General features: G+C 48.3%; 1 protein-coding gene across 3 annotated transcripts; it reads left to right on the top strand.

Moving 5' to 3' along the window:
• The first annotated feature begins 19468 nt into the window (after nucleotides 1-19468).
• THUMPD2 (THUMP domain 2 tRNA and snRNA guanosine methyltransferase) lies at nucleotides 19469-106750 on the top strand. Of its 3 annotated transcripts, XM_074989174.1 has the most exons (10): nucleotides 19475-19594; nucleotides 32975-33107; nucleotides 44339-44730; nucleotides 52479-52556; nucleotides 65507-65559; nucleotides 72753-72840; nucleotides 73668-73739; nucleotides 75603-75717; nucleotides 91339-91456; nucleotides 104627-106750. In XM_074989174.1, the coding sequence occupies exons 1-10, from the start codon at nucleotides 19544-19546 to the stop codon at nucleotides 104964-104966; spliced, it is 1440 nt and encodes a 479-aa protein (XP_074845275.1). In that variant the 5' UTR covers nucleotides 19475-19543; the 3' UTR covers nucleotides 104967-106750. The 3 variants fall into 3 exon arrangements, with proteins under 3 accessions (XP_074845276.1, XP_074845275.1, XP_074845277.1); XM_074989175.1 differs by lacking the exon at nucleotides 32975-33107 and having other exon boundaries at nucleotides 19469-19594; XM_074989176.1 differs by lacking the exons at nucleotides 32975-33107; nucleotides 44339-44730 and having other exon boundaries at nucleotides 19485-19594.
• The last annotated feature ends 13234 nt before the right edge of the window (nucleotides 106751-119984 follow it).

The raw sequence follows: 119984 nt of genomic DNA, 5'->3' as shown, positions 1-119984 counted from the left end.
CCGACCAGGGACCCAGGAGGCCGATGTGACCACCAAGTGGTCGAGTGAGGAGGGGGACCTAGCGATCTACATTCCCTCCCACTCATCCAGCTGGTTAGTAACAGAGAGTAAGCCATGCTAGTCTATACAGTATCAAAACAAAAAGCAGTCAAGTAGCACTTTAAAGACTAGCAAAATAGTTTATTAGGTGAGCTTTCATGGGACAGACCCACTTCTTCAGACCATAGCCAGACCAGAACAGACAATATTTAAGACACAGAGAACCAAAAACAGTAAGCAAGGAGGACAAATCAGAAAAAGATAATCAAGGTGAGCAAATCAGAGAGTGGAGGGGTGGTGGGGGAAGATCAAGAATTAGATTGAGTTAAGTATGCAGACAAGCCCCTATAGTGACTCAGAAAGTTCACATCACGATTTAAACCATGTGTTAATGTTCCGAATTTGAATATAAATGTCAATTCGTCCACTTCCCTTTCTACAAAGGAGCGATAATTTCTTTTCAGTAACACACATACCTTGAGGTCATTGACAGAATGCCCCATTCCATTAAAATGTTGACTGACTGGTTTGTGGATCTGGAGTGTTTTGATGTCTGTTTTGTGCCCATTGACCCTTTGTCTAAGGGAGTTAGAAGTCTGTCCAATATACAAAGCATCTGGGCATTGTTGGCAAATGATGGCATATATGATGTTAGTAGAGGAGCATGAGAAAGTGCCCGTGATTCTGTGAATAACCTGGTTAGGTCCAGTGATGGTATTTCCAGAGAAGATATGTGGACAAAGCTGGCAGCGGGCTTTGTTGCAGGGAAAGGTTCCAGGACTGGTGTTCCTGGGGTATAGACTGTGGCTGTTAGTAAGGCTCCTCATGAAGCTGGGAGGTTGTCTGTAGGAGACAACAGGCATGTCACCCAGGGCCTTCTGGAGTGTAGCATCCTGATTAAGAATAGGTTGTAGGTCTTTAATAATTCGTTGCAGTGGTCTGAGTTGGGGGCTGTAAGTGATGACCAGTGGTGTTCTGTTCTTGGCTTTTTTGGGCTGATCTTGGAGTTGCTGGTTTCTACACCCTTCTAGTTTCCATCCTGCACACGTGACTAGATCCATTGTTTACAGTCAAGCTCTTAGGTATAATCGCATTTGCTCTGATCCAACTGACAGAGACCAAAAACTACAAGAACTTTATCAAATATTCATAAACCTGAATTACCCACCAGGAGAAGTAAAAAAACAAATCGACAGGGCCAGACGCATACCCAGAAACCAGCTGAACGTCGAAGTAGGGCGCTATTCCCATCCCCTCATGGGGTTAGCGACTTCGATGTCTCACTGCCTAATGTCGAAGTTAACTTTGAAATAGCGCCCAACACGTGTAGCTGTGACGGGCGCTATTTCGAAGTTGGCGCCGCTACTTCGAAGTAGCGTGCACGTGTAGACGCGGCTTGTGTCTTAAATATTGAGTCTATTCTGGTCTGGATATCATCCATCTGGGTGACTGTGAGCTGGGCAACCCTAGATGTCACCAAGGGACCTGCTGGTATGTACGTGGTGGAGCGCGCACCCTGGGCTGTAGGGTGGGGGGTGACACTTTGGCCAGCCGGCTGCACACAGGACCAGTGGTCCCAGGCCGCACTCATGCCAGCCCACCATGGTACACAGCACCTGTGGCAGCCCACTCTTGATGGCCAGCACCCACCCCTGACAGGCAGTACCATGATCTGCACAAGGGGCAGCGGTCAGTCGGTGCTGGACAGCACCCAGGGACCACACACCACAGGCTTGGAAGGGCCACACGTCTGAGAAGCCCCCCCCAGCTGCCGCAATGTCAGATGGACTGCCCAGCCCATGGGAGGGAGGAGCGGGTGTCCCAGGACAGGGGAGGACTGGCCCACAGCCAAACTCCCGTAGGCCATAGTATGTTACCAACACTCCGGCCCCCTCTCCATATATCTGCACCATCCATGGACCAGGAGAGCCCAGCACTGTTCCTGGTCCCCAGGAGCCCACTGGCAGATGTTGAGGATGGCCAGGCCCCACACCATGCCATTGGGGCTGCAGCTGGAGGTCCCCCCATTGGGCTGAGGCTGACCCAGCCAGCCACTACCAGGTCAAGGTGGCCGAGTGGCATCTGTGGCTCATGGAAGCCAAGCTGGAGTGGTAGAGGGTGGCATGGGAGAGGCTGCTGAACACCTTGGAGGGCATTGGCATGATGCTCCAGGAGCATGCAGCCAATGTTGCCCACCTCCTGGCCCCGTGACTGGCCCCCCCACACTGAGCCTGCTCCCACCCCCACACCAAGCCCCTTCCCCAGCCTTACCTACCGGTACTCCTCGCTCCGTCCCCGCCCCACCAGGGACCCTGCACGTGGGAAGGCAGGGGAACTGGGGACGACGGGGCTCGTGGCTCACCACCCCAGCCCTGCAATGATCTCCCCTGCACCCCTCTAGGTTCAGCTCCCCCCCCCGTGCCTCCTTCTGGGTAGGTGCCCCCATGCCCCTCCCTCCACACCATGTAGCCCCCACCTTTACATAGTTACACACACAGTTGAGTTATCGATAAATGTTTATTTACCATACACCCCTTTGTGCTGTGCTCCTCCGGAAGGAATGGCAGGTGGTGGATGTGTGGGTGTGGTGCTGGTGGGGGTTGTGGCAGGGGGTCGGGGTAGCAGGGACAGTGGGTAGCAGAAGTGCATGGGGGGTTTGTGGGGGATCACAGGCAGGCCATCCTCAAAGGCCTGCCTGAGGGTCTCCCTAGTGCGGAGGCCATCCTGGTGGATGGGGCAGAGCCTGGCTGCTCGTAGGGGTGTCCCCCTTACCTTCCACAATGTTGTGGGGGAAACAGGCACCCACCACCTGGGACACGTTGAGGACCCCGACCTCCAAGCACGTGTGGTGGCACCTCCACCACTCCTTAAGGCACCCAAAGGCCTGCTCCACGATGTTGCAGGAGTGGTTGAGGCACTGATTGAACGCCTCCCTAGTGGGGTTGAGGTGTCCCATGTATGGCCCCTGGAGGCATGGCTGGAGGGGGTAGGCCACATCTGCCACCATGCAGAGCAGCATGTCCTTCTCAGACATCCCTTCCACCCCACTGGGAAATCCTGCTGCAGGGGGATGAATGTGCTGGGCCCCCTCATTCATCCCCCTGAGAGCTCCAGAAGACCCAGGCCTCATGGGTGCAACTGGCCTACCCCACGTAGATGTCCATGAACTGGCCCCTTGCATTGTCCAGGGCCTGGAAGACCACTGACTGGTAGCCCTTTCTGTTGACATACTGGCTGGTGCTGTATGCCGGGGCATGGAAAGGGATGTGTGTGCCATCCAACATACTGAAGCAGTTCAGAAAGCCCAGGTCCTCGAAGCCCACAACAGCGGCATCCGGATCCCCCAGGCGGATGATCCTGTGAAGCTGCATTGCATTGATGGCTCTGAGACCTGCATGGCGGGGGGAGAGGATGGAGGGGTATGCTCCTGTAAGGGTGTGGTGGGCCATCGTCCCCTGCCCCAATCCGTGACCCCTCCCATCCTGCCCCCCGCCCCCTCCTGGCCTGTCCCCCCAGGCTGTCCCCTCTCCCCACCTGCCCCCTCCCAGCCTGCCCCCTGCTTCCCTTTGCCCCCAACCTGCCCCCTTCCCCTCCCAGCCTGCCCCCCGCCACCTTCCAGCCTGCCCGCTTCCTGCCTCGCCCCTGCAGCTGGGGATTCCCTGTGGAGGGACATGTGACCTGGGCCTGCCTTACATCCATAAGTGCAGCCCCCATGGTGACCTTGCCCACCCTGAACTGTTGTCCCACAGAGCTGTAGGAATCTGGGATGGCCAGTTTCCACATTTCCAGATGGCAATGTGGCATCTCCAGGGTGAGAGCAGGCCGCATGCAGGTGTCCTGGTGCCAGAATGCGGTGGGGGGGGCCGAGCCAGTGGCAGCTCTCGAAGTTCTGCCTCGACATGAGGAAATTCCGCAGCCCCCTGTCATCAGTTCACTCCCCCAGCACCAGGCACTCCCACCAGTTGATGCTGCTGGGGTGGCTCCAGAGGCATCAGGGCACCTGGGGGAAAACTGGCAGTGTCTTGGGTGAGGCGGGGGGGGCCTGACCCCAGGGGGACCACTCAGCCTCCCAAGTAGCTGGGGGCTGGCTATGGAGACAGTGCAGAGCACTGACAGCAGGGTCTCCAGGATGAGGATGTACTCCTGCAGGAGCTGCTGCTGTGCCTCCATCCTAAAGCACGAGTGGGCTCTGCCGGGCTGGGGACAGCTGGGCAGCACTCAGCTCATGTAGAGTGGAGGGAGGGGTTCTTTAAGGGATGGCTGGCTGCTGTTCACAACATTTCCTGCTTCTCTTCTTTTGAAGAAGAGCTTGGAGCCATGTGGATGCTCCCTTTCGAAAGACTGTGGCAACCCTTTGAAAGGGCGGATTGACCCCTTGATCTGCTATTAGTGTGTAGCGGCTCCCTTTCAATGGCTGCTATTTTGACCTCCACACATTGATTTTTGTAGATCCAGCTAAAGTGTCCTAAGATACTATTTCAAAATGCATTCTTGTGTGTAGCTGTGTGATTTCAAAGTAAACTATTCTGGAATAGCTATTCCAGAATGGATTATTTTGAAAGAATGCTGCTGTGTAAACATAACTATAGTGACTCTGCTGAGTGCAAGGTTTAACTATAGTCCATGGTGGCCAATCTAACTAAATGAGGTGGGGTGGGGGGCATATAAACCTGAGCACAGCCTTGTAGTGGCAAACAAATTCAGTTTAATTTGTATTTTATTGTTTCTGTGTATAGTATTTAATTAAAAACAAATGAAGAACTCTATCTATAACATATATCAGAATCATATAAAATGGGAAAAGAACACATAACTAAATATATGTATACATGATCACAAAATGGTAATGGATTGGCCAGTAATATACTATGTTGAAGCGAAATTTTCTTTGGTCATTGGCTGTAAGTAGAGCACCCTGATTACAGGGTCAATTACAGGGCTGGGAATAGGTCTCTGAATTGGACACAGTAGGCAAAATATACAAAAACTTGTATAAGACACACATAAGTTTCCCATAAATGGACAGCACCATATTAAAATAGAATGGCTTCTATTGTTAATTGCACCTTAAAAACATCAGAGACGCTTATTTTCAATCAAAAGAACAATTCTCAATTTCACAATCTGTATTCATTCTGATGGAAATTGAGATGGTTCATTGGCACTTCCTGGAACTTGCAGAAGGATGGCACTTTCTGTTCACATGCAGAAGGATGGTGACATTATTATGCTGAAGCATTGCTCTAGAAACACAAGACAATCCTTCATTCACTCTATTGGGAGAAGAAATTATCTACTCCAATCTACTCCAATTAAGACATAAATCCATTGGCTTTGTGGTTATTATAGATTATATTGCTGCTTTAATGCAGAATTGAATGACTAGTTAAATGTGCTTTTTTAATGATTCTCCAGCCTTTGACATGACCAATGGAACTACCAAAGAACAAATTGTTTTTCCTGCAGGTTTGGTGACTTTCTCATAGTCTAATAATGTCACTAAACAAGTGCATTCAACTTTCTGGAGAAATTGTGCATGGAAAGCTATTTCTAATAGAAGAGAGGATTTATGGTCAATAAGGAAACAAAAAGTTACAACTGATTTATATCAATCTTGTCTACTAGCTTTTCTAATAAAGAAATCTGTATATATGAAATGGTGAGAAAAGGTCTGAATCAACAGATTACACCAGATGAATGGTTTTTGACCCAGAAAAGATGACCAATAACCTCAGTCTGTAGCATAACAAAAGAAATTTCTTTTACATATTGTTTCAATGATACTTCACACCAGTCAGTTGCAAATGTGGAATTGGGATCAAAGGCCCCAGGGCTCTGTGCCGGAAGAGGCTTTACAAGTGAGGTGTCACTGGGCTTTCAGTGTATCTGTGTGGGGTGTTGTGCAGGAGAAGAATGTGGCGAAAAGAACCTAAAGCAGGGGAGCAGCATCATATGGGAATAAGAATCCTCCCAAGCTATGTGGCAGGTGATATTACAAGACTAGAAACCAAGGCATGTTGGGATAGTGCAGGTAATGGGGTAAGCATTTGATATAAAAGGGCTCACACCTAAGGCGGTTCTGTGCCAACTTCTGGCATTGACCCGGCAACTCCTGCAGCTGAGCTGGTACCAGACGTAGAGGTTATCCTCTCCTTTGGACTATATCAGTAAAGCCGAGAGGGGAACACTGGCATCTGGGCAGCCCAGGGTCCCAAAAAATTGCTCAGGCTCACGCCTGGAGAGGTGCTCCAGCATCGCTTAACAGTGTTGAACCAACATGGGAGGTAACAGATACTGGTTATAAGCTCTTGCTCAATTGGCGTAGAGAACGAGCGCCAAGGGTTGCCTTCGATGGTGGGAGAGATCATCGCATCTCACTGGACAGTCACCGCCCGCCTCAAGCTGGGCAGCCCCCAGCCAGTAAGGTACTGTCCCGCCACAGTTCACCTGCCTCACTGGGTGCGTGAGGCTTAAGGTTCCCAAACCCGACAAGTGACTGAAATTTGAGCACCAGGCAAGCCAATAAGAAAATCAACAAGAAAAGGAAACCATCAAAGTCTTAAGCTTGCTTGCTGGAATGTGCGGACCATGCTGACCAATTTGACTGAAGATCTTCAGGACATCAGAGACACCCGAAAGATCGCTGTCATCAATGAGGAACTGAAGAGGCTCCAAGATGACATTGCTGCTCTGCAAGAGACGCGTTGCACAGATTCGGGATCTCTGAGGGAAAAGGACTACACCTTCTTCTGGCAGGGGAAAGCCAAGAAGAACCCAGGGAGCATGGTGTTGGCTTCACCATCAGAAACACCCTTCTACAAATGGTGGAATTAGTCATGGGCGGATCAGAAAGACTCTTTCAGGTCATACTTCAAACTTGAGCCGGTTCTGTCCACCTGATCAGCGCTTACGCTCCAACCCTGTACGCCGCACCGGAAGTAAAATACAAGTTCTATGACGTGCTTAGTGCTGCCATAGCGCAAATACCTGCTTGCGAACAACTGTACATTTTGGGTGACTTCTATGCAAGAGTTGGAGCTGATCGCGACTCATGGCCTTCCTGCTTCAGCCACTTCGGTGTGGGAAAAATTAATGAAAATGGACAGCGTCTTCTCGAACTTTCCACATACCACAATCTGTGCATAACAAACACATTTTTCCAAACCAAGCCACAGCACAGAGTGTCATGGAGACACCCATGCTTGAAACACTGACATCAACTAGATGTGGTCATCGCTAGATGTGATAACCTCAAAAACATCCTTCTGACACGCAGCTATCATAGTGCCGACTGCAATACAGATCACTCACTAGTTTGCTCCAAACTCAAGGTGATTCCCAAGAAGCTGTACCACTCTAAACCAACTGGAAGGCCCCACATTGATGCCAGAAAGACAGCAAACTCAGAGAGAGCCGAAAAGTTCAGAGAGACCCTCAAGGAGAATCTGCGCAGCAGTCCTGGGGGTGCCAATGTAACATCCAGATGGCAGCATCGGAGGGATACAATTTACAACATGGCCTTGTTGGTGTTTGGAAGAAGAGCTAGAAACACAAATGACTGGTTCGAAGCTAACTCTGATGACATGATTCCAGCCATCGAAAAGAAGTGTGCTGCACTCCTGGAGTACAAACGCTCACCGAGCCAGAGTACCCTGCAAGCACTCAGAGCTGCCAGAAAAACAGTACAGCAGATGGCCAGGCGCTGTGCCAACAACTACTGGCTCGAGCTATGCAGAAGCATCCAGACCAGTGCTGACTTTGGTAATCTCAGGGGAATGTACGAAGGCATCAAGAAGGCATTAGGACCCACCCAGAACAAGATGGCACCTCTGAAGTCCAAATCTGGTGAAGTCATCGCTGACAAAGCCAAAGAGATGGAGCGCTGGGTCGAGCACTACTCCGAGCTGTACTCACGCGAGAACATTGTGGTTGATACAGCCCTCAATGCCGTCGAACTCCAACCAGTAATGGACAAACTGGACCAGGAACCAACTGTGGATGAACTGAAGAAAGCCATTGACAGCATTGCAGTAGGAAAGGCCCCAGGCCAGGATGGTATACCACCAGAGGTAATCAAGTGTGCCATGGACACTTTCCTGGAACCCCTACATGAGCTACTGTGCCTGTGCTGGAGAGAGGGAGAGGTTCCACAGGATATGTGCAACGCTAACTTCGTAACCTTATATAAGAACAAAGGAGACAGAAGTGACTGCAACAATTACCGTGGAATCTCCCTCCTAAGCATGACTAGTAAACTGTTCACTCGCGTCATCCTTGGCAGACTCCAGAAGATTGCTGAGAGGGTGTATCCCGAATCACAGTGTGGATTCCGTGCAGAGAGATCTACCGTTGGTTCTCTCTGAGGCAGCTGCAGGAGAAATGCAGGGAGCAGAGGAAGCCACTCTATATTGCCTTCATCGACCTGACCAAGGCCTTCGACTTGGTCAGCAGGGATGGACTGTTCAAACTGCTCCACAAGATAGGCTGTCCGTCACGGTTACTCAAGATGATCCAGTCTTTCCACAAAGACATGAGAGGAACCATCCTATATGACAGCACATTATCAGATGTTTTCAGCATCAGGAGCAGTGTCAAACAAGGATGCATCCTTGCTCCGACATTGTTCGGGATCTTCTTCACACTCCTCCTGAAACATGCCTTTGGATCATCAACAGAGGGCGTCTTTTTGCACACAAGATCTGATGGGAAACTGTTTAATCTTGCAAGGCTGAAAGCTAAATTTAAGGTGCGGGAAGTCCTTATCAGAGATATGCTGTTCGCAGATGACGCTGCTGTAGTGTCACACACAGAAGACCAGCTTCAGAAACTGCTGGATCGATTCTCCAAAGCATGCAAGGACTTCGGGCTTTCCATCAGCCTAAAGAAGACAAATGTACTTGCTCAGGATGTTGCTGAACCTCCATCAATCAGCACTGTCAACTGTACATTAGAGGTCATCCATGAGTTCATTTACCTCGCGTCCACCATCACTGACACCCTGTCATTGGAGTCTGAGCTAAATAGGAGGATTGGAAAAGCAGCCACAATTCTGTCCAGACGCAGCCAGAGAGTGTGGAATAACATCAAGTTGTATACCCACACCAAAATGCAAGTCTACAGAGCCTGCATCCTAGCACCCTCCTTTACGGCAGCGAGTCTTGGACCCTGTATGCCCGCCAGGTAAAGAGGCTGAATGTCTTCCACTTGCGCTGCCTCAGTGCATCCTTGGAATATCGTGGAAGGACAGTGTGTCCAACACCACCATCCTTGAGCAAGCTGGAATCCCAACCGTGCACACCCTCCTCAGGCAGCGGTGGCTCCACTGGCTTGGCCACGTCCACAGGATGAATGATGGAAGGATCCCAAAAGACATCCTGTATGGCGAGCTAGCCTCTGGCAAAAGACCTCCCGGACGCCCCCAGTTGTGCTACAAAGATGATTGCAAGAGGGACCTCAGGGAGGTAGACATTGAGCCAGACAGCTGGGAGGAGTTGGCAGACGATCACAGCAGATGGAGGCAGGAACTACACAAGGGCCTTCAGAAGGGTGAGATGAGGATCAGACAGCTAGCAGAGGAGAAGCGAACCCAGAGAAAGCACAGTAAGGACCTGCCAGACACCCATTACACATACAACAGATGCAGCAAGGACTGTCACTTTCATGTGGGCCTTCACAGTCCAGTCAACGCTGCAAATGATGATCCCAAATGGAACTACGAAGGGCGTGATCCATAGTCTACGTAGACTGAAGGATGCTACTACACACTGTAATATGGTTATACTGCTTTAACAAAACAATACTGGGTCAGACCAAAGGTGCCCCTCGCCCAGCATCCTGTCTTCCAACAGTGGCCAATGCCAGATGCCTCTGAGTGAGAGAAAAGAACATGTACTCACGAAGTGAATTCCTCTTCTGTCATCCATTTCCAGCTTCTGTCAAACAGAGGCTAGGAACACCATTCCTACCCATCCTAGCTAATAGCCATCAATGGACCTAAGCTCCCTGAAATTATCTAGCTCTTTTTTTGAACCCTATTAAAGTCCTGATTTCACAACATCTTCTGTCAAGGAGTTCGACAGGTCTACCATGTGCTGCGTGAAGAAAACCTTCTTTTGTTAATAGCAACAGAGAGGTAGCCGTGTTAGTCTGTGTGCCAACAAAACAAAGCAGCAGAAATGTAGCACTTTAAAGACTAACAACATGATTTCTTTGGTGATGAGCTGAAGTGAGTCTGTCCCATGAAAGCTCATAGCCAAATAAATCATTTTGCTAATCTTTAAAGTGCTACATTTCTGCTGCTTTGTTCCTTTGTTAGTTTTAGAGATGCTATGAATCATTTTCATTTGGTGACTTCCTGGTTCCCATATTATGGGAACAAGTAAATAACTTTTCATTATTCATTTTTCCATACCTTTCTTGATTTTATAGACCTCTGTCATATCCCCCGTTAGTCTCCTCTTTCCTAAGATGAAAAGTGCCAGTCTCTTTAATCTCTCTTTATATGGCACCTGTTCCAAACCCCTAATAATTTTGTTTCCCTTTTCTGAATCTTTTCCAATGCTAATATATCTTTTTTGAGATATATTTATATGCAGTATTCAAGATCTGGATGTATCATGAATTTATATAGAGGCAATAAGCCATTCTCTTATTTTCTATCCCCCTTTTAAAGACACAAAATTTTGTTTACTTTTTTTGACTGCTGCTGCACATTGAGTGGATATTTTCAGAGAATTATCCACAATGACTCCAAAATCTCTCTCTTGAGAGGTTATAGCTAAATGAGTCCCCATCATTTTGTATGTGGGATAGTTTTTTATAGTTGGGATTGTTTTTTCCACTGTTCATTACTTGACATTTAACAACATTAAATTTCATTTGCCATTTTGTTGCCCAGTCACTTAAGCTGTGGCCATACTTGCCCAAAAATTCGAAATGGCCATGCTAATGGCCAAATCGAAGAATACTAATGAGGTGCTGAAATGAATATTCAGTGGCTCATTAGCATGCTGCCAGCCACGGCGCTTTGAAAGTGCTGCTTTCTAATGTGTGCGGCTTGGCTACATGGGGGTTTTTTGAAAGGGCCCCACACATTTCGAAATACCCTTATTCTCAGCTGAGAGGAATAAGGGGATTTCAAAATGTGCGGGGTCCTTTCGAAAAGGACCCCCGTGTAGCCATGCCAATCCGCACGTGTTTGAAAGCGGAGCTTTTGAAGCGCCGCGGCTGGCAGCTAGTGAATGCTAATGAGGCACTGAATATTCAGTTCAGAGCCTCATTAGTATTCTTCGATTTGGCCATTAGCATGGCCATTGCGAAGTTTTGGCCAAGTGTGGCCACAACCTTAGTTTTGTAAGATCTTTTTGAAGCTCTTCACAGAATGCTTTGTTCTTAACTATCTTGAGCAGGTTAGTATTGTCAGCAAATTTTGCCACTTTGTTGTTCACCTGCTTCTCTGGATCCTTTATAAATGGGTTGAATAGGATTGGTCCCAGTATGGACCCTTGGGAGATACTACTGTTTACCACTCTCCTTTCTGAATATGTACCATTAATTTACCATTAAAATTTACCATTTTACCGTTACATCTACCATTTGTTTCCTGTCTTAACCAGTTATCAGTGCATAGCTTACTTTTATTAAGAACGTTTGACAATGGACTTTGTCAAAAGTTTTCTGGAAGTGTAAGTGCACTATATACACTGGATCCCCTTTGGCCACATGCTTATTGACCCCACTCAAAGAACTCTAGTAGATTAGTTACAGGGAGGTAGGCATGTTAGTTTGTGTCTTCACAAAACAAAAAAGCAGTCCTGTAGCACTTTAAAGACTAAGAAAATAGTAATAATAAAAAATATTTTGTTAGTCTTTAAAGTGCTACAGGACTGCTTTTTTGTTTTCTGGTAGATTAGTAAGGCATGTTTTCTCTTTACACAAACTATGTTGATTTTCCCCAACAAATTATGTTCTTTTATGTGTCCAACAAGATTATTCTTTGCTATAGTTTCATCTAATTTTCCCAGTAATGATGTTAGACTTACAGTCTGTAATTGCCAGGATTACCTCTAGAGCCCTTTTTTATTATTGGTGTCACATTAGCTATCTTCCAATCATTAGGTACAGAAGCTGATTTAAAGGATAAGTTACAAACCAGCTAATAGTTCATTCAGAACTCTTGGGTGAATGCCATCTGGTTCCAGCAACGAAGGGTCCTGTGGCACCTTATAGACTAACAGAAAAGTTTTGAGCATGAGCTTTCGTGAGCACAGACTCACTTCATCAGATGCTGCCTGATTCCAGTCTGGTTCCAGTGACTTGTTTACTATTAAGTTTATCAATTTGTTCCAAAACCTCTTCTAATGACACCTCAATCTGGGACACCTGATCACATTTGTCACCTAAAAAGAATGGCTCAGGTTTGGGAATCTCCCTAACATCCTCAGCCATGGAGACTGAAGCAAAGAATTCATTTAGTTGTTCTGCAATGACCTTATTGTCTTTGAGTGCTCCCTTAGCCTTTTGATCATCCAGCGGCTCCACTAGTTATTTAGCAGGCTTCCTGCTTCTGATGTACTTAAAAAGCATTTTACTATTACTTTTTGAATGTTTGGCTAGCTGTTCTTCAAAGTCCTTTTTGGCTTTTCTTATTATATTTTTACACTTAAGTTGACAGAGTTTATGTTGCTTTCTGTTTTCCTCACTAGGATTTAGCTTCCACTTTTTTAAAATGACGCCTTTTTATCTCTCACTGCTTCTTTTACCTGTTTGTTCAGCCCTGGTGGCACTTTTCTGGTTTTTAATTTGGGGTAAACATTTAAATTGGTCTGCTATTACGGTGTCTTTGAAAAGTTTCCATGCAACTTTTGGCACTGCTCCTTTTAATTTCTGTTTAACTAACTTCCTCATTTTGTGTAGTTCCCCTTTCTGAAATTAAATGCCACAGTGTTGGGCTGCTGAGGTGTTTTCCCCAACAAAGGGATGTCAAATTTTATTATATTGTGGTCACCATTTCCAAGCAGTCCAGTTATATTTACTTCTTGGGTGAGATCCTGTGCTCCACTTAGGACTAAATCAAGAATTGCCTCTCCCCTTGTGGGTTTCAGAACCAGCTGCTCCAAAAAGCAATCATTTAAGGTATCCAGACATTTTATCTCTGCATCACATCTCAAGGTGATCTGTACCCAGTCAACACGGGGATAGTTGAAATCCCCCATTTTTATTGATTGATCTATTCTTATAGCCTTATTAGTCTCCCTTAGCATTTTGTAGTAACTATCACTATCCTGGTCAAGTGGTTGGTAATATATCCCTACTGCTACATTCTTATTAGAGCATGGAATTACTATCCATAGAGGGTCTATGGAACATTTTGGTTCATTTAAGATTTTTACCTCATTTGATTCTACATTTTCTTTCACACATAATTCCACTCCCCCACCCCCCACAACTCCCTGCAGCACAACTTGTTCTTCCAATATATTTTGTACCCTGGTATGACTGCGTCCCATTAATTGTCCTCATTCCACCAAGTTTCTCTGAGACCAATTATATCAATGTCCTCCTTTAATATGAGGAGTTCACTCTAGTTCATCCATCTTATTATTTAGACTTCCAGCATTTGTATATAAGCACTTTAAAAATTTGTCACTATTTATCTGTCTGCCATTGCCTGATATATTACTCTTTTTCATTTGATCCTCATTGGATTTTACCCATATTTTATCATCTTCGATCCTCTCATTTTACTCTAGAATTTCTATTAATAGACCCTTCCCAAAAAGAAGTCTCTGTACAGTCCTTATGTTCCTCTGTCCCATCAGCTTTTCCCCAGCCATTATCTTAAAAACTGCTTTGTGACCTTTTTAATATTAAGTGCCAGCAATCTGGTCTCCTACCTACATCATAGTCTCATCCACACACTGAGACTCTGAAGTTCTGCCTGTGTACCCAGTCCTGCACATGGAACTGGAGTCACTTCATAGATGGGTACCACAGAGAGATTTGATTGTTACTGTGTAATCGTTCACCAATCATAGAATCATAGAACAATAGAGCTGGAAGTGACCTAAAAAAGCCATCAAGTCCAGCCCCCGGCTCTAAGCAGGACCAAACCCAACAGATCAGCCCTGCCAGGGCTTTGTCAAGGTGAGACTTAAACACCTCCAGGGATGGAGACTCCACTACTTCCTTGGGTAGACCATTCCAGTGCTTCACTACCCTGCTAGTGAAAAAGTTTTTCCTAATGTTCAACCTGGACCTTCCCAACCGCAACTTGAGAGCATTGTTCTGTGTTCTGCCATTTGTGACCACTGTGAACAGCCTCTCTCCAGCCTCTTGGAAACCTCCCTTCAGTAAGTTGAAAGCTGTTATCAAGTCTCCCCTCAGTCTTCTCTTCTGCAGACTAAACAGTCCCAATTCCCTCAATCTTTCTTCATAGGTCATATGCTCCAGCCCCCTACTTATTTTGGTTGTTGGACCCTCTGCTGGACCCTCTCAAGGGTATCCACATCCTTCCTATAATTGGGGGCCCAGAACTGGACACAGTACTCCAGATGTGGCCTCACCAAAGCCGAATAAAGAGGGACAATCACTTCTCCGGATCTATGAGCAATGCTCCTCTTGATGCAACCTAATATGCCATTAGCTTTCTTGGCTACAATGGCACACTATTGACTTATGTCCAGATTCTTGTCCACTACAACTCCCAGGTCATTTTCTGCAGAACTACTACCAAGTCAGTTGGACCCCAGCCTGTAACAATGCTTGGGATTCTTCTGGCCCAAGTGCAGGACTCTGCACTTGTCCTTATTGAACCTCATCAGATTTCTTGCAGCACAGTCTTCCAATTTCTCTAAGTCAGTCTGGACCCTGTCCCTACCCTCCAGCATATCTACCTCTCCCCCGGCTTAGTGTCATCTGCAAACTTGCTGAGGGTCCAATCCAACCCCTCATCCAGGTCATCGAGAAATAGGTTGAACAGAACAGGACCCAGAACCAAACCTTGGGGCACTCCACTAGAAACCGACTGCCATCCTGACATCGAGCCATTGATCACTACCCTCTGGGCCTGACCTTCTAGCCAGCTTTCTATCCATCTTACTGTCCATTTATCCAATCCACATTCCTTTAACTTGCTGACAAAAATATTGTGGGAGACCGTATCAAAAGCTTTGTTAAAGTCCAGATAAATGACATCCATTGATTTTCCCCTATCCACAGAGCCAGTGATCTCATCATAGAAACTAATCAGATTGGTCAGGCATGACTTGCCCTTCATGAATCCATGCTGACTATTCCTGATCACTCTCCCCTCCTCCAAGTGCCTCAAAATGACTTCCTTGAGGAGCCCCTCCATGATTTTTCAAGGGACTGATGTAAGACTGACCAGCCTATAGTTCCCTGGATCATCCTTCTTCCCTTTTTTAAAGATGGGTGCTACATTTGCCTTTTTCCAATCATCCAGGATCTCTCCCGATCCCCACGACTTTTCAAAGATAACGGCCAAGGGCTTGTCCACAACATACACCAACTCCCTCAGAACATTAGGATGAATTTGGTCTGGGCCCATCGATTTATGTATGTTTAGCTTTTTTAGATATCTCCTAACCTGTTCTTTCCCCACCAAAGGCTGTCTACTTTCATCCCACAATGTATCACTTATTGCATTAGTCCGGGAGCTGTCTTTGTCCGTGAAGACAGAGGCAAAAAAAGCATTAAGTATTTCAGCTTTCCCTACATCATCTGTCACTGGGTTACCTCCCTCATCCAGTAGGGGCCCCACGCCCTCTCTGATCACCTTCTTCTTGCTAACATGCCTGTAGAAACTTTTCTTGTTATCCTTCACATTCCTCGCGAGTCGCAATTCCAGTTGCGCTTTTGCCTTCCTGATAACTGCCCTACATTTTCAAGCTATACGTTTATATCTTTCCCTAGACATCTGTCCAAGTTTCCACTTTTTGTAAGCTCCCTTTTTGTGCCTAAGTTTTCCAACGTTTTCCCCATTAAGCCAGTCTGGTCTCCTACCATATTTACCTCTCTTGCTGCACATTGGGACAGTTTCTTTCTGTGCCTTCAATAGGGCTTCCTTAAAATACTACCAGTTTTCCTGGACTCCTTTTCCCTTCATGGTAGCATCCCAGGGGGTTCTGCCCATGAGGTTCCTGAAGGAGTCAAAGTCTGCTTTTCTAAAATCCAAGCTGTGTAATTTGCTGCTTTCTTTCCTTCTTTTGGTCAGGATCCTGAAGTCTACCATCTCATGATCACTGCTTCCCAGGTTGTCCCCCACCTCTACCTTCCCTATTAGTTTCTCCCTGTTTGTAAGCAGTAGGTCGAGCCGCGCATGACCTCTGGTCAGGTCACAGAGAATCACAGAATCACAGGGCTGGAAGGGACCTCAGGAGGTCATCTAGTCCATCCCCCTGCTTCAAGCAGGATCAACCCCCCCTAAGTCATCCCAGCCAGGACCTTGTCCAGCTGGGACTTAAAAACCTCAAGGGATGGAGAATCCATTACCTCTCTAGGCAATGCATTCCAATGCTTCACCACCCGCCTGGTGAAGTAGTTTTTCCTAATATCTCACCTATACCTTTCCCTCTTCAACTTCTGACCATTACTCCTTGTTCTGCCATCTGACACCACTGAGAACAGTTTCTCACCCCCCTTTTTCGAGCTCCCCTTCAGGAAGCTGAAGGCTGCTATTAAATCACCTCTAAGTCTTCTCTCCTGTAAACTAAGCAAGCCCAAATCCCTCAGCCTATCCTCATAGGTCTTGTGTTCCAGTCCCTTAATCATTTTTGTTGCCCTTTGCTGAACCTGCTCCAGCAAATCCACATCCTTTTTATACTGGGGAGCCCAAAACTGGACACAATATTCCAGATGTGGCCTCACCAGTGCCAAATAAAGAGGAATAACTACTTCTCTAGATCTGCTCGAAATGCTCCTCCTAATGCACCCCAGTATGCCGTTAGCTTTCTTGGCTACAAGGGCACACTGTTTACTCATATCCAGCCTTTCATCCACCATAACCCCTAGGTCCCTTTCCATCGTACTGCTACTGAGCCAGTCGGTCCCCAGCCTGTAACAATGTTTGGGATTCTTCCGACCCAGGTGCAAGACTCCACGCTTCTCCTTATTGAACTGCATCAGATTTCTTTTGGCCCAGTCCTCCAATTTATCCAGGTCACTTGTACCAGCACTTGTACCAAGAAGTGATCCCCAACATTCTCCAGAAATTTCCTGGACTGCTTGTGTAGCGCCGTATTGGTCTCCCAATAGATGTCAGGGTAATTGAAGTCTCCCATGATAATGAGAGCCCATGATCCGGAAACGTCTCTCAGTTGTCCAAAAAAAGCCTCATCTACCTCATCATCCTGATTTGGCGGCCTGTAGCAGACAGCAACCACCCCATCTCCAGTGCTGCCTACACCACTAAGCTTGACCCATAGGTTCTCAACAGGCTTTTCTCCCTGTGTACTGGAGTTCCAAGCAATCATAGTGCTCTCTTACATACAGTGCAACTCCTCCTCCTTTTCTCCCTTGCCTGTTCTTCCTGAACAGTTTATACCCTTTCATGGCAGTGCTCCAGTCATGCGAGTCATCCCACCAAGTCTCTGTTGTTCCAATCAAGTCATAGTTCTTGGATTGAGCCAGGGCTTCTAATTCCTCCTGCTTGTTACCCAGGCTTCTGGCATGGGTGCGCAAACACCTTAGATAACCAGTCGATCTCCCTGACTAAACGACAAATGAACCTCTTGCAAGGGAGACACTGCTGGGCTAACGCCTGCAAGTTGGGGGCAGTGTAGAGTGGATAAGAGGACTGTCTGGTGTGGGAATTCTTGGGAAAGGGGTGCAATGTAAGCGGAAGGTCAGGTGCAAGGGTAGCTTTACATAAAAGAGCTAGCTGAGAAAGGCAGCCTTAGAAAAAAGATTTCTGAAGAGGAGAGGAGAACTTTGGGTGAGAAGGGACGATTAGGAATATTTAGTAACTGTCACACACATTTCATGAAATCATATAATTAATCAACTGACATGAGCAAAACGTGCTCTTAAACTTGTGTACATTTAGAGCAGGTAAAAGAGGCAGTCTGTTTGCCACCCCGTAAGAAGCTCTCATTTACAGAACAGCAGCAAAGCAAGCTTCTCATGAGTCCTGATGTTGATCTGGGAGGATTTCCTTTCAGACCCACAAGACCCCTTTGACCCAGGCAGTTCTTGGCCTCTCAGTTGAGTGGGCTGGTTATTGCAAATGCATGTAAGTCACTCCTCTTCGGAATTTATGAGCTTGTGCTATAGGTTTTGAATGTAGTTCTCTGGATTCTCTGCCTGAAGGTTTAGAAGTATGAGACAGTGGATATTTTTATTGCTAGGTCACTTAGCTGACACAAGAATAAGTAAACTTACTCGATGCTCTTGAAATAAATGGTTAAACAAGCGACATCAAGAGGTCATCAAGTCCATTCCCATGCACTCATAGCAGGACCTATTGCCATCCCTGACAGTTTTTTTTTTTTTTTAAATCTGATTTATCCTAGAGCCTTGAAAAACCCCTGCAAGGATTGAACTCAGAATCCTGGATTTTCCACCAATGCTGTAACTACTGAGCTATCCCCTCCCTGGCTGCTACTGTGGTGTCTTTAGGGTGAAGAATCACTTTTTGGTGAAGAACAGTACATTTTATTCATATTTTCAAGACCTCAGAACAGTATGGGGACAACCAAGCTTCCCAACTTTCTGCCTTCAGAGGGAGAATTCCTTTTAAACTATGGGATGTACAGATACACTAGGGCTGTGTGTAGCAACCCTGAACAGACTCCAAGTGTATGGGTGAGGCTGAGAAAAGAGACAGTGTGGGGATAGGAGGCTCAGGCAGTGTGGGTGTGTTGGTCTCAGGGCGGTGTATGTGTGTGGGGGGTCTGTGCGAATAGGCAACAAGAAGTCCTGTGGCAGGAGCATCAGCTTTCGTGGCCAAAGACTCGCTTCATCAGATGCAATGTCACATTACGTCTGACAAAGCGGGTCTTTGCCCACAAAAGCTGATGTTCCAAAATATGTTAGTCTATAAGGTGCCACAGGACTTCTCGTTCTTCGTCTGTATCCGCAAAAACATGGCTACCCCTCTGATACTTGTGTGAATAGGGAAGATGATGCATGTGGGTGAGGGGACTCAGAGTGATGGACAGGGGGCCTGTGATGTCAGGGGGATGGAGACAGGTGGCTTGAAGGATGACTGGGAGGGCTGATGTCGGGGAATGGGGCAATCGGGCTGGTCGGGAGCCGAACGGCCATAGTTCGGTTAAAGGATCCCTCCGAGGGGCATTACCGGAGTTGGGCCGGTGATTAATGGGGCGGAGCCAGGACGGCGGGGGCTGGCTGAAAGAACTGGGCCGTCGCCCTGAGGGGTGGGGCTGGGCGGTTTTGCTGACGGTGGAGTGTCATGGCGGCTGTGGCTGAGGGGTTGCGCTGTGTTGGGCCTTCTCTCCGCTATTTTTGCACGGCCGGCCGGGGCATGGAGCCCTTTCTGCTTCGGGAGGTGCGGGACCGCCTGGGAGCCACGGAGGTAAGGAGCCTCATCTTGCTTCGCCTGCCCTAGGTGGAAGGGGTGCGGGTGGTGTCCGCCAGCTGGTGCAGCGACAGCTACGCGGGGCTTTGTGGAGGGAAGAGGGTCAGCGGGGCTTGAGGGGCGGAGGTGTGAGGTTGAGTGAGGCTTGATTGGGGTGTCGGCGATTGTGGAGGGGTGTAAGGCTGCGGTGTGTCTGCTGTGTGTGGGTCGGAGAACCTGGGAGTTTAAGGAGGTGGGGGGCTCCGTCAGGAGGGATACATGCCTGTGGAAGTATTCAGGGGTTTGGTCTCTAAGGGAATAGGAGTTTTGGGAAGAGCTTTTTGCCAAAATTGTCCTTTGAGTGTCACCTGCACCAGCCTCCCAAGAAGGTTTGGGCCCTGTGCACGCCACGGTGAAATATTGTTTTGAAACATGCTCATTTACCAATGGCTAGCATGAAGACAAAAAAAGCAGTCCAGTACTGGACTGCTTTTTTTGTTTTCATAGTGTGTAGACTAGCACAGCTATCTCCCTGTTACTATTGGCTAGCATGTATTCTTAACCCCAAGTGTAGATGGTACCTCTGCTCTATAATCTAATATGTATTAAAATACAGCTTGTGTTTTAAAATGTGTTGTTGCACTGTTGGATAAGACATCTCTTGCCCATGTGTTGCCATGTTTTAGAATAGGAGGTTTGCTAAGAGGAGGGAGTTTTGAGAGGAGCTTCTCCTGATGGAGAAGGCAGTTTACAGCACCTTGGAGTAAGTGGCTGTTTGGAGCCTGTGGTTGTTAAGGGGTTCAGAGCTTGAGTTTGTTAGTTTGGTTTGGAGTTTTGAGTGCTGAGCTGTGTTCCTTTGTAAGGCTGTGAGCCTTAATTAGGATTTGAAACCAAAAACTCTCTGCTCATTGGCTCCCTCTGGCTCTGCCTAAGGCTGAACCAATCACAGCCAGAGGGAGGAACTATCAGGAAGGCCAGACCTTTATAAACCCTGCTACTAGTGACTGGGCAGCTTGTGAACAGGGTGTGTGCTAAAAGGAGGGAGTTTAGAGAGGGGAGTTTAGAGGATGCTAGTTGCTTCTGACCACCGTTTATATGTAAAACTTTATAAAACTGTATTCCAAACATTTAAATAATAGTCCAGTATATAATCAAATTTATTCTTAGGAGAACATGCAGGCAGAAGCCCAGGAGCAGCGTGGGGACTATCCTCTTTATTGTGTGGAGTGTAACATGTATGATTACCTGCCCTGTGGGTGGGTGGCGTATGTGTGCACCCCGTGCAAAGAGCTCCTGACCCTCAGAGACGGGGTTCAGGCTTTGGAGGGCAGGCTGGCTGTACTGAAGGAGCTAAGGCAAGCAGAGAAATTTGTTGATGAGGCTTTCTGGGACACTGTAGTCCTGCTCCATCTCCAGTCTGATAGCCTCAGTGCTGTTAAAGAGGATGAAAGGCTTGGGGGAAAAGAGCAGTCAATGGAAGCAGATGGAAATCGTCCCATAGTTGGGAATGTTGTGGTATCCTCTTGCACTGAGGGATGCCTCTCTGGGGGAGGGAATGCCAGTTGTTAGGAAGAGACAGGTGTTAGTAGTGGGTGATTTGATCATTAGAAACATACATAGTTGGGTTTGTGATGGCCAGGAGAACCGTATGGTGACTTGCCGGCCTGGTGCGAAGGTTGCGGATCTCTCGAGGCGTCTAGATAGACTTATGTGTAGTGCTGGGGAGGAGCCAGTGGTTGTAGCATGTGTAGGTACCAATGACATAGGGAAGGGTAGGAGGGGTGTCCTGGAGGCTAAATTTAGGCTGCTAGGAAAGAGACTGAAATCCAGGACCTCTATGGTGGCGTTCTCAGAAATACTTTCTGTTGCATGTGCAGGGTCAGGTAGGCAGGCAGAACTTCAGAGTCTCAATGAGTGGATGAGACAATGGTGTAGGGAGGAGGGGTTTAGTTTTATTAGGAACTGGGGGCACCTTTGGGAGAGGGGGAGCCTATACAGAAAGGATGGGCTCCACCTAAACCAAGGTGGATCCAGACTGCAAGCACTAAACATTAAAAAGGGCATAGAGCAGTTTTTAAACTAAGAGATGGGGAGAAGCCGATTGGTGTGGAGGAGCACATGAATCGGATGGAGACTTCTCTTAGAGGAAAGTCTATTGATAGAGATTCTCTAGGTTTTACTCAGAAAGGGAGGAGGGAAATGGTAAAATATTCACCAGATCAGACATGTATGTTTCTTTTTATGTGAGTGTTTCATCAGGGAAGGGCAGACAAATGGTGGCAATTTTTTAAAGTGCTTCTACACAAATGATAGAAGTCTAATTAATAAGATGGGTGAACTAGAGTACCTTGTATTAAAGGAGGAGGTTGACATAATAGGCATCACGGAATCCTGGTGGAATGAGGACAATCAGTGGGACACAATCATACCAGGCTATCAAATACATTGGAAGGACAGAATAGGTCATGTGGGTGGTGGAGTGGCACTGTATGTGAAAGGTAATGTAGAATCAAATGAAATAAAAATCTTGAGGGAATCAAAATGTTCCATAGAATCACTTTGGATAGTAATTCCATCCTATAATAAGAATATAACAGTAGGGATATATTATCAACCACCTGACCAGGACAGTGATAGTGACTTTGAAATGTTAAGGGAGATTAGAGAGGCTATCAAAATAAAAAAACTCAATAATAGGGGATTTCAGTTATTTCCATATTGACTGGGTGCATGTCACCTCGGGCCGAGATGCAGATGTAAAGTTTATCGATGCCTTCAGTGACCACTTCTTGGAGCAGCTAGTACAGGAACCCACCAGGGGAGAGGCAATTTTCGATTTAGTACTGAGTGGAACCCAGGATCTGGTCCATAAGGTAACTATTATAGGACCACTTGGGAACAGTGATCATAATATAATAACATCTAACATTCCTGTGGTGGGAAGAACACCTCAGCAGTCCAACACTCTGGCATTTAATTTCAAAAAGGGGAATTACACAAAAATGAGGCAGTTAGTTTAAACAGAAATTAAAAAGTACAGTGACTAGAGTAAGATCCCCGCAAGCTGCATGGAAAATGTTCAAGGACACATAATAGAGGGCCAACTTAAATGTATACCTCAAATTAAAAAACATAGTCAGAGACCTAAAAAAGAGCCACCATGGCTTAACAACCATGTAAAAAAAGCAATGAGAAATAAAAAGGCATCTTTTAAAAAGTGGAAGTCCAATCCTAGTGAGGTAAATAAGAAGAAGGCATGTAAACCCTGCCAAATCAAGGGTAAAAACGTAATAAGAAAAGCCAAAAAAATATTTTGAGGAACAGCTAGCCAAAAACTCAGAAAGTAATAGCAAAATGTATGTTATATACACACATCCCTTGTTTAATGAGTACTCGCTAAAATGAGGAACATATATACCTACCTTTATTCACTATATGAGTGAACTTACCCCGCTTATATGAGCGGGGTTGCTGGTGGGGAGGCTGGGAGACCTGCAGCCCTGCGGCTGCCTCTGCTTCAGCTGTGAGGTCCCTGGCCAGGGGCAGGGAGACCTGCAGCTGGAGCCTTCTTCCTCCCTTCCCTAAGACATGCAGCTGTCTGACAGCCCTGTGGCTGAGGAGGAAGAGAGGGAGAAGGCTCTTAGCTTGGTTCCCTCCTCTGCAATAGCAGGAACTTGAGACTGACCAGTCATAAGCTGATCAGTTTCCTGGCCCCCAAGCCATGGGGAGACTGGAATCAGCCTGCCACTGGTTCCCAGCTCCTGTCACACTGGCAGCCAGGAAACTGACCAGCCCTGGTGGTTCCTGGCTCCCCTCCCCTTGCAGGAAAATTGGAGTTATACAGGGGTTGCAGGAATAACCCCTGTGCAACTCGAGGGTTTCCTGTATTAGAACCCCCTTCCCACCCACTTGCCCCACAGATCTCATCCTCGTCCCAGATTGAAACTCCCCTCCTCCAAGGTCCCAAACTGTCCCCAGCCTTAAACCTCCCCAGCAGCCCCAAACAACCCCCTGCCTTAGAGCCCCCCGGCAGTCCCTAACTGCCCCCAGTCTTACAACCCTTCCTGCAGCCCCAGACTTCCCCCAGTCTTGTTCATCAATGATCTAGAAAATGAGGTAAGCAGTGAGGTGGCAAAGTTTGCAGATGATACCAAGTTGTTCAGGACAGTCAAAACCAAAAGGGATTGTGAAGAACTACAAAAAGATCTCAGCAAACTGAGTGATTGGGCAGCAAAATGGCAAATGAAATTTAATGTGGGTAAGTGTAAGGTAATGCATGTTGGAAAAAATAACCCAAATTACACGTACTACATGATGGGGTCAAATTTAGCTACGACAGATCAGGAAAGGGATCTTGGAATTATAGTGGATAGTTCTCTGACGACATCCACGCAGTGTGCAGCGGCAGTTAGTAAGGCAAATAGGATGTTAGGAATTATTAAAAAAGGGATCGATAATAAGACAAAAGATATCATACTTCCCCTATATAAAACTATGGTACGCCCACATCTTGCGTACTGCGTGCAGATGTGGTCTCCTCACCTCAAAAAAGATATATTGGCATTAGAAAAGGTTCAGAAAAGGGCGACTAAGATGATTAGGGGCTTGGAACGGGTCCCATATGGGGAGAGGCTAGAGAGACTGGGACTTTTCAGTTTGGAAAAGAGACGATTGAGGGGCGATATGATAGAGGTATATAAAATCATGAATGGTGTGGAGAAAGTGAATATAGAAAAATTATTTACCTTTTCCCATAATACAAGAACTAGGGAACACCAAATGAAATTGATGGGTAGTAGGTTCAAAACTAATAAAAGGAAATTTTTCTTCACACAGCGCACAGTCAACCTGTGGAACTCCTTGCTGGAGGAGGCTGTGAAGGCCAGGACTCTATTAGGGTTTAAAAAAGAGCTTGATAAATTTTTGCAGGTTAGGTCCATAAATGGCTATTAGCCAGGGATAAAGTATGGTGCCCTAGCCTTCAGCATAAGGGCAGGAGATGGGTGGCAGGAGATAAATCACTTGATCATTGTCTTCTGTTCTCCTTCTCTGGGGCACCTGGCATTGGCCACCGTCGGCAGATGGGATGCTGAGCTGGATGGACCTTTGGTCTGACCCGGTATGGCCATTCTTATGTTCTTAGTCTTAGAAACCCCCGCATCCTTCAACAGCCCCAGCCTTAGACACTCCTCTTCCTCCCCCCACAGCCTCTTCACAGGGGCTGCTAGGCTGGGTCACTCCCCCAGCCATCCTGCTCCCAGCAATTAACTCATCTGTTAAGGTTTCAGCACATAGGCATGAGGTAATTGCTGTCCCTAGTGATAGAGAGAGCTACTGGAAATGGCAGCTATCTCTATTGGTAGATATCTGCCTGAGGCAGCAGTGTTAAGAAACTGCAAGTGGCTTCTTTAACAGCCACATGCATCTGGGAACTGCCCAGCTGGTGACCTTTAACAAATCTAATGAGACCCATAGGTTGGGAATTCCCGCTTTACATACTGTGATAGACCCAGGCTTGCAGCCAGCTACAGTGCCCTGTGAGAGGGGAGCTGTATAGGCAGCTGGGTGTGTCCTTTCATGTTTCCCAAGGACTAAGGCTCAGGAATGAGCAGCCTGCAACTCCAGGGTAGGCCAACACCTGGGGCTAATTAAACAGCTGTGGCCAATCAGGCCCTTGAAAAAGGCATCCCCCAGGAAGAGTGGAGGAAGGAGACAGAGGATGGACTGAGAGACCAGACTCCCAAGGAGAACTGCAGCTATCAGAGGAAGGTAGTGCGGTTGTGTTACAAGGAGGTCTGGCAGAAGCAGCCCAGGGAGGCAGTCTGTGGCACTAGGAGGGCCCAGAGATGGAACCTTCTCCTGCAGGAGCTGCCTAGGGTCCCTAGTTTGGAACCCGGGATGTGTCAGAGGGGACCAGGTTCCCTCCAGACCACCCCACACATCAGGCCAGTCCTAGAGGGTCAGTGGCTAAGGAGCGAGCCTCTGCCCCCCAAAAAAGTGGTTTTTGGACTAGCCAGTGATGAGAACTGCCCAGTGATGCTGTGAACCAAGCCTTTGCGAGCACAGGAAACAGGGTGAGGGACACAGCGGGCCTCTGAGGCTGCCACGTAGTGCAGGGACCCACAAGGACAAGCCTTGGGTTGTGTCACAATACATACACTACATCCTATTTCTGGTTCAAACTATTCAAATACATCAGAAAAGTACCTAACCTTAACTGTAACCGTCCAATTACAAGGACTTGGAACAAATTGGACACTTTTACTTGTATTTTAATGAGAATTTAGTGTTGCTCTTATGAGTTTTCACCTACATGCAGAAATTTGGGAACTAGTTGTGCTCATATAGTGAGGGATGAGTGTACATTAGAAGCAGGAAGCCTGCTAAACAACCAGTGAGGTCCCTAGATGATCGAGATGCAAAAGAGCAATCAAGGATGATAAAGCCATTGAGGAGAGACTAAATGATTTCTTTGCTTCATTCTTCACGACTGAGGATGTTAGGGAGATTCCCAAACCTGCACCGTCCTTTGTGGGTAATGAATCTGAGGAACTGTCCCAGATTTAAGTGTCATTAGAGGTTTTAGAACAAATAGAAAAACTTAACAGTAACAAATCGCTGGGACTGGATGGCATTCATCCAAGGGTTCTGAAATAACTCAAATGTGAAATTTTGGAATTAACAACTGTGATTTGTAACCTATCCTTTAAATCAGCTTCTGTACCCAAGGACTGAAAGACAGCCAACATAATGCCGTTAAAAAGGGCTCTAGAAGCGACCCTGGCAATTACAGACTGGTAAGTGTATTGTTGGTACCAGTCAAATTAGTCGAAATCATAGTAAAGAATAAAATTGTCAGACATGTAGAAGAACATGATTTGTTGGGCAAAAGTCAACATGGTTTCTGTAAAGGGAAATCATGTCTTAATAATCTATTAGAATTCTTTGAAGGGATTAACAAACATGCAGATAAGGGGGATCCAGTAGATATAGTATACTTAGATCTTCAGAAAGCGTTTGACAAAGTCCCTCACCAAAGGCTCTAGTGTAAAATAGGTTGTCATGGGATAAGATGGAAGATCCTTTCATGTATTGAGAACTGGTTAAAAGACAGGAAACAAAGGGTAGGAATAAATGGTCAATTTTCTGAATGGAGAAGGGTCATGAGTGGTGTTCCCCAAGAGTCGGTTCTAGGACCAATCTTGTTCAACTTATTCATAAAGGATCTAGAGAAAGGGGTAAATAGTGAGGTGGTAAAGTTTGTAGAGGATACTAAACTGTTCAAAATAGTCAAGACAAAAGCAGGCTGTGAAGAACTTCAAAAAGATCTAACCAAATTGAGTGATTGGGCAACAAAATGGCAAATGAAATGTAATGTGGATAAATGTAAAGTAATGCACGTTGGAAAAGATAACCCCAAGTATATGTTCAGTATGAGGAGCGTTAATTTAGCTACAACTAATCAGGAAAGAGATCTTGGGGTTATCATGGATAGTTCTCTGAAAACATCCACACAGTGTGCAGTGGCAGTCAAACAAGCAAAATGGATATTAGGAAATATTCTTTGTCTTATTTTCTATCCCTTTTTTAATATTTTACTGCCCCTTTATAAAACTATGGTATGCCCAAATCTTGAATACTGCATGCAGATGTGGTCTCCTCACCTCAGAAAAGATATTTTGGGATTAGAAAATGTTCAGAAAAGGGCAACTAAAATTATTAGGGTTTCGGAACGGGTCCCATGTGAGGAGAGGTTAAAGAGACTGGGACTTTTCAATTTAGAAAAGAGGAGACTGAGAGGGGGATATGATAAAGGTATATAAAATAATAAGCAGTGTGGAGAGGGTGAATAAAGACAAGTTATTTAGTTGTTCCCATAATATAAGAACTAGAGGATGCCAAATGAAATTAATAGGTAGCAGGCTTAAAACTAATAAAAGCAAGTGTTTTCACACAGTGCACAATCAGCCTGTGGAACTCCTTGTCACAGAAGGTTATGAAGGCTAGGACTTTAAGAGAGTTTAAAGAAGAGCTAGGTAAATTCATGGAGGTTAGTTCCATAAAAGGTTATTAGCCAGGGGGTAGGAAGGGTGTCCCTGGCCTCTGTTTGTCAGAGGCTGGAGATGGATGGTAGGGGGCAAGTCGCTTGATCATTGTCTTTAGTCCACGTCCTCTGGGGCACCTGGCACAGGCCACTGCTGGCAGGTGGGATACTGGGCTAGATGGACCTTTTATCTGACCCAGTAATGACTGTTCTTACGTTCTTATTAGATGACTGGTGAGTAGGTGAGACTTCTGAGGGGGAAACAGGCCCTATAGCCTTCAGAGTATTTCAGTTTTACTTGGGAAAGTTGAAGATAATGTGGTGAGACTGAGGTATCTTGTTCACATCTCTTTAAGGAGAACAGAGCAGCAGTCCTGTAGCACCTTTAATAGTAACAATTTTATTTATTAGGTAATGAGCTTTCACGGGGGCAAAAAACCCACTTCTCTGTTTCTTGATGTGCTCTGGTCACAAAGGGAAAAAAATCTTTTTGTTATAGCACCTGGACAAGCCTTGCCCTTCCTTTCCATTGTCTTGTGGCAGGAGGGATAGCTCAGTGATTTGAGTGTTGGCCTGCTAAACCCAGGGTTGTGAGCTCAATCCTTGAATGGGGCCATGTAGGTATCTGGGGCAAAGAGATTAAAAAAAAAATCTGTCGGGGGTGGTGATAGGGGACTAGAGTTGATGACCTTTCTCAGGGTCTCTTCCAGTTCTATGAGATAGGTATATCTCCATTTATTATAGCTTCCTTTCTTTCTGCATTTCTGTACTTGTGTGATTTGAGAGAGCTGTTACGTAGCACAGGTTACAAGAGGACCACCTAATACAACTGTAAAGTAAATTATGACTATGGTAGGTGCTCAGTGGCATTTCAAGTCATATTAGCTAACCCAAGTAGCCTAATTTGATTTAAAAACCCTTGCAATTCCTACGTCTTCATTCCTCGCTGATTGTTGTAAAGTGTGTTCAGTGTGTTTTTTGATGGCGGCGGGGAACGGGACTGTACCTACACTTATTGGTCCTCATAGGTTATGTCTGCACTAGGCAAAGTAAGTTAACCACACTTACACAATTCTAGCTATGGCAGTTCCGCAGCTAAAATCAAGGTGCCTCGATTTACGGGAGGGTTGTGTTCCCACACTCCCTCGCGTAACTGGAATGTTGTATAAGTTGAGGATGGGGGGTTTTTTCCCCTGGTGGAACGAATGTGTTATGCTTTAAACAAAGCGCACGAGATCTTTTATAGGGGAAAAGGCAATACGTCGCATTTATTGAGAATGACAGTAGCATATGCTTTTCAGACACACACACACACCATGCACGCAGTCCCGCCAAACAATGTTATAGTTACCAATCCAGAGCCTGGATCAATCTAGTGGACAGCTAGACTGATCACAGAGAGGGAGCAGGGCCTTGTCAGTCAGGATCCGATGCTCTCCTGGAGTTGGTGGGAAGATGAACCCAGAGTTCCATGGCAAAGCACGCTGCTTTTATAATCCTTTCCTCCATTGAGGTTTGCTGTGTCAGTCTGACTGGTGTGTTATCTTTCTAATACCAGTCATTCTCAAAACATCTCAGAAAGGGTCATCCTGTAATCAGTTGTCTTTAGGGGTGCCTGCTCCATGCTTTAGAGGCATCAGTCTGCCAATCCAATCACTTCTTGACTGGGGATATGCACTGATGGTCCTTCTCTGACGTCATGAAGTCTGTCTTCACCCACGCTTTGCCCCTCCTTCTTAGCCATCTGGCTTCACACCTTTATCTCAACACAGACATACCACTGTCACATGTAAACAATTCTTACAAGGACTCTCAGAGAAAAGCAAAGCAAAGGTGTTGTAAATTAAACAATTAGGCTTCAGCCATCAACATCATCCTGTAATCTCATTAACATAGACACAATATCAAACTGTTTCTTACTTACTAAATTCACTAAACTCTAAAACAGGAGGCATGTATTCAATTAAAGAACTTAATCAATAAAATCCAATAAATGTTACATGTTACCTTACATTGCTACTTTGTTAAGCTTAAAATTCAAAGTTTAAAAGAGAATGAAACTTCCAACTCCAACAAATGTTCTGCAGTTGGGGAAGCAGCAGCAGCAGCAGCAGCACTTGGATCTCCTTTTGAAAGATAGCTCAATCCTTGAGGAGGCAATTTAGGGATTGGGGCAAATAGAAGTCAGGGATGGTGCTTGGTCCTGCCAAAAGGGTAGGGGATTGGACTAGATGACCTCCAAAGGTCCCTTTCAGTCCTAGGATATGTGTATCTCCATTATATTTTAAGGGGGGAGGGATAGCTCAGTGGTTTGGGCATTGGCCTGCTGAACCCAGGGTTGTGAGCTCAATCCTTGAGGAGGCCATTTAGGATTAGGGCAAATAGATGTCAGGGATGGTACTGGGTCATGCCAAGAGGGCAGGGGACTGGACTAGATGACCTGAAGAGGTCCCTTCCAGTTCTAGGAGATGTCTTTCCAATCATGTAATGTAATAAGCCCTGGGGTGGGGGACAGCTGGTGCACGTTAAGGGCTGTGGGAGGGGAACAGGGGGTTAAGCCTGGGATGGGCTAGGGCTGCAGGGGGGTGGGGGTGGAGTTGAGCTGGAGCCACATTTGGGGGGGTGGCTGTTGAACTGGAGCAGTGGGGGTTAAGCTAGACCACTCACGGGGTGGTGAGCTGGAGCTGTGTTTGAGTCATGAGCCAGGCCATGGGGGGAGGGGTTTGAACTGGGGCAGGGGGGATTGAGTTGGAGCTGTGCTCTGGTGGTGAGCTGGGCAGGGAGGGGGTTGAGCTGGAGCTGCACATGAGGGGTGGTGAGCCAGAGCTGGGTGCAGGACTGGCAGATGAGCCAGAGCTGCAGGTGGGTGGTGAGTGGAGCTTGCAGTGGGGGAGTATTGAGCCAGGGCCAGCAGGATTTTGAGTTGCACTTAACTCACATTAATGCGAGTTGAGCACAACTCAAAATCATACATTTCAAGGATGTACTGTATTTGCACTTGGCCCATCGACCACCTTTCCTGCTTACATCTTGCAAGGAGTACAGGGGTTGACTGTGACCCCAAGAGGTCAATTCTGCGCATACATACTAGACGTTGAAAATCAAACCCCAGAAGATGAACCCTTAGTGGGTCAGTCTTCATGGGTAGTGTAGACGTAACCTCAGTCTTCAGAAAAATCTTCCTCTTAGTCTTCATTTGACAGCTTGGCTATGTCTACATGAGCTCCAAACTTCGAAATGGCCACGCAAATGGCCATTTTGAAGTTTACTAATGAAGTGCTGAAATGCATATTCAGCGCTTCATTAGCATGCGGGCGGCTGCGGCACTTCGAAATTGACGCGCCTCGCCGCCGCGCGTCTCGTCCCCACGGGGCTCCTTTTCGAAAGGACCCCGCCTACTTCGAAGTACCCTTATTCCCATCAGCTCATGGGAATAAGGGGACTTCGAAGTAGGCAGAGTCGTTTCGAAAAGGAGCCCCGTGGGGACGAGATGCGCGGCGGCGAGGCGCGTCAATTTCGAAGTGCTGCGGCCGCCCGCATGCTAATGAAGCGCTGAATATGCATTTCAGCGCTTCATTAGTAAACTTCAAAATGGCCATTTACGTGGCCATTTTGAAGTTTGGGGCTCGTGTAGACACGGCCCTTGGTGTTAGAGATCAGAGATTAAAATTTCTTATCTATTTCAAGCTCTAATTTATTATCACTTTAACTGTAGTAAACTCTTTCATATCTGGCAGCCCCGGGACTAGGAGGTTGCTGGATATTCAGATATTCAGGATAATAGAGAGGAATACCTAGGAATGCATTTGTTGTATTTATTTGTATTTACTTTTACTATACTGTACTTATGCAAAATTTAACTAAGATTTACTTATGGTTAAAATGCTGGTTATTTGAGAGTTCCAGATAATAGAATGCCAGATATGAAAGAGGTTACTTTATTGGGCATTACGTTAAATTTACCTAAAGCCCACTACTTTCCCGAATAAGCAAAACAGAAAACCCTCGAAATACCTTAAATTTCATGTAATTTGGGGATGGATTTTTTTCCCCTGGCGGAGCACACGTTCTGCAGGCTGGGAAGCAGCAGCAACACCTGGGGCTTCTTTTGAAAGGTAAGTCGTGGAGTTGGGGAGGGTTAAGCCTGGCAGTGGGTTGGGGCCATGGGAATTAAGCCTGGGGTGGGTAAGGGATGTGGGGGGAGTGGAGCTGAGCTGGAGCTGGTGGCGGGGGGAGGGGCGCGTGGTTGGACAGAGGTGCAGGTGGTGAGCTGGGCCACGGTGGGGGTTTCAACTGGGGCTGTGCATGGGTGGCGTTGTACCGGGGTGGTGGTGGGGGGTTGAGCTGCAGCTGTGTGTGGAAGGGTTTGAACCAGGGTGGGAGGTGAGGGTTGAGTTACAGCTGCACACTGGGGAGGTGAGCTGGCACCCTGCTCCAGTGGTGAGTTGGTGGGGTGGTTTGACCTGGGGCTGGGAGGTTGAGATGCAGCCACAAGGGGTGGTGGTGAGCCAGGCTGCAGGGGTGTTGAACTTGGATGGTGGGGGTTGAACCATGTTCGCACGTGAGAGTGGTGAGCTGTAGCCTTGCTTGGGCAGTGAGCCGATGGCGGGTTTGAAATGGGGCTGGGGAATTTGAGCCGAAGCTGTGCGTGGGGGGGTGGGCCGAGGCTGTTGTGGGGGTGGTTATTCTGGGGCTGGGTGGGGCCGGGGGTTTGAACCAGGGAAGGTGGGGTTGAACTGGCCATGTGGGGCTGGCAGGGTTGAGCCAGGGCTGTGGGGAGTGAGATTATGAGCTGCACTTAACTCATGTTAATGTGAATTACATGCAACTCTAAATTGTGTATTTTGAGGGTTTACTGTATTCATAATTAGCCTAATCTGTTTTCTTGGAGATATCAAAATAAAGCAGCCATGATAGCTCCAAAGATGCATACCATAATAATATCTTGTGTTTACAGTGCAAATGTTTATCCCCAAATATCTTAGACATTACATCCAAGGTGGTGGGAACTGCAGAAACCCCTCAAGTGAGGGCAGCACTCAACTGGTAAACAGCATGCTGAAGAAAGGAAAAATGTGCAGTGGTAAAATCACCAGTGCTTATGAAGTGCTTCCTGGGTTTTAGTGTTCTCTGGTATTTAACAGATTGAATTGTTAAGGTCAGAGCTGAAAATTCAATCTACTAAACTATATTGATATAGTGATGCTCTGCCTTGTACACTCCTGCTTTCTGTGGTCACAGGTAGATGAAGTCAAAGGTGCGAGACCACTTACTGTGTGGGTCTGAAGCTGTGTGTAAGTTTCTTTTGGTGATCTTAAACCAACTCTTGGGACTTTTTTTTTTCTTTTTGTTAGGTGGAGTATGTTTCAGGGAAAGTCTTCTTTACCACTAGTTCTGAGTTGAGTAGATTGAAGAGGCTGAAGTCTGGAGAGCGATTATTTTTGCTGCTGAAAAAACATACTCCAATTTCCCTTTCTACAAATAAAGGTGGACTGTTTGTTACATTTTCTCTTCTTTCTACACACAAAATGTTATGAACTCTTACGTGCAACTTGAAACCTTATTTGGAAAATAATTCTGTTTTGTTCTAAAATGGTGTCTCAATATTGGTTAATTAAAACGTATCTTTTTTTTGGTGAAAGGACATTCAAATACCAGTCTAGTCTGGAAGATGGTTGTTATGATGAACAAAAAAATTACAACAAATAAGGACTTGTCTACACTATCACCTTCCTTCGAAGGAAGCCACAGCACTTCATTAAGCAAGTTGCCCTAGCACTGTGAAGTACTGGCGGGTGGACTGCGGCTAGATGCATGCTGGTACTTCAAAGTTTAAAACTTTGAAGTTGCCGCAGGGGAGAATTTGCTTAATGAAGTGCTGTGTATGCACTGCAGCACTTCATTAGTAAACTCCCAACACTCTAATTACCATCCTTCCTTTGAAGGAAGCAATAGTGTAGACAAACCCATAACTGAAGTAAGTCTTTTGTGAGTGGGGTCCTTAGCAATGAATAGGCTTAACATCGTTTAAGACTTTTTTTCTCTTGAGGACTCCCTTTTTTCATCTTAAGAACATAAGAACATAAGAATGGCCATACTGGGTCAGACCAAAGGTCCATCAAGCCCAGCATCCCATCTGCCGACGGTGGCCAATGCCAGGTGCCCCAGAGAAGGAGAACAGAAGACAAGTGATTTATCTCCTGCCATCCATCTCCTGCCCTTGTTATGAAGGCTAGGGCACCATACTTTATCCCTATCTAATAGCCATTTATGGACCTGACCTGCAAAAATTTATCAAGCTCTTTTTTAAACCCTAATAGAGTCCTGGCCTTCACAGCCTCCTCGGGCAAGGAGTTCCACAGGTTGACTGTGCGCTGTGTGAAGAAAAATTTCCTTTTATTAGTTTTGAACCTACTACCCATCAATTTCATTTGGTGTCCCCTAGTTCTTGTATTATGGGAAAAGGTAAATAATTTTTCTATATTCACTTTCTCCACACCATTCATGATTTTATATACCTCTATCATATCGCCCCTCAATCGCCTCTTTTCCAAACTGAAAAGTCCCAGTCTCTCTAGCCTCTCCCCATATGGGACCCTTTCCAAGCCCCTAATCATCTTAGTCGCCCTTTTCTGAACCTTTTCTAATGCCAATATATCTTTTTTGAGGTGAGGAGACCACATCTGCACGCAGTACTCGAGATGTGGGCGTACCATAGTTTTATATAGGGGAAGTATGATATCTTTTGTCTTATTATCGATCCCTTTTTTAATAATTCCTAACATCCTATTTGCCTTACTAACTGCCGCTGCACACTGCGTGGATGTCTTCAGAGAACTATCCACTATAACTCCAAGATCCCTTTCCTGATCTGTCGTAGCTAAATTTGACCCCATCATGTAGTACGTGTAATTTGGGTTATTTTTTCCAACATGCATTACCTTACACTTACCCACATTAAATTTCATTTGCCATTTTGCTGCCCAATCACTCAGTTTGCTGAGATCTTTTTGTAGTTCTTCACAATCCCTTTTGCTTTTGACTGTCCTGAACAACTTGGTGTCATCTGCAAACTTTGCCACCTCACTGCTTACCTCATTTTCTAGATCATTGATGAACAAGTTGAACAGGATCGGTCCCAGGACTGAGCCCTGGGGAACACCACTAGTTACCCCCCTCCATTGTGAAAATTTACCATTTATTCCAACCCTTTGTTTTCTGTCTTTTAACCAATTCCCGATCCATGAAAGGACCTTTCCTCCTATCCCATGACCACCTAATTTACATAAAAGCCTTTGGTGTGGGACCGTGTCAAAGGCTTTCTGGAAATCTAGGTATATTATGTCCACTGGGTGCCCCTTGTCCGCATGTTTATTAACCCCTTCAAAGAATTATAATAGATTAGACAGACACGACTTCCCTCTGCAGAAACCATGCTGACTTTTGCCCAACAATTCGTGCTCTTCTATGTGCCTTGCAATTTTACTCTTTACTAGTGTTTCTACTAATTTACCTGGTACTGATGTTAAACTTATCGGTCTATAATTGCCAGGATCTCCTCTAGAGCCTTTTTTAAATATTGGTGTTATATTGGCCGTCTTCCAGTCATTTGGTACCAAAGTGGATTTAAAGGATAGGTTACAAACCACTGTTAATAACTCCGCAATTTCACATTTGAGTTCTTTCAGAACCCTTGGGTGAATGCCATCTGGTCCTGGAGACTTGTTACTATTCAGCTTATCAATTAATTCCAAAACCTCCTCTAATGTCACTTCAATCTGAGTGAGTTCCTCAGATTTGTCGCCTAAAAAGGCTGGCTCAGATTTAGGAACCTCTGTAACATCTTCAGCCGTGAAGACTGAAGCAAAGAAATCATTTAATCGCTCCGCAATGGCACTGTCTTCCTTAATCGCTCCTTTTATATCTTTATCATCCAAGGGCCCCACTGCTTTTTTAGCAGGCTTCCTGCTTCTAATGTATTTAAAAAACATTTTACTATTGTTTTCTGAATTTTTGGCTAGCTGTTCCTCAAACTCTTTTTTGGCTTTTCTTACTACATTATGACAGTTAATTTGGGAGTGTTTATGTTCCTTTCTATTTTCCTCACTAGGATTTGACTTCCACTTTTTAAAAGCTGCCCTTTTCTCTCTCACTGCCTTTTTAACATGGCTGTTTAGCCATGGTGGTTCTTTGTTAGGTCTCTTACTGTGTTTTTTTATTTGGGGTATACATTTAAGTTGGGCCTCTAGTATGGTGTCTTTAAACAGTTTCCATGCAGCTTCCAGGGATTTTAGTTTACTTACTCTACCTTTTAGTTTCTGTTTAACTAGCTTCCTCATTTTAGTGTAATTCCCCTTTTTGAAATTAAATGCCAGAGTGTTTGACCGCTGCGGTGTTCTTCCCAACACAGGAATATTAAAAGTTATTATATTGTGGTCACTATTTCCAAGCGGTCCAGTAACAGTTACCTCTTGGACCAGATCCTGCGTTCCAGTCAAGACTAGATCGAGAATCGACTCTCCCCTTGTGGGTTCCTGTACTAGCTGCTCCAAGAAGCAGTCATTTAAGGCATCAAGAAATTTAATCTCTGATCAAGAAATTTAATCTCTGATAATCTTGTAATATTTTTAAAAATTTGTCTATTGGACTGATATTTTTCAAGTCATCCATCCACTCAAAGAATATTTGGAAAGATTGTGCAAGAACAGTTCATTTGCTTTAATAGGGAGAATGGGGTGAAAACACATTTTTATAAAAATGTACCTCTTTTTAATACTTCTGACAGTTTTGTGATTCAGAATAGTCTTTCTCAAATGTTCCTGACAGTGGTCAAGTGGAAAATTATTTTGATTTGTCAGAGTTATAAGTGGTTTTAAAAATAAGACTTGTTTTAAATAAAACAACTGTTTCATTCTAAATACTAATATTATGCTGGCACAAATATTTATGTAACTTCAATGTAAAACAATTTAAAGTAGGGGGTTGGAATTCACCAGAGCTCTGAAAAAGCCTTGTCTGGTTCCATGGTATCTATTGGACATGCTCAACAACCATGCCCATTTTACATACATACACTACTGTAAGTGTTTAGTTGCATGGCTTCTGAGGTGTGTGTGTTCCTGCCACCCTGGACCCCTGCCTCATTTGGTTCTCAGGGTATACAGGGAACAGCTGATGAATGAGAGATACATACTGAAATAGATTCTTTTGGATCTGCCAGATTTTGTTTTCCTATATCATAATGCAAATCTTGACCATTATGTATAAAGAGTGAGAGTAGTCCTATTCTTGAGGGCTGAGCTGCTTTAGATATAGCTGTAAAGAGATGTAATAGACCATTACACATCTTTCCTTTGGCTCTCTATTACATTGAGATGGATTATTTGTGGTATAAAGTTTAAATGTTGTAAGTGTCTGAGTCAGAAGATTAGATTTGAATGAAAGTAGTGGTGATATAATTTAAGGAGCTAGAAAAATATTCTCAAACTTTTCATGAATGATCAAATTTATCCCTGAATCTGAAGTTGGAAAAAAGTAAATAGAAGCAACTAATACTTTCATCTGTGTACTGAGGAAAACTGAAGATCGTAATACTTCTCCTAATTTTATTCCTCAGAGTTCAGTTTCTCAACATTTTACTCTAGTGAAATACTCTTGACTGCTCGTGTACTTAATCACACATTTCTATATTTACAATTAGGTTCTTTCATTCTTACCTAATTGCCTGGTTTTGTGGACTAACTACTGTTTTCTTTCACCTGTGGAAAGTCTAGTGTTGCCATGGTTTACATAAGGTTATTATATGGCTTTCCTGTTGAAATTTAGTTAATAGTTCTGTTGCTAATACGCATGTTACATTTTCATTCCTGCATCTGTAGATCTGCAGGTTCTTCTTCGAGTGTCCCCGTGGGTGCTCCACATTAGGTGTCAGGCTCGCCCGGCGCCGCAGATCGGATCTTCCAAGCAGTTTCTGCCGGACCGCGCATGCACGGGTGCGTGCCGCTCCCTTGCGCGCTCCTGGCCACGTGCACGATCTGGTCCCCGCCAGTTCCTCTTAACCGCCGACGGCTGCGGACGGAATCCGACTAGGCTACGGCCAAGTTAGCGTATTCAATGATTTTAATTGTTTTTCTTTAAAGTTTTCAAGTTCTTAGTCTATTGTTCAGTTAGCCAGGTTTTTTTTTTTTTTTTTTTTTTTTTGAAAAATTACAAGAAACAACAAGCGGGACGGCATTCAGTCCAGTCCTAGTAACAAGCGGAGCACCGGAGGCCAGGAGCCTAGGGCCATTAGCCCTCCTCCTGCGGCAGGCTATCAGAAAGGGGGAAAACAGCACAGAGAAGGTGCTAAGTACCCCATTAACAACTAAAAGACTCACCAACAATGTCCTCTTCAGGATTCAAGAAATATGAGTCTTGCCGAGAGGCAATGCCAGCGTCTGATGGGCACAGTCACTGCATAAGGTGCCTTGGGGAGTCCCATGTCATGCAGAAATGCTCCTTCTGTGCAAAATTAACAGCCAGAGCAAGGAAGGACAGGGAGATGCGGCTTAAAATGCTGCTCTTCGACAAGGCCCTCCAGCCAGACGTGCCGGAGTGGCCGCAGCAGGAGGGACCCTCTGGGGCCCATAAAAGGAAAGCTGCCTCCCTCACCCCATCAGCGCAAAAACGGAGGAAAGTCTCCCCAACCCGATCCCTGCCGGCAGCAACAGCGAGCGGGACGGGAGGAGCGCACAGCCCCCAGCGGCAGCAACAGCTGATCGGCGGCGGCACGGAGAGCCACGTGGAGGCGGCTCAGCCTCCGATAATCAAACAGCCACCCTGCACCGCAGGCAGGGCGGCGGCTAAACAAGCGGCGGTACTGGCGGCACTGCAGGCAGCGGCACCGACCCCCGGGGAACCGGCGGTGCAGAGCGCGCAGGCACGCGGCCTGCAGGCACTGGAGGACACCACCCGTGCGGCACCGCCCATAAGCGTGCCGAGCGCGGCGTGGACGGGGCTGAGATCCCCTGCATGTCAGGGGGCGGAGCTACTTCCTCAAGGGAGGGGGAAGGCTGCACACAAAACAAGGCACCGCAACCCTTCTCCAGACAGGGCTGCAGAGTTGCTTTCTCTCAGCCCTCCGCTCATGCTTCAGACTCCAACTAGAAGGCAGAGGTCCCCCCTAGCGTACCCGGAGCCCCCGTCTCCATTTTTACAACCAGCCTCGCCCTGGCTGGGAGCACCTTCACCCTTCCTGGGGTTTGAGCCACTGGAGTACTATCACAAATCGCTCTCTCCAGTGTCCCAGGTCTCTTGACGATCTCGCTCCCCCAGACGCAGAGGGTATGCACCAAGGGAGTGGTCCAGGTCACCTTCCCAAGAACAGTGCCCATGCTGCCATGGTCGCCCCTATCATGCGGGGCATAGACACCACCGGCAGTCTACCAGGGAAAGATCCCTACAGACGGTCCCGTATCCCCGAGGGCAATCGTGAACGGGGACAGAGACTCAAGTATCTCAGGGGGAACTAGTTATGGAACCCGAGAGTTTCCCTCGCAAGCTTCCAGCGAGCGGATATACCATCACCAACAGGAACTGGAAGGGTCCAGAGCGGCATATCCTAGTGGTTCCTCGCTCTCCTCCCCGAACGAGGCTACGGCCCCGGGGGACGTCCATCCTCCGGACGATCTCAAACAGTTTCAAGAGCTGTTTAAGAGGGTGGCCTTCACGCAAGGCATCCAGACAGCAGAGGTGCAAGAGAAACACCATAAGCTCCTCAAAAATCTGAGACCTCCGGCCTCCTCCAAAATAGCAATACCGCTTGACAAAGCAATCTTGGAGTCCGCCACTATGATATGGCAGACCCCCGCGACTATTCCGCCTGTCCACAAGAGAGCGGATAAGAAATACTTCGTGCCGGCGAAGGGCATGGAGTTCTTGTTCAGCCACCCACAACCAAATTCCTTGGTGGTAGAGTCGTCGCAACAAAGATCAGACATCTCAATTCAAGACGGGGGAACAGACAAAGATGCCAAGAAGCTAGAGCTGTTCGGCAGAAAGGTCTACTCCTCCTCCGCTCTACTGTTGCGAATGGCAAATTATGCAGCGCACTTAGCCAACCATAATTTCGACAACTACACTAGGTTAACCTCCCTCATGGACTCGCTTCCAGAGGACAAGAAACCGGTGCTCAAGGCCATCGTGCAAGAAGGCTACACGGCCTCGAGGACTGGAGTTCAGATCACCTTGGATGTTGCGGACACAGCAGCATGCTCCACAGCTACGGCAGTGGTGATGCGAAGGGAGTCCTGGCTCCAGACTTCGGGTATACCGAGGGATCTGCAGGCAAAGATGGTCGATCTTCCCTTCGACTTGCAGAAGCTGTTTGCTGAATCAACTGACTCGGTCCTTCATTCCAGTAAAGACTCAAGAGCCACACTTAGGACCCTGGGGATTTACGCCCTTCCGTACAGAAGGAAGAAGTACTACCCTCAGCAAAGACGGTACCAGTACCAGCAACAGTGTCCCCAGTACCACAGGGGTTACGAGCAAGGGCGACATCAACAGCACCAGCAGTACAGAACTCCCAGGCGACGTTCCCAACAGAGCCGTGCGTCCTCGGGGCAGGGCCAAAGGCCACAAGTTTGACACACAGATCCAGGGCTGCGCCATCACTACCATCGCACAAGGTCATCCGAAGCTGTTATTCCACCATCGCCTCCGACCATCCTACGACCAGTGGCAAAGGAGATCACCACAGACAAATGGGTGCTGGAGATCATAGCCACGGGGTACGCCATCCCCTTCCAGTCGCTCCCACTGCCACGACCTCCACTCAGGCCCCACCTCCAGGAGGCCTCCCACGTAGAGAGGCTCAAGCAGGAGGTAGATCATCTCATGCTCATAGGGGCAGTGGAAAGAGTGCCAGAGCAACTGCAAGGAAGAGGGTTCTACTTGTTGTACTTTCTCACAGAGAAAAAGACAGGAGGCTGGAGGCCCATCTTAGATCTTCGAGGCCTCAACCGGTACCCGCGCAAGCAACGCTTTCGGATGATCACAATCACCTCCGTCCTTACGGCACTGGACGATGGAGATTGGTTCGCAGTCCTCGACTTACTAGACGCGTGTTTTCACATAACTATACATCCGGCTCACCGACGATTCCTCCGGTTCATGGTAGGCAAAGAACATTTTCAATACAAGGTCCTACCGTTTGGCTTCTCCTCGGCGCCAAGAGTCTTCACCAAGACCTTGGCAGTGGTGTCAGCCTACCTGCACAGACGGGGGGTATTTATATTCCCGTATCTGGACAACTGCCTACTCAAAGGGGCCTCGAAGGAGGAGGTACTACGCATGATACGCATCACAGCAGGCACGTTCTCTTCGCTCGGCCTGGTTATCAATGTGGCAAAATCAAAGATAGACCCCACACAGGACATAGAGTTCATAGGGGCACGCATAAATTCTATTACAGCTAGAGTGTATCTACCAGAGACTCGATTTCGGGCCATCGGCTCCCTCGTGCAAGTCATCACCGTCAGCCCTACAGTGCTGGTTCTGACGTGCTTACAGCTGCTGGGCCACATGGCAGCAGCGACGTTCGTAGTACAGAACGCCAGGTTACACATGCTCAGCATGCAGCACTGGCTGGCGAGCGTATACAAACCGGCAGCACACACCGTTCACAGGGTGGTGTTGCCCACAACAGAGGTGCGCAAATCCCTGCAATGGTGGGTAAACCCCAAGAACTTGCTAACAGGGGTACCCTTCCACCAACCACAAATATCGGTTTTTCTTACGACAGATGCCTCCCTCATAGGGTGGGGAGCACACATGGGCGAAGAGGTGACACAAGGGCTGTGGTCCTCCACGGAGCAGTCATTGCACATAAATATACTGGAGCTCAGAGCAGTGTTCAACGCCTGCAGACACTTTCGAGACCATATACAAGGCAAAGTAGTCGGGATCAGTACAGACAATACCTCCACCATGTTTTATATAAATCGGCAAGGAGGAGCTCGGTCCCGTGCCTTAAGCAGTCCGGTTGTGGAACTGGTGCATCACCAACAATATAACATTGAAAGCCTCATACTTACCAGGCGCTCACAATGTGAAGGCAGACCAGCTGAGCAGGCGTTTCGCACTCACGCACGAGTGGCAGATCCGTCCCGATCTGCTACGACCGATTTTTCACGCATGGGGCGTTCCCCAGATAGACCTGTTTGCCACTCAACACAACAAGAAATGCCCACGATTCTGCTCCAGGGCAGGACTGGGACGGGGGTCCCTGGGGGATGCATTCGCGATCTTCTGGAGGGGCCCCCTGCTTTACGCTTTTCCTCCCACAGTGCTGATCCACAAAGTGTTGCAGAAAGCCAGGCGGGACGGAGCCCGAATGATCCTGATAGTCCCAACGTGGGATCTACAGCAATGGTTCCCCCTACTCCTGCGCATGTCGGACCGTCCACCGATGCCCCTTCCGGTGGCGCCGGATCTGCTCACGCAAGCCCAGGGGTCCATAGTGCATCTGCACCCCCAAGGCCTGCGACTACAAGCGTGGTTAATCCATGGCTCAGCTCCCTAGAGAGCACATGTACGGAGGAAGTGCAACAAGTCCTAGAAAGTAGCAGGAGGACTTCCACCAGGAAGACCTACAAGCAGAAATGGACTCGCTTCACGGCATGGTGTTCTACCAAACAGCTAGCCCCCCCTTTCGGTGCCTATACCTGTAATATTAGAGTATTTACTGGACCTCAAGAGAGGAGGACTCTCACTATCCTTGTGAAAGGTCCACCTTGCCGCCATTTCGGCGTTCAGACATGAAGAGGAAGGGCACACGGTGTTCGCCCATCCCATGGTTACCAGGTTCCTCAAAGGGCTGGTAAACCTATACCCCCCTCGGAAGCCACTTCCACCTTCGTGGAACTTGGACCTGGTGCTTTAATGCGCTAACGGGACCACCATTCGAGCCTTTGGCCATGGTTTCCCTCCGCCTCCTTACGATAAAGATGACCTTTCTTCTCGCAATCACGTCAGCTCGCAGGGTGAGCGAGCTTGCGGCAGTTATGGCAACGCCACCCTGCACTGTTTTTTCCAAGGAGGCAGTAACCATATGGCTGCATCCAGCCTTTGTTCCTAAAGTTTCTTCTGAGTTTCATATTAACAAACCTATTGTTTTACCCTCGTTTTATCCAAAGCCTCATAAGTCTAACAAAGATGTGTGCCTACACCTCCTGGATGTGAGGAGGGCGGAGCCTTCTATATAGACAGGACCAAGTCCTTCCGGAAAATGGATAGACTCCTAGTCTCTCTTGCTCCCAAATCGAAAGGAGAAGGTCTCTCTTCGCAGAGAATCTCGAAGCACATCGTATCCTGTATAAAAATGTGCTACGAACTCAAAGACTCCTTTACTGGCCACGCCCAGGGCTCATTCCACTAGGGCGGTGGCGGCATCAACAGCCTTTTTCAAGGGAATTGCGCTAAAAGACATTTGCAGAGCGGCGACCTGGTCATCCTATGACACCTTCGCCAAGCACTACGCCCTTCACAGGGTATTCCAAGAGGATACCCAGCTCTCGACAGTGGCCCTCTCGGGGACAAGCTGTACATGATCCGATTACCCACCTCCTATCTTGGGTTACTGCTGGGTAGTCACCTAATGTGGAGCACCCACGGGGACACTCGAAGAAGGAGGAAAGGTTACTCGCCGTAGTAACGGTGGTTCTTCGAGATGTGTCCCCGTGGGTGCTCCACTACCCGCCCATCCTCCCCGCTTTGGATCTCTGTTTAGTGTTTTGCAGGAGCATCCGAGGCAGTTGGTCAAGGAAGTGGTGGGGACCGGATCGCGCACGTGGCCAGGAGCGCGCAAGGGAGCGGTGCACACCGGCGCATGCGCGGTCCGGCGGAAACTGCTTGGAAGATCTGATCTGCGTCGCCGGGCGAGCCCGACACCTAATGTGGAGCACCCACGGGGACACATCTCGAAGAACCACCGTTACTACGGTGAGTAACCTTTCTTTCTGCAATGTTGCCAGGAATAAAATGTAACATAAACAAAATAAAGTTAATGGATACCAAATTTGTCCGAATCTGTACAGGGAAAGAGATTTGACTTTCGCCGCTTTTCAGAGTGGATCAGCATTTTTTGAATGCCTTATAAAGCTGAGTAAGCATTTTCCTTATTTTACCATAGGGGCAGCTAAGTGACAAAAATATTAAGTTGATTTATCCAAAGGCATAAAACTAGTAATTGGCTGAATAAGGATTGAGCGGGTAGGTCATTTTAGCACACTAGGATTGTTTGGCTCATCACCCTGAAGATCTCTAAGTGTCTGAGCAGCAGAAGGAGCTATGGGCAAGGCCAGAACAAACGAAGGTGTGATTGTTAACATTATCCATAACTAAATCAGTTCAGAATTGCCTTATTTAGATTCAATCACTGATGAGTTGGGAGTTAACAAACTCACAAAGTTAAGGAGCTAATAATTCTCTCCTTATACCTTTTTAAAAATGGCTTTTGTGTGACGTTTTGCTGCAGAAAGTTTGGGCAGAAACTATGATGTCCTGCTTATTATGCTGTTTTTTGTCATATGTAACATTAATAGCCCTGAGCAAAAATAAAATTCTTAATTCATGCAAATGAATAGTTAACTCTTTGTAAGGCTCTTATGTTGATTCGATAAGAATACATTGTGCTTAAAATATTAACACAGAATAAACTAAGCTCTGATCTCTTTCAGGAAAAATATTTAGTGAAATTCAAAAACTTGTAATGGAGGACCCCAGATATTGGCTGGATATTATTTCCATTTGGAAGCATCTTCAAGGAAATAAAGTCAAACAAGGAGACATCTCCAAAGAAAATCCAAACTCCTTAAAAAGAAAATCAGAAGAAGAGAGAAGTAGAGAACAAATGAAGGCAGTTTCCGATGAATGCCAGGTGGAAGAGCAAAAGAAAAGTCTGGTATTAGAAACAAACAACGACGTGGACTGGTTCACTGAAAGCAAACCTTTTCTCGAAGAGGTACCTGAAAAGAGACTAGAGAAATCATCTGAAAGCAATAACCACAGCTTCAGTTTCAGAGTTTCTTGTCGCTGCAGTGGAGCAATTGCAAAAATATTTACTTCACAGGTATGACCGATTTTAAAATTCCTTAAGGATGTGATGAACTGTAGATTTTGTAAGTCTGCTGGCATACATTGTAACTGTCACAATTGACAATTACATATATTAGGCTAGTAAACAGGTCAGTAATAGTTTCTAAAGCCATGACTATTCATGATTAGTGTTAACCTTAAAAAGAAACACATGTATTATAGTCTATTTCAGGGCATTTTTAGGGCAAAATAACTTTTTAATGGAATAATTTCTGTTGACAATGCACTGTACTTAAGAAACGATACATTTGTGCACGAGGAATACAAAAAAGCAACACATCTGTGACTCAGGTTCCGTTTATTTTACTTGAAGGGCAGAGGTTTGGTCGTATTGCAGTTGAGCAAGTGGGAGTTGATGACTTCACTCTTGAGAAGAAGAAAACAGGCTTATAAAGCCAGCCTATGAATGACGTTGCTTCTGGAACTGCATTTTCAGAATGGGTGGAGAATACTCAACCACTGTATGATCTGGTAACTGGAATTAAGTGAAGGGATAATATTGAATAACTGTGCTATGAAGCCACTGGTAGCTCCACGCCAGTCCCAAGCCTGGATGAAGGAGGAGGGTTGGTCAGATGTGTGTTGATGCGTTGACCATCAAACAACAATACGAATGAAATTTGATGCCAGTACAAGGTCCACGATACCAATCGAGCAATCGGGGTTCGGTTGATAAGTTGGCTACCAAAAGAAAATTACACCTAACACATGTGCTATCCATTGGAACATGGAACTTCCGAACACTGTGGGCAACTGGAAAATTAGAGCTGCTTCGTAAGGAGATGGAGAGATACCAATGTGATATACTTGGAGTGGCAGAGATGCGTTGGACGGGATCAGGAGAGAGATGCGGTTGCGAAGTCATTTGGTCAGGAAACGAAACGAAGCATGAAGCAGGAGTTGGATTCCTTCTTAGCAAAACAGCTAGAAAAGCATTGTTAGGATACAAACCGGTGAGTGCAAGAATGATGGTTATGCGATTCAAAGCAAAACCGTTCAACATCTCATTCATTCAGGTGTATGCACCAACGTTGGACAGATATTGGGTTATTCTATAAAGACTTGACAAAGACGGTGGAGGAGATACCGAAGAAAGATGTGTTGATCATCAGAGCAGATTGGAATGTGAAGGTTGGAACAGATAATGAAGGTTGGGAGAGAGTCATGGGAAGGTTTGGATATGGAGAAAGAAATGAATGAGGTGAGAAACTGTTAGTTTGCTACAGAGCACGAGATGGTGATTTGCAACATGAGATTCCAACAAAAGGACTGTAGGAAGTGGACATGGCGGTCGAATGACGGGAAGTCCAAGAACATGATAGATGTGATTTTGACAAGAAGAAGATGGATAACATCAGTACAGCAGTGCCAAACTTTCCAAGGAGTGGATATAGACTCAAATGATAGTCAAGTGATCACAAACATCAAGATAAAACTCAAAAGAAAATGTAAGACAGGGTTTACGAAAAGAAGAGATGTGGCGAGGCTATGTGAGGAAGAAACAGGGAATGCATACAGAACAACACTCAAAGAGAAGATTAAGAATATCACCACAGAGAAAGACCTAGATAAGAGAGTTGCAGGGATAGCCATTGCTATAGAAGAGGCAATTGAGCAGACTGTTCCAGAAGAAGAAAAGATCAATAAGAAGTGGATTACCCAGGAGACCCTGAAGTTGGCTCAAGAGAAAAGAGCATTGAAGATCAGAAGAGATGTTTCTGAGATGGCAGAACAGCAATATAGAATGAAATGAAATGAGGTAAGGAAAGCAGCCAGAAAGGGTAAGGAGAAATGGTCAGAGGAGCAATGTGAAGATTATTGAGAGGTATTACGGGGAATGTAAGACCAGGGAGGTGTATAAAACAATTAGGAACATTAATAGGAAATGGCGACCGAAGCAGATGGTGATCAAAGATGAGAACAAAGAAGTGCTCATAAACAGAGAGAAGATACTGCACCGATCTATACAAAACACAGTTGGACCAGAGTGTCTCAGGCTACATCTACACTAGCCCCAAACTTCGAAATGGCCATGCAAATGGCCATTTCGAAGTTTACTAATGAAGCACTGAAATGCATATTCAGTGCTTCATTAGCATGCGGGCGGCTGCGGCACTTTGAAATTGACGCGGCTCGCCGCCGCGTGGCTCATCCCCACAGGGCTCCTTTTCGAAAGGACCCCGCCTACTTCGAAGTCCCCTAATTCCCATCAGCTCATGGGAATAAGGGGACTTCGAAGTATGCGGGTCCTTTCAAAAAGGAGCCCTGTCGGAACGAGCCGCACGGCGGCGAGGCACGTCAATTTCAAAGTGCCATAGCCGCCCGCATGCTAATGAAGCGCTGAATATGCATTTCAGTGCTTCATTAGTGAACTTCAAAATGGCCATTTGCGTGGCCATTTCGAAGTTTGGGGCTAGTGTAGACACGGCCTCAGAGAGACTGATTTGAAGAATTGAAAGAGAGATCTCCCCCCCCCCCCGAGCATCGAGAGCGAGATCGATATTTCGAAGGAGGAAATAGAAAAAGCAGTGAAATGGCTAAAGAACAACAAGAGCCCTGGAAACGATGAGATCCCGGGAGAGCTGATGTAATACAGCAGAGAGAGCATGATTCAGGAAATACGCTGAATATGTAATATAGCATGGAAAGAAGGGAAGGCGCTTAGGGAAAGGACAAGATCTGTGCTAGTGACAGTACCCAAGAAAGGAAGTACATTGGAGTGCAAGAACTACAGAATGATTGCCTTAATGAGTCATCTAGGTAAAGTGCTGATGATGATACTGACTGAGAGATTAAGATCACAGATAGAGGAACATATAGCAGACAAGCAAGCGGGGTTCAGAAAAGACAGAAGTACCATATTGCAGATATTGGCACTAAGACTGATTGCAGAGAAAGCTCGATGAAAGAACAAAAACGTATACACTTGCTTCATCGTTTATTTTCCCCAAAAGGCATTTGACAGTATAGATCAGAAAGTGACTTGGGCAGTGTTGGAGTCATATGGAGTGGATAGGAGACTGAAAGGGTTGTTGAAAGATATCAATGATGATGCAGAAGCAGTGGTGAGAACATGCGGGTAGTTGGGAGGTTGCTTTAAAAGAAGTAGAGGTACAAGGCCAGGAGATCCAGTATTGCCAAGTATCTTCATTGCACATCTGGAGAGAGCGATGGAGAAGATCAAGGAAGAGGTAGAAGGGATATTTGTGCACAGGGAAGAATTAACAACTTGAGGTTCACGGGTGATATAGTTATCATTGAGGAAGATGAGGAGAAGCTAGCGAAAACGGTGCAGGTGTTAAACGAAGAAGTGAGGTGTTACGGACTGATTATGAACATCGATAAAACAAAAACAATGGTATTTGGAGATAAGGAAATTGGAAGGAAGATCAGTGTCGATGGTATTGAACTAGAAAATGTAGAGAAGTTCACATACGTGGGGAGCAACATAACGTATGATCTAGACTGTAAGAAGGAAATAGGGACTAGAATAGCGAAAGCAAGAGCGAGTTGGAAGGTGTTTGGATAAGATCTGGAAAAGCAAAGCAGTTAGCTTAAGAACAAAGCTGGGTGTCTTAAACTTGTGTATTTGGCAGCATGTTGTACGGAAGTGAGACGTGGGTGATAATGAAAGATTCAAAAAGAAGAATATTGGTGTTTGAAAGGAGTTCTTATAGAAAGATTCCGAGGAATTGTATAGCAAGATACAGCCAAAAGAGAACCTGCTGCAGAAGGTTATGAAATGGAAGCTACAACTATTTGGGCATACATGCAGAATGAACGATGAACGAAAAATCAAGACCCTAGTATGCGGCATAATGGAAGGTTCGAATAGGAGAGGCAGACCTCACAGACAATACTATGTAGTAGATTGGTGTGGAGCTAGTCTACAGAAACTAAGCCACTCTGCACTGGATAGGGAAAGATGGAAGGAAATAGTGAGAGAGGCATCAGACACCAACGGACACTGAGCCCACGGTTATTGATGATGATGATGATATTGAATGTCATGAGCAGGTTCTTCCATAGCTAACTGATTGCTCTCAGCTAGGGAAGAAGCTCTCAGCTTTCTGCTGGGATTCAGGAACAGTAAATTAATCAGGGGAACATTTTACTGAGTTTGTGTTGTGGTTTGTGTTGACATTTTTTTTTAATCAAGATGAATTTTTTCATATTCTAAATGATACTCTAGGAATTATTTTAAGGTACTTCTGTGGCCTGTTATACAGGATGTCAGATTAGGTGATCACAACAGTTCCTTCTGGCATTGGACTCTGAATCTGAATCTGAGTCCTAGTCAGTCATAAAAACTTAACTTTAACTAGAAAGTGGCTTTTAAAATACAGCTGGGTTTATGTTCGCTGAAAAGTAGTTCTCAGCAGGAGAACTTCTAAAGAACTGTGAACCAAAGACAATGATTTTCTTTTAAAGATCTATGGTACAAAGATTATAAAAATGACTCCACTGTTATGTGCATGTATACTTCTTGCAGGTTTAATACCTACAAAATATATTCAGGAAATATGAGAGGTCCTTTCACTTGTGTTTACCATATAGATATTGGGAAGAAACTAGTCAGTGTTTTGACATTTATAGGTAAATTAATGAAGCTAATAGTTCATAGTTCTAAAAATAATTACAACAGATTTTTACTAGGTAGTTCTTTTCTAACCCTGGAAAAGGGATGTTAAAGGGTAACCAGTAATCCTCATTCTAAATGGATGAGGCTTACTGGTTACAGTTAACCAGTACTGTCTGAGCAGCCTCCTGCCCTGCAGGCCTGCTGTTGGTGGGGTGCTTGGACCAGGCTGGAGTAGCCTCATCCATGGTGGCTCCCCCTGACGGGGATTGCTCTGGCCTAGCTGGAGCACACCTGCCCCATGGCACATCTGAGGCCTCTGGATGGGGGGTGCTCCTGGGCAAGATTGCTGCATGGGAGTACCCTCTTCCCAGTGGCAGTGCTGTAGGCAAGGATGCTCCAGCCAGGTGAGAGGAGCTCCTCTCCATGGAAGGGGGGCGCTGCAGCCCACCTGGGCTGGAGAGCCCTCCCCAGCACTCCTCTCGCCACCAGTTTAATCAGTTAACCAGCTAAATGTAGCATTTAACTGATTAACCAATTAAATGGGATTTCTCTATCCTTGAATCAGAAACACATCCACTTTGTTCATTAACAAGTGCTACTTTTTGTTCCTGTTAGCACTATACAACCAGCACAGCAGAAAGAGTGGGATTTTATTTCTTCTTTTAACTGACTGTAGTTTGTACAATTATTGATTTGCAGCTCTGCGAACACTGAAGGTAATAGTGGGTTGCATAGCAACTCTCTAGTGGATGGACTTGTCTCACGGAAGTGGAATTTGTAGGAGATTTTTTTGGGAAAAATTCTGCCCCCAATGCCACCTTTATAGCTCTGTGTCAGAGCAGATTATCTTGTAAGCTACTGCAGAAAGCAAACTGACAGTTAAGTGCATATTACTCCTAATACTTAACTAATTAAAGACTTTCATAGAATACTAGGACTGGAAGGGACCTCAAGAGGCCATCGAGTCCAGCCCCCTGCCCCAATAGCAGGACCAAGTACTGTCTAAACCATCCCTGATAGACATCTATCTAACCTGTTCTTAAATATCTCCAGTGATGGAGATTCTGCAACCTCCCTTGGCAATTTATTCCACAGTTTGAGCACCCTGACAGGTAGGAACTTTTTCCTAATGTCCAACCTAAACCTCCCTTGCTGCAGTTTAAGCCCGTTGCCTCTTGTTCTATCCTCAGAGGCTGAGAAGAACAGTTTTCTCCCTCCTCCTCATGACACCCTTTTAGATACCTGACAATCACTATCATGTCCCCCCTCAATCTTCTCTTTTCCAAACTAAACAAACCCAGTTCTGTCAGCCTCTCTTCATAGGTCACATTCTCTAGACCTTTAATCATTCTTGTCGCTCTTTTCTGGACCCTCTAATTTCTCCACATCTTTCTTGAACTGCGGTGCCCAGAACTGGACACAATACTCCAGCTGAGGCCTAACCAGAGCAGAGTAGAGCGGAAGAATGACTTCTCGTGTCTTGTTCACAACACACCTGTTAATGTATCTCAGAATCATGTTTGCTTTTTTTGCAAGTTGACTCATATTTAGCTTGTGGTCCACTATAACCTCTAGATCGCTTTCTGCTGTAGTCATTCCTAGACAGTCTCTCCCCATTCTGTATGTGTGAAACTGATTGTTCCTTCCCAAGTGGAACACTTTGCACTTGTCCTTATTAAACTTCATCCTGTTTACCTCAGACCATTTCTCCAATTTATCCAGATCATTTTGAATTATGACCCTATCCTCCAAAGCAGTTGCAACCCCTCCCAGCTTGGTATCATCTGCAAACTTAGTAAGCATACTTTCTATGCCAATATCTAAATTGTTGATGAAGATATTGAACAGAACTGGTCCTAACACAGACCCCTGTGGAACCCCACTTGTTATGCTTTTCCAGCAGGATTGAGAACCATTAATAACTACTCTGAGTATGGTTATCCAGCCAGTTATGTACCCACCTTATAGTAGCCTCATCTAAATTGTATTTGCCTAGTTTTTTTTATAAGAACATCATGTGAGACCGTATCAAATGCTTTACTAAAGTCTAGGTACCACATCTACTGCTTCTCCCCTATCCACAAGGTTGTTACCTTATCAAAGAAAGCTATCAGATTAGTTTGACATGATTTGTTCTTTACAAATCCATGCTGGCTGTTCCTATCACCTTACCACCTTCCAAGTGCTTGCAGATGATTTCTTTAATTACTTGCTCCATTATCTTTTCTGGCACAGAAGTTAAGCTGACTGGCCTGTAGTTTCCTGGGTTATTCTTATTCCCCTTTTTATAGATGGGCACTATATTTGCCCTTTTCCAGGCTTTTGGAATCTCTCCTGTCTCCCATGATTTTCCAAAGATGATAGCTAAAGGCTCAGATATCTCCTGTATCAGCTCATTGAGTATTCTAGGATGCATTTCATCAGGCCCTTGTGACTTGCAGACATCTAATTTTTATAGGTGATTTTTAACTTGTTCTTTTTTTATTTCAACTTCTAGCCCTACCCCTTTCCCACTAGCATTCACTATGGTGGGAATTCCTTCATCAGACTTCTCAGTGAAGACCAAAACAAAGAAGTCATTAAGCATCTCTGCCATTTCCAAGTTCCCTGTTACTGTTTTTCCCTCCTCTCTGAGCAATAACTTTACCCTGTCCCTGGTCTTACTCTTGTTTCTAATATATTTATAGAAAGCCTTCTTGTTTCCCTTTATGCCTGTAGCTAGTTTGAGCTCATTTTGTGCCTTAGCCTTTCTAATCTTGCTCCTGCATTCTATATTCATCCTTTGTAATTTGTCCTTGTTTCCATTTTTCATACGATTCCTTTTTTATTTCGAGATCATGCAAGATCTTCTGGTTAAGCCAAGGCGGTCTTTTGCCATATTTTCTATCTTTCCTATGCAGCAGGATAGCTTGCTTTTGCTTTTGATTACTGTAGCACTGTATTAGACAAAGGTTTTCCTCCAAAATAACTTTCTTTTTATATTTCTAGAAGCAGGGCTGCTGCTATCATAGTACCCTATATATTTCTTGCTTGTGAATTCTTTAAGCTTTAACATAACTTGTTTTTTTCCCTCATTTGTAATGGTCAGATTCCTTTCCATGTGAGTGGCTTTCAGTGTTAATGGCTTTTATTTTCTTTAGGAGGTGGGAAGAGTACTTGGAATAACACTTATAAAACAGCTTGGGTGGAAAGCAGACTTGAGAAATCCTGATTTGGAGGTAATGTAATGATTTGTTTACCTATTTAGTAACCTGTTTTAAAAATGTCAAGTGTTTGATTTTGATATGACTTTTCTTGCTTTTCATATCATGGCATTAGAGGATGTGTTGTAGTGTTTATAGGCCCTACTCTGACTTATTGCTTGTCCTTACCCCTCTAGGTACAGGGCATAATCTCGGAGAAGGAATAGTTTTAATTAAAAGGACACTGATTGCTAGGAAAACGATGAGGGGGATAAGCAGCACATGGCTCCAAGAAGCAAAGCTGATGTTGAGTTTTCCAAGAAATGGAGAGGGAGGGAGGAACAGAGACTGAACAGGACACTAAACCTGCAAACACTGAACAGTCTGGTAATCCTGCAACCATGCACCATTTTAGTCTTCAGACAGATGGGAACTGACCAAATAGAAAACACAATTTGGAATAGCTCAATAATTGGACTGGATACTGATAAATCACTGAGTCAGAACCCAGTGTCATGAGTGGGCAGCCTGATCCCCTTATCGTGCTCCCCCCTTGTCTGCCCCCCCAATTCTGGCTTCTCTGTAGTGACGCAATCTGGGAAACAGTCAGAGCACATGGGGGTGGATCTTTATGCTTCAGTATACAATGTTTTCATTTCATAACTATACCAGCATAGGATTCTCCCTCCAGTGTTCTTGTTTGTTGTAAGACTGTAGAGTTTTCCTCACTTTTTGCTGCTAATACGAGCAAACAAATACCAGTGGTCTTCGCGTGGCCCTGAACAATGGGGAAAAGGGACCTCATATACCTGTAACCTAGTATATCTGGTAGCAGAGTTTCAAACCTGGGATGGGCAATAATTTTTGATGGGGAACCATGCCAAGATTTTTGTACCTGGTTAAAAGCTGCACTTTTCTATGGAGGGGATGAGAGGTTTAGGATGAAAGCTGGGTGCAGAAGGGAGTTTGGGCTAAGGGACTAGGTTGCATTCAGGCCTCTTGGCCTGGTACAGGGGGAGGCAAGAAGGACAGTTACACTGTGGCTTGGCATTCCAAAGGGGCCTGGAGCTCTCGGCTACCACCACTGCTACTATGTCTGTGAAAGTGGCCAGGGCCACGGGCCCCTTTGAAACTCCATGAAACTGCCATTCTACATGGCTCTGAGAGCTGGGAGAATGCAGAGGGAGACTGAGCGCCTCACTCTGGGCAGCACTCAGGGCTGACTGCCCTCAGTCCCATTGCTTTTGCCAACAGTCCTGTCTCTTCCACCCAAGGCTCCATATCTTCTTGGTGCATGGGTGGGGCCCCCACACCTTGTCCCCTGGGCTCACAGTAGCTGTTGGCCCCACTGGGTGCACGGTAGGGTGTGGGGTCTGAGGGAGAGTTTGGTTGAAGGAAGGGCTTGTGACTCAGGGCATCATATTGAAGTGCAGGGTCCAGGAGGAGCTATGTGTTCAGGAGTTGATTCTGGCCTGGGGGAGAGGTTTAGCAGTGGGTGTAGGGTCTGGGAGGGAGTTGAGGTACAAGAGGAGGGAGTGGGTTGCCAGAGGCAGGTTCTGTCTGGTGGGTGCTTACCTAGCCAGAAGCACCCTAAGGTAGGCTCATCCACCTATCTTGCCACCCGCCTTGCATGCCCTAGACCTCCTGGCCGTCTGTGTAGTGAGGGAGGCTTTGTGCACTGCTCCCATCTGCAGCAAAATCTCATGCCTCCGATTGGCAGGTTTACAGCCAATGGGAGCTTAGAAACCGTGATGCACTGCCCATCTAGTAAATGCACACTGCTTCCATTTGCTGGTTTCTGGTGAATACAAGTGCAGAGATTTTGCTGAGGGGTGGGGGTTGGTGCATGAAGTTCTCCTCATGTTGAGAGATGGCAAGATAAGGCCTACAGGCCCTCCATTCTACTCCTGTTCTAACCAAACCCAGCAGGTGTAAAGGTTCAGCCATCCTGATAGTCCTGTACTGACTCGGAAAGACTAAGTCTTCAGTCCTGCTCACAAAAGTGGTGGACAGTTGCATTGGAAGAGGAGTCAGTTCACATCCCTGCCCAAATCTCTTATATTTTTGGCCTGGTTCCTGAAAGGATGACACACTTCAGATATGTGAGAGCAAATATAGCAGTGCATAGATAATCCTCCAAGTTTTTGCAGAGTGGGGACAACTTCCTGGTGCAAGTGCTGGAGGAACCAGCTAGGGGTCATGCGCCTTTTGATCTGCTGCTCACAAACAGTGAAGAATTGGTAGGGGAATTAGATATATCTGGCAACCAGGACACCAGTGACCATGAGATGGTTGAGTTCGTGAACCTGACAAAAGGAAGAAAGGAGAGCAGTTGAATATGGACCTTAGACTTCACGGAGTCAAAATCTGTTTTCTGATAGGGAGGGTGCCCTGGGAGGCTAATATGAGGGTGAAAGGATTCTAGTCCTTATTGATGGCAAAGACCAAACAATCTTAATATAACAGAAAGAATAGCAAATATAGCAGCTTGACTTCACAATGAAATCTCAGTATTTATTAAAAAAAACCCTGAAACTGGAAGGGGCATTGAGTGTTCATAATGCAGTGTGTTGGACTCATGTACCAAACACCATCTAGACCATTGTTGTGCAAAGTTGGGGGGATGTGGGTATGACATTTTGTAAGGGGGCATGCAGCATGATCAGCTGCTGGGTTTCAGGCTCATCCAGCTCATTAAAAATATTGACGTATGTTACTGTTTTTATGTATGCTATTCACATTATATATGAATGAATAAAGGTTTTACATTCTATGTACTTATTTTCTTACGCATGCTGAAAGGGTTTCTTTCCATATGAACATAACCAAAATAGCCATTGGTTTGGATTACGTTAGACAGTTGAGGGGAACCCTGCTAATTGTAGGGTCAAAAAGTGGGGCCTGATGTAAAAAGTTTGCTCACTCGTGATCTACATCATCCCTGACAGATGTTTATATAACCTGCTCTTCAGTGAGCTTAAGTACAAAAAAGAAACTTATAAGAAGTGGAAACTTAGATAATTAGGGAGGAGTATAAATATATTGCTAAAGCATTCAGGATTTTATCAGGAATGCGGAAGCACAGTTGCCGTTGCAAGTAGTAAGGGATGTGAAACGTTTAAAAAAAAAAAAATGGGTTTCTACAGCTGTATTAGCAACATGATCTGGGAAAATGTGTAGCCTTTCGTGAATGTGAAAGGCAACGTAGTGATAGGTGACATGGAAAAACCTGAAGTATTAATTGCACTTTTTAAATGCCTCATTCTCCCCAGCCAAGATCAACTCCCAGCCTGCTGCACTGGGCAGCATAGCATGCGAGGGAGGAGGCAAGACTTCCTCAATGATGAAGGAACAGGTTAATGACAGCTTAGAGTAGCTGCACTTGCACATGTGCATGAGGACATATCTAATGCATCTGAAGGTGCTGGGAGAATTAGCTGATGTGATTGCCGGGCCAGTGGTCATTGTCTTTGAAAACTTATGATGGTCAGGAGTAGTTCGGGATGACTGGAAAATGGTGATTATAGTGCCTGTCTTTTTTTAAAAGGGAACAGGTTGAATCTGGGGAGCTCCACATGAGTCAGCCCTCACCTCAGTCTCTGGAAAAGTCATGAGGCAGGAGTCAATTGTTAAATACTTGGAGGAGTGGAAGGTGATCAGGAATGTCAAAACAGATTCACCAAGGGCAAGTCATGCCTGACTAACCTGATTGTCTCCTGTGATGAGATAGCTAGCTCTGTGGGTGTGGAGAAAATGGTAGATGTGATCTACTTTGATTTAGCAAGCTTTTTATCGTCTCCCGCAGAGTTCTTTCCAAGCAAGCTAAAGAGGAATGGATTGGCTGAAGAGACTATTAAAGTGGATGGAATACTGGCTACATGAGGGTGTCCAACCTTTTTTCATTGGGGACCTACAAGGCAATTTTTTACACGTTCCAGGGGCCAAACACAAAATAGCCCCAACCTCCCTGCCCTCTAGACTTAAACCCTTCACAGCCCCAAACCATCCCCCCAAAACCCAGGATTAACTCACTCAGGAGCTCTGTGTACTGCCAGTGCCTGCTGCTACTTCACCAGGCATTTTCTTCACAACTGCTCAGCTCCCCTGCTGCCTCTGCCCTCTTACTCTCCCTATGAATATCATGGCAGGGGCAGCTCCCAGTGCCCTGCCGCGCTGAAAGAACACGACTTGGTTTAATGGCCAGCTCCCTCCTGCTGGCCTTCAAACCAGTTAAACTGAGTTCTACTCCAGTGTCCCTCAACATTTTTTTTGTTAAAGTGTCCCCTTTTCAAAAATGAATAAATAAATAAATAAATAAATAAATACAGTGTACATACCCCCACTACCCACAGTTTTTTCAAACACACAGAATCCCCAGTCTCCAGCTCCTCTCCTCCAGAGCCAGGCATCCCCAGCCCTCCACTTTGACCCAATCCCTCCCCACTCTCCTCCAGAGCCAGGCACCCCCAGGTCCCCTCTTTAACCTAATTACCCCCTGCCCCAGAGCAAGGCACCCCCAGTTCCCCTGTTTTAACCCAATTTCCCCCTCCTCCTCTAGAGCCAGTCCCCCCTGCCCCACTATAATTGCCAGTGACTCACTGGCGCTGCTGCCATGACTACCACTATTGCCACTGCTATGCGCTTCTCTTTCCAAGTGTTGGGGAAGGATGTGTGCACAGAGCGGGGCATAGTGCTCCTGCAGCTTTGAGCGTTTTATTGCTCAAAGAGCCGCATGTGGCTTCAGCACACATACCCCGTGATGCTTCTCTCTGCCCCTGCCACACTTATGGGAGTCGGAGGAGGAGTCGGGTGGCAGAGGCAGGGGCTGCAAATGGCTCATTAAGCAGCCATGTGTAAGTCACAGCCACCCAGTTGCCTTTTAAAAATGGCACTGCTGTCAGCTTCACAGGCTGGATACAAAGGCTCTGCAGGCTGGATTCTGGCCCGAGGTCCATGTGTTGGACGCCCCGCATTAGATCACTGAGTGCAGTGTGTTGTAATTAACAGCTTGATGTCTGCATTGTCAAGTGGAGTGCCCCAGAGTTTGGTCCTGAGGTCCATTTTGTTCAACGTCTTCATTAATGATGATGGGATGGATTGCCCCCTCAGCAAGTTCATGGATGACATTAAGGTGGAGAGTGGGAGGGTACAGTAGGATAGGGATGGAGTCTGCAGTGACCTAGGCAAATTGTAGGATTGGCCAAAAGAGTCCTGCGGTTAGAACAGAAAAATCCCATATAATGCTACAGGCTGGGGACCAATGGGCTAAATGGGAATTCTGCAGAAGAGGACCTGAAGATTACAGTGGATGAGAAGCTGGATATGAGTCAACAGTGTAGCTTTATTATCAGGAAGGCTACAGGAATATTAGGACTGTGTTAGTAGAAGTTGTAATATAATGAGGTTTCTGGGCATAGTTGAGGAAATGTACAGCTCAGGCTGGGATTTCCTTCTCACTAAGGCGCAAATCAAAGCAGTCACAAAAGTACCTCTGCCAGCCAGAAGCCACACAGGGAAACCCACAGGTTTCCCAGCTGCTATACCAAGCCCAGACCATCAGCCCTATACTCAGGTGAGAGGTTTTAAAACCTATTTCATCAACACCACACAGATTCTACCAGGCCCCCAAGGGTCCAGCCACAGTCCCTGGTCAATGTACACTTGGATCTTACCCAAAACAACATGCTTGCCAATTCTTCAGGTCTAAGAATCTAAATGTTTATTAACGAAGAAAGAAAGAACAGGTTAAGAGAAAAATTGTTAAAGCAATACATTATATACCTCAATTACTGGCATTGATGCAGGCCAATGTTGTTATATGCTGATTCTTGAAAGTCTTTGCAAGCCTCCTTTTGCGGGACAGGCCCTCAGCCCAGACAGGCTTAAGTCATGAGGAATGAAAGAATGGAGATCAAGGTGGACCCTTCCTGGGCCCCTCTTTGGGTGTGTCTACACTTGCAAGTACATTTGAAAGTGAGGTCAAAAGATGGCCGTATAACCTGCCGAGCATCTACACACACTCCACGAACATTCGAAAGAATGGGGCCGTTCCTTCGAAGTTGGTCATCCGTTCCTGTGGTGGGAAGAGTACCCCCTTTCAAAAGATTATTTTGAAAGAGAGCAAGTGTAGATGCTTCATGGCCCACTGTTTCGAAAGAAGGAGTCCTCCATGGCAGCGATCAGCTGGCAGGCAGATGCGCCACTCACAGCACAGGAGGAGTGCTATGGCTCCAGTGTCTGGCTGTGCTTAAAGGTGCAGGCTCCCACAGAGCCCCAGGCAGGAAGCTAAGAGCGTGCAGGCAGCAGGGAGCCCATGCTGCCACACAGCCCACTGCCAGCTGTGATGCTTCAGGCTCATGAACACCCTTGTCGGCACCATGGCCAGCAGCTAGGACCCCCACCCACAACGGGGGCCAGCCAAGGATGCTGGGGAGCCCTCTCAGTAGGGGAGCCTGATGGCAAGCTGTGGGACCTCGCTCTCTGGGAAGACAAGGAGGCCCTGCATCAGATGAGGGGTCTGGTGCCGGAACGCAGTGGTGTTCGAGCGCCTGGCCAAGGGCCTCACCAGCCAGGGTCACCCCACCTGCACCCTAGACCAGGTGAGCTCCAAGGTGAAGGAGCTCCACCAGGACACGGCCAGCTGGTAAGGGGCAGCACCCACCAGATAACCTTACTTTAAGGAACTGGACCACCTCCTTGGGCCCAAAGAGGTGGGACCCCCCCACTGTGATCCTTGACATGGCAGACCTGAGAGGGGGGCCGAAGGGGAGGACCACCTGGGACCATCAGCTGGCACCAGGCACCCATGCAGACTCCAGGCTATAAGTGATGACAATGGCTCGAGTGAGGGGGCCCTCGTCATTGATGTCCTGTCTGGCCCATCCAGTCTCCTGGCCCCCTCCGATCATGCCTTGCCCAAGTTCCTGGAGGGATCCAGAGGTATGTGCCATGCATGCCAGGGGCTGTGGGGCTTAGGGAGGGGGCGCATGGTCCAGCCCAGGGTCAGCTCCAGGACACAGGCAGGCCAGACAGCCCTGCTGCCCCAGCCTCAGAGGGCTGACTTGCGGCACTCTGCACCATGAGGCATGGACAGCGCCATGGGCCAACTGGATGTGGAGAGACTGAGGGAGGCTGAGGCTGAGGAACCCTGGGATGCAGTCCCTGAAGGGCCCCTGGGATGGGGAGGAGGGTGGTTCATGGAGTCCTTCGCTGGGGACTAATGGCCTGTTCCTCTCCCCTCTGATGTCTCCACATCTTCAACAGCTGGCAGCCAGACCAGCCCTGTGACAGTCCCGGGAAGCCTGACCACAGAGGGTGAGGGAGTGGCCTGGGCCCTGACTGGAGACAGTGCGGGGCCACCGCCAGGCCGTCTGCTTTTGCCACTAGGATGGGGAGGAGGCAGCAGGGGATGCAGCCTATACAGCGGGCCTGACAGGTGTGCTGCGGGAGTGGCTCACCATGGAGCGGCAGGCTTGGGACTGGGTGGCGGCTAACCTGGATGCCCTGACCAGGCCACAGTCGGCCACCTGGCCCTGACCGGTGCCCCATCATGTGCCACTCCTGCACCCACCCCACTGGTCCTCCATGCCCCTGTTGCTCACATGTCACTTCCTCTCCCACCCATGGCTCCCTCCCTCCTCCAGTCCTGCTTCCCACTACCCCCCATCCCCCCCGCCCCCCGGGTCCGCAGCGGCATCCCACCACCAAGCCTGCCCTTGAGGTCCTGCTCCCATCCCACCTCCCACAGGCCAACCTCATGTGCCTGGCCCGCACTTTTCTGGCCAGGGCTGGCTAGCTAGAAGCCTTGCACCCCAGCTCTCCCCATGCCAAACTCGGTGAGGACGCAGGGACTGCGCCCCAATCGTGCCCCTACCTCCTTTACCAACAGCCCCAATAGGGCCCCCAGGTGTAGGGAGGAAGGGGCAGCTGTGGGTGACAGGGATCCCGGCCGTCGAGCCCCATTGAGGGGTAAGGTCCCCCACTTTGAGCCTGGCCCCTTGTGGCCCCCAGGGTGCCCACCCAGGGCCACTATGCCCCTGTAAATAGGTCCCCCCAACCCCCTGCTAACTGTTCCCTCTCCCACCTGTAAATAGGTCCCTCAGACATGGAGGGGCACAGTTACGGTTCAGTAAAAAGTTTGTTTGGTTTTACCCTGTGTCCCCTGTGCTTGTGTGGTTGTGGGTGTGTGTGCAGGGTGCGAGTTGGGGGGTGCCAGGTGGGGGAGGGGTCACCGTGGCTCCCGCTCGAAGGCCTGGTGCAGGGCCTCCCGTACCCGCACCCCCACCCTATCCTGCTGGGCCTGGTGGCACAGGGAGGTAAGGGGCTGTTCATACCTGCACCCCGCCTCGGTGTCCCACCCCTGCATGAAGGGCTCGTGTTTTGCCTCCACCAGTTTGTGCAAGGTGCAGCAGGCCCTAATCACCTCCGGGATGTTGGGGAGGCATCTGAAGCGCCCCTTCGGAGGGCCAAACACCCGCTCTACTGTATTCTGGGTCCAGTTCAACCACTTGTTAAAATGGTCCTGGCTAGGCTGTGTGTATCCTATGTATGGCCTCATCAGTCAGGCCTGCAGGGGGTAGGCCGTGTCCTCCATGATGCAGGATGGCATTGTGTCCGCCATGGGGAGCTCCCGCTGGGGGATGAAGATTCCCTCGGCCATGTGGCATCCCAGTCCTGAGTTCCAGAACACTCTGGCATCGTGGGTGTGACCGGACCAGCCCACGCAGATGTCCTGGAAGCGACTGTTGGCATTGACGAGTGCCTGAAGGACCATTGAGTGGTAGCTGTTGTGGTTTACATAGGCCCTGCAGCTGTACTCTGGGGTCCAGATGGCGGTGTGTGCCATCCAGGCCCCTGAAGCAGTTCAGGAAGCCCAACTCCTCGAAGACCCAGATGGCATTGCCTGGGTTCCCGACACAGATCAACTGTTTCAGGAGCAACTTGTTGATAGCCTGAATGACTTGCAGAATTGAGGGGGGGGGGGTGGCATTCGTGAGTGTGGAGTGGGGTGTGGCTTGCCTGCCTGTCCCTGCCCCTGTCCTTGGCAGGGGCTTTCCTTCCAGTTCCTGACAGTGCCCCTTGCCAGGGTGCCCACTGCCCCCCACTTGCAGTCTAGTTGTGACCCAGGCACAGCTTACCTCATTGAGGACAAGCCCCAACAGTGACCCTGCCCCCCCCAAACTGGTGGCCCACAGATCAGTGACTGTCTCGGGAGGCCAGCTTCCAGAGGGCTATGGCCACCCTTTTCTGCAGTGAGTGCACCGGGCTCAGGCAGGTGTCATAGAATCATAGACTACTAGGATTGGAAGGGACTTCGAGAGGCCATCAAGTCCAGCTCTGTGCCCCAATGGCAGGACCAAGTACTGTCTAAACCATCCCTGATATACATCTATCTAACCTGTTCTTAAATATCTCCAGTGATGGAGATTCCACAACCTCTCTTGGCAATTTATTCCACTCTTTGTCCTGTCATGGTGCTGGAGGGCTAGGGCGAGCCAGTGGCGCAGCTCCAGGGATGTCCCCTTGGTCATGCTGAAGTTCTGTAGCCACCGGTTGTTGCCCCAGTCCTCCAGCACCAGCTGGTCGCACCAGTCGCTGCTTGTGGGGGAAGCCCCATGTGTGGTGAGTGACCCAGGGGATCGAGTGGGGACATTGTGCCCTGAGGACAGCCTCCATGAGCATGGCTATTAGGGTGGCCACCTGGAGCTTCTGGTGCACAGCGGTCAGGACTGTGGTGGCAGGGGACGCTGCTTGGGGTCCATGGGGGCCCGGGATGCCTCCATTGCTCTCTCCCCCTAAGTGCCTGGGAATGGGTAGCTGGCTTTTGGCGTGTGCAGGCTGGGCCGGGGGGGGGCGGGCAGCAGCCCTGGAAGGGCTTATCCCCCATGTGACCCTGCCTGCAGCGCTTTCTGCCCCTGTTCTTTCAAAAGAGTGTCCTGAACGCGTGGGTGCTCTCTTTCGAAAGTGCACTGAGGGCCTTTTGAAAGGATGGGTCGAACCTTCAGTCCCCACTAGCGTGTGTGAACACTCCATTTCGAAAGAACATCTTTCAACATTCTGCTTCGGTCCCATTGGCATGTGTGAATGCTCCGTTTCGAAAAGCCATCTTTTGACATTCTATTTCAGTCCCCATTAGCATGTTTGAACGCTCTGTTTCGAAAGGCCATCTTTCGTCATTCTGTTTTGAAAGCTGTCCTTTCGAAATGAAGCTGTGGTGTAGACGCACCCTTATAGTTTTTCAAGTGAAGGGAAAAAAGTCCTTTCTCCTTCTCATCAGGCCCTGGAGAGTCAGGATCACCTGTGGCATTGGGTACATTCCAGGAGACAGTTCCAAATTTCTGAGATGTGGGTTTTTCATCTGGAAATTTGTTCCTTTGTCTTAGTCCAACACCTTAGCTGGAGAGGCCACCAACCGTGCCTCCCATTGTGCACCCTTAGCTCTGAATGTTTCTAATGTAGTTACAGGGCCAAAATCTATAATCTATACAAACATGGCACAGATACACAAGCAGCATATATGGATTCAGGGCATTGCCAGCTGTCATCAGATAACCCATTTGGCCTAGCTGGTATGAGGTTCAGTGACACCATATATGATGGTGACAGAAATGGCTTCCGCATCCAATTTAAAAGTCCAGTCATGTGACAGAAGTATTTCCAGCTGATTGAGGGATGTGATTATTCCCCTTTGTTTGGCACGTCTAATACCACATATGGATTATTGAATCCACTCTTGGGCCCTGCAGCTGCAGAAAGGAAGTGGACAAATTGGAAAGATTCTAGTGGCGGTCAGGGAAAATGAATAGGTGTCTGGGGCACGTGACTTATGAGGAGAGGCCGAGGGAATTGGCCTTATTTATTTTTCAGAAGAGAAGAACAAGGGGGGATTTAATAGCAGTCTTCAACTACCTGACAGTAGGATGGAGGACAGAGCTGTGCTATTTTCAGTGAAGGCAGATGACGGAACAAGAAGCAGTGGTCTCAAGCTGCAGTGGGAGAAGCCTAGGTTGCATATTGGTGCGGTAGGAGTGGGGACTGATTTACTAGGAGGATGGTGAAGCACTGGAATGGGTTGCCTTGGAATCTCTACCCTTATAGGTTTTTAACATCAAACTTAACAAAGCCCTGGCTGGAAATATCTGGGTGGGGTTGGACCTGCTTTGAGCAGGTGATTAGACTAGATGAGCTCCTGAGGTCTCTTCCAACCCTAATCGTCTTTGATGTCTTCAACTACATTTCCCAAATATCTGGACTTTTCTAAGATTTTACCAGTGAGAGTTCCAGGTCTCAGTCGGAAGGGTTGTTCTGATACAATGAAACCCATGTGGGCCCCTGTAAATGATACAGGTAATCTGCTTGGCTTGCCTTTGTATGTCTGGGTCTGTATATTAAAGACTGATTTTAATCTGGGTGCATTTGACAACTGTTTCAACCTGTCACAAATTATTTGAAGGTGGGCCATTGTCTCTGATTCCCTTATTCAGTTAATGCAGGTCTTTATGCATTTACAGGTAGTCATTTGCTTTATGATGATCAACTTGTGAGGTTTCTGAACTGACACGCTAATTTGGCTTATAATGTTGCTTTCAACTTTACGACACTTGGTTCCGCCGTGGATTGCGGTTCCAGGTTGCTATGTTTCAATTTATTACTCAGTTTTCAGGAATCAATTATGTTGCAAGTCCAAGGACTGCCTATAATTTCATGCCCCCCCCCAGGTGCCCCAAAAGCACCCACTCTATAAGGCAGTATTTAAGTGGTCCTGATAGCCTTTTTTGGAAGCGTTTTGTACTTGTGAGTTCAGCTTTCTTACGAGGAAAGTTAATTTCCTGGTGGCAATGAATTGTCAGACCACATATGTTTTTGGCCCTATTTATTTATCCAAGTTCATAATAGGTTTTATAAGTTATTGTTGTACACTCTACCAAGGCTCCTTCCCAAATTGGTGATTGAAATCAGTCTCTAATGCACTCATTGCTCTTGCCGCCATCTTTCGACACCCTTATGCCCATTCCAGTAAAGTATCAGAGAGGTAGCCGAGTTAGTCTGTATCTTTAAAAACAACAAGAAGTCCTGTGGCACCTTGTAGACTAAGATATTTTGGAGCATAAGCTTTCATGGGCAAAGAGCTGCTTCATCAGATGCGGGTCTTTGCACTTGAAAGCTTGTGCTCCAAAATATCTGTTAGTCTGTAAGGTGCCACAGGATGTCTTGTTGTTCATTCCTGTAAAGTTGTTCTGCAGAAGCTTGGTATGTGAAGAGTCATTAGGATTCTGCTTTGTCCACAGTTCCCTGGGTAATGCTGCTGTTAAGAGGGCTATGTATAAATGGTTGTCAGATTGCATTTCATACTGCAATGATCTAACTGGTTAGGTAGGCTTTTGGGGGCAGAGGCTTTCATTGCCAGCCTTCGAAATGCATTTCTCATTATCTGTATGTGTACATGGTCAAGGAACCACATATTCGCTCTTTGCATTTCTGGGGATGATGTTTTCAAAAATGCTGAAGAGGCAAGAGGATTTGTACTCATAAGTCATTTCAAGGCTTTCAAAATCCAATACCTAAGCAGTAGTGCTTTGTTTTGGTCTTTCAGAAGAATCCAACTCCTGCAAAATCTGCAGGTGAAGTTGGGTGGAATTTTGTGTTGAAGAATATTCCTGGAATTTTATATAAAAAATTGGTCCCATTAAAGATATCAGTGTCTAGAGATGAACTCTTAACCAATGTAGAATTTTCTTATGGCTTGTTTGAAAGGTTACACATTCATTCAAAAGTTTTACATTTGTAAATACAGGTTTTCTATTGTGTTCTTAATTAAAGGGTAAGAATTTTTGATACTGTAGGTTTTTAATTGTTCTAGAATCCTATTTATAAAGGGTGAATAAATAACATGTTTATATGTCTAGTTTAAATTAGCAAAACTACCATAACATTAACTTAGAAGATAGTGATTGCCTTTTATAATGTAACTTTTTTCCCTGTTTCAGCTTTTTGTACATCTGAATGATATTTATTCAGTAGTGGGGATTCCTGTCTTCAGGTAAACATTTTTATCACTAAATTCAGAAACATCAGTTCTGTAATACACCAAACCCTTGCTATTGGCAGTGTACACATTCCTGACTCCATCGCAAAGAGTGAAATCCATGAATAATGGAGGTGTGGGGAAAAGGCTGTCCCAAGGAGAGGGTAGGGCCTGGGGCAGCCTCTCCCTGCACCACAGGCCTCATCCCAGCCCTGCTCTGCCCTTCCCCTTTCCCACTTCCCCCAAGCAACAGGGCCCGGCGATTATTTGGGGTCAAGGGCTGGGTATGGTAGAGGCAGCCAGGCTTGCTTCCTCCCTGGACCCACACTCACTACCTGGATGGCAGGAGTGGCAGCCTTCTGCTCTATGCCATACCATGCAGGACTCCTGGCTCACTGCACCTTACTCTTCAGCAGCAGCAGCAAATGGAGTGTCCCTCTGGTGCCTGCCCTCTGTGGAGAAGTTAGGTGTAGTGGACTGGGAGGATGGCATAGTGTCGTGCAGCAGGGTAAAGCAAGCTGCTGCTTCTGCTGTCCATGTAGTGAGTATGGTGGGATCCTTGCAGCCTCTGCTGCTCAGCCCTCCGCCCCAGGTGGTGCTCCATCCCTGGGCTGGGGGAAGCCTGATAGCTGCTGCTGTCCCACAGGAGGACCACTGTGTTCATGTCCTTCCGCTCCCCTGCCCCCGAGGCTGGGGGATAGGGTGCAAGGAGAGGATGATAGCAGGAAGCATTGGGGCTTGAGAACAGAAGACATCTGTGAATATGTGAATTTGCAAATGGTGATTTCGTAAATAAGTCCTGGCAGTTATGGTATATAAAACATTTTGTTGTATCTTTTGGGCTATTGAACATCTGTCCCCAATTTAACTTCACAGTTTTGGCCTCAAAGTCCAAAAGAGCAGCCTGAAGCTAGACATGTAAATCAGTGTTCTTCCTCGAGTGTCCCCGTGGGTGCTCCACGATAGGTGTCGGGCTCGCCCAGGCGCCGCAGATCGGATCTTTCCAGCAGTTTCTGCCGGACCGCGCATGCGCTGCCGCGTGCCGCTCCCCTGCACAATCCTGGCCACGTGCGCGATCCGGTCCCCGCCAGTTCCTCCTTAACCGCCATCGGCTGCAGACGGAATCTGCTCAGGCTGCAGCCAGAGTCAGCGTATTTAGAGTTTTTCAGAGTTTTAGAGTTTCTTTTCAGAGTTCTTAGTTAAATTGTTTGTTTGTTTCTTTATTGCAAAATAAATATATATATATATAAGTAGAAAGTCTTAGTAACGAGAAGGAGGAGCGGAGGCAACCCGGGGACGTGAAGGCCAGTAGGCCTCCTGCTGCAGCAGTCTGGAGTCCGTGAGAGGGGAACAGGCACAGAGAAGGGGCTAAGTACCGTATTAACAGCTCAAAGACTCACCGCAATGTCCTCTTCAGGATTCAAGAAGTTTGAGTTGTGCCACGAAGCTATGCCGGCCTCTGATGGGCACAGTCAATGTATTAGGTGCCTGGGGGAATCACACGTCACCCAGAAATGCTCCTCCTGTGCAAAGCTCACAGCCAGAGCCAGAAAGGATAGAGAAATGCGGCTGAAAATGCTGCTGTTTGATAAGGCCCTCCAGCCAGACGTGCCAGAGAGGCCTCAACCGGAGGGACCCACAGGGCTCCATAAAAGGAAGGCGGTGTCACTCACCCCCTCGGTGCAGAAACGGAGGAAGCTCTCTCCAGCCTGATCCCTGCCGGCGGTCACAGCGAGCGGGACAGGCGTAGCACACAGCCCCCAGCCGCAGTCACAAGCAAGCGGCAGCGCAGCAGCGCACGTGGCAGAGGCTGAGCCTCCAATTACTAAGCAGCTGGCACGCGCAGCTCCCAGAGCGGCGGCCAGGCAAGCGCCGGAACCGGCGGCACCGCCGCAAGCGGCACAGACCCCCGCAGCACCAACAGTGCAGGGCCAACAGGCATGTAGCCTGCAGGCACCGGAGGAGACCACCCACGCGGCACCGCAGATAAGCGTGCCGAGCGCGGCGCCGACAGCGGGGCCGAGATCCCTGGCACGGGGAGGGGCGGAGCCAGCCCTGCAGGGGAGGGGAAAGGCAGCAGCGAAAACCCGGCACCGCAGCCCTTCTCTGGACAGGGCTGCAGGGCTGCTCTCAACAAGTCCTCCCCTTATACTGCGTACACCAACCAGGAGACATGGGTCTCCCCCAGCCTACGCGGAGCCGCCTTCTCCGTTCCTCCAACCAGCATCACCATGGCTCGGGCCACCCTCGCCTTTTCTGGGATTTGACCCTCTGGAGTACTACCACAAACCAGTTTCACCATTGTCTCAGTCATCCAGACGATCTCGCTCCCCCAGACATCGGGGTATACACCTCGGGAGTGGTCCAGGTCTCCATCCCAGGAACCATGCCTGTGCTGCCACGGTCATCCTTACCATGCTGGGCATAGACACCACAGGCATACACCCAGGGGTAGGTCCCCCTCGACCGCCCAGTACCCCCGCGGGCACTCACAGACGGGGACGGAAACACAGCTGTCTCAAGGGGAGCTGATTTTGGAACCCCGAGATTTTCCCTCGAAAGCCTCCAGTGAGAGCGTGTACCACCGCCAGCAGGACCCTGAGAGTTCAAGGGAGGTCTACCCTAGTGGTTCCTCCTTGTCCTCCCTCGATGAGGCTACGGCCCCTGGGGATGTTGCCCCCCCGGACGACCTCAAACAGTTTCAGGAGCTGTTTAAAAGGGTGGCTTTCACGCAAGGCATCCAAACAGCAGAGGTGCAGGAGAAGCACCACAAGCTCCTCAAAAACCTGAGGCCTCTGGCCTCATCCAAAATTGCTATCCCGCTCGACGAAGCAATCATGGAGTCTGCTACTAGCATATGGCAGACCCCGGCTTCCGCTCCCCCTATAAACAAGAGGGCAGTTAAGAAATACTTCGTCCCGGCGAAGGGCATGGAGTTCCTGTTTAGTCACCCACAACCAAATTCTCTGGTGGTAGAATCGTCTCAGCAGAGATCGAAGACTTCCCAGTACAAAGCGGGGGGAACGGATAGAGATGCCAAGAAGCTAGAGCTATTTGGCAGAAAGGTATACTCCTCCTCCACCCTGCTGCTGAGAGTGGCTAATTATGCAGCACATCTAGCGAACCACAATTTCGACAATTACTCCAGGCTTACTTCTCTCATGGATTCACTTCCAGAAGATAAGAAGCCGGTCCTGAAGGCCATCGTGCAAGAGGGCTATGCAGCTTCAAGGACGGGAGTCCAGATCGCCCTGGACGTAGCGGACACGGCGGCACGCTCAACGGCTATGGCAGTGGTCATGCACAGGGAATCCTGGCTCCAGACATCGGGTATCCCGAGGGATCTGCAGGCAAAAATTGTCGCTCTCCCTTTCGACACGCAGAAGTTGTTTGCAGAGTCAACTGATTCGGTCCTTCATTCCAGTAAAGACTCAAGAGCCACACTCAGAACCCTGGGGATTTACACCCCTCCATACAGAAAGAAAAAGTATTACCCTCAAAAAAGGCGATACCTGTACCAACCTCAGCGTGCTCAGTACCAACGGGGCTACGACCAAGGGCGGCATCAACAGCAACAACAGTATAGAACACCCAGGCGACGTTCCCAACAAGGCCGTGCATCCTCGGGGCAGGCCCAAAGGCAACAAGTTTGACAGACAGGTCGAGGGCTGCACTATTACTACCATCGCGCAATGTCATCCACAATTAATGTTCCATCATCGCCTCCAACTGTTCCACTCACAATGGCAAAAGATCACCACAGACAAGTGGGTACTAGAGATCATAGCCACGGGTTACATGATCCCCTTTCAGTCGCTCCCACCGCCAAGACCTCCGCCCAGGCCTCATCTCAGGGATGCCTCCCACGAGGCGAAACTCAAGCATGAGGTGGACCACCTGATGCTTATAGGGGCGGTGGAAAGAGTGCCGGAGCGACTCCGGGGTAAAGGGTTTTATTCACGATACTTCCTCACAGAGAAGAAAACAGGAGGCTGGAGGCCCATCTTAGATCTTCGAGACCTCAACCGGTACTTGCTCAAACAACGCTTTCGGATGATCACAGTCGCCTCTATACTCACGGCACTGGACGATGGAGGTTGGTTTGCAGCCCTCGACTTACAAGATGCGTATTTTCATATAACGATCCACCCGGCTCACAGACGTTTTCTCCGGTTTATGGTCGGCAAAGAACATTTCCAATACAAGGTTCTTCCGTTCGGCCTCTCCTCGACCCCCAGAGTCTTTACCGAGACCCTGGCAGTGGTGTCAGCCTACCTGCACAGACAGGGGGTATTTATATTCCCATATCTGGACGACTGCCTACTGAAAGGGGCCTCAAAGGCGGAGGTACTACGCATGATATGCGTCACAGCAAACACGTTTTCTTTGCTGGGCCTGGTCATCAACCTTGCGAAGTCAAAGATCGACCCTACGCAGGACATAGAGTTCATAGGGGCACGCATAAATTTTATCACAGCAAGGGTTTATCTACCCGACGCTTGCTTTCGCGCCATCGGTTCCCTGGTACAAGTCATTACATACAGCCCCACGGTGCTGGTTTTAATGTGCTTGCAGCTGCTCGGCCACATGGCAGCGGCAACGTTCGTGGTACAGAACGCCAGATTGCATATGCGCAACCTACAACATTGGCTGGCGAGCGTTTACAAGCCGGCATCCCATACCGTCTGCAGGGTGGTGTCGCCCACGACAGAGGTGCGCAGATCCCTGCAATGGTGGGTAAACCCCAAGAACATGCTAACTGGGATACCCTTTCACCAACCACAAATCTCTATTTTTCTCACCACCGACGCCTCCCACATAGGGTGGGGAGCACATATTGGTGAAAAGGTGACGCAAGGACTGTGGTCCCCTACGGAACAGTCACTGCATATAAATATACTGGAGCTCAGAGCGGTGTTCAACGCCTGCAGACACTTTCAAACCCACATACAAGGCAAGGTAGTCGGGATCAATACAGACAATATCTCCACCATGTTTTATATAAATCGACAAGGCGGAGCTCGATCCCGTGCCTTATGTGCGGAAGCAGTCCGGCTGTGGAACTGGTGCATCGCCAAAAATATAACGTTGAAAGCCTCGTACTTACCAGGCGCTCACAACGTGAAGGCAGAACAGCTGAGCAGGCACTTCGGACTCACACACGAGTGGCAGATCTGCTCCGATCTGCTACGACCGATTTTTCATGCATGGGGGTTTCCTCAGATAGACCTGTTTGCCACTCAGCACAACAAGAAGTGCCCCCAATACTTCTCCAGGGCAGGACTGGGGCGGGGGTCCTTGGGGGACGCATTCGCGATTTCATGGAAGGGCCCACTGCTTTACGCGTTGCCCCCCACAGTGCTCATCCACAAGGTCCTGCAGAAAGCCAGGAGGGAGAGAGCCCACATGATCCTAGTGGTTCCCACATGGGATGAACAGCAGTGGTTCCCCTTCCTTCTCCGCATGTCGGATCGTCCACCGCTTCCCCTTCTGGTAGCGCCGGACCTGCTTACGCAAGCCCAGGGGTCCATAGTGCATCCACACCCCCGAGGCCTGCGACTGCAAGCATGGTTAATCCATGGCTCAGCTCCCTAGAAAGTACATGTACAGAGGGAGTACAACAAGTCCTGGGAAGCAGCCGAAGGATCTCCACCAGGAAGACCTACAAACAGAAATGGACTCGATTCACTGCATGGTGTTCCACCAAGCAGTTGGCTCCCCTTGAAGTGCCTATACCTGTCATACCAGAATACTTACTGGACCTCAAGAGAGGCGGGCTCTCCCTCTCCTCATTGAAGGTCCATCTCGCCGCTATATCGGCTTTTCGGCATGAAGAGGAAGGGCCCACAGTGTTTGCCCATCCTATTGTTACCAGGTTCCTGAAGGGGCTGGTAAACCTGTACCCCCCTCGGAAACCGCCTCCACCATCGTGGAGCTTGGACCTGGCGCTCAGCGCGCTAACGGGACCACCCTTTGAACCCTTAGCCACGGTTTCTCTCTGTCTCCTTACGATAGACAGCCTTCCTTCTTGCAATCACGTCAGCTCGCAGGGTGAGTGAGCTCGCAGCAGTTATGGCAACGCCGCCCTGCACGGTATTCTCAAAGGAGGCGGTAACCTTACGGCTGCACCCAGCCTTTGTTCCGAAAGTTTCTTCAGAGTTCCATCTTAACGAACCTATAGTTTTACCCTCGTTTTACCCAAAGACTCATAGCTCCAGCAAGGAGGCACGCCTGCACCTCCTGGACGTGAGGAGGGCGTTGGCCTTGTACATAGACAGAACTAAGTCCTTCCGGAAAACGGAGAGACTTCTAGTCTCTCTCGCTCCCAGGTCAAAAGGAGAGGGTCTCTCTTAACAGAGGATCTCGCAGCACATCGTATCCTGCATAAAAATGTGCTACGAACTTAGAAAAACTCCTTTACTGGCCCCGCCTAGGGCTCATTCCACCCGGGCGGTGGCGGCATCAACAACCTTTTTCAAGGGCATTGTGCTAAAAGACATCTGCAGAGCGGCGACCTGGTCATCCTATGACACCTTCACCAAGCATTATGCCCTACATCGGGTATTCCAAGAGGATACCCGCCTCTCGACAGCAGTCCTTTCGGGGGCAAGCTGCACATAAACCGATTACCCACCTCCTTTCTTGGGTTACTGCTGGGTTGTCACCTGTCGTGGAGCACCCACGGGGACACTCGATGAAGAAAGAGAAGTTATTCACCGTAGTAACGATGGTTCTTTGAGATGTGTTCCCATGGGTGCTCCACCACCCGCCCGTCCTCCCCACTTCGGATCTCTGTTTGGTGTTTTTCAGGAGCATCCGAGGCGGTTGGTCAAGGAACTGGCGGGGACCGGATCGCGCATGTGGCTGGGAGCGCGCAGGGGAGCGGCGTGCGCCGGCGCATGCGCGGTCCGGCAGAAACTGCTGGAAAGATCCGATCTGCGGCGCTAGGGTGAGCCCGACACCTATTGTGGAGCACCCACGGGGACACATCTCGAAGAACCATCGTTACTACGGGTAGTAGCTTCTCTATCTGTCTTTCAAAAGTTCTGAGCAACAAGTCACTCCCCAGTTTCCCCCACTGAATCTCATTCCTATGAATATTATGATATTTATATTATGATTTTTATGTATGACTGTTGGCATTTTTACAGAGACATTATTTTGGAATGACTTATATGGAATGTTTTAATTCGATCTCTTGTTTGCAGACTTCCACTAGCGACCAGAGAGTATATCCGAACTGCAGGACTCCGATCTACTATAGCGTGGGCTATGGCATCTCTTGCTGAAATCAGTGTAAGCAAACATTGATATAGATCAGGGTTTTTCAAACTGTATTGCCACTATCCTTCTGACAGCAAAAATTCTTTTATAACTCTGGAAAGTGGGGGCAAAATCCAAGCCTCACCACCTGGGACAGAAGTGAGGGAGGAGAGAGAATGAAGGGTTTAGCCCTTCGTGGGATGGCCAATGTCTGACTCCTGCTGCCTAGAGCTGAAATCTGCAGCTTCAGTCCTAGACCTCAGCAAGTCTAACGCTGGCCCTGGTGACTCCATTAAAATGGGATTCTGACCTACAGTTTAAAAACTGATGTAAATTATTAATAATAGCATAATGATATGTTTGGTTGCTCAGAGAGCTGAGAATTTCATAGTCCAGTGAGTGTAGACAGATATGGCCTTTGAAGGGATAGTTATGTTAGTATGTTTCAGCAAAAACAAGAAATCTGGTGTCTCTTTAAACACTAACAAATGTATTGGGGCATTAGGGCTAGAGGAACATTATGGATATAATTTTCTCTAAAATATTTGTCCTCTAACCAACACACCAGCATTAGATTTCAGAAAAATGTAGTTGATGGTTATCTTACTGACTCGTTAAACTTCTGATGTCTTATGATGAGTCTGATACTATAAAATGCTGATTTCAACTCAGTTCTTACTGACTTCAGGGGGAATTTAAGTCCATTCATCATGCCCCAAGGTCAAGTTCTGTCAGAGAAAATTAGTCAACATCATTTTGCTTTGAATACAATACCATATTTGTAATGTAATGTTGAATCTCACTCAAATATCTTGCCTTTGAAGAACAAATTAAAATATTCATTATGCTTTGTTTTATAGGTTGGTGCATTTGTTTTAGATCCCATGTGTGGATTAGGAACAATACTTTTGGAAGCTGCACAAGAATGGCCTGTAAGTTCTACAGTCAGAATAGGTAGGGTTTCCAAGATAGCATGAGATTAATTTATTTTATATTTGTAAAACTTAGAATTGTAGGACCGGAAGGAACCTTGAAAGATCATCAAGTTCAGTCTCCTGCACCATCTAGACTACCCTGACAAGTGTTTGTTTAACCTGCTTTTAATGATGGCTATTCTCTGGCTACCCTAGACAATTTATTCCAGTGCTTAAACATCCTGGCAAGAAGTTTTTCGTAGTGTCCAATCTAAACCTCCCTTGCTGTAATTTAAGACCATTGCTGCTTATCCTATCCTCAGAGGTTAAGGAGATGAATTTTTCTCTCTCCTTGTAACAGCCCTTTAGAGGCTTGAAAGATGTTGTTATATCACCTCTCGTTTCCAGACTAAACAACCCAGTTCTTTCAATCTTCTCTCATAGGTCAAGTTTTCTAGCCCTTTAATTGTTTTTGTTGCTCTTCTCTGGACGTTCTCCAATTTGTCCACGCTTTTCCTGAAATGTGGCGCCTAGAACTGCACACATCTTGTCCAGCTGAAGCCTAATCAGCAGAAAGTAGAGTGAAATAGTTACTCCTCAAGTCTTACAACACTCAAGTCTTACAAGTCTCAAGTTACAACACTCCTGTTAATACATCCCAGAATATTTGCTATTTTTGCCACAGTGTTGCACTGTTGGTTTATATTTAGCTTGTTGTCCACTGTGACCCCCTAGGTACCTTTCTATGGCACTCCCTCCTAGACAGTCATTTTCCATTTTGTATGTGTGAAACTGATTGTTCCTTTTTAAGTGGAATACTTTTCCTTTGTCCTTATTGAATTTTATCCTGTTTATCTCAGACTGTTTTTCCAGTTTGTCTAATCCTTTTCTCCAAAGCACTTGCTACCCCTCCCCACTTGGTATCATCCACAAACTTGATGAGCATACTCTCTATCGACTTACCTAAATCATTGGTGACAATACTGAACAGAGCTGATCTCACAACTCATCTCTGCGGAACCCCACTCAATATGCTTATTAGCTGTGGCTGTAAGGCATTGATAACTAACTACTCTGACGAAGTGGGTCTTTGCCCACAAAAACTTACGCTGCAAAATATTTGTTAGTCTGTAAGGTGCCACTGGACTTTTTGTTTTTGAAGATGCAGACTAACTTGGCTACCTCTTTGATACTCTGAGAATGGTTATCCAGCTAGTTATGCACCCATCTTATGATATAGCCCTATCAAGTTGTTTTTTTCCCCTAGTTTGTTAGTGAGAAGGTTATATGAGACTGTATCAAATGCTTTACTGGCTTCTAGATATATTACATCTGCTGTTTTTCCCCCCCATCCGCATTGCTTGTTTTCCTGGCAGGTTAGTTTCATGTGATTTGTTCTTTACAGATCCATGACGACAGTTACTTATCTACCTTAATTTCTTCTAGATGTTGGCACAGAAGTTAGGGTGACTGGTCTGTAATTCATAGTTTGTAGTTTACCATAAGAATGTATTCTTTTGAGAAAACCATTCTGGAAAAGTTTGCAGAAATTTTAAACTGAGCTTTATTTTGAAACTTCTACAAAATGTACCTATATAAATCACTAACTCCTGTGTACCTGTACTTGCAATTGTCTAAATTCATAAACTGAGATTCTCACCTGTTCTTTCCAGAGAACCGTGTTTTGGAAAGCTTAAAGCCACTTTTGTACCTCTTCTCTATGGACTTTGTTATATTGTGCTGTTGTAGGAACTGCCATACTGAATCTTATCCAGGGGTTTTGCATTTTAAGAACAACTTGTACTCTTAAATGTGTAAAAGTAATCCATATTGCATCTTATTGTGCATAATAAAAATTTCTCTTTTTTTCTCCTCCCACAGAATGTACATTACTTGGGTGCTGATATAAATGATTCACAACTACAAGGTGCACATGAAAACATTAAGGCTTCAGGCCTGATGGATAAAATTGAATTACTTAAAGCATCTGTAACAGGTAATATCTGAAAATATTTTAGAATGACAAAATGTGTGTTAAGGACTCTAGCCAGAAAATATAGTTAATGCTGTGAGTCAAATTATACTTACAGGTTCCACATGCCAGAACAGGGATTCTCTGCTCTGGTAGGAAACGGGATGATACTGGACCAGAGAGCCATGAACGTGAGGCTGTTGGGAGGGGAGCCTGGTGGAGCTCCTATAGTGGGTCAGTCCCAAAGGGCTGGTGCCGCTCTAGCAGCCTAGCTGCCTTTGGCATCGGGGCTGCCACAGGTAAAGGGGCTGCAGTGGCTCAAGAAGAGGGAGTGGAAACATGGGGCCCAATGGGGGGCAGAGCCGGTAGCAGAGAGACCTCCTTTCATCTGGCAAATTCCCTCATTCAGACGAGGGAGGTGCAGCCCATAAAACCAGTTGTCCTTTACTCTTGCCATACATGATTGGTTTGAGGGTTGAAACTTTCCTCTGTTCATGACTTGTCTTTCTTAATCCTCCTCCCCACAACCCTCCATGTTTTGACAATAAACTCAAGAAAAGACTATTGTGTGTATATGTACATTTCCAGGTTTTGGCAAATCACTATTATTACTCTATTTTATGTAAAAATCCCAGTTAAAAAAAGTCATTATGTAGGTAAAAGTTGTAGTTAATGTAACTCACATTTTTCTATAGTGATAACTTAAGCCAGTTAGTGAGCTGTCATCACCTGCAATGGATGAGTTTAATGACACTGGCCTTTTATTAGAAAATGCTATCAATTTTTTTGTCAGTTTACAGGATGATTTTGGATATAATCTATACTATGATACTTTAATCTGGACAAGTCCCTCAAATCTGGACCTGAATTACCCAGGTATAAAACCCATTATAACAGTTAGCAAAAGGTTTTCTCTGACATCATTTATTCAGCTGATGGAGAAGGTAATGTGTAATATTACATCGTTTGTAATGTTTCGTCGCCTAATTAATTTAGAGCCCCGCTGAACTTGGTTTGTTTAGGATAGTTAAAATTAGAAGTACTCTAAACTCAGATTGTATTCTTTTTGAGGAAGTAATTGATGTCTTCCGGTTGTATCTTATCATAGACTCCTAGGGCTGAAAGGGACCTCAGGAGGTCATCTAGTCCAGCCCCCTGCTTCAAGCAGGATCAACCCCCCCTAAATCATCCCAGCCAGGACTTTATCAAGCCAGGATTTAAAAATCTCAAGGGATGGAGAATCCACCACCTCCTCTAGGCAACACATTCCAATGCTTCACCACCCTCCTGGTAAAGTAGTTTTTCCTAATATCCAAACTTCACCTCTCCCTCTTTAACTTCAGACCATTACTCCTTCTTCTGCCATCTGACACCGAGAACATTTTTTCACCCTCCTGTTTAGCGCTCCCCTTCAAGAAGTCGAGAGCTGCTATTAAATCACCCCTAAGTCTTCTCTTCTGTAAACTAAACAAGCCCAAATCCCTCAACCTCTCCTCATAGGTCATGTGCTCCAGCCCCTTAATTGTTTTTGTTACTCTCTGCTGAACCTGCTCCAGCACGTCCACATCCTTTTTATACTTGGGGGGGGCCAAAACTGGACACAATATTCCAGATGTGGCCTCGCCAGTACCGAATAGAGGGGAACAACCACTTCTCTGGATTTGCTTGAAATGCTCCTCCTAATGCATCCTAATATGCTGTTGGCCTTCTTGGCTACAAGGGCACATTGTTTACTCACATCTAGCCTTTCATCCACCATAACCCCTAGGTTCCTTTCCATCGTACTGCTGCTTAGCCAGTCGGTCCCCAGCCTATAACAATGCTTTGGATTCTTCCTCAGTTACAGGACTCTACACGTCTCCTTGTTGAACCGCATCAGATTTCTTTTGGCCCAATCCTCCAGTTTATCAAGGTCACTCTGGATTCTCTCTACCCTCCAACATTTCTATTTCTCCCCCTAGTTCTGTGTCATCTGCAAACTTGCTGAGGGTGCAATCCAGTCCCTCCTCCAGGTCATTAATAAAAATGGTGAACAACACCAGCTCCAGAACCCAGCTGTGCTGCAGTCTGCGTGTAACCGGCTGCCATCCAGATATTGAGCCATTGACCACTACCCATTGGGCCAGCTTTCTATCCATCTTATAGTCCAAGGATACAATACATATTTCGTTAACTTATCGGCAAGAATGTTGTAGGAGACCCTATCAAAAGCTGTGCTGAAGTCAAGGTATATCACATTTCCTGACTTCCCCATGTCCACAGAGCCTGTTACCTCGTCACAGAAGCTAATAAGATTGGTCAGGCAGGACTTGCCCCTGGTAAATCCATATTGGCTACTTTGGATCACTTTCCCCTCTTCCAGATGCTCCAAAATGGATTCCTTGAGGATCCCCTCCATTACTTTCCCAGGGACTGAGGAAAGGCTGACGGGTCTATAGTTCCCTGTATTGTCCTTCTTTCCTTTTTTAAAGATGGGCACTATGTTTGCCTTTTTCCAGTCATCTGGGATCTCTCTCGATCTCCAAGACTCTTTAAAGATAATGGCCAAAGGTTCAACAATGACATCTGCTAATTCCCTCAGTTCCCTGGGGTGCATTAAATCCAGACTCATGGATCTGTGTATGCCTAGTTTTTCTAGATAACTCAGAACTTGTTCCTTCCCCACAGATAGCTGCCCTCCAACTTCCCGTACTGCGTTGTCTTGGACTGTTGTGTGCGAGTTGACTTTGTCCGTGAATTCTGAGGCAAAAAAAGCATTAAGTACTTCAGCTTTTCTTACATCATCTGTCACTAGGTTACCTCTTTCATCCAGTAACGGCTCCACATCTTTTCCGATAACCCATTTATTGTTAACATGCTTGTAGAAATCCTTCTTGTTACCCTTCACATCCCTTGCCAGCTGCAATTCCAATTGTGCTTTCACTTTCCTGATTACTCCAGCCATATGTTAATACTCCTCCTTAGTCAACTGTCCGCGTTTAAGCTGACTAAGGATTTCCCTGTTAAGCCAAGCTGGTTGCCTACCATGTTTGCATTTCTTACTATGCAGCGGAATGTTTTGTTCCTGTGCCTTCAGTAAGACTTCTTTAAAGTACTGCCAGCTATCTTGAACTCTTTTGCCCTTCATCTTCATTTCCCAAGGGATCCTGCTCATCAGTTCTCTCAGGGAGTCAGAGTCTGCTCTTTTGAAATCAAGGGTCTATATGTTACTGCTCACCCTTCTTCCTTTTGTCTGGATCCTGAAATCTATGATCTTATGGTCACTGCAGCCCAGGTTTCCATCCACTTCTATTTCTCCTACTAGTTCTTGCCTGTTTGTGAGCAGCAGGTCAAGTTGTGCACAGCCCCTCATCGGTTCCTTCAGCACTTGTACCAAGAAGTTATCCCCAGCATTCTCCAACAACTTCCTGGATTGTGTGTGTGCTGCTGTACTGGTCCCCCAACACATGTCTGGATGATTAAAGTATCCCATGAGAACCAGGGCCTGTGATTTGGAAGCTTCACTTAGCTGTCTGAAGAAATCCTCATTTCCCTGATCTGTTGGTCTATAGCAGACACCAACTACAACATCAACTCTGTTACTTCTGCCTCTAAGCTTAACCCAAACACACTGAACTGGATTTTCTCTGCGCTCATTCTGGAGCGCTGAGCAATCATACTGCTCCCTCGCATAGAGCACAACTCCTCCTCCTTTTCTCCCGTCTGTCCTTCCGAAATAGTTTATAACCTTCCCATGACCATGCTCCAGTTATGCAAATTGTGCCACCAAGTGTCCATTATTCCAACCACCTCATGCTTCTTTGACTGTGCCAGGGCCTTTAATTCTTCCTGTTTGTTCCCTAGGCTTTTGGCATTTGTGTACAAGCATCTTAGAGAAGTGGATGATTGGCCCACTTTCTCCTCTTCACCTAGGAAACCTACTTGATTGTTCCCTCCTCCTTTTCCCACTTACCTTAGCAATTAGTCAGAGTATATAATGAAGCATGAAACAGGAGCTGGATACCTTCTTAGCAAAATTAGCTAGAAGAGCATTATTAGGATACAAACCGGTGAGTGCACGAATGATGGTTACGTGATTCAAAGCAAAACCGTTCAACGTCTCAGTCATTGAGGTGTATGCACCCACGTCGGACAGTATGGAGGAAGAGACTGGGCTATTCTATAAAGACTTGACAAAGACGGCAGAGGAGATACGGAGGAAAGATCCAAGACCATGATAGATATGATTTTGATAAGAAGAAGATGGATAACATCAGTACAGCAGTACCGAACTTTCCAAGGAGCGGATATAGACTCAGACCACAGTCTAGTGATCACAAACATCCAGATAAAACTCAAAAGAAAATGTAAGACACCGTTTAAGAAAAGAAGAGACGTGTTGAGGCTCTGCAAGGAAGAAACAGGAAATGCATACAGAGCAGCACTCAAAGAGAAGATTAAGAGTATCATCACAGAGAAAGATCTAGATAAGAGAGTTGTAGGGATAGCCACCACTATAGAAGAGGCAGTTGAGCAGACTGTTCCAGAAGAAGAAAAGATCAATAAGAAGTGGATTACCCAGGAGACACTGGAGTTGGTTCAAGAGAAGAGAGCGTTGAAGATCAGAAGAGATGTCTCTGAGATGGCAGAACAGCAATATACAGTGAAGTGCAGTGAGGTAAGGAAAGCAGTCAGAAAAGACAAGGAGAAAGGGTTAGAGGAACAATGTGAAGATATAGAGAGGTATTACAGGGAACGTAAGACCAGGGAGGTCTATAAGACAATTAGGAGTATTAATAGGAAATGGCAACCAAAGCAGATGGCAATCAAAGATGAGAATGAAGAAGTGCTCATGAACAGGGAAAAGATTGTGCAGCGATGGATGAGATATTGCACCGATCTATACAAAGCACAGTTGGACCAGAGTGTCTCAGAGAGACTGATTGAAGAACTGAAAGAGATATTGCCATCAAGCATCGAGATCGAGACCGATACTTCGAAGGGGGAAGTAGAAAAAGCAGTGAAACGACTAAAGAACAAGAGCCCTGGAAATGATAAGATCACAGGAGAGATGATCAAATACAGCAGAGAGAGCATGATTCAGGAGATACACCAACTATGTAATGTGGCATGGAAAGAAGGGAAGGTGCCTAAGGAACGGACATGATCTGTGCTAATGACAATATCCAAGAAAGGGAGTACATTGGAGTGCAAGAACTACAGAACGATTGCCCTAATGAGTCATCTGGGTAAGGTGCTGACGATGATAGTGACTGAGAGACTGTGATTGCAGATAGAACATATAGCAGAGGAGCAAGTGGGGTTCAGAAAAGATAGAAGTACCCTACAGCAGATATTGGCACTAAGACTGATAGCGGAAGAAGGTCAACGAATGAACAAGAATGTATACATGTGCTTTGTCAATTTGCAAAAGGTACTTGACAGTATAGATCAGAAAGTGATTTGGGTGGTGTTGAAGTAATACGGAGTGGATAGCAGAGTGTTGTTGAAGGATATCAATGGCAATGCGGAGGCAGCAGTGAGAACATGCGGGGAGTTAGGAAGTTGGGTTAAAACAAATAGAGGTACGAGACAAGGAGATCCAATATCGCCAAGTGTCTTTATTGCACATCTGGAGAGAGCGGTGAACAAGATCAAGGAAGAGGTAGCAGGGGTATCTGTGCACGGGAAAAGAATTAACAACGTGAGGTTCGCAGATAATATAGTTATCATTGAAGAAGATGAGAAGAATCTAGAGAAAATGGTGCAGGTATTAAACGAAGAGGGGAAGTGGTATGGTCTGATTTCGAACATCGATAAAACAGAAACAATGGTATTTGGAGATAAGGAAATAGGAAGGAAGATCAGCGTCGATGGTATTGAACTAGAAAATGTGGAGAAGTTCACATACCTGGGGAGCAACATAACGTATGATCTAGACTGTAAGAAGGAAATAGGGACTAGAATAGCGAAAGCAAGAGCGAGTTGGAAGGTGATGGATAAGATCTGGAAAAGCAAAGCAATTAGCTTAAGAACGAAGCTGAGCATCTTGAAAACGTGTTCAGCAGCATGTTATACAAATGTGAGATGGGTGATAATGAAAGATTCGAAAAGAAGAATATTGGCGTTCGAAAGGAGTTGTTCTTCATCGAGTGTCCCCGTGGGTGCTCCACAATAGGTGTCGGGCTTGCCCCGGCGCCACAGATCAGAAACTTTCCAGCAGTTTCTCCCGGACCACGCATGCACCGGCGCGTGCCGCTCCCCTGCGCGTCCCCGGCCACGTGCGCGATCCGGTCCCCACCAGGTCCTTCTCAGCCGCCATCGGCTGCAGACGGAATCCGCTCAGGCTACAGCCAGAGTCAGCTTAGAGTTTTTTTAGTGTAAACTGTTGGTTTTTTTCTTGCAAAAAAAAAAAAAGGAGAAAAAGAAGAAAGGAAAAAAAAACATATAAAGATTTAGTAAAGAGAGAGAGGAGCGGAGAAGACGCGGGGACGTGAAGGCCAGTAGGCCTCCGGCCGCAGCAGGCTGCGGTCCGCGAAAGGGGAACAGGCACAAATCTAGTGCTAAGTACCCTATTAACAACTCAAAGACACACCGCGATGTCCTCTTCAGGATTCAAAAAGTGTGAGTCCTGCCGCAAAGCTATGCCGGCCTCCGATGGGCATAGTCAATGCATTAGGTGCCTGGGGGAATCACACGTTACCCAGAAGTGTTCCCATTGTGCAAAGGTCACAGCCAGGGCCAGAAAAGACAGAGAAATGTGGCTGAAAATGCTGTTGTTTGATAAGGCCCTCCAGCCTGACGTGCCGGAGAGGCCTCAATCGGAGGGACCCCCTGGGCTCCATAGAAGGAAGGCGGCTTCCCTCACTCCCTCGGTGCAGAAACGGAGGAAGCTCTCTCCAGCCTGATCCCTGCCGGCGGTCACAGCGAGCGGGACAGGCGTAGCACACAGCCCCCAGCCGCAGATCCAAACAAGTGGCAGCGCAGCAGCGCACGTGGCAGAGGCTGAGCCTCCAATTACTAAGCAGCCGGCACGCGCAGCTCCCAGAGCGGCGGCCAGGCAAGCGCCGAAACCGGCGGCACCGCCACAAGCGGCACTGACCCCCGGGGCGCCAGCAGTGCAGGACCAACAGGCGCGCAGCCTGCAGGCACCAGAGGTCGTTATCCGCACGGCACCGCAGCTGAGCGCAGCGCCAACAGCGGGGCCGAGATCCCCGGCACGGGAGGGGGCAGTGCCAGACCCGCAGGGGAGGGGTAAGGCAAGAGCAAAAACCCAGCACCGCAGCCCTTCTCCGGACAGGGCTGCAATGCTACTCTCAACAAGCCCTCCCCTATGCTGCGCACGCCACCCAGAAGACATGGGTCTCCTCCAGCCTACCCAGAGCCGCCTCCTCCGTTCCTCCAACCAGCGTCACCATGGCTTTGGCCACCATCGCCTTTTCTGGGATTGGATCCCTTGGAGTACTATCACAAACCAGTTTCACCACTGTCTGAAGCATCGTGGAGATCTCGCTCTTCCAGACAGCGGGGGTACGCACCCCGAGAGTGGTCCAGGTCTCCATCCCAGGAGCCGTGCCCATGCTGCCATGGTCGCTCTTACCATGCTGGGCACAGACACCCCAGGCAAGCACCTAGGGGCAGGTCCCCCCCGACCATCCAATACCCCCGCGGACACTCTCGGACGGGGACGGAAACACAGCTGTCTCAAGGGGCGTTGATTTTGGAACCCCAAGACTTTCCTTTGCAAACCTCTAGCGAGCGGGTGTATCATCGACCGCAAGACTCTGAGAGTTCGAGGGAGGCTTACCCTAGTGGTTCCTCCTTGTCCTCCCCCGACGAGGCTACAGCCCCCGGGGACGTTGCTTCACCGGATGACCTCAAACAGTTTCAGGAGCTGTTTAAAAGGGTGGCTTTCACACAAGGCATCCAAACGGCAGAGGTACAGGAGAAGCATCACAAACTCCTCAAAAATCTGAGACCCCCGGCTTCATCCAAAATTGCTATCCCGCTCGAGAAGCCATCATGGAGTCAGCCACCACCATATGGCAGACCCCGGCTTCCGCTCCACCTACAAACAAGAGAGTGGATAAGAAATACTTCGTCCCGGCGAAGGGCATGGAGTTCCTGTTTAGTCACCCACAACCAGATTCATTGGTGGTAGAATCGTCTCAGCAGAGATCAAAGACTTCCCAGTACAAAGCGGGGGGTACGGACAGAGATGCCAAGAAGCTAGAGCTGTTCGACAGAAAGGTATACTCCTCCTCCACCCTGCTGTTGAGAGTGGCAAATTATGCAGCACATCTAGCGAACCATAATTTCGACAATTACTCCAGGCTTACTTCTCTCATGGATTCGCTTCCGGAAGATAAGAAGCCGGTGCTGAAGGCGATTGTGCAAGAGGGCTATGCAGCTTCGAGGACAGGAGTCCAGATCGCCCTGGACGTGGCAGACACGGCGGCACGCTCAACGGCTACAGCAGTGGTCATGCGCAGGTAATCCTGGCTTCAGACATTGGGTATCCCGAGGGATTTGCAGGCGAAGATTGTTGATCTCCCCTTTGACACGCAGATGTTGTTTGCAGATTCAACCGATTCGGTCCTTCACTCCAGTAAGGACTCAAGAGCTACACTCAGAACCCTGGGTATTTATACCCCTCCATACAGGAAGAAAAAGTATTACCCTCAGCAAAGACGATACCCGTACCAACCACAGCGTGCTCAGTACCAACGGGGCTACGACCAAGGGCGGCATCAACAGCAGCAACAGTATAGAACTCCTAGGCGACGTTCCCAACAAAGCCGTGCATCCTCGGGGCAGGCCCAAAGGCAACAAGTTTAACGGGCAGGTCGAGGGCTGCACTATCACTACCATCGCGCAATGCCATCCCCAGCTAATGTTCCATCATCGCCTCCGACCGTTCCACCCCCAATGGCAAAAGATCACCACAGACAAATGGGTACTGGAGATCATAGCCATGGGTTATGCGATCCCCTTCCAGTCGCTCCCACCACCGAAACCTCCGCCCAGGCCCCACCTCAGGGATGCTTCCCACGAGGCGAGACTCAATCAGGAGGTGGACCACCTTATGTTCATAGGGGCAGTGGAAAGAGTGCGGGAGCGATTCCAGGGGAATGGTTTTTGTTCACGATACTTCCTTACAGAGAAGAAAACAGGAGGCTGGAGGCCCATCTTAGATCTTCGGGGCCTCAACTGGTACTTGTGCAAACAACGTTTTCGGATGATCACAGTCGCCTCTATACTCACAGCACTGGACGATGGAGATTGGTTTGCAGCCCTCGACTTACAAGATGCGTATTTTCAACGATCCACCCGGCACACAGATGCTTTCTCCGTTTTATGGTCGGCAAGGAGCATTTCCAATACAAGGTTCTTCCGTTCGGCCTCTCCTCGGCCCCCAGAGTCTTTACCAAGACCCTGGCAGTGGTGTCAGCCTACCTGCACAGACAAGGGGTATTTATATTTCCATATCTGGATGACTGCCTACTGAAAGGGGCCTGGAAGGCAGAGGTACTACGCATGATACGCGTAACAGCAGACAGGTTTTCTTCGCTGGGCCTGGTCATCAACCTCGCGAAGTCAAAGACCGATCCCACACAAGACATAGAGTTCATAGGGGCACATATAAACTCTATTACAGCAAGGGTCTATCTACCTGACGCCCGCTTTCGCCCCATCAGTTCGCTGGTGCAAGTCATTACATACAGCCCCACGGTGCTGGTCTTAACGTGCTTGGAGCTGCTAGGCCACATGGCGGTGGCAACATTTGTGGTGCAGAACGCCAGATTGCATATGCGCAGCTTGCAACATTGGCTGGCGAGCGTCTACAAGCCGGCATCCCACGCTGTCCGCAGGGTGGTGTCGCCCATGACAGAGGTGCGCAGATCCCTGCAGTGGTGGGTAAACCCCAAGAACATGCTGACAGGGGTACCCTTTCACCAACCACAAATCTCTATTTTTCTTACTACAGACGCTTCCCACATAGGATGGGGAGCTCACATCGGCGGCAAAGTGACGCAAGGACTATGGTCCCCTACGGAACAGTCACTGCACATAAATATACTGGAGCTCAGAGCAGTGTTCAACGCCTGCAAACACTTTCGAGACCACATACAAGGCAAAGTAGTCAGGATCAATACAGACAATACCCCCACCATGTTTTATATAAATCGACAAGGAGGAGCTCGATCCCATGCCCTATGTGTGGAAGCAGTCCGACTGTGGAACTGGTGCATCGCCAACAATATAACATTGAAAGCCTCGTATTTGCCGGGCGCTTACAACGTGAAAGCAGACCAGCTGAGGAGGCCCTTTGCACTCACGCATGAATGGCAGATCCGTTCCGATCTGCTACGACTGATCTTTCACACATGGGGGTTTCCTCAGATAGACCTGTTTGCCACTCAGCACAACAAGAAGTGCCCCCAGTACTGCTCCAGGGCAGGATTGGGGCGGGGGTCCCTGGGGGACGCATTTGCGATTTCATGGAAGGGCCCCCTACTTTATGCGTTTCCCCCCACAGTGCTCATCCACAAGGTCTTGCAGAAAGCCAGAAGGGAGAGCCCGCATGATTCTAGTAGTCCCAACGTGGGATTGACAGCAAAGGTTCCCCTTGCTTCTGCGCATGTCAGACCGCCCACCGCTCCCCCTTCTGGTGGCGCCAGACCTACTCACACAGGCCCAGGGGTCCATAGTGCACCCACACCCTCAAGGCCTGCGCCTACAAGCATGGCTAATCCATGGATCAGCTCCCTAGAGAGCACATGTACGGAGGGATTACAGCAAGTCCTGGAGAGTAGCCGACGGACCTCCACCAGGAAGACCTACAAGCAGAAATGGACTCGATTCATTGCATGGTGTTCTGCCAAGCAGTTAGCTCCCCTTGACGTCCCTATACCAGTAATACTAGAATACTTATTGGACCTCAAGAGGGGTGGGCTTTCCCTATCCTCGCTAAAGGTCCACCTCACCACTATATCTGCTTTTCGGCATGAAGAGGAGGGGCCCACGGTATTTGCCCATCCTATTGTTACCAGGTTCCTGAAGGGGCTGGTAAACCTGTACCCACCTCGGAAACCGCTTCCACCATCGTGGAACTTGGACCTGGTGCTCAGCGCGCTAACGGGCCCACCATTTGAACCCTTAGCCACAGTTCCCCTATGTCTCCTTACGATAAAAACAACCTTCCTCCTTGCAATTACGTCAGCTCGCAGGGTGAGTGAGCTCACAGCAGTTATGGCAACGCTGCCCTGCACAGTATTCTCAAAGGAGGCGGTAACTTTACGGCTGCACCCAGCCTTTGTTCCGAAGGTTTCTTCAGAGTTCCACCTTAACGAACCCGTAGTTTTACCCTCGTTTTACCCGAAGCCTCACAGCTCCAGCAAGGAGGCACGCCTACATCTCCTGGACGTGAGGAGGGCGTTGGCCTTGTACATAGACAGAACTAAGTCCTTCCGGAAAACGGAGAGACTTCTAGTCTCTCTCGCTCCCAGGTCAAAAGGAGAGGGTCTCTCTTCACAGAGAATCTCGAAGCACATTGTGTCCTGTATGAAAATGTGCTACGAACTTTGAAAGACTCCTTTACTGGCCCCGCCTAGGGCTCATTCCACCAGGGCGGTGGCGGCGTCAACAGCCTTTTTCAAGGGCATCACGTTAAAAGACATCTGTAGAGCGGCGACCTGGTCATCCTATGACACCTTCACCAAGCATTATGCCCTACATCGGGTATTCCAAGAGGATACCCGCCTCTCGACAGCAGTCCTTTCGGGGGCAAGCTGCACATAAACCGATTACCCACCTCCTTTCTTGGGTTACTGCTGGGTAGTCACCTATTGTGGAGCACCCACGGGGACACTCGATGAAGAAAGAGAAGTTACTCACCATAGTAACGATGGTTCTTCAAGATGTGTCCTCATGGGTGCTTCACCACCCGCCCATCCTCCCCACTTCGGATCTCTGTTTGGTGTTTTTCAGGAGCATCCGAGGCGGTTGGTCAAGGAACTGGCGGGGACCGGATCGCGCACGTGGCTGGGGACGCGCAGGGGAGCGGCGTGCGCCGGCGCATGCGCGGTCCGGCAGAAACTGTTGGAAAGTTTCCGATCTGCAGCGCTGAGGCGAGCCCGACACCTATTGTGGAGCACCCACGGGGACGCATCTCGAAGAACCATCGTTACTACGGTGAGTAACTTCTCTTTACAGAAAGATTCTGAGAATAGGATGGATGCAGAAGGTCACCAATTAGGAATTATATAGCAAGATACAGCCAAAAGAGAACCTGCTGCCGAAGGTTATAAAACAGAAGCTACAACTATTTGGACATATTTGCAGAATGGACGACGAGCGAAAAATCAAGACCCTGGTATTCAGCATAATGGACGGTTCGAATAGGAGAGGCAGACCCCACAGAGGATGGGTAGGTGATATAGTAGATTGGTGTGGAGCTAGTCTGCAGAAACTAAGCTACTCCACACTGGACAGGGAAAGATGGAAGGAAATAATGAGAGAGGCATCAGACACCAATGGGTGCTGAGACCACGGTTATTGATGATGAGAATGATATTAATTCATTGGCTTTCCAAAAGAAAGCATTCTGTCTATTTCGTTCATAAATGGAAAAGTTTACCCTATGTCTTGATCAGAGAATGTTCTGGGGAAAAAGAAAAAGCTATTTTCAGGAGATTAGCCTTTTTTATAGTTTCAGTGAAAGAAAATTTCGAGGTGGCATAAAAACTTCAGGTATTTGGAGAATCAGTTCAAAGAAAGCAGCTCAAAATAAAATTGACTACAGGCAGGCCTGCCTGTAAGCAGATTCTGTATGAGTAATCTAATGTCACTTCCTTCAATTTAACATTTTCATTTGAGCAAATTATTCTTGTAAATAAAGTGCCTGCAATGTTAACCACATAACTCCCACTTCAAAAGTAATTTGCAAACAGTTATTTATATTGAAGAGCATAACTATTTTGTAAATATGGAATTATGTGGTTTCATGTTCATTGACTTTTTGACATCTTGGCTGTCTCTACACTAGCATTGTGCTTTTCAAAGAGGCATGCAAATGAGGAGATTGAAAATGCAAATAAAGTGCAGATTTACACATCTGGCACCTCATTTGCATATTCTCCTTTAGAAAGCACTTCTTTCGAAAGAAAAATATGCAGTGTAGACATGGTTCTTTTGGAAATAAAGCCAGTTTTTGAAAGAACCTCATGCCTAAAAAATTTAGGAATAAGGTTCTTTCAGAAATAGGGTTTACTTTGGAATGAGCTGCATCTACACTGCTTTTTTTCTTTTGAAAGGAGAATATGCAAGTGAGGTGCCAGATACGTAAATCTGTGCCTCATTTACATTTTCAATTTTTTCATTTGCATGCCTCTTTTGAAAGCACAGTGCTAGTGTAGACACAGCCCTTTAGCAGATCATTTGAATGTACAGGTTGCACCTCTCTGATCTGGCACTCTTTCATCAGGCAACTTCTGTAGTCCAGCATGATTTTAATTAGCTGGATCACCACTTATTGTGGGTGAGGCCAAGTTTCCTGTGGTCCCGTAAAGTTTGTTTACAAACAGCAGTCCTGGCTTGCAGTGTTCTATGCTGTTATTTAGCAGTAATTTACTCCTATATGTATTGTAAGAGCCCAGTAAGCAGTGGAAATGTTGATAATACTGCTAGATAGTGTCCTCTGGTGGTCCAGCAAATTCTTTCGTTTGGCACCAGTCAGGTCCTGAGGGTGCTAGACTAGAGAGGTTCAACCTGTAAAAACAACACAGTTTTTATGGCTGCCTGCTTTGCAGACTGAACTGGGAGTATTGTTTCTCTGTTAGTAATAAACATTCTGCAAGCTAATTCATGCCCTCGTTGCTTGTAGCAGAATGTGGGACTGAAGCTACAATAATAGCATTTTTTTTCCTCAATGAAAAAAGGTAGGTAAAATATCCTTGGGGTTTCTTTTGTTCTAGATCTTTCAACAGCTATCATAGGTGTCCTATGTCAGGCATCTTTTGAGTGTTTCTTATGTGGTGGTGTTGGATTAAATGTTTTGTAACCATATGATAAGTGTGTACGGTTTTCCAGGTCTATAGCAAACTCAGTAGGCCTTAAAACAGGGATGGGCAATACTTGGTCTACCAAGCTGCCAAATCCTGCCTATGGACTGCCTCAGGCACAGAACAGCCAGCTGCTGATTTAAGTTGCTCCCTGCTTCCTGTAACTCTCTGCTCTCACGCTGGGAGGGAGGGGGAGGCTTTGCATACTTCTCCTGCTTCCTTGCAAATATCTCAGGTCCCACTGGCCAGTTTACAGTTTCTGGCCAATAGGAGTTCAGATTTTGCTGTGAGGGCAGGAGCAGCATTCATAGCCCCTCTCTTGCCTTTAGCATCCTGAGCAGAAAGCTAGAGGAAACAGACCCCAGTTTTGAATAGCCTGGGGCTGCAGCAGGCAGAGAGCCTGTCTCAGGGCCCTTCAGGGCTGCTGGCCAGGAGTCACCAAGGTAAGTTTCCTAGCCAGAGCCTGCCTCTGGCACCCTGGACTCTCCCTCCCTCTGATCTCTCACACCACATAATCCTAACCTTTGCCTGTCCTTTGCGCACCTCTGCACCCCTACCCCAGGTCACAATCCCCTTCTGCCCGAAGTCACAACCCAAACCCTTTCAACCCCTCCTGCACACCAGTCCCCTGCCCCAGATCACAACTGCCTACTTCACCCAGACTCCCTCCCAGACACCACACCCACTCATGTACCCTAGTTCCTTACTCCAAGCTCCCTTCTGGACCCAGCCTCCATCCTAGACCCATTACTGTCTCCGTTAATTTCCTGGAAGAATGTGGCCCTTGACCACTTTACATATTCTGCCCCCACCCCACCCCAAACAAACCAACCAACCAACCACTATTACTTGCCTCTGTGTTAAGATCACCTCCTTCACTAAGGCTCTGTCTGTCCTATCAACCTTAGGGAGGTATAGCTGCACTGCTGTAACGTTTCCCATGTAGCCACTCTCTCGTAGGAAAATCTCTCTTCCTCGTGTAGCACTATCTGCACCAGTGCTTTTGTCAGCAAAATATATATTCGTCATATTGTGGGGGGGGTTTTTCCCATACCCTTCACTGGCAAAAGATTTACCAACAAAAGTGGTGCTGTAGACAAAGTAAGACCTACTCCTGGATGGTCAATTTATACGTTCAGTGCACTCTTATTCTGTGAGTTATCCTCCAGCTCTGACAACCAAGTTGGGAAAACAATTCTTCAATCTCTAGTTTTTCTTAGACTACTTCTAAGTCACTGATAGTTTATCTGCAGAGATTGGAGGATGCATGCTGTCAAAGGCAAAGGAAATGTTATATGGTTACCTATTTCTTTGTGGAGACTAACAGCATGTATGTTATATACTCTTGCTCCACCATATCTACCTTTCAGGTGTGTACATGTGGACTCTGATGAAGCTGAAAGGGACTGTGGTCAATTGAGGAGGGAGCATATACATTGCCCCAATAGCTATGTTTTTTGGAGGGCTCTGAACACTACATGAAGGCTATGCGCTCCACAGGAGTGAGGATCTTTGTTGTCAACATGCTTGAACCATGGTTGCTACTCAGGCATTGCTCTTTTGTAAGTATAGCCAGTTTCAGAATCCAACTTCTGTTTTGCAGCATTGCCATTACCTTCAGAAAGTGTTGACATTGTGATTTCGGACATTCCATTTGGGAAAAAGTTCAGTATAACAGAAGACATAAAGCTTCTACCGAATATTCTTCGAGAAATGGAAAGGTATATATAATCTTTGAAACACTTTAGGTATTTTTTAAAATTTCTACTTCTTTTGTATTCTTGAGCATAAGACCCTCTTTTCTAAATGAACCCCCAAGTCTGTGGTCTGCACCCAGAAAGCTATACATATGTCCTTTGAGAAATTCTTGAATTGAGGGGGTTACTCTTTCCACAGCGTAATGTGGTAATAGGACTGCTACCCTTCTTACTGTTTTCACTTAGAGCTTATTTTGAAAGTTGGCTGAGTTTTCAGAGGTGGAGTATGCAAAGCATAAAACTGTTAAAAGTGGGATATGCATTTTGGAGACTCATACCAAATGACTCTGGATGGTTTTATTTTTATTTATGCTAGAGGGATCTTAACATGCTTGTGGAACAAGAGGCCTCTTACTTTTAATCTTAAATGTTGACAGGTTTTCATGTCCCATTTCTGGTGTACGTTCTACATGCTAGTCTCATTTCTGGAGGAAAACGCTTTTGGCTTGGGGTCCTTTTTAGCATTTCTTTTATGGGGAACACTAGGACTGCTTATCTGTGTTGTCACACTTAGAGCCATTTTAAATGTTAGAATGTTTTAAAGACAAAGTAAGCTTTTTACACGTTTTGAATACAGTTTAATAAAAGAGTAAAGTGTTAAGACATGAACCTAAAACTTCTCAGAGAATTATTATGTTGGTAATAGAATGTTTGTGGAAAAAATGAAGGGGAAGATAAACGAGACACAAAGTGAAAGGCCAGTGACAGACTTCTTCCTTCCATTTCTCTGTTAGAACTTTTCCTGCATCTCTCACTTTTTCTGTAACATACTGAAAGGCTTTTGCTTTTCTCTGCTGTTCTTCTGCCTCTCGTTTTCTTGTTTAACACCACTCCTTTTGTTTTCTTGAAAAATGCATGTTCTTTGAGTGATTGCTCAGGTACCTTTCAAGTTGGGTGTGCACTGGTGCATGCCCAGTTGCTGGAAGCTTTTTTGCCCTAGCCAGTAGCCATAGGGTGCGTGTGGTGCCTTCTGGAGTGAACCAACATGGTGACCAATGTATGTGCTGCCCAACCCCCAACCCTCAGTTCCTTCTCACCATGTTGTCGGTTGCTAGAGCTCTCTCTACTCTTCTCTGTTAGTTCAGCAGGATAGCCATTAACTGTAAATTATTTAGTAATAGTTAGTGTGAATAGTTACCACTTAGTTGTTAGAGAGTTGGGGTGGGACTTTAACCCCTCTCTGCTCTTCGGTGCCAAGGGAGGCCTGGCTTTCCAGGTTTTCAGACCTATTCAAAATGTGGCAAGTGACTGCCCAAAGGTAACCCGCACAGGACTTGTTTAAGTTGCCTCAGTGAGGCACACCTTCACACACACACAGGCTCCATCTGTAAGGCCTTCAAGCCTAGGACTCTAAAAGGCAGAGTGCAACGTTTAAAAGTCTTACTAATGGAGGCGGCCTTGTGCCCAGACATTTCCTCTGCGGGAGCTTAGAGTGGTGCATCCTCGGTGCAGAGCGCTCCAGCACCGTTGGTGCCATCAGAAAGCTCCCAGCATTGGGACCAGGTGTTGGCGCCTAGCTCTGCAAGGCGACACAGGAGTCAGTCCCCAGTGTCTCGCAAGAAAAAGAGGTATGAAAGGGGCCAGTCCCCAGAGAGGGTAAAGCACCAAGAACCCTCCAAGGCATCTGCCAGATTGCACTGTCAGTTGGGTCATTAAGTATGGGCATTGACGCCGGTGCGAGAGCATGTTCTCCGAGGCTGCCCTCAATGCTGGAGGCACTCAGCATGGTGCAGGGTCTGTTACAGATCCTGATACTGGGACCAACACTGCACCGGGAGTCCACATCTCCACCAGAGGGGCCATCCCAGACACAAGTGCCAACTCAGAGCACCGGGCAAGCGTCATCTTTTGCGGCACTGTCACTGTTCCTGGCACTGGACCAGCTTTCACAGGGCAGACCACCGATGATGACCCTGCTTAGCATGCCCAACCATGCAGTGCAAGGTCAACAGGAGTCTGTGCAAGCCCTGGGTCCCATGGCACCACCCTGTTTGCTGGTGTTGGAATTGGCATCAGTCTGACTCGTATTACTCCAACTCGGCTAGGAGCAGGAGTACGAGGATGTTGCACTGCAGCTGGCACAGATGGAAGAGCCATTACTCTGTGGATGATGGTTGGCAGGCATCCTCCCAAGGCGCACTCCAGTGGCCTTTTTGGACCCTGTGGGCATTTCATGAGACATGGGCAGGCCATGGGACTCCCATCCTGGGCACCTGGCACTCCCCAGGCGCCGCGGGTGGTGCCATTGGCATGACTGGATGTGCCTCTGCCAGAACAGTTGCAGGGGCTGACTGTGTCGGAGGCCCCTTTGGTGGGGTTGGCACCAATGTCGGCACAGTCACAGACAGAACTGGCCCAGCTCTGGTCACTGCCCATGCAGGCACTGGGACCTACAGCACCGTTGGTAACAGCACTGATGGGCCTGGTGCTGTCCCAGGCGCCGAGTTACCAGGATGTGCCCCTAACACAGCTTGCCCTATTCTCAGGTGTATTACCCCAGCTGCCAAGTGGGGGACTTAAATGGGGGATTTAGGCTTACCGCTCTTGCTGGTAGGCATGGAAGGGGGCAGGTGCGTCATCCTTGCCCTCCCCAGACGAAGCCTTGGCTGGGTCCTCGGCATCCCCAGTCATGGAGGACAGTAGGACATATCAGCAATTGCTGCACAGGGTAGCCCAGGGCCTGGGAGTACAAGCTGAGGAGGTCGGGGATGAAACGGACCCAATGAGAGAGATCTTCTCTGCATTGGGACCAACAAGAGTAGCATTGCCCGTTATTAAAACAATTGCCAGTGTGGCAGACCCCAGCCTCTGTTCTACCCACAGCCGGAAGGAATGAGCATCAGCACTTTTTTCCCGCTCAGGGCAATGAGCGTCTGTTCACACACCCTCCCCCTGACTCTCTTGTCATTGATTCAGCAAATCAGAGAGAGACAAGCGTTTCAGGGCCCATCCCCAAAAAACAGAGAGGCCAAACACCTGGACTTATATGATAGAAAGGTTTATTCGATGGGAGGCCTACAGTTAAGGATTGCTAACTAGCAGGCTCTGGTTAGCAGGTATGCATACAACATGGTCAGTTCCTTATCCCGTTTCTTGGAGCTGGTCCCGCTGGACAGTAAGCCTGATTTTTAAGGCGGTGATGGAGGAACATAAACTTATATCCAGGGCAGTACTGCAGGCAGCACTGGATGCAGCAGATGCTGCCACCAGGGTCATGGCCTCGGCGTTAGCCATGCGTAGGGGAGCATGGTTACAAGTTTCAGGACTCACCTATGAGATCCAGCAAACCATCCAGGACCTACCCTGCGAGGGCTCATCCCTATTTTTGAAAAAGACGGACAGAAGTCTTCAAAGCCTAAAAGACTCGAGGGCCCCCTTACACTTGCTTGGCCTGCATATCCCAGCAACCTAACATTGACACTTTACTCCTAGACCTCCATTCAGACAATTCCCTCAACAACAGAAGGATACTAGTCAGAGAAGGGGTCATGTGAACAGAAGGTGCCATGGCCAGCAGATTCACGGCCAGGGTCATCAAAAACCCCCACTGGGGCCTAAACAACAGTTTTGATGGCATGGTCGGAAGCAGCACGCCAGTCACCACCCTAGTTCCAGCTTGGCTTTTGTTTTCATTCTGCCTATCCCCCTTGTACCGTGCTTGGTGCAACATAACCGCTGGCTAATCTAGTGAGGAGGGCGTTAAACTAGGTTCGATGGGGGCAGGGGAGCAAAGCCCACAGGTAAGTGGACAGCATGAATACATGGGAGATGAATTTGAAATGGGAGGGAGTATGGGCTACAATGGGAGAGTAAAAAGAGGGCCAGGGCAAAACTGGGAGGCAAGACCAAATCAATGTCTGAGATGCCTATATACAAATGCAAGAAGTATGGGAAATAAACAAGAAGAATTGGAAGTACTAATAAACGAATACAACTATGATATTGTTGGCATCACAGAAACTCGGTGGGATAATACTCATGATTGGAATGTTGGTATTGAAGGGTACAGTCTGCTTAGGAAGGACAGACAGGGAAAGAAGGGAGGAGGTGTTGCCTTGTATATTAAAAATGTACACACTTGGACAGAGGTGGAGATGGACGTAGGAGATGGACGGGTTGAAAGTCTCTGGGTTAGACGCAGAGGAGTAAAAAACAAGGATGGGGTCCTACTAGGAGTCTACTACAGGCCCCCTAGCCAGGTGGAAGAGGTGGATGAGGCTTTCTTTAAACAGCTAACAAAATCATCCAGGGCCCAGAATTTGGTGGTAATGGGGGACTTCAACTATCCAGGTATATGTTGGGAAACTAATACAGCAGGGGACAGACTGTCCAATAAATTCTTGGATTGCACTGCAGATAACTTTTTATTCCAAAAGGTTGAAAAAGCTACCAGAGGGGAAGCTGTTCTAGATTTAATTTTAACAAATAGGGAGGAAATTATTGAGAATTTGAAAGTGGAAGGATGCTTGGGTGAAATTGATCATGAAATCATAGAGTTCACAATTCTAAGGAAGGGTAGAAGGGAAAACAGTACAATAGAGATAATGGATTTCAGGAAGGCAGATTTTGGTAAACTCAGACAGCTGGTAGGTAAGGTCCCATGGGAAGCTAAACTGAGGGGAAAGACGGCTGAGGAGAGCTGGCAGTTTTTCAAAGGGACATTATTAAGGGCCCAAAAGCAAGCTATCCCACTGTATAGGAAAGATAGAAAACATGACAAAAGACTGCCTTGGCTTAACCAGGAGATATTTCATAATCTCAAACTAAAAAAGGAATTGTATCAGAAATGGAAACTAGGACAAATTACAAAGGATGAATATAGGCAAACAACACGAGCATGCAGGAGCAAGATTAGAAAGGCTAAGGCACAAAATGAGCTCAAACTAGCTACAAGCATAAAGGGAAACAAGGCTTTTTACAAATACATTGGTAACAAGAGGAAGACTAAGGAGAGTGTAGGGCCATTGGTCAGTGAGGAGGGAGGGAATTTGGAAATGGCAGAGATGTTTAATGATTTCTTTGTTTGGTCTTCACTGAGAAATCTGAAAGCATGCCTGACATAGAGAATGCTAGTGAAAAAGGGGTAGGTTTAGAAGTTGAAATAGGAAAAGAACAAATTAAAATTTACTTAGAGAAATTAGATGTCTGCAAATCACCAGGGCCTGATGAAATGCATCCTAGAATCCTCAAGGAGCTGATAGTAGAGGTATCTGAGCCTTTAGCAATCATTTTTGGTAAATCGTGGGAGACGGGAGAGATTCCAGAAGACTGGAAAAGGGCAAATATAGTATCCATTTATAAAAAGGGGAACAAGAATAACCCGGGAAACTGGAAAGATAATGGAGCAGGTAATTAAAGAAATCATCTGCAAGCAATTGGAAAGTGGTAAGGTGATAGGGAACAGCCAGCATGGTTTTGTTAAAAACAGATCATGTCAAACCAATCTGATAGCTTTCTTTGATAGAATAACGAGTCTTGTGGATAAGGGAGAAGTGGTGGATGTGGTATACCTAGACTTCAGTAAAGCATTTGACACGGTCTCACATAATATACTTATCAATAAACTATGCAAATACAACTTAGATGGGGCTACTATAAGGTGGGTGAACAACTGGCTGGATAACTGTACCCAGAGAGTAGTTATTAATGGTTTTCAATCCTGCTGGAAAAGTATAACTAGTGGGGTTCCGCAGGGGTCTGTTTTAGGACCGGTTCTGTTCAATATCTTCATTAACGATTTAGATATTGACATAGAAAGTACACTTATTAAGTTTGCAGGTGATACCAAGCTGGGAGGGGTTGCAACTTCTTTGGAGGATAGGGTGATAATTCAAAAGGATCTGGATAAACTGGAGAAATGGGCTGAGGTAAACAGGATGAGGTTTAATAAGGACAAATGCAAAGTGCTCCACTTAGGAAGGAACAATCAGTGTCACACATACAGAATGGGAAGGGACTGCCTAGGAATGAGTACAGCAAAAAGGGATCTAAGTGTTCTTCCTCGAGTGTCCCCGTGGGTGCTCCATGATAGGTGTCGGGCTTGCCCCGGTGCCGCAGGTCGGATCTTTTCAGCAGTTTCTGCCAGACCGCGCATGTGCCGGCGCGCGCCGCTGCCTTGCGCGCTCCCGGCTGCGTGCGCGATCCGGTCCCCACCAGTTCCTCTTTAACCGCCATCGGCTGCAGACAGAATCCGCTCAGGCTATGGCCAGAGTTAGCGTATTTAATGTTTTTAAAGTGTTTAGAGCTTCTTTTTCAGTCTTTAGCTTAAGTTAGCTTGTTATTGTTTTCAAAAAAAAAAAAAAAAAGAAAAGAGACTAAAAAGTAAAGTTTTACAGCCTTAGTAGCAAGCGGAGCAGCGGAGGCCCGGGAACGTAAGGCCATTGGGCCTCCTGCCGCAGCAGGCTGAGTCCGAGAGGGGAACAGGCACAGAGAAGGTGCTAAGTACCCTATTAACAACTCAGACTCACCACAATGTCCTCAGCAGGATTCAAAAAGTGTGAGTCATGCCGCAAAGGTCTCCATCTCCGGAACAGTGCCCGTGTTGCCATGGTCGCCCCTATCATGCGGGGCATAGACACCATAGGCATACTCCCAGGGACAGATCCCCCCAGATGGTTCAATATCCCCGAGGGCAATCGCGGACGGGGACGGAAACGCAGATATCTCAGGGGGAGTTGATTCTGGAACCCCGAGATTTTCCCTCGCAAGTATCTAGCGAGAGGATGTATCACCGTCAACAGGACCCAGAGGGGTCCAGAGAGGCTTACCCTAGCGGTTCCTCGCTATCTTCCCCTGACGAGGCCACGGCCCCAGGGGACGTCCATCCTCCGGATGATCTCAAACAATTCCAAGAGCTGTTTAAAGGGGTGGCCTTCACGCAAGGCATCCAAACAGCAGAGGTGCAGGAGAAACACCATAAGCTCCTTAAAAACCTGAGACCTCCGACCTCTTCCAAAATAGCTATTCCGCTGATGAAGCAATCATGGAGTCCGCCACCACAATATGGCAGACCCCTGCGTCCACTCCGCCTATAAACAAGAGAGCGGATAAGAAGTACTTCGTCCCGACGAAGGGCATGGAGTTTCTGTTCAGCCACCTGCAACCAAATTCTCTGGTGGTGGAATTGTCTCAACAGAGGTCAAAAACTTCTCAGTACAAGACGGGGAATGGACAAGATGCCAAGAAACTAGAGTTGTTCGGCAGAAAGGTCTATTCCTCCTCTATCCTACTGTTGAGAATGGCGAATTACGCAGCGCATCTAGCGAACCATAATTTCGACAGCTACTCCAGGCTGACTTCCCTCATGGACTCCCTTCCAGAGGACACGAAGCCGGTGCTCAAGGCCATCGTGCAGGAAGGCTACGCAGCCTCGAGGACAGGAGTTCAGATCGCCCTAGTTGTAGCGGATACGGCAGCACGCACAACAGCTACGGCAGTGGTCATGAGCCGGGAGTCCTGGCTCCAGACATTGGGTATCCCGAGGGATCTGCAGGTGAAGATCGTTGATCTCCCCTTTGACACGCAGAAGCTGTTTGCAGCATCAACCACAGCGTCCCCAGTACCACAGGGGCTACAAGCAAGGGCGACATCAACAGCACCAACAGTACAGAACTCCCAGGCGACGTTCTCAACAGAGCCGTACGTCCTCGGGGCAGGGCCAAAGGCCAGAAGTTTGACACACAGATTGAGGGCTGCACTATCACTACCATCGTGCAATGTCATCCGAAGCTACTGTTCCACCATCGCCTCCGACCATTCTACGACCAGTGGCAAAAGATCACCACAGACAAATGGGTACTGGAGATCATAGCCACGGGTTACGCGATTCCCTTCCAGTCCCTCCCACTGCCACGACCTCCACCCAGACCCCACCAAAAGGACGCCTCCCACGAAGCGAGACTCAAGCAGGAGGTAGGCCATCTTATGCTTATAGGGGCAGTGGAAAGAGTGCCGGAGTAACTCCGAGGGAAAGGGTTCTACTCAAGATACTTCCTCACAGAGAAAAAGACAGGAGGCTGGATGCCCAGCCTAGATCTTCGAGGCCTCAACCGGTACTTGCGCAAGCAACGCTTTCGGATGATCACAGTCGCCTCTATACGTACGGCACTGGACAATGGAGATTGGTTCGCAGCCCTCGACTTACAAGACGCGTATTTCCATATAACTATTCACCCGGCTCACAGGCGTTTTCTCCGGGTTATGGTAGGCAAAGAACATTTTCAGTACAAGGTTCTGCCGTTCGGCCTCTCCTCGGCCCCCAGAGTCTTCACCAAGACCTTGACAGTGGTGTCAGCCTACCTGCACAGACAGGGGGTGTTTATATTCCCATATCTGGGGAAAAAAAAAAAAAAAAAAGACTGCCTACTGAAAGGGGCCTCGAAGGAGGAGGTACTTCGCATGATACGCGTCACAGAAGACACGTTCTCTTTGCTGGGCCTGGTCATCAATCTGGCAAAATCAAAGATAGACCCCGCACAGGACATAGAGTTCATAGGGGCACTTATAAATTCTATCACAGCAAGGGTTTATCTACCAGATGCCCGCTTTCGCGCCATTGGTTCCCTCGTGCAAGTCGTCACCTTCAGCCCTATGGTGCCGGTTCTGACGTGCTTACAGCTGCTGGGCCACATGGCAGCAGCAATGTTTGTGGTACAGAATGCCCGATTGCATAGGCGCAGCATGCAGCACTGGCTGGCGAGCGTCTACATACCGGCAGCACACACTGTACACAGGGTGGTGTCGCCCACGACAGAGGTGCGCAGATCCCTGCAATGGTGGCTGAACCCCAAGAACATGCTAACAGGGGTGCCCTTTCACCAACCACAAATATCTGTTTTTCTCACTACCGACGACTCCCACATAGGGTGGGGAGCACACATGGGCGAAAAGGTGACGCAAAGACTGTGGTCCTCCAGTCAGTGCACATAAATATACTGGAGCTCAGAGCAGTGTTCAACGCCTGCAAACACTTTCGAGACCATATACAAGGCAAGTAGTCGGGATCAGTACAGACAGTACCTCCACCATGTTTTATATAAATCGACAAGGAGGAGCTCGGTCCCATGCCTTATGTGCGGAAGCAGTCCGATTGTGGAACTGGTGCATCGCCAACAATATAACCTTGAAAGCCTCGTAGTTACCAGGCGCTCACAATGTGAAGGCAGACCAGTTGAGCAGGCGCTTCACACTCACACACGAGTGGCAGATCCGTCCCGATCTGCTACGACCGATTTTTCACGCATGGGGATTTCCCTAGGTAGACCTGTTTGCCACTCAACACAACAAGAAGTGCCCGCAATACTGCTCCAGGGCAGGACTGGGACGGGGGTCCCTGGGGGACGCATTCGTGATCTCCTGGAGGGGCCCCCGGCTCTACGCCTTTACTCCCACAGTGCTTATCCACAAAATCGTGCAGAAAGCCAGGAGAGAGAGAGCCCGAATGATCCTAGTAGTCCCAACGTGGGATCGACAGCAATGGTTCCCCTTACTCCTGCGCATGTTGGACTGTCCACTGATGCCCCTCCCGGTGGTGCCAGACCTGCTCACGCAAGCCCAGGGGTCCATAGTGCATCCACACCTCCGAGGCCTGCGACTGCAAGCATGGTTAATCCATGGCTCAGCTCCCTAAAGAGCACGTGTACGGAGGGAGTGCAACAAGTCCTAGAAAGTAGCAGGAGGACTTCCACCAGGAAGCCCTATAAGCAAAAATGGACTCGATTCACTGCATGGTGTTCTACCAAGCAATTAGCCCCCCTTGCTGCGCATATACCTGTAACACTAGAGTATTTACTGGACCTCAAGAGAGGCGGACTCTCCCTATCCTCGTTGAAGGTCCACCTTGCTGCTGTATCGGCTTTCAGACATGAAGAGGAAGGGCACACGGTGTTTGCCCATCCCATGGCTACCAGGTTCCTCAAAGGGCTGGTCAACCTATACCCCCCTCGGAAACCGCTTCCACCTTTGTGGAGCTTGGACCTGGTGCTTAATGCGCTAATGGGACCACCGTTTGAACCCTTAGCCACGGTTTCCCTCCGTCTCCTTACGATAAAGACGACCTTCCTTCTTGCAATCACGTCAGCTCACAGGGTGAGTGAGCCTGCGGCAGTAATGGCAACGCCACCCGCCACAGTAATTTCCAAGGAGGCGGTAACCTTACGGCTGCATCCAGCCTTTGTTCCCAAAGTTTCTTCAGAGTTTCATATTAACAAACCTATAGTTTTACCCTCGTTTATCCAAAGCCTCATAACTCCAACAAAGAGGCGCGCCTACACCTCCTGGACGTGAGGAGGGCGCTGGCTTTCTATATAGACAGGACTAAGTCCTTCCGGAAAACTGATAGACTCCTAGTCTCTCTCACTCCCAAATCAAAAGGAGAAGGTCTCTCTTCGCAGAGAATCTCGAAGCACATCGTATCCTGCATAAAAATGTGCTACGAACTTAGAAAAACTCCTTTACTGGCCCCGCCTAGGGCTCACTCCACTAGGGCGGTGGCGGCAGCATCAACAGCCTTTTTCAAGGGCATTGCGCTAAAAGACGTTTGCAGAGCGGCGACCTGGTCATCCTATGACACCTTCGCCAAGCATTATGCCCTACACAGGGTATTCCAAGAGGATACCCGTCTCTCGACAGCGGTCCTCTCGGGGACAAGCTGCACATAAACCGATTACCCACCTTCTATCTTGGGTTACTGCTGGGTAGTCACGTATCGTGGAGCACCCACGGGGACACTCGATGAAGAAAGAGAAGTTACTCACCGTAGTAACGATGGTTCTTCAAGATGTGTCCCCATGGGTGCTCCACCACCCGCCCATCCTCCCCACTTCGGATCTCTGTTTAGTATTTTTCAGGAGCATCCGAGGCAGTTGGTCAAGGAACTGGCGGGGACCGGATCGCGCACGCGACCGGGAGCGCTCAAGGGAGCGGCGCGCGCCGGCGCATGCGCGTTCCGGCAGAAACTGCTGAAAAGATCCGACCTGCGGCGCTGGGGCGAGCCTGACACCTATCGTGGAGCACGCACGGGGACGCATCTTGAAGAACCATCGTTACTACGGTGAGTAACTTCTCTTTATAGTGGACCACAAGCTAAATATGAGTCAACAGTGTGATGCTGTTGCGAAAAAGGCAAACATGATTCTAGGATGCATTAACAGGTGTGTTGTGAACAAGACACGAGAAGTCATTCTCCCGTTCTACTCTACTCTGGTTAGGCCTCAGCTGGAGTATTGTGTCCAGTTCTGGGCACCGCAGTTCAGGAAGGATGTGGAGAAATTGGAGAGGGTCCAGAGGGGAGCAACGAGAATGATCAAAGGTCTAGAGAACATGACCTATGAAGAAAGGCTGAAAGAATTGGGCTTGTTTAGTTTGGAAAAGAGAAGATTGAGGGGGGACATGATAGCAGTTTTCAGGTATCTAAAAGGGTGTCATAAGGCAGAGGGAGGGAACTTGCCTCTGAGGATAGAACAAGAGGCAATGGATTTAAATTGCAGCAGGGGAGGTTCAGGTTGTACATTAGGAAAAAGTTCCTAACTGCCAGGGTGATCAAACACTGGAACGAATTGCCAAGGGAGGTGGTAGAATCTCCATCACTGGAGCTATTTAAGAAGAGGTTAGATAGATGGCTTTCAGGGATGGTCTAGAAAATGCTTGGTCCTGCCATGAGGGCAAGGGGGCTGGACTCGATGGCCTCTCGAGGTCCCTTCCAGTCCTACTCTTCTATGATTCTGTAACTTTGGACCAGAGGGGCCTACGCACAGTGGAAAGGGGATATGCTATCCACTTTTCCTCATAAGCCCCCCTTCCCACCTACCTTCCCTGTCTGTCGTCAGGGACCCTTCTCACAAGAGTCTGCTCAGGCAGGAGATACGGTCCCTCCTTCAACGAGTGGCTATAGAGGAGGTTCCCCATCAGTTTTGGGGAAAAGGGTTTTATTCCTGTTATTTCCTAATTCTGAAGGCAAAAGGGAGGCTCAGGCCCATTTTGGACCTGCAAAACCTAAACAAATTAATAAAAAATATAAAGTTTCATATGATATCCCTGGGCCTAATCATTCCAATGCTGGAACAGGGGGACTGGTTTGCCACACTCGAGCTACAGGATGCATATCATAGAGCGGAAGAGTACAGCCTGGTTTGCGTTCAGGGCTTCAGCTGGAATTCTGTTGTTTCCTAGTGCTTTTCCATTGGTGAGAGCATCACGAGCTTGAGAAAGGTCCTCCTCCATAGGCTCTGCATCTAGCTCAGACATTTCTGGAGGAGTTGGGATGAGGTTGTCAAGTTCGGGTTGTGTTGTGCACTTATGGGAATAAAGACTTGAGTAGTGTTCCACCCATCTGGACATCTGCAGCTTCTTGTCTGTGATCACCTGTCCATTTAAATGCTTCAGTGCGGTGACTGTGGGTCGCTGCATTGCTATAAAATAGCAGAGTGGAGAAGCCACTGCTTAGGCATGTAGAAAGCCCACATAAGGATATGCATCCTACGGTTTGGGTATGCAAGTAATTAGTCAACTAAACGGTGCCTCAACCTGCACAGCGTTTATGTCCATGCTACCTGGGCATGCAGTTTCTGTACTACACGTAACACTACAAATGAAGACTAACTTAAGGAAAAGGTCTTTTTATATTATAGTTTAGAGGCTCTGGAAAATCAGTCCAAAACCTCCAATTGCCATCAGTTAAGTCTGGAAAAAGTGTCTGTGGGAGTCAGAAGATCATCTTTTCAGTTTGAGAATTATGATGAAACAAGAAACCTTAGCAGGCACTTGTGTTCACTGACTTAGGACTTTAGTATCTAAAATCTCAGTATCTTTGAAGGGTGAAAGATACTGACATACTCTTTGCAAAGAACTGTCATAGGTCTGTTTTTGCTACAGCTGCATTAGCATTAGCTGGTCTTTTGTTAATCCACAGGCAGTTTTGAGCAAGCTCTTGGCTGCGTGGTGGGGCTCAGCTCCTGCCTTGTGTGCCATTGAAAATTGACTCATATGCCACTCTTGGCACCTGTGCCATGGTTTGCTGACCCCTGTACTTCAGTCTTAGGGGCACGAAGACCCCATGGATAGAATGCACGGTGTAATAAGCATACACAACTAACCATGGTTTGCGTATGTGTGTTTTGTTTTGATTTTTATTGTCAGAGTGCTTCATGTCGGGGGCACAGTTGTATTACTTATGAGTCAAGATCTCCACAAACACGTGTGTGGCTGTATTAGCAATCGTGTTGAAAATGATACGTCCTTGAACACCACCAGTGATGGCAAGAATGGAACTGCTATGGTGAAAGATTTGAAGCCCAAAGAGAAAAATGAGAATCCAAGAAATGTTTCTTTGTTTAAAGTGGTAGAGACTGAACACTACAACAATAAAATTAGATGCTTTGGGTCTTTGTCAGCAGTTGAATCCTATAAAGTTAGCCTTGGAAAAACAGATGCTTTCATATACAAATATCGCAAGATTGCTGCTGCTGGAAAGCAGTAGCATTCTGAAAGTGAACGTGGATTTTATTTGAAGGTATATTGCACTGAAACACCTGAACCATTTGGTCCTAATTTGGGGACATTGTGCCACTGTTAAGCAAACCTTTTTATTGGGGCAGGTGTACAGTGTTCCTTTCCCTACTCTGCTCCTCCCACCTTAAATCTACTTCTTTCTTTAGTGAAGAATTCAGTAGTGTCAAAGTGGTGGTGATGATCCTCCAACAACGTTAAATTGGCCACAATAAAGTACTGAAATGAGGTCAAATTGTGAGGCATTGTTCAAAAAAAGCACCTGTTTACCTAAGGAATAAAAATCCTGTAAGGGCCTCGTAGTTTGGTCTATGCTCTTCTAGGTGAGATCAGGATTTAACTTGCTGCCACTATAGTGCAATAATGTGGGCGTGCCTTCCTAAACATAGGAAACTCATGCACTGTGCCAGATTTACTGATTGTATAGTGATTATATTACTAATTTAGTTTTCCTAATTAGCACTGAAAGTTGATCTTGTACCAAGAGTGTAAAAAGTAATCAACTCCAGTTGAGAATCCGAAGGCGCATGGTTGCAGCAATCATATTTGGGAGATCACAGTATTTATAATTTCAGTAATATGTTAGCAAAGTCACAAGCACTCTGACCCTGCATTGTAAATAGAGATTTACAACTCATTCTGTATTATATACCTAACACTGCAGGTTGTTTTAAAAGGGAAGGTGTAGTCATCTCCTTCACCAGCACCTTCAGTCATTATCCTGGTATCTCTCAAGACATACTGGGGGAGGCAAGGAATACTACTTTCTGTGGCAGGGCCAGGGAAAAGGGCCTCTTCAGAGGGAGCCCAAACAAGCAGAAGGGCCTGTGGAGCACTAGCAGGGCAGTCACAGGCAGCTGGTGGGAGATGGCTCAGTTCAGTTGGGGCCGGCTGACTCCATGATTGGTGTAATAAGAGGCCTTTAAAAGCCCTTCACAGGGGGAAGGGTGGAGAGAGAGAGCTGAGGAGACCAGCGTAGTGGGAGCGGAGGATAGGATAGGATCGGATCAGGAACACCAACACCAGAAACCACAGAGGGAGAATAAGGAGCTTCAGCAGATCAAGAGTGGGTACTCACTGCTGCTGCAGCTCAGAGAAGGTACTGGGGGAATTGTCTGGGGAAGTGGCCCAGGGAGAAGAGCTTCTGTGCCAAAGGCCAGGGGAGTCAGCCCTTCCCACTGGCAGGTGCATAGCGTCCATGGACCAGAACCTGGAAGGGACCAGGTTCCCCCCAGACTACTGAGGGCAACTGGGCCCTTAAGTGGGACTAGTGGATTGAATAGAGGCCAGAAGTCCAGGAACAAGACTGACTTTATCACGCCATGTGTTTATGCTGATGCCAGCATGCCCAGTGCAATACTCAGTAGGAGTTTCATGTCCTTTTCCTTATTTGTAGTTTCTTAGTATAATGTTGGGATGCTCCTAACCTTTTTAACTCAATCTTATTAACATTGTAATTCAGTGACAATGGTGTTCTTGTGAGACAGTTGCTGATGTCACTAACTATTTCATCTCAAGATGCTATGAATTAGCATCTCATGGTTGCCTGCCACCTGTTTCATCATGACAGCATTTTAGTGCTTTAAGATCATATTATCTAGGGTAATTTTTGTAAACTACTTATATTTAATACTTTTAGGACCCTGTGCCTTAATCTAGCTAAATTATTGTTTTACAGGCTGTGTAGGCTCATTGTTTTATTGCCTTAATTTATACCTAAGCTGCTTAGTAAATACCTAGATCTGTGGTCAACAGTAGCAAGGGTGGGAGGGGGGGAGTTGGAAGTCTTTACTGAAGCCTCTGATTAATCAACTGTATAGCAGTTACTTAAAAATGTGATGTAAAAGATCTAAAAATCCATTTATATTTTAACTTAAGTATACATAAACCTTTTAATGTTGTAATAAATCTAAGTCTCTGGTACTGGTATGAAATCAGTGCTATTCATGTTCTTTTGAGCAGGCATTGCATTTTACAGATATTAAATAGCTCAGCTTAATTTATTGCTTACCATTCTAAAGTTAGGTATGTCACTTTTTAGCTTGGAAGGGCTTGGCACTAAAGAGCTCAGCGGTGTCATTCACTACTCCCAGGTTAACAACAAGAAGTCCTGTGGCACCTTATAGACTAACAGATATTTTGGAGCATAAGCTTTTGTGGGCAAAGACACGCTTTCATCAGATGCATCTGATGCATCCGCATCTGATGAAGTGGGTCTGTGCCCATGAAAGCTTCTGCTTCAAAATATCTGTTCTTCTTCAAGTGTCCCTGTGGGTGCTCCACATTAGGTGTCGGGCTCGCCCGGCACCGCAGATCGGATCTTCCAAGCAGTTTCTGCCGGACCGCGCATGTGCCGGTGCATGCCGCTCCCTTGCACACTCCTGGCCACGTGCACGATCCGGTCCCCGCCAGTTCCTCTTAACCGCCGTCTGCTGCAGACGGAATCCGACTAGGCTACGGCCAAGTTAGCGTATTCAATGGTTTTTAGCTGTTTCCTTTAAAGTTTTCAAGTTCTTAGTCTATTGCTAAGTTAGCCAGTTGTTATTTTCAAAAAAAAAAACCAAGAAACAACAAGCGGGATGGAATTCAGTCCAGTCCTAGTACCAAGCGGAGCACCGGAGGCCAGGAGCCTAGGGCCATTAGCCCTCCTGCTGCAGCAGGCTATCCGAGAGGGGGAAAACAGCATAGAGAAGATGCTAAGTACCCCATTAACAACTAAAAGACTCACCAACAATGTCCTCTTCAGGATTCAAGAAATGTGAGTCTTGCCGAGAGGCAATGCCAGCGTCTGATGGGCACAGTCACTGTATAAGGTGCCTTGGGGCGTCCCATGTCACACAGAAATGCTCCTTCTGTGCAAAATTAACAGCCAGAGCAAGGAAGGACAGGGAGATGTGGCTTAAAATGCTGCTATTTGACAAGGCCCTCCAGCCAGACGTGCCAGAGCGGCCGCAGCAGGAGGGACCCTCCAGGGCCCAAAAAAGGAAAGCTGCCTCCCTCACCCCATCAGCGCAAAAACGGAAGAAAGTCTCCCCAACCCGATCCCTGCCGGCAGCAACAGCGAGCGGGATGGGAGGAGCGCACAGCCCCCAGCGTCAGCAACAGCTGATCGGCAGTGGTACGGAGAGCCACGTGGAGGCGGCTCAGCCTCCGATAATCAAACAGCCGCCCCGCCCCGCAGGCAGGGCGGCGGCTAAACAAGCGGCGGTACTGGCGGCACTGCAGGCAGCGGCACCAACCCCTGGGGAACCGGCGGTGCAGAGCGCGCAGGAAGGCAGCCTGCAGGCACCGGAGGACACCACCCGTGCGGCACCGCCCAAGAGCGTGCCAAGCGCGGCGCGGATGGGGCTGAGATCCCCTGCACGTCAGGGGGCGGAGCCACCCCCTCAAGGGAGGGGGAAGGCTGCACAGAAAACAAGGCACCTCAGCCCCTCTCCAGACAGGGCTGCAGAGTTGCTTTCTCTCAGCCCTCCGCTCATGCTGCAGACTCCAACTAGAAGGCAGGGGTCCCCCCTAGCCTACCCGGAGCCCCCGTCTCCATTTTTACAACCAGCCTCGCCCTGGCTGGGACCACCCTCACCCTTCTTGGGGTTTGAGCCGCTGGAGTACTATCACAAATCGCTCTCTCCAGTGTCCCGTGTCTCTCGACGATCTCGCTCCCCCAGGTGCAGGGGGTACGCACCAAGGGAGTGGTCCAGGTCACCTTCCCAAGAACAGTGCCCATGCTGCCATGGTTGTCCCTATCATGCGGGGCGTAGACACCACCGGCATTCTACCAGGGAAAGATCCCCACAGATGGTCCCTTATCCCCGAGGGCAATCGCAAACGGGAACAGAGACTCAAGTATCTCAGGGGGAACTGGTTATGGAACCCCGAGATTTTCCCTCGCAAGCTTCCAGCGAGCGGATGTACCATCGCCAACAGGAACTGGAAGGGTCCAGAGCGGCATATCCTAGTGGTTCCTCGCTCTCCTCCCCGGACGAGGCTATGGCCCTGGGGGACATCCATCCTCCGGACGATCTCAAACAGTTTCAAGAGCTGTTTAAAAGGGTGGCCTTCACGCAAGGCATCCAGACAGCAGAGGTGCAAGAGAAACACCATAAGCTCCTCAAAAATCTGAGACCTCCGGCCTCCTCCAAAATAGCAATACCGCTTGACGAAGCAATCTTGGAGTCCGCCATTACGATATGGCAGACCCCTGCGACTATTCCGCCTGTCCACAAGAGAGCGGATAAGAAATACTTTGTGCCGGCGAAGGGCATGGAGTTTCTGTTCAGCCACCCACAACCAAATTCCTTGGTGGTAGAGTCGTCGCAATAAAGATCAAAGACATCTCAATTCAAGACAGGGGGAACAGACAAACATGCCAAGAAGCTAGAGCTGTTCGGCAGAAAGGTCTACTCCTCCTCCACACTACTGTTGCGAATGGCAAATCATGCAGCGCATCTAGCGAACCACAATTTCGACAACTACACTAGGTTAACCTCCCTCATGGACTCGCTTCCAGAGGACAAGAAACCGGTGCTCAAGGCCATCGTGCAAGAAGGCTACATGGCCTCGAGGATGGGAGTTCAGATCGCCCTGGATGTTGCGGACACAGCATCACGCTCCACAGCTACGGCAGTGGTGATGCGAAGGGAGTCCTGGCTCCAGACTTCGGGTATACCGAGGGATCTGCAGGCAAAAATCGTCGATCTTCCCTTCGACACGCAGAAGCTGTTTGCTGAATCAACTGACCCGGTCCTTCATTCCAGTAAAGATTCAAGAGCCACACTTAGGACCCTGGGGATTTACACCCCTCCATACAGAAAGAAAAAGTACTACCCTCAACAAAGACGGTACCACTACCAGCCACAGTGTCCCCAGTACCACAGGGGTTACGAGCAAGGGCGACATCAACAGCACCAGCAGTACAGAACTCCCAGGCGACGTTCCCAACAGAGCCGTGCGTCCTCGGGGCAGGGCCAAAGGCCACAAGTTTGACACACAGATCCAGGGCTGCGCCATCACTACCATCGCACAAGGTCATCCGAAGCTGTTATTCCACCATCGCCTCCGACCATTCTACGACCAGTGGCAAAGGATCACCACAGACAAATGGGTGCTGGAGATCATAGCCACGGGGTACGCCATCCCCTTCCAGTCCCTCCCACCGCCACGACCTCCACCCAGGCCCCACCTCCAGGGGCCTCCCACGTAGCGAGGCTCAAGCAGGAGGTAGACCATCTCATGCTCATAGGGGCAGTGGAAAGAGTGTCAGAGCAACTGCAAGGGAAAGGGTTCTCCTCAAGGTACTTCCTCACGGAGAAAAAGACAGGAGACTGGAGGCCCATCTTAGATCTTCAAGGCCTCAACCGGTACCTGCGCAAGCAACGCTTTCGGATGATCACAATTGCCTCCATCCTTACGGCACTGGACGATGGAGATTGGTTCGCATCCCTCGACTTACAAGATGTGTATTTTCACATAACTATCCATCTGGCTCACCGACGATTCCTCCGGTTCATGGTAGGTAAAGAACATTTTCAATACAAGGTCCTACCGTTTGGCCTCTCCTCAGCCTCCAGAGTCTTCACCAAGACCCTGGCAGTGGCGTCAGCCTACCTGCACAGACGGGGGGTATTTATATTCCTGTATCTGGACGACTGCCTGATCAAAGGGGCCTCGAAGGAAGAGGTGCTACGTATGATACGCATCACAGCAGGCACGTTCTCTTCGCTCGGCCTGGTTATCAATCTGGCAAAATCAAAGATAGACTCCACACAGGACATAGAGTTCATAGGGGCACGCATAAATTCTATTACAGCGAGAGTGTATCTACCAGAGACATGCTTTCGGGCCATCGGCTCCCTCGTGCAAGTCATCACCTTCAGCCCTACGGTGCCGGTTCTGACGTGCTTACAGCTGCTGGGCCACATGGCAGCAGCAACGTTCATAGTACAGAACACCAGGTTACACATGCACAGCATGCAGCACTGGCTGGCGAGCGTATACAAACCGGCAGCACACACCGTTCACAGGGTGGTGTTGCCCACAACAGAGGTGCGCATATCCCTGCAATGGTGGGTAAACCCCAATAACATGCTGACAGGGGTACTCTTCCACCAACCACAAATATCGGTTTTTCTTACTACAGATGCCTCCCACATAGGGTGGGGATCACACATGGGCGAAGAGGTGACGCAAGGACTGTGGTCCTCCACGGAACAGTCAGTGCACATAAATATACTGGAGCTCAGAGCAGTGTTCAACGCCTGCAGACACTTTCGAGACCATATACAAGGCAAAGTAGTCGGGATCAGTACAGACAATATCTCCACCATGTTTTATGTAAATCGGCAAGGAGGAGCTCGGTCCCGTGCCTTATGTGCGGAAGCAGTCCGGTTGTGGAACTGGTGCATCGCCAACAATATAACCTTGAAAGCCTCGTACTTACCAGGCGCTCACAGTGTGAAGGCAGACCAGCTGAGCAGGCGTTTCACACTCACTCAGGAGTGGCAGATCCGTCCCGATCTGCTACGACCGATTTTTCACGCATGGGGCTTTCCCCAGATAGACCTGTTTGCCACTCAACACAACAAGAAGTGCCCACGATTCTGCTCCAGGGCAGGACTGGGACGGGGGTCCCTGGGGGACGCATTCGCAATCTCCTGGAGGGGCCCCCTGCTTTACGCTTTTCCTCCCACAGTGCTGATCCACCAAGTCTTGCAGAAAGCCAGGAGGGAAGGAGCCCGAATGATCCTGATAGTCCCAACGTGGGATCGACAGCAATGGTTCCCCCTACTCCTGCACATGTCAGACCGTCCACCGATGCCCCTTCCGGTGGCGCCGGATCTGCTCACGCAAGCCCAGGGGTCCATAGTGCATCCGCACCCCCAAGGCCTGTGATGACAAGCGTGGTTAATCCATGGCTCAGCTCCCTAGAGAGCACATGTACGGAGGAAGTGCAACAAGTCCTAGAAAGTAGCAGGAGGACTTCCACCAGGAAGACCTACAAGCAGAAATGGACTCACTTCACGGCATGGTGTTCTACCAAACAGCTAGCGCCCCTTTCGGTGCCTGTACCTGTAATATTAGAGTATTTACTGGACCTCAAGAGAGGAGGACTCTCACTATCCTCGTTAAAGGTCCACCTTGCCGCCATTTCGGCGTTCAGACACGAAGAGGAAGGGCACACGGTGTTCGCCCATCCCATGGTTACCAGGTTCCTCAAAGGGCTGGTAAACCTATACCCCGCTCGGAAACCGCTTCCACCTTCATGGAACTTGGACCTGGTGCTTAATGCGCTAACGGGACCACCGTTCGAGCCTTTGGCCACGGTTTCCCTCAGCCTCCTTACGATAAAGATGACCTTTCTTCTCGCAATCACGTCAGCTCGCAGGGTGAGTGAGCTTGCGGCAGTTATGGCAACGCCACTCTGCATAGTATTTTCCAAGGAGGCAGTAACCATATGGCTGCATCCAACCTTTGTTCCTAAAGTTTCTTCTGAGTTTCATATTAACGAACCTATTGTTTTACCCTCGTTTTATCCAAAGCCTCATAACTCTAACAAAGAGGCGCGCCTACACCTCCTGGATGTGAGGAGGGCGCTAGCCTTCTATATAGACAGGATCAAGGCCTTCCGGAAAACGGATAGACTCCTAATCTCTCTTGCTCCCAAATCGAAAGGAGAAGGTCTCTCTTCGCAGAGAGTCTCGAAACACATCGTATCCTGTATAAAAATGTGCTACGAACTCAAAAAGACTCCTTTACTGGCCACGGCCAGGGCTCATTGCACTAGGGCGGTGGCGGCATCAACAGCCTTTTTCAAGGGAATTGCGCTAAAAGACATTTGCAGAGCGGCGACCTGGTCATCCTATGACACCTTCGCCAAGCACTACGCCCTTCACAGGGTATTCCAAGAGGATACCCAGCTCTCGACAGTGGCCCTCTCGGGGACAAGCTGTACATGATCCGATTACCCACCTCCTATCTTGGGTTACTGCTGGGTAGTCACCTAATGTGGAGCACCCACGGGGACACTCGAAGAAGAAAGAAAGGTTACTCACCGTAGTAACGGTGGTTCTTCGAGATGTGTCCCCGTGGGTGCTCCACTACCCGCCCATCCTCCCCGCTTCGGATCTCTGTTTAGTGTTTTGCAGGAGCATCCGAGGCAGTTGGTCAAGGAACTGGTGGGGACCGGATTGCGCACGTGGCCAGGAGCGCGCAAGGGAGCTTCGCGCATTGGCACATGCGCGGTCCGGCAGAAACTGCTTGGAAGATCCGATCTGCGGCACCGGGCGAGCCCGACACCTAATGTGGAGCACCCACGGGGACACATCTTGAAGAACCACTGTTACTTCGGTGAGTAACCTTTCTTTAGTCTATATGGTGCCACAGGTCTTTTTGTTGTTCTCGAAGATACAGACTAACACAGCTACCTCTCTCTCTCTCTGATATTCCCTGGTTAGGGGATTACAATTCACCACACCGGATACAGTAGTTCTCTCATCACTGAGGCTGTCTACACTACAAGGAAATTTCAAAAGGGGGAACATCAAAAAAGAAAACCGAAATAAGGGATTTCAAAATAGTGCAACTACACACACAAAAACGGATCGCTGTACCGATCCGCTATTTCAAAAGAACACCCTCCATTTTTCAAAAGAGAGTGTCCGCTCTGGAAAACGGGCTATTTTGAAATAAGCTGTCAGGAACCATCATGCATGGGGTCACATGGCTGACAAGCCCTTCTGGGTCTCACAGCTAGCAGCACCCTTAAGGGGCCCCTCCCAAACACATCCACCCTGCACACACAGAGCCCAGCAGAGCAGTACACAGCACTGTGGGGACTGTGCACCCAGAACCAAGAGGAGAATGGAGCGGCAGCAGCTGTCAGAGTACGATGCTGGTACTGTCACTGGGACCCAGGTGGTCATCGCCATCCTGGGCTTGGTGGATGCCCTGGAGCCTACCTTCCCACCCACCCATGTCCTGCAAGACGTGCCCAGGGGGCAGCCACCACTCCCCATCCCCCCTCCCCCCCCCGGCGCCTCTGGAGCCACCCCAGCAGTGGGGACTGGGGGGAGAGGCTGGTCCTGGGCCAGTGGGACGACAAAAGGTGGCTCGCCAACTTTAGAATGATGAGGCAGACATTCATGGAGCTGTGTCAGTGGCTCTCACCCGCCCTGCAGCACATGGACACCTGTGTGCGGCCCGCACTCCCAGTCGAGAAGCGTGTGGGGATTGCCCTGTGGAAGCTGGCCACCCTGGACAGCCATCGGTCAGTGGGGCACCAGTTCGGGGTGGGCAAGGCCACTGTGGGAGCTGTCCTCCTGGAGGTAAGTCAGACAAGGGCCCTACACCCTCCCCAGGAAGGGGCGGGGGCCCCTGCGTGAGAGGCCTGCAGGGGCAGGGGTCCCCTGGGTGAGGGGGCAGGGGGGCCCCCACCATGCACAGGCCCACATGTTGGTGCCTCCCTACAGGTGGTCCAGGCCATCAACCGCCTCCTCCTGCGGTGGGTTGTCCACCTTGGCAACTTGGACGCCACCATGGCGGGATTCGCAGCTCTCGGATTCCCAAACTGCTTCGGTACGCTCAATGGCATGCACATTGCTATCCGTGCCCCAGACCATAGAGCAGGCTGCTATATAAACTGCAAGGGGTACAACACGGTGGTACTCCAAGCACTTGTAGATGCCCGGGGCCGGTTTACTGACATCTGTGTTGGCTGGTCCGGTCGAGCCAATGATGCACGAGTATTCTGCAACTCCTGGCTGGGCCGGCGCATGGAGGAGGGCACCTACATCTGTGCCCGGGAGCTCCCCATAGGGGACACAACAATGCCACCCTGTATAGTTGCCGATGCACCCCTACACCAGGCACACCACCCCAAGCCAGGACGTTTTTTAATGCCCGCTTGAACCAGGCTTGCAACACTGTTGAGCGGGCCTTCGGACACCTCAAGGGGCATTTCCAATGCCTCAATGCATGGCTGGACATGAGCCTGTGCAAAGTCCCCGGGGTCGTTGCGGCCTGTTGCACGCTTCACGATGTGGCGGAGGGCAAGCAGGAGCTCTACGTGCCCGGGTGGACTGCGGACAGTGGCCCTGGCTATGAACAGCCACCCCCAGCCCCGTGCCATCAGGCACAGTGTGAAGGGGTTAGGGACCAGGGAGGCCTTCGAGTAGGAGCCATGCTGACCTCCACCTGGCACATGGCTCGCACCTACCCTGCAGCATGGCCCGCCGTGCACACACACGGGACACTGGGGTGCACAAAAAGGTTTATTAACTGGGGACAAACTATGTAAATGAACGGCTGTTAAACAATGGTGTGGGGTCTTCCTATTGGGGCTAAATATGGGGGGGACATGGGGAGAGCTATACACAATGGGGCAGGGCCACGCCCCCGTGGCCGGGGCCACAGGCATGGGCAGGCCTAGTCCCCCACAGGGGTGGAGGGGGCGAGATCCCCTGTGGGTATGGGTGCCCCTGCCACCCCTGGTGCGGGGGCCCTGTCAGGGCCGGGAGGGGGCTGGAAGTATGGGGAGGTAGGGTTGTTCAGGGGCTGAAGAACAGGGTGAGCTGGGGAGGCGGGGCTCGGGGGGCTGGGGAGGGGATCCCCCTCCTGGCTGGCACTGGCGACCAGCCAGCTGGCCAGGGCAAGACGGGTGGATGGGATGAGGGTGGGTGGGATGAGGGCAATGTGTTCGGGGTCAGCAATGGGAGTGGGTCCAGGGGCAGTGGGTGGGGGGGCTGGCTGAGGGGCCAGCCGTCGGCGGGCTGCGGCCGCCTTGGACCAGACCTCCCTCTGCCAGGTCCTGTCCTGCTCCATGAGCAGTCACTCCCGGAGCACGGTGGTCTGCTCCCAATGGCTGCGGTGTAGGCCTCTGCTGCCTCCTGGTTGTTGTAGCACCGCTGGCTTTGGGCCATCTGGGTCTGGGCAGGCGGCACCTGGGGCAATGGGGCGGGGGGCTCTCCGGCTCTGTCCAAGGGTGGCATGGGTGTGGTCCAGTCCTCAGAGGATGATGCTGTGGAGACACAAGGGGAGAGTGGCCATCCATCAGTGCTGTTACCCAGGACCGGGGTCTCCACCTGCGCCATCCCCTGAGGTGGTGCCTCCCCTGCCAACCCTGCTTGGGGTTCCCATGTGCCCACTGGGACCTCGTCTGTGGGGCAATTGCTGGCTGCAGCCTGGTCCCCGCATCCCTCCCTGGTTGGGCAGGCTAGGGTGCTGTCCATGGGTGCAGGTGCTGGATGGCGCCGTGCTTGGGTCTGGGACGGGGCAGGGTACCATGGGATAGGCCCCCCCCAGCCAGGCCACCCATCACCTACCTGGACCTCCAGAGAACAAGTCCGGGGACAGCGGCCTCGAGGGCAGCTGTCTGGAGGTCCCGGAGCTCACTGCGATGAGTAGTGGGCCCCCCTCGTCTGAGTCACATCTGGTCCCCACAGGTGTAGTCTGGCTGGAGGGTCCCGGCTGCTCTAGCAGGTCTATCTCCCGGTTGGGGTCTGGGTCACCTGTATCCACCTGCACCGATGGCTCTGGGATGCCCTTCAGGCTGAGGAGCTGTTGCCGTGCCCGGTAGCGTGGGCACCTTGGGCTGGTCCCGGGTCCCAATCGGCTGTGGGCATCGTTGGCTGCAGGCGTGCCTGAGCTCCTTAACTTTGGAGTGGACCTGGGCAGCCGTGCACTCGGAGTGGCTCCGCTTCCACAGCCCCAGGGACAGCTGCTCAAAGGCAGCTGTGTTGCGGGGCCTCCCTGTGCTGTGGAGCAGCACCTCCTCCTCCACCCAGAGACCGAGGAGGTCTTTTACCTCAGCCTCCACTCTCAGCTTCCTGCACGGGGTTTCCAGGGCCTTGCGGCTTTAAGGGGCTGGCTAGTGCGTCTCCCGCGCTCCCTGGAGCTGCTGCCATGGTGGACCCGCAATTTCGAAATTGCGGGCTGCGGAGTGTCTACACATGCCCTATTTTGAAATTTTATTTCGAAAGGGGCCACTCTTCCCCATCCCGGATGGGAAGAGCGATTTCGAAATTCGGACCCATTTTCACCGAAAACAATTTCAAAATTAATTTCGAAATAGAGTGCTAGTGTAGATGCACCCTCAATGTTTTGGAGTTAGCAGCTAGCAGTTAGGGTTCAATATTATCTTTCACTGGTCCCTGATTGTGTAGGCAATTAAGGGTCAGTGCTGAATGTTTAACCATTATTGGTTTGAGTTATTGCTCATTAACATGAGGTTATGTGGTTACTGGTCACCATTCAGTGGTTAGGCTGAGCATGCTACTATTATTGGTGCAGGATTCAGCATGAGGGAGTCTACGTTATTTACCATTCAGCCATAAGGGATGAAGGGGTAGAGCAGGTGTCCACCAGTAAAGGCTTCCAAGTGGTGTTGTCCCCCGCCCCCCCCCGCCTTACTGGGTAATGTTGGGAATTCAGGGTAAGCTAATCCACTTAGCTGAATGAAGTTAGGCTCCCTTGCTTAGGGACACTGCCAAGAATCTGTGCCTTATCTCCCCAGCTCTGGCCTGAGTTGGTCACATGACCTTGATTCTTATTTATTGTCCCTACATGGGTAAGAATGCTAAATTTTTATCATCTAAAACTTAACTTTGTTACTATTTAACTTTTCTAGTTATGGTCTTGAGCCTACAAATGGTAACAGTGCTTGTATGTGTAAGAATCTGCATGGATGAACCTACTGGTAACATTAGAAGCAATGCTGCTGGCCATACAGTGAAAAGTAGCTCTGACACAACCTACTCCAGTCATCTCTCACATTAAAATGTTTAACTGATTTAGCAAAAAATACTTCATACAGTTACCCAATTTTAGCCAAGCTTTTTTAAGTCAGATATTTTAATTAAAAGCCCCACATTGACTACCCATTGACTATATGGTAATTGCTGTTCATGCATTTCAAATATGAGCACTGTGGTTACTCGTTCAAATATGAAATAAGTTTATGAAAGATTTTATAAGTAATAACAAAAGGGGGCTTCCTTGGAAGTTGTCAGTTGGGGGAGGGATGAGAAACTGTGTATTCACTTTAATTTCAAGTACTGTATTCTAGATTATGCTGATTTACAAAGTTTGTTGGTTGACTGCTAATATATTTACAATAAAATATGACATTTTTCTTTACAGAGTATGTGTAAGCCTGAATAAACAGTAAACATGGTGAGGTAGTGCAATAGCTACTCTATGAAGCCTCTATTGCAAAAGCATCATGTACTCAGAAATAGGCACATTTTTTCTTATTTCCCTCACTGCTATCAGTAATAGGGTTCGGGGTTTGGGTTCGGGGGTTAGGGTTAGGGGTCAGGGTTCGGGGTTGGGGTTAGGGTTAGGGGTTAGGGTTAGGGTTAGGTTTTTGTTTTTTTTTTAATTGGATGCCGGGGGAGTGGGCAGGCATAGCCTGCCCACGGCTACAAGGCCCCTCTCACGATGAGAGGGGACCCATTAAAAACAGCCCGGTCCTAAGTAAATACGGGGGACAACGAAAGAAAAACCAGGAGCGGGAGTGAGGGTCAAAGGTTTAAAAGAAGGGAGCCGGAGGGGCACACCGAGCAGAGGACCCCGGACAGCGCCCACCGTTCCTCAAAGGCATCCAGGGAGTTGGTGGACGCCGCCCAGAGGAACTCTGCTCGGATTCGTGAGCGGAGGGAGGAACGGAAGTAGGCCCCACAGTCGCAGGTTGCCCCCCCTGCCAGCCTCCTCTCCCTGGTTTTGTAAATGGCCATTTTGGCTGTGGCCAGGAGGAGGCTAACGAGGAGGTCCTGCGACTTTGTGGGGCCACGGATAGGGTGTGAGAGGATGAGAAGGTGTGGGGAGAAGTGCAGCCAGAACCTCAAGAGGAGGTTTGGAGGGGGGGGATTTCGGGTTCTGGAGCGGGGCATTGGCCGGGAAGGGGTATGGCGGGGGTGGCAAGCAGTGAGGCCAAGGTGGGAGCAAGGGCGGAAATACGGGCCAAGGGGGTCTCCAGAAGGGGGGCTTCCTCAGGCAATGGCAGGGTGGAGGATGACGTGCCGGCACTGTCAGCGGGAGGCGCCGGCAGGTCGGGGGGGAGGGTGTCGGGGTTTTTGGTTCCAGGGATGAAGGAAGGGTGCAAGGGGAGTCCTGATTCCCCTGAGGCATCCGGGGGCTGGCCGACCTCCGCGGGGGGGTTGTCCCTAGTTGAGGGAGGGGTTGCCCCTTGGGACAGCTCAGGGCAGAGGGAGGTGGCAGTCAGGGTATCGCTGGTAGGAGGAGAGGGGGAGGGTGGGAGGGGGAGTGGAGAGTCCATGGGCGGCCCACAGGCCTCCAATAGCAGGCGCTCCATATCCAGGGCCACCGGGGTGAGGCCTAGGGCCTCGACCTCCTGCGAGAGGAGGGCGAGGCCGGGACCCACCTCCTCCGGGCGCTCCGTTACAGCCGCCTGGGTAGCGGCCGGAGGGGTGTCGGAGGAGGGCGCGGGCGCAGGAAGGGTCGTCTCGGCCTCTTTTGGCTCTGGCTCCGGGGCCGAGGGGGTGTTAGTCTCCTCTGCTGCTGCGGCGGCAACCTCCGTCGCCCCCGGCAGATGGTTGGTAGCCGGGGGTTCGGCAGGTGGAACGGGGCTGGCGGATCTCTTGGGTGCCTTGCGCGGCACCTCCACCCCGTCCTCCGGCGGGGTGGGGTGCCGGACGCGCGCACCCCCTTTTTTCCTTTTCCCCCCCACCAATACCCAGCCCTCCGAGGAGGCGGGCTGGGCAGTAGAGGAGGAGGGGCCAGGGGATAGGGCCGACAAGGAGGGAGGAGGGGGGTGGGGCGGCGAGGGAGAGGGGCAACCCGCCCTGGGGTGGGCCCTCTTTTGGTCCTGCCGCCGGCCCTGCCTCCCTCTCCTCCACGGGCCTGGCTTTTGTGCCCGCTCGGGCGCCGGCGCCCGCTTCTTCTCTCCCGGCACCATGCTGCCGGGCGCCCTCCGACGCCCGAGCGGCGATGGATCCGTCCGGGCCTAAAAGAGGAGGGGCGGTCCCAGGGCCTGTTG

This window comes from Carettochelys insculpta, chromosome 3, assembly GCF_033958435.1.
Source record: "Carettochelys insculpta isolate YL-2023 chromosome 3, ASM3395843v1, whole genome shotgun sequence".
Classification (NCBI taxonomy): Eukaryota; Metazoa; Chordata; order Testudines; family Carettochelyidae; genus Carettochelys; species Carettochelys insculpta.
Note: the sequence above shows the minus strand (reverse complement) of the source record. Positions and strands in the feature narration are given on the sequence as shown.

Bases quoted from the DNA above. Each gene is read 5' to 3' on its own strand.
- THUMPD2 (XM_074989174.1), top strand. From the start codon at position 19,544: ATGGAGCCCTTTCTGCTTCGGGAGGTGCGGGACCGCCTGGGAGCCACG. The intron at 19,595-32,974 runs GTAAGGAGCCTC...TCTTTTTGTTAG, and splicing joins ACCGCCTGGGAGCCACGGAG to GTGGAGTATGTTTCAGGGAA. The intron at 91,457-104,626 runs GTATATATAATC...TTTTATTGTCAG, and splicing joins ATTCTTCGAGAAATGGAAAG to AGTGCTTCATGTCGGGGGCA.